This window comes from Ixodes scapularis, unplaced genomic scaffold, assembly GCF_016920785.2.
Source record: "Ixodes scapularis isolate PalLabHiFi unplaced genomic scaffold, ASM1692078v2 PGA_scaffold1__304_contigs__length_218370807, whole genome shotgun sequence".
Classification (NCBI taxonomy): Eukaryota; Metazoa; Arthropoda; class Arachnida; order Ixodida; family Ixodidae; genus Ixodes; species Ixodes scapularis.
This window is the reverse complement of record NW_024609846.1, coordinates 22,384,893-22,511,381: the sequence shown is the minus strand read 5'-3', so window position 1 is coordinate 22,511,381 and position 126,489 is coordinate 22,384,893. Positions and strand designations below refer to the sequence as shown.

Genomic DNA, 126,489 nt, shown 5'->3' with positions numbered 1-126,489 from the left:
AACGGCGCAAGTAGTTTGTAAAAAAAAAAAAAAAAAAATAAAAAACTTGCTTAAAAAAAGAAATATATATAGTTCATAATTGATTAGTATTCAGGACTGCACTTGAATTGTCTACCAGATTTCGATCGTAAAACTCAAGATTAGAGATTCTTTTCATTTTCTTCGGAAATGAACAAAATCCTAGAGCTAGAAAAACTGCTGCTTCATGGGTCATTTATAGATAACATTATTTTTTGTTTTGCTTTTTTCCCGCCCCTCAACTATAAAACATTTATTAATAGTGCTGCGACCGTCAATTTTCCCTCATGTACTTGTGAAAGGGTATGTTCTCACCTCATAAATTACTGGCAAAATCCTCAACCAAAATTAACCTTTCGTAATATAAAAAAAACTGCTGCACTAGGTTTATAAAAATATTACTCGAGCCATCCAGGACTAAACAGAATTTACATATAACAGCAAGCAATAGGCCACTTTCAAAAATCCCTCCATGCAACACTTCACACGTTGCACGTTGGGAACCAGCCACAGAGTAGAGTGGCATGGTTTCGGTTTCTATCAAACAGCTACTGTTTGTACTCCTGCAGCCAAGCACGTGAACTTCCAAGCCTGCATAACTTTTCTTTGCGCACATGCGAACGTGCTTGCACAACAGGGGCACCAGCAGGGACGTTGCAATCCACCGTTCTATGTTTGCTTACCTTTGCCCAATGTTACTAGAACCACTCAGTTGGGAAACTGCCATAGAGCCTGCTTTAAAAAAGTGGCTCCGTTCCGTACTCAACAACTGAGCTAATGGCAATTGCAACGCCGCCATTTCACCTGCAGCGTCCACTCTGGGAACTGCACGGCTGGACGTCGAGTCGGGCAAGGGCCAGTGGCGCCATCTCGCAGGGCCATCTCACAGTAGCTATGTAAAGCAACTTTCATGCTTCAACTCGTCGCTAAAGGGTGGCACTGTCATGGCATTTAGCTCAGTCTCGGTGGACACTAGCAGTTCAGGTTTCAAGGGCGAGTTTCCCAGCTGAGGGTCTTAGAAACGTTGCCTTCGCCAAAAATCTGGCACATCAGAAAGCACACAAACAGTGCCAAGTGTTTTTTTCGGTATCTCTCGGCAATGCCTACAGTACTGTACACTTGTAGGAAGTTGCAGCAATAAAAACGCAAGCAGCGTGTTCCGTCTTGACACGACGATCATGACAAAATCTGAAACTGCAAAAAAAACTAAATGGCCAACTGGTACCCAGAATTCATTTTGTGCCACCGTGCCACCAGGGGTGCTTCAATTCGGGAAAAGGTCTATGGGACTTACAAAAAAAATGCAAATATAAAACAATCTTAGAGATTTTGTCCTCTGTGAAGGCGACACTTCCGCAGTTCGCAATGTTCCTTTGTGGCCTGTATGGCCTTTGGCCAAGGACGTTCTTTTGGCAGATGTCGATATCCCATCAAACAGACCAGCCAATAAAGAAGGATGGATGAATGGATGAATCCGGCTGAGCCCTTTGGATCGGGCGGTAGCTATATCCTAAGGGCTCAGCCGGATTCAATCACTTTTCACGATTGAAGTGCCACCTATAGTTCTAAAGACTCATGATACACTTGTGAAGCTCTTCAACCAGTCCACTAGCACTGTCTCCTAAGCTTTCCATTTTGGACGTAAATAAACAAGGGAAGCCAGACAACAGACCACTAAAGGAAGGTGAGTTTATTCTTAAAATACTGGAGTAGCTGGTGGAGGCTTTCACGTTCCCCCTCCCTCGTCTGAAGCTGGAGGTAGACAGAGTTCGCTGTCCTTCGCACGCGGACGTCACAGCTCAGGAAGAGAGTGTCCTTGGAGGACTGACTGTCCTTGACTGGACCCCCGTCTTCTTTGGCTTCGACCTCCATCACCTCCTCTGTGTCATATGCTGCTTGTTCTCTGGCGCTCGCACGGTCTTCGCCGCCTGGCTGAGGCACTTCAGGGTCAATTTCAGTGCGAGCTTTCTTGCATGACGCTCCTATCGTCTGCGCCTCTTCTGACAGTCGCCTCTTCGTGGCTTCTTCCGTGCAACTGTCCTCCGGCTGTTGCTGCAGCTCTGGATCTGGCTTAGAATCTGGCTCCGGTTGTGACTGTGGCTCTGACGCTGTCTCCGGCTGTGTCTGTTGCTGCTGTGCCTTCAGCAGGCGCTGCATCTCCCTGCGTCTACGCCGCTGGTGCGACCAGGTGTTGCTCTCTGCCTTGACCCACAGGTGACACATGTTTTTGCCGTCTGCTATCACCTCAAAGGGCACCTGTGGCAAAAACAAAGGATAGTTTCCCCATCTGATACCCTTCACACTAAAAAAACACCTGCGAATAACGAGACTTGCGAGTAATACAGGACAAAAAAGGAACCTCTTAACCGCCCATTAACAGCGCTTAACAAAGTCACGACTTTAAGCATGGTCTGGGTCATTAAGTCGTTCCATTTTTGTTCCTTCCAAACTCAATGTAGTGAACGTCATTTATAAGATGTTGAACAAATTCAATAGCTGGAAAACACTGTCAACCCAGAGGCAGTCAATTAATTAAATTGCATAAACTGCTTTCCTGGCCTTGTACATTGCAATTTTCCATAAATAAGAGAGTACTTGGTCAATCTACCTTTTATTTCCTTATTTTCTGCATGTGTCGTTATGTGAATCAAGAGCAGAAAACGAAATCAAAACCATTTTTCTGTGGCCAAGGGTTCTGCTAAGCTCAGAGAGAAAGAAAAAAAATAAATGGTTGTTTTGGAAAGATTGGCAGCCTCAAAACTGGTGCTGCCTACTCCATTCAGCTGAGCTCATGTCTCAGAAAGTTAAATAACTATGTTTTGTGTCATTGAGGTAACGTGACTTCGACTCTACTGGACGGAGGAAACAGCAACAGCTTCCCTCCCCTTATCTCTCCCTAGCACTGTTTCATATTGAAACATGCGCGAAAAAGAACCACATGCCTTCAGTTGTTGAACTAAACTATTTTTGCTTTTGTTTGACCACAAGCTAAGTGCATATGGGCTAACAACAACATAAATGTTGGGCACCCAAAGGCATAAATGAAAGCTAGACTAAACCAGCTTAGTCAAAACAAAACATGCAAATTAAGCAAGGAAACAAGCTGTATCGTCTGTTGTAACCAACATTGTTCGCTAGCATTCCACACGCTTCCAACGAGGATGGGAGCGGATATGACTGCCTTAGCGGTTTTCTCACAGACCTTCAGCAGTTATGTGCGCAGCTTTCCCCGTGGCCTCCCGCACCTCCAAATTTAAATGCAGCTATTACTGTTACAGTTGTTTTTAAAGAAATGATCATTAAGTTAACATGAAACTGACAGCTATGTTTTCCTTTCAGCTCCTGCTCCCCAGTCTACAGTGAAGGTGCCCATAGCCAGGGGAAGGTCTTTGCCAATCTGTGGGCCCAACCATCCTTTCTCACCTGCACTTCCTGCAGCAGCTCCTTGATCCTGACAAAAAACCCCGGCACGCAGTACTTGACCCCCTTCAGCTTCCGGGGCAGCGTGAACTCCAGAGGGGGCTTGCTCTTCAGACGTCTCGTGCCAGGCGCCTGCAAACGCATCCCCGTCAGACCCTTTTTGCCTCACCTTCATATACCGCAACCTGGTCACAGGCTGTGCTATACGCTGTTCGAAACTGAAACAGTTTTTGCTGCACATCAAAATGCCTCGCCCTCTCTCAAGACGAACCGGTTGCGGGTAACTCTATAAATAGGGTGGATAAAAGTATGCCGAATCCATTTTTGGAAATTCGGTTTTAACCGAAAAAGGTCAGTTTTTTAGCACCGCGTCAAGGTGGGTGGCGGAAAGAGGGGAGAAAGAAAGAGGATTTTGCAAGGTTCGACATTGTGTGACGTCTTCATGATTGCCCTCTTTTAAGGTTCAACATGCAACAAAAGAGGTCTTGGATTGGTTTTCAGGGGACACATGTGTCCTTTCTGTGATCGGGCTGAGTGTGTCAAGTTCCTGGTCCTAAAAAAAAAAAGTTCAGATGTGGGCTAATATAAGGTTTTTCGCTTCATGCACTCTCAAAGGACATCAAGGAAAGCTGTCAATACCTTTCTTAACACCCTCTCTCAAACTTCCCTGTGGTTGAAAACATAAATACAATGGATTTTTTTTTTTTTTTTTTTTTTTCGTTCCGCTGGTTTTTTTTGGTCATCACCTTGGACAGTCACGTCGTCAGAATGGGAAGGAAAAAGCGCGCTGAAGATTATGCTTCGCGAATTCCGCGATTCTGAGGTGTGTCCTGACGGAAGTTGCAGCAAAGACCACGTATGTATATGTGCGTTATTCTTTGAGTGGTCACAAGTATCACAGCTACAAGGATCATCTGATCCGGTGTCCGATGGTGTATCTTTCATATTCACCGAAAAAAACCGGTAAACTTCGATGGGGGAGTACCCAGGGAAAAAGCCGCTTTTATGCAGCTTGACGAGCCCTTGATACTCCTAAGAGGCAGGCAAACGATGACATGACGGCACGACACTAAAATTACATTACTAAAAATATTTAAAAAATTATTATTTTGTTTTAATTAAATAAATTAAATAAAAAGTTAAATAGTTTAAATAAAAAATTAAAAAAAATATATAAAAAATTATATAGATGATGTACGAAATTATACAATGTTAAAATATGGCAGTTTTGTTTAGTGAGATGACATCAATTTCTATGGCAGCAAGATAATTTAGCAGCTCAGGCAGTGTATATTTAACTCTTTGACGTCCCAAGTTAGCGTGTGGTTGGGGAATATGCCGCGGATGTAGTTTTTGACGAGTTTAATGTACTCAAGTGTACAAACGGAGGTCAGCGAGGTTTAGGAAAGTCCAGAATTTAACTTTTATGACAGACTGATATGTTAATATTATTCGTGGGGAATAAATTTTTTGACACATCGGCTATTAATTACTGTAAACGACTTAATTTTCGCAAGGACCTAATTTTCGCGAATCGCCTACAATTTGCGAAAAATGGGTCCCGCGAACAATTACGGTAAAATGTAAACACATTAGAATTTATATTGAGATCCCACCGCGTCGCGAAAATTAGAACCCGCGAATTATTCAAAAACTTCAGCTTTGACCTAAAAGTTGTTTACAGTCGTAAAAGTCGTAAGTCGTTTTCAGTATTTATTTATAAGATAGAGGTAATGATGGGGAAGTTGAAGAAACATTATCTACTGCTCAAAAAACTTTTTTTTTTTTTGTAACACTAAGTTTATTTAAATTTGCTACACCAGTTGACCTCACACTAGATGTGCATAATATAACCTGGGATAGAAAAGTAATTGATAAATTTTGAGTTTTATACTTATCGGTAAAATGTTTCTATATTCATTCATTACGCCTACCAGGGTTGGGCAGTATCGCGATACAAATGTATCGCGATAGTATTTCAGGAATACATTTCGTATCTGTATTTCAGTATCGCGATACATTTTTTTCAGCAGTATCTGTATCGAAATACATTTTGAATGTTTCTTTGTATCGCGATACAATCAGGGTGAAATGTATTTCGTTACGTTTCTTGAGAAATACTCCCCCCCCCCCGAAAAAAAAATCCGAACACTTTTTTTTTTTACTTCTGAGGGCACCAGGGTCAAGGAGATGCTGGGGTATCGGTACCATGCTGGCGAAGGTTCCTTCCGATTCTCCAAACTATTTTGCTATGCCTGCTCTTTTCTCTTCTGAGAACTGTTGTTCGGTCGGGGACTCGAACCAGGTGGCGTGCCAGGAGTGGAGTCAAAGCATCTTGCGCCGCAGGTCCTTAGGTAGGGTTCCTTGAGTCATTGTTTACCGGCATCCAAAGCCCGCTGCTAACCGTCTCTCTTGCCTTAGCGTACACAGTACACCCATTCGGCAAAGCTAAGTCACAGTCCGTTGCAGCACGAGCCTGGCGGTGGTTGACTTAAAATAGTAGGATAACTCGCGCAGTGAAGTTCAACAGATATTCGAATGCGTCTGTGGCTGCGCCCATAATATTGCACGGCTCAAGGGTACGTTATCAGCCGACGTGAAAGTGACCCGCTGCTCTGGTGATCCGAAACCTAGAAAAGAGGTCAGACGTGGCTTCGCTGTGCCGACCCAGACTTCGTACACCTGCGACTCGTCTCGAGCGCGCTGTTTCTCGGAGAGCTCACCTCTGCCGGCAATATCAGATCGCAATCCACGAGGTCTCTATTTGGAATATGCAAGGCGAAACTTGATGACTGCAATCCATGCGTCGGTGGCGGAGGGTCAGAAGGAAGGATCTTCACAACAAGGATGCCACCGTATTGTTTTTTCAACCGTAACAGAAGATAAGACATGTGTTCCAGGATGCTTCAGGTGGTCCACCATTCTCGAAAATCCTGCACGATCTTCAACGAGGTAACCGACAACGAAAGTATGTATTGTCCTTTCGTACAGCAGCGTGTTAAAGTTCCATGTTCAAGGCCACACCTACAGAAAAAGAATACTAGTTTATTCCACCGTGACGTCATGTGATAAATGTTGATAGGGGTGTCCTTATTTGACAGGGGCGTGATGATGGGATTTCAGATGACAGAGAATTTATTTAGAGGTCGAAGTATTTTCGCATCCCTCGTCAGACAGACAGGATGTCAGGGAAGGGACCACGGTCAGTCCTTGATGGAACGTTTTTCTAAGCCCACTGAAGACACCTCGTCGTCCGAAATCACTACCTTCAAGGCAAAGTGCCAAGCCTACGGAAAAGTAATTTCAGGATCAAAAACTTCCACTTCCAACTTCAAGCTTCATCTAATTTGGTCTCAAATAAATTTGAAAAATGTATTGCAGTATCAGTATTTCTGTATTTGTATTTTTGGCCTCCCTAAAATGTATTCCTGTATTTGTATTTCCAAATACTTTTTGCCACTATTTAGAATGTATTTCCGATACGTATCGCGATACACTTTTACAGATATATTTCAGTATCAGTATTTTAGCTTCTATTTTAAAGTATCCCAGTATTTGTATTTCCAAATACATTTTTGAGTATTTCTGCCCAACCCTGACGCCTACTATATTTCTGAAAGCTTACTACGAATGTGCGCAATATGCTAATAGACATGTTATAATAAAAAACTACACAGAGAGTTTTTACATGGTCAACAAAGAAAATACTAATATCAGGACAATATTTTGAGGGGATGGATAGCCGAGTTTAGTTAAGCCGAGTTTTTGATGGTAACTGAAATATTACAGCCTTGCTTTTGCTAGCATTTATATGTAGGAAGTTTTTTTTTTTTAAACAAATTTTTAAGTTTGATAGGACACTATTTGTTTTGCTAATAAGCTGCACACTACTCGTATCCAAATAGTTATAGTAATTATGGGAAATTATGTCAAAATAACGGCAGAGAGTTATGGGTATATCCATGCTTTGTACGTGAAAACTAAGTCGAGGGTTATAAATGAAAAGTGCCGAAAGAAACCAAGAACCAAAGAAGTGACACCACACCGTGCTTCCACTGCCCGTTTTCTGTGGTACCTTTCGTTTACAAGTCATGTGTAAAATTAAAATAAACATACCAATTATGGTGTTAATGCAATTAATGCATAGCTCAGTTGGTAGAGTGCTCCCCTAGAAATGAAGAGGTCCCTGGTTCAATACCAGGACCAGGCAGATTTTTTCAGTATCGCACCAGTTATCTAGCTGTGTTTGGAGATTTGTGTTTGTTCTTTGTCCCCACTTTTTATTTCCCTCTCCAAGGATTGTTATACCAATTACCTATTTTATTGCAATTCGAGGAATAGGCTAGAACAAGGCATACAAAGCTCTTATGGTAACTTGCAGTCGTATCTCGACACAACGTCGCCGATTGTTACCCTGTGAACCCTCTCCGCTACGAGTTTATGCAATCCTGGAGTTGGTCGCAGAGGATCCGACGAAAAAGACTAGCAAATGCAGGCGTAGCCAGCATTGCGGTGACCTAGTTTCCGCCGCGGCAACCCAAGTTTCTGTCGACTGGCAGAATGCGGCCCGAGCTGGAGCAGAACGGATGTCTGCCGCACCCGCCTCTGCTGCCGTGCCACCGCCAGGAATCCACATAATCACGCAGTTGAGTTGTCACCGGAGGGAAGTCGAACGGTCAAAACGAAGTTTCGGTGAGCGCAAGAGTTGAAGACGAGTTCCAGGCACTGCGGTGCAAGGCAGAGCAACGCGTCCGAGCGTGCGCCCGCAGCCATGAGGACGACGACGCACTGACGACCAGACTAGAGAAACGGCTCACGCTTGCGAGGTCGGCATCCGAGAAGGTCCAGGCCACGCCCCAGCGCATCGTCTTCCCCTGGCAGAATTCCGTGGACGTGCAGTTGACCCCCTGGAAGAGGAAACAATGGCGTGACCCCCTGTGCCACAATGCACAACTGCGCGTCTGGTCATGCGACATCAATTTCCCTGCCTCATTTTGACGGGAAATTGAAGTGGTGTATGTATAGGTCACGTGACGTCAGATCCCGTGATATCAATTTTCCCAGTAAATGTAGCGGGGAAACTGAATTAGTGTTCAGTTGCCCCGCTTTCACTTTCCCCAATGAATGTGGTAAGTGAAAGGCACAACTTCACCTGCTCGTTCAGCTCGGCCATGACCTGCTTGACACTGCTCTTTTTTCCCAGCATGACAGTGTAGAGGCTGCAACAGACAACCATAAAAGTCCAGTGTATCTATTAAAAAAGCAACATTAAATAAAAGATCCAGGAAGAAGCAACAGTCCAAATGGGCTCATACTTGTGTATGAGCTTGTTATTTAAGTATTTGTGTGAGTCAACACTGTCTCTAGCAAAGGAAAGGAATGAAATATTTGGTGAGCTTTCACTTTATAAAGCTTACACTCATGGCAAGCGTCAGGCAAAAAAGGTTCCGGATAAGGGGACGGGCACGGCCCAAGCGACGCTTTGATTTGTTATCACAGCTCTGCACAGATAGGAGCGAGAAGGTCTTTTAACTGACATTTGATCTGGCGAAAAGGCCGAGAACAATGTTGGAGGTTTTGGATACAGCCACCACAGCCTCCCTCAATCGCCACCTATGGTCCATATTTAGTTGTCTCCAAAGAGCCAATCTTTCCTCTCGGACGTCGGTGGTTTCGCCTTAATGGCGGCGTTGCTACATCTCAATTTTACACTGTTGCGTACGTTGTGCCACGGCCGCTCGAACCCTTCTACTCCCCCGGTGCATACTTGAAAGCATCTGAGAAGACCCTTTCCCTCTTGCGTAAGAGGAAAAGTGGGCGTAACCAGCAAACAGCATGGTGGGAACCGCGCCGTGCTCAGTTCAGTCCAAACATTTTGGTATGCATCAAAACTGTAAGTACTAACATATTTAAAAAAATGAAAAACGTTTACAACTTCCTGTAACGCCAATTTAGAGCGCAGCTCTTGAGGAGGAGGAAGGGAGGCTACTGAGGAGAGGGTATGCCCCTCCTCCTCATCTGTACCCTCTCCTCCTCCCCTCCTTTTTTCATGCGTGAAACGCGAAACGTCTCGTGACGTTTCGGTGGAAGTCACGGGGATGTTTGGACACGTGATTTCCATCAAAGCGTCACGGTGACGTTTCGGCACCGCGCCGAAACGTCGCGTGACGTTTTGGCGCGGTGCATTATGGGACGTTTCCCATAATACACCATGCGGTTACGCCGACACCGACGGCAACGCTGCACAAGCGGGAAACAGGCGCCTAAGAGCTGCGCTCTAATATGATTTGCAGTTTTCTGGACTTTAGAAACCAGACCCACCGGACTTTCTCGCGGAGTCCGAGGCTGTCCTTGAGCAGGACGTCCCGCACGAAGGCCACCTCTCCCCCGGCAGGCCACACCTTCTCCTCCTCGGCCCCGGACATGTCCGAGGACGGAGGGGTGCGGCCCTGCTCCTCGGCGCGGCCCTGGGCATCTGCCTCCTCCGGGCTCCCGAAGAAGGGCGGGTTGCAGACGACAAAGTCTACTGCCGTCGAGTCCCCCTCAACAGCCTCGTGAGCCTCCCGCAGTGACCCCACGGCTACCACTGCAATGGCCGAGCCAACGGCGGGAATCGGCGAAAGGGGCAGGGACTTCCGGCGTTCATTTTCAACCGGATTTGGCGCAAGGAATCGGTTTTATTTGATATTTCACCGAGATGAGATCGGCAATTATGGGATGCATACTCAACAATTTAAAGACAAAGAAAGAGGAAACTACAAGGAAGACCAAGAAACAATAGAAGGAGGAAAACCGAATGACCACAAGTTAATTTAAACAACAGCCATAAATTTTCAAACCACCAGAATTTTTTTCTTGTTTTTTTTTTTTTCATTCGTTTTTTGGTTTTTTAGCAAATTTTTGATCTTTCTTTTTCTCTGTCGGTTTATTTATAATCCGATTAAGTCTGCAGTGCTAACATTAGAGTGGACTGAGGCATTTTATTTTTTATTCCTTTACCAGTTCCAACTCAGTTATATTATACGAGGCTGCAGCAGTGGCCCGTGAAAATGTAGAAGACAACATATTGGCGAGGAGATCAAACTATAGGGGGCGCAGTTTCGTTATCATCATCATTGCCACAAACAATCGCTGTGTGGAAAACAACACCAACGCCAGCACTCGCCACGCTTGGTCCAGCGAGTGCAACCGATACGATGTGGCTGGCCCGGCACACCTGCACGTGACCACACATGGGCATGTTTTGCCTTCCAAAAGGCCTTCAATGACATTGAACACAAGAGGGGACTAGATTGTTTCTATCAAGATGCATATAGGAGAAAAGACTAGTGTTACATATCCTTCACGAGACTTGCATCGTCTTCTTCCATGGTAGCGAATGCACCACTGACTGCGGTCGGAGGGTTTGTGTGCCACACAGCGTTAGTTCCCAAGGCGGCCGCTAGGGAGCGCCACTTTTCGATCTACTCCCCATTAGAAGTGAGCAATGGCACACAGAGCAGGAGAAACTGCACAAACAAATCTAAGTGCAAGACGAGCTGGAGTAAACTGAACCTAATTAGAAAGAACCCCGAGCCTCAGGCAAAAGAAGGGCAGCACAAACGTGCAAACTTTGTGTTGGGAGTTTGCATTTGTTGTGCTGTCCCTCTTTTGCCCAAGCCTCGGGGTTCCTCGCAATTAAGAAACTGCATCTTCGGGCTCTCTTCGCTGCAAAGGTTTTTAAAAAATAAATTGCCCCGAGCAAAAAAAAATTAATCGCCGTAGTCTGTGACAGAAGGACAACACGGCGTCTCTTTCGAATGCCCGTCCTCCATCATGCACTTGTTGCCTTCCGCCATGCACTTGCTGCGCCTGCACACTCGAGGCTTACATAATGATGATGATCATCATCATTGTGTAATGATGACCACGTAATCATGTAATGATGATGATGATGATCAAGGAAGGAAGCTCGCGCCGGGGGTGGAAGCGTCCTGCTAGTCTCATCCCATCAAGGACTCCACAAAATCTATGGGTGACGCCACACACCCGGCCAAACATATTTCTAACGTGCCGAGAGAAGACACGGCGGGTAGTAGATCTCCGCCGTATGATTGTGTCCTAATGCGGAATCTCTTTTTTCGAAAAGAGATTCTAATTTTTAGCTTGCTCGTCTTTTAACTTGACTTTGCGTTTAATGAACGCCTTTCACTCATTTGTTACCTGTTCATGTTGCACAAACGAGTTTTCTTTCATTATAACTAACGGGGTGTACCCACTCTGATGCTTCGGTGCCACTGGTTGTCTTTGCAAATAAATAAATAAATGCAGCTTCAACGTGCACTTCTTGCCCTACCTTTGATGTGGTTCTCGAGGTTGTTGCGTTTCACGTTTTCCGTCGCATGGGCCAGGTTGACAGGGTCCGTCTCCGTGGCCGTGAAGGACCACCCGCACTGCTTGTGTCCCAACAGGGGCAGAATGCATGACGCTCCCGTGCCTGCACAGGGAGGAAAAACGCGGTCGGCGAGGTTCCTTTCTCGTAGCACGTCTGGCAGAATCGCAAGGAACACCTTCCTCAAAAAACTTCAATCAATAAAAAAAAAAAAAAAAAAAAAATTTAGACTAAGAGTTTTTTTTTTTTTTTTTTTTTTTATTAAGCTCCTTGCATCAAATCTACTTTCACAATCACCAATGAAACTGACAGAGTAGCTCCTGATTTATGCCTTTCACTCCGGGACCAGTCTTTCTCGATAGAATAAAAGTATGAAGACACATAGCCACTGCACGGCGAGTGGAAGTCCAATGCGTGCGAGTTGTACACAGAAGTAGTCGTACGGGTCTGACAGAGCTCTTCAAGCTGAGTGTTGTATACAAGGCTTTGGCACTTCAAGTGTCCCCCTGGTTAATTGTTACAATGAACCGATTGACCCTGCTGAGATCCCGAGATCAACGTACCGATACAGGGCATGGTTCATTTGACACAATCCTGACCGAAACAAGCTAAGCAACTAAGGTAAAACAGTGAGACAAGTCTGCTTCTCAGTAACCCAAAGGCCTGTGCGTAAGGTCATTTCACAGGGCTGCCAGCTATTCCCACTGATTACTTATGTTATTGCACGCACGAAAATGACCAATTTCCGAGGCAAAAAAAGGCCACTCACGCCGCGCAACGAAAATGCTCGATATAAATAAATAAAGTCAGTATACACAGAACGTGTGTCCGCTGCATCTTTCGGAACTAGTGGTGGACATTGCAGTTTTTCTTTATTTTTCTTTTGTTATAGCATGTTGTTTTACTCTAAACTCTGTCCTTTCTTGTGTGATGGTAGGCACGTCCTAGATTTGACTAGTTTTGTCTCATAAACTGTTTAAAAGCAAACACTGAATGCCGAATGCAAACCTCGGCATTGGGCGTTCACTTTCGAACAGTTACTAGAGACAACCGTGGTAGAGGCAAAGACAGCTAGCTCTGCATCTGCCCGCTAATTGGTGCAGTGGTAAAACGCCGATCTAACAATCCAGAGGCATCCATTTTACCAATGTCCATTTTAGCAAACGCCGGTTTAGAGACGCCCTTTATAGACCGACACGCGGGCTTGACGTCATGAAGCTGTGGCGGCGCTGTGATCGCGCCGGAGCCGGGAGGTGTGGGCAGAAGGGCACGCGTTTTGCACGGGTGTAATAGCATTTCAGCATGCTGCAAAGCTGTGTAGCCATTAATTGCACCGAAAGGTACAGGAAAAGTAGCGGAGTGAGTTTCCCCAAGTTCCCGGCTGACTCTCAAAGGCGCAGAAGGTGGATGATATCAGTGTTGCGGAATGGGCACCCCCATTCCATTCCAATTCCATTCCGGGAATTAGAGTTTTCGATAATTCAATTCCTTTCAACTCCTAGGAAAGGGGACACCGGGCCCATTCCCACTCCTGGAATGGCTGAATTGTCCCGTTCCATTCCTCTAATTCCTAAACGTAAAAATTGGCCTTCGACAGCTACATTGTGCAATGTTTCCGGCATAAGCAGCATAAAGCTAACATTGTCAAAAGCATAGACTCTTGCAAAAAAAAAAAAAAAAGCTAAATGCTTCAAAAAAGCACTGATCTTACTAAGCTCACTGTGCTGGATTGCCTGGGGTGACCTGAAGCGTCCGCAGCGGTCCATCGCAAGGTGAAAAAAGGTATGCAGAGACTCAATTCAAAGGAAGTGAGCGGGCATCCGCTAGCTTGTCTGTAACCCCAACCCACTTGAATGTAAAATATATAACAAAGAAAACAGGCATCGGAACAAAGGTCAAGTAAAAGGCGGACTTACACGTAAAATTGCAGTATATATAAAAAAAAAAGCGTCGGAGCAAAGCGCAAGAGGAGAAGTGAGAAGTGAATCTCGCTTTGTTTTAATGCCGAAGCAAACCCAGACTTCGCACTTCAAAGGAGTGCGCACGAATGAACGTGGAAGGCAGCAGGGTTGACCACCTGCTAAACGCTTCTCGAACTACAAGAAAACAATAACTGATCATCTTTCTGCGGCGGCGTGCGAGTCAACGAGCTATCAGGGCTGTGCGAGTTATGAGTCGCCCTTAGATCTCAGTCTGTGAGCGCGCGTGCATTCTCTATGCCGTCGCGAAAAAAAAAAAAAGGAATACAAGAAGCACGATGAGGAGCTGTGCATGGCGGCTTCTCTTTTTGCCGCTTCCTTCGTTTCTTTTGCTTGGCGCTTGGTTTCTTGTTTCGCTTTCGTGTAACACCAGTAAAGCCCGTCGTCTGTGCGTCCGTGAAAGGCGCCACCGCCAACCCCTCCCCCCTTTGGTCTTTGCTCTGACGCTTGTTTTTTGTAGTTTTTTTGTATTGCTAGCAGTTTCCCGCGCATTTTTTTTCTGAGCAACTGACTCGCTGACTGGCTCCGTTTAGCTAAACGTAACCACTGCCCCCCCCCCCCCCCCCTAAAAATAAAAATAAATAAAGAACCGGGCCCCCATTCCATTCTGATCAAAAGGCATCTAATTCCATTCCCATTCCATCCCCCTCATCGTTACCGCCCATTCCATTCCGGGGTCGCAAAAATGCGGAATGATCCCGGAATCATTCCAACACCGGAGTGGCAACTCCGCAACACTGGATGATGTCCATGAATCGAAAATAATGGTTGCCTTGCGCGAACGACCGTTTGTGCGAGAAACACTTTCTTGAAGGCAAGTGTGGCTTCCGTGTCAATCTCCGTTCCGAAGCTTGCTTATGTGCAGGGAAACCGATGTCTGATCAAGACCACCCAGATTTTGTTCTTGCGGTGTTCGTGCACAAAGCACCGGCCAAGTGCTTGTCGGTGGCTCGCTACCAGCGTTGGTGGCAACACGTTACAAGTAACGACGTTGCCAATAACACGTTACTTTTTTCTATAACGTAATAATGTACTCGTTACTTTTTTCAAGACACTAACGAGGAACATACTTACGCTACTTATTTCGAATAACGCGTATTAGTAGTTAATTACTCGTTCATATTCTTCCCAAGACCTAAAAAAAGTAATTTTTTTTTTTGTGCTTTCATATTTTGTTTTACCTACAGCCCAGACGCAGCTGACACTACGAGCTGATGGGACCAATCGACAGTGTCAGAAATACACCATCATGGTGTCCGTCATGGTTCTGAACGTGATCTACCATCGGTGAACCAATCATAAACAAGACCCAGTGACTCACTCTTTTGATGCTGCTTGGCTGGTCCCATTAGCTTGTAGCTTCGGCCGTGTCAGGGGCACTGATACATCAAAACCATATTTCTCTTTATTATCCGAAACGATTGAAAACGATGCCGAGACATTACCCTTGAAATTCGAAACTTGGGAATTCAGTATTTGTGAAGTAAAAAAACAATTTCCAAATCCCGAATTTGAAGTTCCCGCGTGATGCGCACCAGTGCGGTGACGTCAAAGATTGCAAAGACCTGCAAGTCGACTTTCTTTCCCGCCTCCGCTCCAAACATTGCCACCGCAGCTCGAAGCGAGGAGGTGAGGAGAGGGTGAGAAGGGCACCGGTGGACTGGCGGACCAGGAAAAACCGGTTTTATTTTGTGTGTCGAGCGCCGCATGTTTTCCGAGGGAGGATACAAATCCAGGAGGCGGCATCACACCAGACTCCGATTTTTGGCATTTCAAAAAGGGCCGTAGTGCAATCACAATTGCGTTAAAAAACATGTTTTACTATTGCCGTTATTAAATGTTATAGAAATGTTGCCTACAAAGCTTCTAAATTTCATGATTTTTGGGCATCACAAATCAAAGGAAGCAAGGAGGTGAGAAGTGGGAGAGAAAAACGGCAAAAATAAAAAGGCACATGCGCGCCGTGCAGAATTTTTTTTTTTTTGTTATGTGGTATTTTTTTGCGTGGCTATGACTACAATTTGCATTGTTTTAGACAATAAAAAGAATACGACCTTTGGGGTGTCAGTGCCCCTTAAATGAAACGAAGTATAGGCACAAAGTCATTAATTATTGCACTACATTCCAACTACCTGCAAAATCTTGCTTGTCCTTTCCCCATGCAAAAAGTCCCACTTCGAAAAAACCCCAATGCCTACGCCCTTTGTCCCAAAGTAAAAAAATGCTGCAGCAAAAAAAAACAAAAAATTGTTACCGTCATTTTATAAATAGAACTTTCAGCCTTTCCACTCTGGTGAAGGAGGAAGACAGCGAAGCTCTACTATGGTGGGACAACCTCAAGGACGCTGCCTAGAGGATGACGCCTAGGACCACCTCAAGGACTTCTTGGGCGACCTCAAGGACTTCTTGGGCGACCTCAAGGACGCCGCCTAGGACGACCTCAGGGACGACGCCTAGGACGACCTCAGGAACGACGCCTAGGACCACCTCAGGGACGATGTCTAGGACGACCTCAAGGTCGGCGCCTAGGACAACCTCTGGGACGACGTCTAGGATGACCTCAAAGACGACGTCTAAACGACCTCGAGGACGACATCTAGACGACCTCGAGGACGACTTCTAGGACGACGCCTAGAGAAATTCAGTTTTTCCACTCTGGTTTTCACCAGAGTGGAGAGGCTGGAAAGGTTGCAGCCATCTATGAGCGACAGCGAGAACCAGACAACCGTTCAGCCGGTTGTCTGGTCGCCGTTGCCGCTCATAGATGGCGGTAGCTGTCCAGAGTTTTGTGTCGACATTTATTTGGTGATGGACACTGTCACGAATCGCCGAAATTTCTTCTTTTTTTTTTTATGTTGTTTTGTCGTTTTTTTTTCTGCATTTCTCTTGTGGGGGTGGTATGTCAGAATAGGCCGGGTATCCCGAAAAGAAGCGACCAGGGAGTCGGGGACTTGATCTTTATCTCTACTCCGCCTTGTGTACGCGGCGTACCGAGAACTGAAGGCTTTCTGTGTGTGTATTCTTTTATTGGGCCATGCCGAATGTACGGAAGGGAAGCTTGCCGCACCCTGGTTTTCTTTACTTTAAAGCCGTTTTGTGTAGGCGTCGCACCCTGGACCGTAGGTTTATTTTGTTTGTGTGAGGTTTGTGTGAGGTCGCGCCATGCGGGGATGCCGAAGGGGGGCGGTCGGGGGTCTGGCTCGTCAGCGGAAGGGCCGCTTTCTTTACGCGTCCAACCGAGGGTGTCGGGTGACCACGTCCCCCAAAAAACCTCCCAGCGACGCTGTTGAAGCTGGATGGAATGTAAAAGTAATTTTCTGTTTGTTTGCTTGGTTGTTTGTTCTTCTCCTGGAAAAACGAAAAGGAAAAAGGGAAAAATTTGCGAAACTAAGAGTTCTGATTGGAGCCAAGAAGCTCGGTTCTGATTCGTCAACGGAAGTGTCTTCAGAATGCTGCTATTGCTTATAAATAGAAGTGAACTGGCGGGAAAAGAGGCACGGAATCCTGAGAGCAGTCGGAGACGCTGCTCTCCCGTCCAGCGGGCGTGAAGACGACGGGGATTTGAGCCCGCCGTTGGAACGTCATTGTTCTTCCCCGAGTTTTGTTGGTTTCCTGTGAAGTACCGCGTGGTGCTAGTGTTGCAGTGTGAGTGCGTGAGAAAGTGCGCCCGAGAAAATCGTCCGACGGACTGGACCAAGACCACAGAGGAGGCGTCCAATTCCTGGACCACCGACGATCTGGCAGATAAGACTTTTATTATCACTTGATTTTTGTTGCGCCCGTGCGCTTCGAGTCTGCGGCTTGTATTGAGCGACTCTTCGGGCTTTTTCTGTATGTTCGCGAGCGTACGTTGCCTGCGGTTTTTGGCGAGAGCTTTTCATTGTTGTTTGAAGTTAGTAAATATTTTGTGATTTTATCCTTTACCCTGTGGTCGCCTCCCTTGCTCACTTTTACACCAGGCGTGGACCTAGCGCCTGTCAACTGGTCGAACATTTTTTTTTTTTTTTTTGTGTGCACATGAGCTGTGGCCTTTGTCTTTTTAATGTTGTTTCAACTAATTTACATACTGGCCCACGAACGTTTGTGACAGACACGAAACTGGGGAAACTAGCCTTTAACAGCTCCGCTGTAAAAAGTAATGCAAAAGTAATGTGCGTTACTTTTAACGGTAACACTTTCCTTTTATTTTAAGGTAAAGTAGAGTTTCGTAACGTTTCCGAACACCACTCGAGCCAAGGGCAGTCTGCTCTGATATCCACTAAAGTCACTGGACCCTGGGAAAGTAGCACCACTGCCTTCCCTACCTGCTAGCTGGACACAAACAGATACTAACATACAGGCGACATAAACCTCGCAAGGCAAATGGTTAATCTGTTTATGTTGCATGGAAATCGCCATCTCGGTCCATTCAAATCTTATAAGCTTCCAGAGGGTCGTTTTAAACCAGCCATGCAAAGATCACCATGGAGCATCACCGTACGGAAGCGTTCCTCGCCAATATAAGCGTGTTTGGTAGTGAGTATGCAATCATGCCCATCTCCACAGATCTCTTACAATTATATTGCACTTCGTGCGTATTTTAAAACAGTACACTAATTTTTTAGTGCCTCCAAGCACCGACACAGCATGTGGTGGTGGTACGAAGATGTACCCTTGTTTCGCCGGTGTGTGGACAGCAAAATCTTGATATGCGAGAAACGCCTCCATAAAGCTGCCCGTCACCAGTGAATTTAGATCGCCTCAGCAAAAACGGAGGCGTCATGGAGAAATCGCTCATTTCACGGACCAAAATGGCAACCATACAGGGAGCTTGGCGCTACATTCCCAGGATCCGGTGACCTTAATATCCGCAAGAGACCGGAGCCGCGCGAACACGGTGGGTGGCAACAAATGCGAACGGCGCCGTCGTTTTCCGTCCAGTAAATTCGGTCGGCGTCAAGAGTTTTCCGCAAGTGTGAACGAGCCCTTACCGATGTCGATCCCCACGCCGCTGTCTTTGTCCGGGAACAGCCGGAGCAGGTCCTCCAGCCAGAGCACGTAGTTGAGTCTCTGCGGCACGGCGGGCACCAGCCGGTCTGTCGGAAGGTGCACGTCCAGCTCGAAGTAGTGCTTGAGCAGCGTCCCGGACAGCGCGCGCTGGGACTCGTGGTTCTTGAAGTCCAGGCGGACCTTGCCGCTCAGGTCGTAGATGACATGCTTGCGGAACTCCGGGTACCGCACGGCCAGGTCCTTGAAGTCGGGCGGGGTCTGGAAAACGTTCCGGGGGTGCATGTATTGGTTGAGCGACATGCTCATGCGAACTGCGGCCGGCGACAACGGAGGATGCTGGAGAACGTTCGTTACGTCCACCCGGTTTAGCGCGCCCTTATACGCGCTTCAGAAAGCGTCAGTGAAGTTAAAAAGTTAAAATCGCGAGGTGTGAAAGCTAGTTTAAACGCGTCAAAAAGTAAAATACAGCGCGAACTGGCGCAAACGACATCTCACGCCGCCATGTTTTTGAAGTCGCTGTAAGCCACCTGGTGGCTGCCTAGCGAACTCAAATAAAAAAATAATTAAAACAAAATCTTGAGCCACTTTAATTTGGGAAGCTGGATAACCATAGAGTTACTAACAATAAATGTAGATGACCAGCGAAGCTGTTTAGCACGCTACACAGACTTGACACAGAATTTTCTTGATCGATGGTCATTATTTCGCGTGGACGACTATCGCCGCCCCGAGGAGCCGGAGGAAACTACCGGGTGATACAAGGAGACGACAGGCTCTTTAAATCGACCGGAAAATTCGGTTCCCTAGGGTGCCTACATGTCTGTCTGTCTCAGGGTGAAGACATCCATTGTTGCACTGAGTGTGCCAGCGCGTGACGCTCTCGCGCACTCGGTGCGTGACTTGGGCGGTAAAATGGCGTCTATGCATTAGCCAGAGCTACGCGCTCGAGCTGAGTGACATCGGATTGCGCGCACTTCAAAATGCATAAAAAACGATTGGGCGGAAAAATGGTTGAGATGTCACCACTCAAGCAAAAGCGCGTATGTATGAAGGCACTCTACGGTTCCCTAACCTATCGCGCTACGACTTTGTGCAGCGTTGCCCACAGATGGTGCATTTTTTTTTTTTTTTTTGTAAAATTTGCAAAGAGTGAATTTACCTGAGGAAAAAGTAAAGACAAAAAGGCTTAGCTCCTATGAAAACGCAGCGACGCCACCGGTCTTCAAACAACATGGCGTTGTTTCGCATGGGACACAAGAGATGGCGCAACGAACGCCGCCAACGAACGAGCATACGGCGCCGAGAGCCAGCGTAGCTTTAGCAGTCAATCTTTTCGACTCAAAAGCAGCGCGCGTTCCGCAGGCGGCGACAGTCGCAGAAACAAAAGCAGGCACGGTAACAACAAGGAACTGCAGTTCCTTGTCCGCTAAATATGACGGCTCTCAACGTCGTCTGCTCGTTCGTTGGTGGCAGTTGGCGTCGCGACCGCTTGCGCCATCTCTTGTCTCCCGTGCGAAACGGCGCCGTATTGTTTGCAGACCAGTGGCGTCGCTGCGTTTCCATAGGAGCTAAGCCTTTTTCTTTTAGAGCGCAGCTCTTAGGCGCCCGTTTCCGGCTTGAGCGGCGTCGCCATCACCGTCGCCGTCGGCGTAACCGCGCGGTGCATTATGGGTAAATTTCCCCGCTAAATCTAGCGGAAAAATTTACCCGCTATAGCGAAAAAATTTCCCCGCTAGATCTAGCGGAAGAATTTCCCCGCTAACCCGTCTTGGCCTTCTGCAACCCTTGCAGAAGGCCAAGACAGGTATTGATGTCACTGGCTATCTCTTTATTGTTGAATCAAAGACACACTGGCTGGGTGCATTGTTCAATCCCCACCCCCGCCTGTTTGGAAATGCGCTGTCCGGTAGATCTGGAAGAGCATCGTACCCGCTTGCGGTCGTGCACTACGCAGTAGTGCACGTTAAAGATTCCAGGCTAGTGGTTGTGCTGCACTGGCTAAATTGCTCATCTACCGCTGGGAGAAAAGTCGTCCATTGAGGCACACTAAGTTCCATGCTGTATAAACGTACACATATGCCAATTTTTGTTTAAAGGGTTCAGTTGCGTTTATTTTGTACATTCCTTTGATCTCACCAGTCTAATCAGTCTATCTAAATGACAACGACCAAAAAACTTCAATGCTAAACATAACTTACACTGTTTTTAATTTGGGAGTCGCTTCACAAACAAAACTCAAACCTCAGATTAAATGGACACAGCCTTAACTCCAGAGCGCCAGGCATCAGAGCTGTAGCAGCAGAAAATCTTGAAACTCTTGCTGTCACCCGGGCCTGTACCATGAGGCAGATGAGGAGATCCCTTACGAGACTAGCACTTTATTGGAACAGACCACCTACATGGCCATCATGCCAGTGCTTGTTCACCAATCTTACATCCTGGTTGCTGTATGATGCAGCCTGGCAGACCTCATATGTGGAACATGCTTCAGGATAAAACCTCATAGTCACAAATGCTCCTTCACGATAAACCTTTGAGAATTTGACGACGAGATTGAGAATGCCCGCTTCCGGTTGTCCTGCCTGCGTTACAGCAGCTTTAAGAAAGCTGCTTACCTTGCACCCTCAGAATGAGGGCTAGAAAACATGTTGCCAATCAGAAAAACAATGAACCCGATGAATAAGACCACCACAGGTTTCGAACAGCAAGCAATGCTTGATGCAACATTTTATTATTCTCAACAGTGTCTAACATACAACTGACTCGTTTGTGTGGCAAACTGGCTAGGTTGTTCTCAAAGCAACATATGGAATGCTAGGATCTAGACAAAATACAAAAAAAAAAGAAAAAAGGTCCAGCTTTACAAATGCTTTTCAACTATATGTTGAAAAACACGGACCTGCTAGTGTGGTGCACCTACCGTGGAGACCTAGTCACGAAAACGCAAGTCAGCTTGCCTAATTCCAGGGTTTCCAGCCTTTGGGGTTCATAGCACATTCCAAGCCAATGAAGCAAAGATCAAAATGTAAAAAAATACCAGTCGTTTCAATGATTTCGAACATGTACTGCGGAACAAAATGCAATTATATTATTTCATAACCCCTTCTTTTTTTTTTCGAACAGCTGGAAACCACACTACCTACCAAAAACCTAAAAAAGAAATGATAACAGGCAAGTAAAGCCCTGCTGCAACTAAGAGAAAAAAATATATATATTTTTGTTAGCACTTTTACACCTTTCAGAAAGAGGCCCTTTCCACATGTTCATGGGAAGGGCAGCATTCTTGAACAATGATCAGTGGTCAACCACCGTCTGCCCCCTAACCTGCACTTCCTTGCATATAAAAGAATTAAGTATTCAACAATGGCAGCCAGTTGCAACACAGCTTGTACTTCCGATGCAGACGACGCCAGCCCGTCTGCTCTGGCGGGCACGTGCACACCTAAAGCCTCTAGATACGGTTTTGCTCACTGCGCTCGCCACAAACGTCGACAATCACTCGGAGCCAAATGCGAGGGACATCTGCCTCATGCAGACACCCAGAAGTATCTCTACAATCCGGCTTGCTGCCACGCCACCAGTTTTCTTCCCCAGGACTGCGCGAGGCAGATTCCCTACATGTTGACACATATTACTAGTAAAAAGAAATACGCCAAGTCCTCGACACACCAAGGCGGTCCAAGCAGACGGTAAAGATCGTCGCACAAAGAGTTCTCTCTCAAAAAAGTTACAACGGAAGACGTTGGCGACATAGAAAAGAACCTCCAGGGGAGGGCTTGCCCACAGACAGACTCAAGGCACCGTTTCGTTGTAGACTGCCCCTGCGTTTTTCTCCCGTCATCTGGATATCGTGACTAGCGCTACACTGACTACGTCATCGGAAGGGTATAGAGCTGGGGCAGGTGGTGCGGGAAATCTAGGACGCAAAAGGCTGCCGCTAGCATTGGTTGAGGGCACTATCACACTGCCGGGATAAAGCTGTACAAATCACATTAAACGCAGATAAAAAAAAATAAAGGTCACACCTACGAGATAGTTTTGGACAACCAACAAATGGTAGGCATAGACTAATTGCACATGGTTTCACCGCGCCCTTATCAAAAGCTTGCCCGTATTTCGAGCAACGGTCGACAAAGGTTTGAGGGACTTGCATTTTTAAGGCAATGCGACCCACTTTGCCGGCACCTGGTTCACCTCAATCTGCCGTAAATATACATCATAAAAAAAGAAATAACTCCATTTGCCAGCAGACAGAAATAAAAAAAGGGGAAGTTACTTTACGGAGTAAGAAAGTTGATTTTACGCAGTACGCTCACAAACCCGAAATCATCCACTTTCAAATTGTTGCGCATTACCTCGCGAGGTTTATGCGACAAACCGTCTCCAGACGTCCACAGTTGTGCACACAAACGAGACCAAGACATACCATCTGGACCGCTAATTCAAATGACTCGCCGATCGGACGTTTAGACTCTACAACAGAAGACACCATATACTCGCAGTATATAATCTCTCGACCCTATTTTTTTTTATGGTCGGGGAGGAATTTGCTGCCAGTCTTTTAGGGTGCACCGAGACACCGGACAACCGTCGCGCACCTTTCTCCGCACCGTCAGAAGTCCACGAGCCACACACGCGCACACACGCACCAGAAAAAAAAAAAGCTACAAAATAGAGGTATTTTTTCGAAGTAAGAAGCCATTTCCACAAGCGCACCTCTTGCCTGGGTGACGTTGCAAACGACAAACATTTTACGACGCTACAGCCTGTTGCGAAGGGGTTCCTCTCCGCAGCTTTGGGCTCTGTCTCTTCCGAAGCAGGTGGCCAAGATTCGCCGGGAGGTAGGCGGGGCGCGGCTACTTTTTGCGCTTGGCCGCACGAGATTTCACCGACTGGTTTCGGCAGCGACCTCGGCCGTTGTGGGCGTCTCAACAACACAGTTCGATTCTTTGCCGGCGGTGACGGCGTGCTTCTCGACTTCGCCACTGCTCGCTTGTTGCTGGCGGCGTTCAAGCTCGGCCTTGAAGTTTTCAATGTCTTGAGGGCTGTGGGGCAGATCGCGCAACATTTGGTAATGATGAGCAACGCTGATGTGCCGACAGAAACCTAACGTCGAAAAGCCGATGTTTGAGCACAGATGAGACAAACAAATGCTTGTGTCATGTTTGCAGATTAAAACATACAACATGCAAAGACAGGACTCGGAAGAAAGAGGACACACAATCGCCGAACTTACAGCTGAGGTTTAATCGTCAAGGTGCAACCTTATATTTGACAACCAACCAACCAAAAAAAAAAAAAAAAACGCACCGTATGACACAGAAGTAGATTTCAGCACCCTTGTTGTGGTCACTGTCGTCGTGCAAGAAATCGTAATTCATTACCAGACGACAAGACAGATGGGGCGCTTACACAGTCTTCCCTTTAGGTGCACAATCATCTCTGCTTCTATGATTTCTCTGGTCAGGGCATCGCCACCTCTTCCAATGACTGACCAGAGAAATCATCGAAGCGGAGATTATTGCACATCTAAAGGAAGATTGTGTAAGTGCCCCATGTGTTTTGTTACCTGGTAAAGTACTACAATATCTTGCACGACAACGGCAACTGCAATGAGGGTGTTGGAATCTACTGGGGTGTCTGAGTGTGTGCGTTTTTTTCATGGTTGGTCATCGAATAAAGCTTCAGCCTTGACGATTGAACTTCAGTTGGGAGCTCAGCGATTGTGTCTTCTGTCCTCTCTCTGTGCACCATACGCTTTAATCATTGTGCCTTACCAACACACCCAAGCTTCCATTTTGAACGTGTCTGTAGCCTTATCTTGGGTTTGCGATGTCGGAGTATGTTTTTAGGCATCGTGCTCCAAGACCGCACAATGTAAGAAACCACTGTGTCGTTTATTTATTTCGAATACCCTCAAGGCCACGGGGGCCTCCAGGGTATAACCAAACAATCGGGTTAATTGTGCCAGATGCACAATTAACCCGATTGTCTGTTCAAATGAATCTGAATGTTTGCCAAGTTGAAATTTGCAGGTGCAAGTTTTACACAGTTTAAAGTCCGGACCCAACATTATCCCATGTACGGTTTCCACCCGCGGTCCTAATGAGCAGACGAGACCAGGGCCTTCTTACAGTTCACCTGCTGCTCAAAGAAACCATATAGCTTAGGTTCCAAGAAATGGTGGTAGAGCAGGACGCTTGGAGGCGTGAACAAAAAGCAGATTCAGAGAAGCACCGCGTTTCTGCATTCTGAAGCATGCTTACACAGAGATACAAGTCGCTGAAACATCCATGCTTGGTATCCCGCGTGCCAAGCTACTCCTTTGACTGGTTGCACTGCTTGATACGAAGCATGGATGCCCTGGTGAGTGGCGGTCGTATCGCGAACCTAAGCATACTCCAGCTCCATAATGCAAGAAAACGATGCTGCATGAACCAGCCTTTACACTCACCGGATTTGCACAAAGAGGATGCCGTTGATGATGTTGAGCATCTCGAGAACATTGCTCTGAGACGGCGCTTGAATCTACCAAAAAAAAGAAGAAAAAAAAAGAAGGAGAGGTGAGCAACATACCTTAATCACCGACATAAACCATAAAGTGTACAAGCAGGTTTCTTAACGTTGACAGTAGTGTTGAAAGTAATGCTCGTCGGTGTACAACTTTTGAAAGATAACAGGACTCAAGTCCAGGAAACTGGTAATCAAAACACTTCCACTTCACGTGAAGATGGAGGACCAGCGAAGCTGTTATCTTTACGACGTCTAGAACGATGCCTAGAAAACGACGTCTAGGACGACCTCAAGGACGACTTCTTGGACGACCTCAAGGACGACACCTAGAGGACAACGTCTGGACGCCCTCGAGCACAATGCCTAGAGGACAAGATCTAGGACGACCTCAAGGACGACGTATATGACGACCTCAAGTGCAACTTCTAGGACGACACCTAGAGAAATTCAGCCTTTCCATTCCGGTGAAAACCAGGGTGGAAGGGTCGCCGCCATCTATAAGCAACAATGGCAACCAGACAACCGGCAAGCCGGTTGTCTGGTTACCACAGTCGCTCATACATGGCGGTAGCTGTCCAGACTTTTGTGTCAACGTTTATTTGGTGACGGACACGAAACTGGGGAAACTAGCCCTTAACAGCTCCTCTGTAACAATTACCACTTTGGGTTACACGCCGTTTATGTCCACAGCACAGACATCATCTTCACACTGACTCGCCTATCAGGGATGCTTTTTGCCCATGCAATCGGACTGTAAATCCTCGAAAGATGTCTTCCTTCTGTCAACGCCAATTTTACCCCAATTCATGTCTCCCCATCTCCAAACTTCTTCAGCCACCTTCCTATTCTGCTAACATCAATATTCTTTCGATTCTGCAAGGTATACACACAGCATGTCAAAACAAAAACTCGCAAAAAAAAAAAATTGAGAACGAAAAATAAAGACTTGTTCACACACTTGCAACTTCTTAGGACCAAGTGCCTCGACACCTCTAAAATCTTATACAACAAGAGAGCGCACTGGCTCCACCTAGCGGGTAGCAGTGGAATACTTGGCAGTCCCACATATTTTCTACTTCTTTCGCGCGTCACGCTTTTTTCTTGGCTAAAACTTTCTCGTCAACGTTATAAACGACTGTTCCAAATGGAAGCTTGGGCGTGTTGGTAAGGCATTATGATTAAAACGTACGGCGCTAACGGACGCCAATGACACACCACCAGATCCCAGCACCATCATCGCGAATGCTGTCGTCGTGCGAGGAAATCTAACCCTTTACTAGATAGCGAAACAGACGGGGCGCTTAGACAATCTTCTTTTAGGCGGGCAATCATCTCCGCTTCTATGATTTTTCTGGTTGGGGCATTGCCACTTCTAATGACTGGGCATTTTTTAAAATATGCATCACACTCACAGTCACAACAATGAATGCAGAAGTGTCCCGATACCACCCTGTTTACATCTAAAGCCACTTTTATCCTACCAATCTGCCCATTCCAAATTGGTAAAAAGGGCATCGTGAATCTGTGCTTCACAAATGCTTCGAAGAAGTCCCGTTACCATCGAGCACAGGTTAGCTTTGACGCTCAAGTTTCCCGCCGTCGGATAGCGAAGTATCCAGAGCACCTACTCATGTCAGTTGCAGGCACTTTATTGAAGAAATTTAAAATAGAAGGTGGTGTAGACGTGGTAGATGCCCCCAAAGAAAAAAAGAAACAAAGTTGTTGTGGTTCCGTATTCGCATAATTTCCCATGGTTGTAAGAGAATAGGAAAGAGAGTGGACATCACCGTTGTCTTTTCTGCCCCTAACAAGAAACCTAACCTCTGCAGAAATGTCAATCTTACGGCTGGGGGGGTCTCCTCTAGGCTGTACTGAGCAGCATCAAAATTGGTTTGTTGAATGCACAAAAAAAATTGTTTATTCCATTCCGCTTTCCTGTGGTAAGCAGTACCTAGGGCAGACTGGAAGATGCTGGAACGATAGGTTGAGAGAACATTATTACAATGTGAACAGGGTGGTATCAGGACACTTGGGCATTCATTGTTGTGACTGTGGGTGTGACGCAGATTTAAAAAAAATGCTCAATCATTGGAAGAAGCAACAATGCCCTGACCAGAGAAATCATTGAAGCGGAGATGATTGCGCGCCTAAAGGAAGACTAAGCGTCCAGTCTGTTCCGCTATCTGGTAGAGTTCGATTTCCTTGCGCGACGACAGCATTCGCGATGATGGTGCTGGGATCTAGTGGTGTGTCACTCGGTACGTGTGTGCCTTTTTCTTGCTTGGTTGTCGTATATAGGGTTGTCTTGACGATTAAACTTCAGTTGTAAGTTCAGTGATGTGTGTCTTCTCTTTTCTGCCCCATCTGTTTGCGCTGTACGTTCAATCAATATAAAAGACCATTTCTCATAGGGCAACATACATTTGACCTCGCAAATACCACCAAACCTTTGCGCTGGTAAAGTGCAGTTTCAGGGTTACCGCATAGTAGATGACGCCAACGTTCCAGTGTGCTCTCTCGTCGTTGAGTGTGCTTCTTACTGAGGATTGGTGCATTGCAGAGAAGAAACATCCGCAGAACTCACATCCGCGGGTGCTGCTTCTCCGATCACCTCGACGTGAACGTCAAATAGCATATTATTCGAATCTACTATTCGAAAACTTGAATATTCGTACAATCCTGCAATGTACACTTCCTATGACCTGTTCGATTAATTCAGTTTCCAACGAAGAGTGCATTTCTGAATATTCAGTTGTTTCCCCTGGCACTTGGAGCATACTACCGATGACAAGCAAGGTTTTGTAAGGCGGGGCACGCGAGGCTACAGAGCGCTTCCTGGGGAAGAGGCCACCACGCACCTGGATGGGTGGCAGTGCGGCGGAGGTGTTCTTCTTGTAGATGTCGTTGATCTTCTTTTGCAGCACCACGGCCTGTTGCGTCAGGTGGCGCAGGCACTCCGAGCTCTCTCGCGTCTTGTCGTGCTCCTCGCCAAGCTGCAAGGGACGGGTCGCCATGAGCGACGCACCCATGCATTCGCCCAGCCATTCAAAAGTCCGGATCATACTTCCGTCGCCAGTCATGTACGACCTTCTTTGGTTTCGGCCGAAACCCAGCTTTACCCAATACTTGCGTCTTTGACATTTAAATCTCGGACCTATCAAAACAGAGTTGTAACCGTCCTCCCCCAGAAAATCGCTTTTAAAGACAACCTTTTAGATAATTATAAAAGCTATTCAAGATACAAATATTCTTATATCGCGGAACTACCTCACAACATTGAAAAACAGGATGAACTAGAAAGATACAGAAAAAATGGGAGTCGCAAAATCTTAGTTGAACAACTAGAGCAAATCACCTTATTAGGAAAATGTCGATTAAATAACTCTCGATCCAATTCAGTACTATTTTTCGTTTTATGAATACACAACCTAAAAACTCCCAAATCGTGGAATTGGTGGATGCACCACTCAGTTTTTCCAAAATTTTAGTTGCCAAATAAAATCAGGTTTAATCTGCCCAATGTTCCAAAACATAAAATGCACGCGCACACAAAAAATCCTATACTCGTTTTCACCTCAAGAACCATATAAAAAAAAAGTTTGGCTCCTCGCTGAGCATTGCTAATTTCCCCCTTTATGTAGAAAACTTAGATATGTGTAGGTGCCTTTTAGATTAGGCATATGTTATCTTATCAAGACATACATGTTTGGAACCCCAAAAGCATTGCTGGTTCCTCCGACAACCAAACCTTGTAAGAACCACTTCATGCGGCACATGAACAATGTGCAAAACTTCAAACCCAGGCTCAAAAAAAAAAAAAACAATTTTTTCCCCCATATTATTTAGCATTTACCCAACATCTGCTTGGTCGGTTTCACCATTTAGTTTGCTCTACAGTGCTATGTGTTGTCAGGTTTCGCATCCATGTTCCTCGAAACTGAAGGCATCTCCAGCAAACGATGCGTTGTGCAGCATTTCTTCGTTGTTGGAATATGCTTGCGATATTTCGTGCAAGCCCGTTGAGCGCTGCCATGTCGCGCTAGGCGCCGCAAAGCAGTGCTCCGAGTGTAGAGCCTCTTTGCTGTAGTGCTTCCCTTTCCCAACACAGTTCCTGGTCACAGGATAGGTTTGCTCCAGCCAGGGCCTACCTGTGTCTTGTAGATGGTGTAGGTCTCCTTCTCGTTGTGCAGGGCACCGCGGAAGTCTCCCAGGCACGACTGCGCCCGGGCCACCAGGTGGTAGCTCACCGCCACCTTCAGGCTGCGGCTGCCATAGAACCTGCCACGACACATCCGGAAAATCAAGGAATCGCTCCGATTATCCAGAAAAATGTCTAGTTTTATATAGCTTTTCGGGTTTTATACAAAGAATATACCATCCAGGCAAAAATCAGTCCACTTCCAGCTGGATTGTGGAACTAGAAATGAGGCAGTCTAGCTCGATTCCAGCTGAACCCAGCTGGAATCCACCTGGAGGTGGACCGATTTGCGCCTGGGAACAAAAAACGAGTCGTGGGTAAGACCAACCTCCAGTATGTTCAATTACAGTCTAAGCTCGTTATAACAGACCTTGATTTTGACCAAGATTTCGGTCTGTTGTAAAAGGAGGATGTTGTATGCAGATATGAAGTTGAGTCAATAGTATGTAGAGGAAAAGCAGCCGAACTTCACAGATTGGTATCTTATATCCAAATGTCTGTTGTAACCAGGTCTGTTGTAATGAGCTTAGATTGTACTGCCTAGATGCATGTTTTTGTTGTCTTAAAAACAGCAGGAACAAAGGGTTAGGTTAGTAGGTCACACAAGGAACCTTTTGTTCCAGCTTCCCAATCGGCTTTATGTTCATCCAGCGACTAGAAAGCACACATGGAACACGAGAAATTGCCAATGGGCTGGAGCGTGAAAACACTTGAACAGCGAATAAAATCAGAGCTGTCAAAATGTTGACACAAATGAAGCACAAATGCTCCAGATATTTCGGATTTTGAACAGAGCAGCACTTAATATGAATAACCTGAACACATGTGAATAAGATAGCCAGATGTAGACAAAGAAGCCTAAATATTTAGTATACTATTCAGGTTTATCGACTGGAAACCGAACCAATCACTAAACGCATTCAAATGATATTCAAAATTTCAAATACCATTTCGAAAACCAGATCTCCCGACCTACTGAGCAAGACGGACTCACTTTATGTTGAGCTGAAGGGCGTTCTCGAGGAACCGAAGGGACAGGTCATACTCTCCAACGGCGTGAAGTATGAGACCTATGTTGCTCTGCAAAAAATTCAAGGTCACACAGAGGTCAAATTGAGGTCCCTTCAAGGTCACACACACACATCAATGAAAGAAGAGCATGGCCCAAAGGTTTCTCTGAAAAACTTTGTAAGGTACTGAAAAAGATAAACCTGCAATCATACCTTGGCAAACCTCACTCATGAGGGCCCTCACTCACCCTCATCTTCACAGGTGAGGTGAGGAAGAGTGAGTTTCTGAACCAGGAAAATTCATGAGTGTGAGGGTGAGTGAGGGCCGTGAGGGCGGTGAGGGCCGTGAGGGCTGTGAGGGCTGTGAGGGCGGTGAGGGCCATGAGGGCGGTGAGGGCGGTGAGAGCCGTGAGGGCGGTGAGGGCGGTGAGGGCGGTGAGTGGCGTGAGGGCCATGAGTGCGTGAGTGGTGTGAGGGCGGTGAGTGCGTGAGGGGTGTGAGGGCCATGAGTGCGCGAGGGCAGTGAGTGGCATAAGAGGCGTGAGGGCCGTGAGGGCAGTGAGTGCGTGAGGCCCCCTTCAGATCGAGCATCTTTCTCAGCAATTTTGGTGTTAATGGCGGGTTGTTTTCTAGCTTTCCCTAGATCGACACGAATTGCTGAGATCGGGTCCGGCTCGAAATAAGCAAGCAACTCGGAGCAATTCAAATACGTTTGAAGCGGCTGCATCCAATCAGGGACGCAAAATTTTCACGTGATACATCTTGCCGGTGATGATGACACCGAAAGACTTGATTCTGGTTTGAAATCGCAGTGATGGAAGTGCAATTTGACCTTTTGGAGCAGGCCTTGTAGCAGGCAAAATGTTCTTTTGGAGCAGTTAGTGGCCATTTTGGAGCAGGGTCCGGCATATGTTGGCACATTACTTGAAAATGAAATAATGCTGCATTGCTATAGAAAGCCCATCTCTATTATTGGAACACAGCGCCTGTCGCCTTTTTAAGACTATAAAATTCAACAAAGTAAACGCAAAAAAAAAAAAAAATTTTATATAAAGTTTATCTGCTCGTCAGATAAAAAAATACAATTAAATATGTCACACTGAGTTCTGATGGTACAGGATACTAAGTTTTATCAGCATGCACTTCTTTTAAGGTATCTGCAGCAGCATCTAACGACCCTCACTGTTGCGGAATGTTTTAGTTCAGATTAGAGTTGTCTTTCGGGCAGCAGCTTCAAAGATTGCGGTATCTGATATTCGCTTCAAAAATTCCAATTCATTTTCGATGTGCTGGCGAAGTCACGATCGGATCACGGCGAGTTAACCCGTTGAGTGCGCTCCTTGGCATGCACCAACGCGCTGCAGAGAAGCGACACCCGCAAAGCAGACACCGCAGACGCGCGAGTCGCGCAGTGTTTTGTGCTCCGAAAAGGACGGTGAGGCTTTACCAGCACTACATCCAGAGTTTGGTGCAACTCATCTATACTTTGTTTCAGCTTCGGTGCGAGCGCAGCCGAAGCTACAAGCGCGCGCATGGAGCCCGTAACGGTGCCGACACTGCACGAGCCCACGCGCGAGTCAGGAATGCACAGAGCATTGGGCTCGCGCTAGCTTTGACTTCGCTGGTAGCTAGCGCACGGGAACAGGGCGGGCCAACATTAAAAACATCCACAAGCTCGACCATTTTTTTTTTAAATAGGCTGTTTAGTGGGATGGTTCTCCGCTTAGTCTCTGCGGCTTTGGTCTCAGATGTTGCTAACGTTGCTCCTTTCAATGATGATGATGATGATGATAATGCGCCCTCGCAGTTTCGGTTTGCGTAACAGTTGCGGCGCGGAGAATACCGCGGTACCACCACGCGCTCTGATAAGACTTCAATTTTTATTTTTTATTGCTACATCTCATCTCGGCGCAGGCATAGCGCAATTCTTCGGTAAAATGACGATTTGGCGCTACATGTAGCAGGATTGCGTCCTTGGCGCAATTTGGCGCAGTTGGCGCAGCACTTCCATCACTGAAATCGATCGTTTTTTGGAAATAAACTGTTTCAGAAAGGTGCATTAGTATTCTTAACGAGGTTTAAATGCATCAAAACACGTTTATAATGCGTAATTCTGTCTAAATAGGGAAAGAAAAATAAAATTTTCATGATGACGATGGCAAATTGCAGCAATTGGTTGCTGCGTGTGATCGCGGGCGGCCCGTGTTGCTGGTGTTGCGACGTAAAGTTTCTGGGCGAAATTGCCCCATCTGAAGCTGGCCTGAGTGGCGTGAGGGCCATGAGTGCGTGAGGAGCGTGAGGGGTGTGAGGGCCGCAAGGGCGGTGAGGGGCGTGAGGGCGGTGAGTGGCGTGAGAGCGGCGAGTGGCGTGAGGGCCGTGAGTGGCGTGAGGGCCGTGAGTGGCGTGAGGGCCGTGAGGGCCGTGAGGGCGGTGAGTGGCGTGAGGGCGGTGAGTGGCGTGAGGGCTATGAGTGCGTGAGGGCCGTGAGGGCGGTGAGGGCGGTGAGGACCGTGAGGGCGGTGAGGGCGGTGAGGGCCGTGAGGGCGGTGAGTGGCGTGAGGGCCGTGAGGGCCGTGAGGGGCGTGAGGGCCGTGAGGGCGGTGAGTGCGTGAGGGCCGTGAGGTTCAGTGAGGGTGAGTGAAGGGCTGAAGGTGAGTGTGACTGTGAGGGTGAGGGAGGGGCTGAAGGTGAGTGTGGCTGTGAGGGTGAGGGTGAGTGAGGGGCTTAGGTGAGTGTGGCTGTGAGGGTGAGGGAGGGCGACCTAAAATGCCGACCTCTGCCTGCAATGAGGTATAGACTAAAAAATACCCTTGTCATCAGAAAGATACAAAGTGAGCTGTGTAATGTGTTGTGCACGAGCGCAGAGTGCGTGAGGGAGTCTCCACACGCCCCTCCATAAGCCCAAAACATCGTCGCTTCTACGCACAAGCCTTTTCGAGCAGGACCATGCCCGTGTCATTGTCATGTCTTGGTTCAGTAAAGCTAGTAGCACTTCGCGTGAAGCCTATCACTGTGTTCTGTCGACCTGTACCTAACAGCGGCGAACGATCCTGTATCGCGGTAGCAAACATTGATTTCTCTCTTCGGCAACGGTGCCACGGCGCGATGCTGTTGTTTCGCGGCACTTTCGGGCGTGTAGCGAAAAGGTTTGGTCCATCCTCGCCGGCGTCGGCTCGTCGTCTCTCTCGTGTGGATACGCTTGGGAGACGGACGAACCGCGGACACGTCGTCACTTGATTGACCCGTCCGCGGATCAGTTCGTCGTGTGAATCGGATTGAGGGTAACTTTCAGATGCAATTCTTAGGCTTAACTGCAAAGACATTGATTTCGTGGGCGAGTCTCAAGTTGTTTAGTTTGTTGCAGAAAACAAAATCTGCTTGTCTGGTGGAGAGGAGAGCAATAGAACCACAAAGACAAAACTACACTCACATCCAGGACGGGCATCTCTGGGTGCAGCTCCCCGCAGACGAGGAGCATGAGGTAGCGTGCCCGGTACAACAGCTTGAGCGTCGTGGTCACTTGCGAGTTGGCAAAGCAGTACAGGGCCAAGTGGGTCTGCAAGACGCACACAACGCAAACAGTATCGACCCCTTTGTCCTCGCAATGACTTTAGACGTTCCATTGACAGGCATGTCTGTCGAGCAAGACCCAAGACCTATAGTTGAACACTGGGAACGTTCATGCAACGATACACTGGCACGCCCACGATGACAGATTCAGCATGTTTTTACAATGCTACCAAGTTCAAAGAAGCCAACAAAAATGCTCAATATATGAAGAAATTATGTGAAATCAGCTCACACAGCATTCAAAAGCACCAAAAACCTATACAGTATCGTGAACTGAAGCTCCTTGAAAAGAGCTAGAGCACATGCATTTTACCAAGGCCCGCCCTAGTTCTAGGTTGAGACAATAACTAACCAGGTGGCTTACCACCTCGATTTTTTGGGTAAATGGTAGATCTCTCGATTAATACCAAAAATCTTTTCATTCCTTGCTATCATCAGTACTAGTTAGTAATTGCTTGCAGTACAGGTAATTAGCAGGGTCCAAATTTTTCAGCCTTGTTCTGATATTTGATTGGACACTGGCCTCTTCGAATAGCGAGCAAAACTCACATATTCGGTGATAGTGTAAGGATGGTCGATGCCATTCACCCGTTCGCTCATGAGCACTGCTTTCTGCTGGTAAGCCATTGCCTGCAAAAAATGTAAGAGTGTTTGATACTGCCATCAGTAACAAGACAGAGAATAGCAAAAAGGATAAAGCGCAAAGTCAAGGCACACTCTCTGCATTTAATCAGATGAGCCAGCGAAGGAGCAAGCACGGAAAGATGGCGAAAGCCGCGACATTGTGCTTTTGGCGCCGCTTGACTGGCCTTTTGGCTCTTAACGTCGGCTTCGCTTCGACTTGAAGCCCCTTCAAATGGGGGCATTTGCTTAAATTATCTTAAATTACGTTAAGTCACTGGGACATCCGTGTTTTGTATGTTCCGTGCAAAACTACTATTTGAACTGGTTGCCATGTTTCATACAAAAAAGCACAGTTGTCCTGGTGACTTGCGGCATGACCAGACGTAAGCTTCCATAACAAAATGCAGTGTAAACATACGGTACTGTGCAAATGAACCTTTAAGGCCAGACGTAGTACAGCAGAGAAAACAAAAGCCAACCTCCACATAGCCACCCATGATGCTTCCTACGAAGCACAGACGTCTTGGCGACTAGCGGCATAAGCAGACGCAAGCCCCCGTAACACAAAGTAATGTAAGCATACAGTACTGTGCAAACATAGCCTTTAAGGCGAGGCATGGCACAGCAGAGAAAGTGAAAGCCCACATCCACGTAGCCTCCCATGAAGCTTCATACGAAGCGAAGATGTCTCGGTGACTTGCGGCATAGCAAACGCAAAACCTCATAACACAAAGCAATGCAAGCATATGGTACTGTGTAAACGGGCCTTTAAGACAAGAGATAGTACAGCAGAGAAAGCAAAAACCCACCTTCACATAGCCTCCCATGACGCTTCATACAAAGCACAGATGCCTTGGTGACTCGCGGCATAAGCAAACGGAAGCCCCCGTAATGTAAAGCAACGTAAGCATACAGTACTGTGTAAAGGGTCCTTTAAGGCAAAACATAGCACAGCAGGGAAAGCGAAAGCCCACCTCCACATAGACTTGCATGACTCTTCATGTGAAGCACAAATGTCTTCATGACTCGCGGCATAGCAAACGCAAGCCCCCTTAATGCAAAGCAACCAAAGCATATGGTACTGTGTAAACGGGCCTCTAAGGCAAGACATAGTACAGCAGAGAAAGCGAGAGCCCACCTCCACGTAGTCCCCCATGACGTAGTTGAGCCTGGCGAGCAGGCGCAGGCACTGGGCGATCTCCGGGTGCATGGCCCCGTACACATTGTTCATGAGGTTGAGGGCCTCGCTGATGAGCTCGTAGCCCTCCCTGAGCAAGCCCTGCTGGATCTTGCCCTGGCCCGTCAGGTAGAAGCTGTAGGCATCCGTGGCCCGGGGATGCACGTGCTTGGCCACAGGGAACACATTCACCACGTCCTCCTCGGTGAAGGGCGCCCTTGTGCGCTGCTCCAGGGCATACTCCCGATGCAGCAGCTGCAGGCCGCACTTGAGGCAGAGCGAGCGCAGCAGCACACACTTGTGCACCCCAAGCGACTCCAAAAGGTCCTCGAGGCACCCCGACAACACATGGGTGCCCGCGGGGAACTCCCAGCCGTAGTAGGAGTGCAGCTCCCCGCGCAGCTGCTCCCACAGCGACCGGGGGCTCAGCGTCGTCCACTCCGTGTTGTCTGCAACACGACCCAAGTGCAGGAATAAGAAGTTAAGCGTGTCTCGACTCAATCTGATCGACCCGGTGACACACAGAATGTGCCGAGAATGAGCTGGACACATGCCGTGCGCGACGTCACGTGATGTTATGAGGTCACGTGACATCAGGCTGCCACGTGACGTCCTAACTTCGAAGTCATTTAAGCAAGATATTTATGAGGCTATATTGCTTGTATGACCTTGGCAAATGTAACGCTCGAGTGTAACGTTTTGCTTTTTTCTTAAAACCGAGCCCTATGACACAATCTCTGTTAAAAATATAAATGTCAAAGATTAGAATGAATTTCTAGAGTCAATGTTTTTTTCCCCGATTCATCACAATGTTCTGCATACGCGTATTACGTCGCCATGACTCAGTCACGTGCTGGTGCTACGATCATCTAAACTGTTCATTGTCGAACAAAACAGGGTACTGCCGAGACCTACTGGGCAGAGCTGCACTCACCTAGCATCGAGAGGTTATGCCTGCCCTTCCTCTTGCCCTTCTTGCGGTTGCTCTTGAGCTGCGAACGTCAGGAGCACACAGTCAACACCCGTGCTTGTCACCAGGGTAAGACGATATCTCTGTCCACTTCCCAAATTAAAGGGACCACGAAACAAGTTATTTTAAATTTGGCTGGCTAGAGCTCAAAGTAAATGCTTCGCCTTCAAAATGCGCGAAACAAGAATCTGCCTTTGTTTACAGACGCTGGGTTTTGTGAAGAGTGCAGACTGATAATCTGCTTAATCGCGTATGTCAAAGGTTTAGCAGGGACAGGTCAAAAGTTTCGTTATTAAAAAAAAACAAAAAAAAACGAGAAACAAAAATCAGTTTGCACGGAAAATTATCGAGGCACTAGCCATAAAAAAAAAGCTATATATGCATCAACACCGCTTCTGTCGCGCTCCACAAAAAAAACAAAGTATCTGTGGCGATTTAAGAGATGAGTGGGTGGCGATCAGTCATAATTTTACGCATGTACTATTGTCGAACTTCCTTTACGATAAATTTTATTGTAGTACCACAGTTGCTCGTCAGTGGTGTCCTGGTTCATTTTTTACATTAGTGCTTCGTCTAAATTGTTCAGCTGTCCACACTAAGAACCCGGTGCAGCCAATAGCCACAGCGGAACACAATCCATCATCCGATTCTTATCTGCCGTCCATTTCACAGTCCATTCCACTCAAACAAAGGCGAAGGGAAGACTAAGCGTGCGTACCTCGTCCGAGGACACCGGTGCCTGAACGTTGGCCGAAGGTGCAGCCAGGAAGCAGTTGAGGAAGTGGCTGATGGCGGTGGCCATATTGGACGCATCCACCCCCTGGAGGTAGGTCGTGAGCAGGTGCTTGGCTGCCCGCGTGATCAGTTCTGCCACCGCCACGCCCTGCGCAACGAGCAGAGGGTATCTTAAGTCTTTGAACACGACAAAGGCTCGTAAATGGGAGGAAGGGGGTCTGCCTTCTTTACTGGGCATCTTCTTGGAAGGTAACATGAAACGAACCTGATGCAAAAGGATCTTTAAATCTCCTCATTTTAGGATATTAAAAAAAATGTTGGCTCTCCTAGTGGACATCAAAGAAGAACATATATGGTGTTCTGACCCCAGAACCACTAGGACCTCACTTGACTATAGATCGGCACATTCAAAACTCGTCAAAAACGGTATTGCCCTTTCATGCTTGCGGTCAGCGCTAACAAATCCTGCATCCACGAAATGAAAGTACGCTCCTCCGTTCGATTAGCCAGGCTCGGAGACTAACTTTCCCGACACAGTTATCACATCGGCATGTGACATATTAATCCGTAACTGGCAGTTGTAAATTTCTGTGTCCATATGTGTTCAGCGGGCACCACCCAATAATCCGTAACATCAAAGAGGATCCCAAAAAACAATGCAAAGGTAAAGATAAGAAAGACAAAAAAAGAATGTAACAGACATACCATATATTCACCGCCTTTCTCGTGGAATAAAGGGAGTCGCCTCAAAATATGGCGTGAACGCTGTTTTCTGAGCCCGCAACAAACCAAGCAGGATTGTCACCGCGGTAAAAAAAATAAAGTGCAAAAAGCAGTCAAAGAGACAATAATGGATGCCACGTTAAGCATGGCATGACGTTTGCGTCTTGCCAGAAAGGGGTTTAACCTACGAAATCCCATTCCCCTGCGGACACTTGCATATCGGACAGACGGGAAGGTGCTTAAACATCTGACTTCGCGAACAACACAGTTCGTAAAAAGGTGGGGCGTACTCCCATTTAGCAATGCACTGCCGCGACTGCGAACTATGGTTCAGAGACATAAATGTTTTGTATAAACACCAAGCTCAGTTGTCTAGGGGGACAGTGGAAGCCCACCATATAGCAAAAAAGAAAACTGCGTGCGTGAGCCAGAAATCTGTGAATGTGAGGAACAGTGAGATAACTTTCTAGACTTGGGATAACTTCTCATTGGAAAAAACAAGAAAGAAGCGACAACACAGTAAAAGAAAAAGAAGACCCTATATGAACAAGATTGCGTTTCTCAAAATAAGAAGTTGATGGTCAGTGACTCATCCTGTGTTCTCTCTCCTTTGTCCTCATATTTTTGCGCCGTTTTTCATCATAAATACATACCAACTATCCCAACTGTCCATTCTAACATTCTTAGTATACTCAGTCTCTATCAGCTCGGAAACAGATTTTCCAGTTGCCGGTCCCTGAACACTGAACCGTGGCCGAATGTTTCGACGCCTCTTGCATGCCGCAAGACCTATGTCGGTCACTGATGTGGAGCGAGAAATATTACAATCCTGAAGAAAACGGGAATAGTTACAAGAACCCGGCTACGGAATAGAGCTTTTTCGAAAGTGTGCGTCGTCCAATAGCAGTTGTGTCGATTCCCTGAGGCCGTCATACGTTGGGCATGAACTTTGAGCAGGCAATGGACGTAAGTGCTGCATCAGCATTTAAGCACATGCTCAAGTTCAAATGTATAAGATCGGTTAGGGCAGTAAGCCATGCCCAAAGTGTACGGTGGCCACCAGAGTTTCTCGATGAACTTTAGAAAAGGGTCTATTGCCAGCATGCTTGAGCAGTTCATCCCATACAGTAATGTTACGGACCAACATTTACGCACTGCACATAGGCAGAGCTTGTAGATCTACTGTCCTGCGCCGATAACACTCACATGCAGGTATTTGAGCTGTTCAATGGGTGCCACCATGTCAGCAAATCTGCCTAGGTACCTCATGTTGATGCCCCTGCAAAAAAATATGGCCACAAACCATCAGCAAATGCAAATATACTCCAAGAGCCAGTATATCTACATTTATTTGAGTACTTTTCGGAAGTATCATTCTTGGCACGGTGAGGGAGCATGTTAACCAGTCCACAAAGATAGCCCGACTCGAGTACAAGGACATTTTGAATTAGTGAACTGGTTCGTGCACCCCTAAACACCAGGTCAATGTATCCACCCACATAGGTGGCAAAACGTCTATGTTGTTGCAGTAATCCCTCGTCAACGAAGCGGCAAAAGAATTCGGTATAAGTGGTAGGTAATTCAATAAAAGCGATAGAGCAAAAAAAACAAAAAAACTAGCGCCAGCAGCCTTAAAGGTGGACGGGAACATTTCAGGACACACCGACCGTATGTTTAATCAAACAAACCTTGGTTATAAACAACAGGCAGCAGCTTCGCCGAGTAAAAAAATATTTTTTTAGTGGAGTTTGCTGGTCCCTCCCTGAGGTTGCACACGGACCATGCAATTTTCGACGGTTTCAACGTGGCTCCCCCAATCGTCCCACTCTCTCTCCCCTTCCCTAAGAACCCTTCCAGACGAATTACGTCCACCCACTTTTCTATACGATCCTCGCCTTCCAGAAAATACCTGAAGCAGTCTTTTCTAGAAAACTCTACCATCCCCAAAAAGGGTGTCATACCTACACGGCTAAGAAATAACCCCAGCTTTTTGCGCAAACAAAACCTTGCGTCGAAAGGAGAGTATGTTGATCTCAGCTAGTCCCTTCCTACAAAATTACCCCAAACGACTCGTCGCAAAGAAACGTCCCCACCAGCTAAAATACAGACCAAAACCCTCACCTGCTGTGCATGGCCTCGCTGAGGGTGATCCCGTCTATCGGTGAACAGGAGTGATCTGCGCAGTCTTTCACCTGTCGTACACAAAGACAAAAAAAGTCACCGCAAGCAACAAAAAGGTGCCTTCTGCTACCGTCCGGTGGCAGACCTACACAGTAGCAACCGATGACATAGCAACTATCCTCTGCTTTCAGCAAAAGAAAAGAGTACTCACGAATGCAGGCAGTTGGTCAGCCACCAGAAAGTCTGCCGCTTCTTTGACTAGCCTCTGCTCCTTCTTCAAACGTTCCTCCTGGCAAGGACAACACGAGACATTAAAGAGATTGAGCCTTCAATGGAGCCCTAAAGGCTGCCTTACAAGAAGAACAGCCTCGCTTGTTGGCAAGTAATTACGAAGGAGAAAGTAAGTGCCATGAACCAATACTAGAGCTTTCACAACAGCCTGCAGTGGTTAGTGAACAGAACTCAAGAACTGGAAGCCTTTAGGCCTTTTCTATGCAAGCAGGAGATAAATGAAGGGAATGTCCAGAAGAAGTGTGCAATACACTCCAAATAAGTTATCACTTCAATGTACAAAGCATCATCAAAATGTCAAGTGCGAAACCATGTAAAAAAAAAAAAATCTAATTTGTACAAGCACAGTGTAATAGAATAAAAACTCACATCACCGGCATGCTTGACACCAGGCGAAAACACGTCCGGGTTGAACCTAATGTCAAATTCTGAAAACGGAGCAAAAGAATATGGAGCAAAAGAATATTTAGAGGCCTTACGTGACACACTACTTTTAAATCTTTGTAAGAAAGGTGCAGATTCTGACAAACATCTAGTGCGGTGTCACTTACCATTATCCTTCAGTGACCCGACTCCCTGAGCTGCCTTTGCAATCACTTCCTTCTGGCTTGTGACTGTTAAAAAAAAAGTAACATCTAAAAACTTGTACATAGCACCATCGTGCTAGACTATATCAGTCACATTCACCAGATTTTTCCGACCCATTCCACCGTTGCAAGTCTTCAGTTACTTAGAAATTATCACCTTGGAAGCCAAAAGAAACTGTGTTTAGGAAAATCCCTTGCATAAGCAGGAGCTCTCAGATTTAGGATATACGGTGTGATTACATTGTGCTAATAAAAGACAACCACTGCTAGCCCAGTAAAAGCAGCAGGCACCCAAAAGGCTATCCAACTAGATAGCTGGAAATGGCTGGTGCACCTTCAGAGGAGACTCCGTTGGTGGTGCAGGTGTCTGTGGCGGTCACGGCTTCAGTCTGCTTCGAGGGTTCGTCTACCTTCGCCTCGTCTGCGAGCGCCTTGCCAGCAGATGCCTCCTTGTCTTCTTCCTGAAACCAAAATAGCCAGCCTCAAGCACTTGCCATCGAGATGGAAAGTACCAGACCCGAGCCCCCTAAGTGCAACCTTTGACGGCCTTAGCTGTTAGTTCTGCACCCGATAGACACTTTAGCCTGACCTAGTCGTCCTTAATTGCAGCGTCACAAGAGCTTCTAAACTACTTTGATGTGGTTTCAGTTGATGTCATTCACAGGTGCACAACCAGGAACGCTTGTCCCTCAACCTTACATGTTGTCTTCACTTCGTTTGTGTTCAGTTTCCAGAGAGAACTCTAAAATATCTCATTGAGGTGAAACCTCAAGTATCTAATGTAACACTAATGCGGATGTAATAACCCCGCCCACGGTGATAAAAATACTTTGGGTGACGTAAAACCACGCCTCTTCCGAAGGGGCGTCGTGGCGAAGATCAGCACGCGATTTGCTATACTGCCACCAGGGCACGCCACCAATGGCGTGGCCGTCCTTTTGTGAGCAGTAGCATGTGCTGGGCTGCAACGCTGCGCAGTTTTCTGCGGTTATTGTTTTGTTTCTGGCCAGATTTGGCTTCAGGAAGTTGCGAGCAATGGGGAAGAAGTGCTTCGTGCAACGCGGAATGCAAAACGTGAACGGAGAAGCAATCCCCTTTTGTTACTCCCAAAGGAGAGGACCGCCTAAATAAAGGTATGGTATGATGCAATCCCGACCAAAGGCCGCCTGCTGCAGCCGAGAAATTTCATCCGAGAGACACATTTTTAGTTGAGGTTTGTGGGCAAATCCTGAAAAAGCGTCTCCAAGGGCCAAGTTCTCGTAAGTGCCCCACGGAAAGCTGCTCTGGCGAAAGACGCAGTTCCAACAAAGTTTCCGGGCAACCCCTGCTACCCTACGAAGATCGAGAAAAAAGGAAAAGGATCCGTGGACTGGCAGTGCCCTCCTTGCAGCAAACGGCACTATTTTTAACACATTCAGTTTTACTTACCCTGGAAGTGCAAAAGTAGTGCACCATTACATCTTGTTCATCAAATGTTGCTTGTATCAACAAATTAGTTCTGTTCAATAAACAAAATTCATAGATTGAAGCATATTTCTGCCATGTTTCTGCCTCCTTGCGTTTGTGCATGGACTAACGTTCAATGAGTCCTGTCAGCGGTCAACCTCATTAGAGTTGTAGATAGACATTTGGGCATAATCACGTGAAAGGAAGAAGTAGCACGCTACCCAAAAGCCCCTTTCATGCACTAGCATGTAAGCTTGGTCATGAAAAGTATGCCAGTAATGCATTCTATTTATTTATTTTTTTAATTTTAAAGAGGGCTCGTTTGTGAAAACAAAGGAAGTGTTTTGCCTGGTGTGGAGTCGGACATACTAAATAAGCAAATGGCATACCGCCGCCACAAGTGAACTTCAGCGTCCCATCCCTCGTGATCGATTCTGAGCACTTGGCATGCCGATAGTGCGCTTGAATCCGAGGGCCTGCTCTATACACTTCAACAATTACCATTCCACAGCGTAGTGCGCAATCCTTACGGTGCAGTCCTTACGGTGCAGCCCATACGAGTTTTTCCCTTTATGAAGAAAGTAAGCACCATGTGCGAAAATGCTGAAAATGTCACCCGCCAGAACGTGTTCTTTCGAGCCTTTTATATAAATCAGGAATTCCCAGGGCCACTTCAAAATGCCATGTTTAACTGGCACGTTAGCTCATGCAAAGCTTCACTGCAGTCACTGAACGGTCTCCTCCCAGCGTAGCAGAAGCCCTTCGTACGCCTCAACAACTGTGGAGTCATCCGTTGGCGCACACAAGAAATGGGAATGAAAATTTGACGCCTCCGGAGACGGCGTTTCTCCACCCGAGCATTCTTACGCCATGCTCCCGGCTACCGGTCGAATCTCTTATCGTGAGCACGGCCCCCGCCATGAACAAAAGGAGAGTGCAATTTGTTTCAAGTAGCATGAGCTAGGAAAGCGTAGCCTCATAGAAGATGGACAAACTATAATAGAAGAGTGGCAGACTGCAAACAGAAAATGAAAAGCCCCCGCCCTTAAGCGTTGGCAAAACGGGGTCCTCACCTTGCTGGAGTCCTTCAGCAGTTGCTGCTTCTTGTCCAGACCACGCAGGTGGAAGGCCGCGAGCTTCATGAACAACACATACCTCGCCCTGAAAGCATAAGAAGATAGGAGAGAACCACCAATGACACGCGTTGGTCCAAGAAGGAGGGCGCATTCTCTCCCTCACGGCATTCAACTGGAGCACGTGCTAAGCCCATTGTTGGCACATGCTGACGACCTCTTTCTAAGCATGCTCGATTTACGATGCTAGTGCCATTTACGGGTCCTTTTCAGAGTAGTAAATGTCTCCAAAACAGGCATAAACATGGTCCGGAGAACACCCCTAGTGTGTCTCGGTACTGGGACTCCTACTATGGGTAGTGACGGCCAACATGCTTGAAGGAGCATTCTGGAAGAATGTGGTGCCTTCCAGTTCATCCTGGTATTGCGCCAACATGCTCTTTCGAAAACCTTCGCCGTCACACCAGTTAGTGTCGTGAAGTTTGTTGCTCCTCTTAAGAACCATAAAGTGCTCCTTTTATGTAAGAACTGTAGGCATTGCTTTTCGAAAAAGCTAGGACATGGACATATATCGTGGACTTGCATTAAACAGGAACGTTTGCAAAGCGCAGGCTGTGCACCAGAAATTGTGAACAAAAACTTTCAGCCTTTCCACTCCGGTGAAAAAGGAAGACCAGCGAAGCTGTTATCTTTACGACGTCTAGGATGATGCCTAGAGGATAAAATCAAGGACAACCTCAAGGACGACGCCTAGAGGACGACCTGAAGGATGACTTCTAAGAAGATGCCTAGGAAGACCTCAGGGACGACGTCTAGGACGACCTCAAGGACGACTTCTAGGACGACCTCAAGGACAATGTCTAGGACGACCTCAAGGATGACTTCTAGGACGGTTTCGAGGACAATGCCTAGGAAGACCTCGGGGACGACGCCTAGGACGACCTCAGGGACGACCTTGAGGACAGCGTCTAGGACGACTTCTAGGATGATCTCGAGGACAACCTCTCAGAAGACCTCAAGGACAACGTCTAGGATGACGCCTAAGACGCCTTCTAGGACGACGCCTAGAGATATTTAGCCTTTCCACTCTGGTGAAAACCGGAGTGCAAAGGCTGGAAAGCTTGCCGCCGTTGCTTATAGAAGGCGGTAGCTGTCCAGAGTTTTGTGTCGACATTTGTTTGGCCGCGGACACGACACTGGAGAAACTAGCCCTTCACAGCTCCACTGTAAAACCGAGTTTTATCGCTAAATTCTCGCTCCAGCGCAAAGTCCGAGCCTTTTACTGCTAATCTTCGCTGGCATTCCTGTCTTCCCTGACCCCAGTACACTAGAGTAGCCAACTAAAATAGTGTCCAGCCTAACCTCTCTGTCGTTCATTCACCAACGTCGCATGATCGAGCAGTCCTTAAGAAGTAAAAGTATGCAGGTGAGCTGGGTAGGGAACATCGCAATGTGAACCCCGAAAGACAAGGGGGCACTCACTCGACGAAGGCGTCAATCAGCTCCTGGCGCAGGCAGCACAGCTTGTGCTTGTGCTGCCTTGGGAAGCCGGCCTCCCGTGACTCCTTGCACAGCTCCACTCCGTCCACTGGGACAGAGCACAACACCCAAACTCAGTGAAGACACAAATGAAAGAAAATGCTTCTCTGTCCTTTTTATATAGTTTCCTATTGCATCTCATCAAATTTTTTTTTTTATGTTTTTTTAATGGTTAACAGCTATGTTTAGAGCATGAGAAGTCACACATATTCTTACTGGACTTTGTTTGAGTAAACATCTTAGAACCTACTTAAATGAAATCCAAGTCTTGATTTCAACTAGGTGTTTTAATTAGCCAGAAAATGCACTAGGCTTGTCATACTGACACATTTTGTACTTTGATGAGACCAGTCCCAGCAGATGTCTTGATGAGGATGTAGTAATACAGATTAAACAATAATAAAAATAAATAAATATTTATGCATTTGAAAGAATTATATTCCCCAAAACTTTACCCCTTCAAACTACTACCACGTAAGCATTCTTGTCCAGAGCTAGTTTCCATTTACAATTTTCACTAAACATTAAAAAAAAAGAGCAATATTTTAGGGACATATTCCCACACTGGCATCATTGCTAAACACTGTACTAGTACGCATCTAGCAAAGCACCAAGACCAAAGCTCCATGATGACATTTCCGGAGTAGAACTACAGACAACTTACGGATGAGATAGTTGACGTCGGGTGGGAATGTCCGGAGCAGGTCCAGAATGTAGTGTCGGTTATCGTTGCCGATGATACCCTATGCAAGAAGGAAGGCATCGTAACATTGTCGGCAGGAACCAAGGAAAGCAGCTGCCACACCGCTGCACAACTTCATTCCAGAAACTTTGGCAGCTGAACATACCTATTTTACAACCAGATAACCGAGTAAAATCATATTACCTTGCATTCTACCGAAGAGCAGAGTTCCACTTCTTCGCCTTTCTCGTTGATGACGCTTCAAAGACAAAAATCTCGGTTAGAGTCGGAACATACCTCAAGAACGAAAGTGAGTTTGTCAACAACGATGCTGAGAACCTTTACCTGTGGGGAAGGATCTTGAGGGCATTCCCGGCCTTTTTCAGCTGCAAAAAAAAAGCAAAGAAGATTAACAAACTACTGTCACAACTGCTTTAAAAAACACAACATCAACGAGCGAGGGTTAAAAAAAAAAAAGCAACACACCAGATTGCTTGTTAGGGTTACCTGGGGCTAGTCTTTTACGGTGCAGTTGATACAACGCAAAAGAGACCTTCAGCCTTCCTGAAGATATAGCCAGTGTCCCAAAACAGTGTCTTCCCCGTAAGATTGGCTTCCACCCATAAAAGTTCCTCTATCAACTTTACGAATGCACAGAGTTTGCCTGAGCAAAACGACAGGGGCATTATATGGTGCACTAACGAACCACGCACTGCAGAACGCCGAAACTTCATTGGAAGGAAGTCCCGATGGTGAAAGGGGGACATAACAGTTCCAGCCCAGTACACTGCCCGAATCACAAGTTACGAGCGATTTCTCGAAATTAGCACGATGGGACACTCCACTCCATCGATGGCAGATGTAGGCTCGACATGATGCCGCGATCCACATGTGGCGCGAGCCGTCTTTGCACGCGCACTGATGCACAACAGGAAGACCTCCAATCCTCCTGTTGTGTATCAAGGTCCGTTCACATCCCCTCGCGTTTGCTTACGACAGAGTTCTTGCGATCTCTTACGACGAGAGAACACGCAGGCACGCTGCCGCCATCTACGAGATGGACCTGGAACTGCATCTCACTAGAGCGAAGGCTTTGCGGTATTTGCGAGGTCAAGTGTATGCCCGATCTATGAGAAATGATCATTCATAACATTGTCAGAAGTTTTTCGAGCCAAGAAAAAAAAAGTAGAAAGTACATGGAAATGCAAAGTTTTCTACAGCTGCCCAAAAGACGGTGTGTTCGCTCGTTTGCAAGAGATCTTAAGAGGTTTTAAGGCACACGGTTGTAAGCAGTCGCAAGTGTGTGGGCCAGCCTTTATTGCCATGGCACGTGCCGTTCATGAGCACGTAAAATAAGCGAACAAATGGCTGAAAGAGGACCCTCACAATAGCCAAAGAAAAAGAGTGGATACTGGCTCGACCCGACGGCGCGACCCACGCATGGCACTAGCCGTCGTTTCCGTGCACAATGATGCGCAGCAAGGAGTTTGGAGACCTTCCTGAAGAGCACCATCATTGGAGGTCTTCCCGCACAACAGGAAGCTGTGCAATCTTCCTGCAGTGCATCATTACAGCAGCACCCGCCATTCAAGAGCACTTAAACAAATTAACGAAGAAGGAACAACCGAAAGGGAACCCCGAAGAAGAAGAGGGCGTCACCAGGTCAAGGTAGTCCTGGCGGGTGACCACGGTCTTGCCGAAGTCCACGGAGCCGTAGACGACGGACTGGTCTTGCTCCCGCTCCAAGATGCCTGGGATGATAGACTGGGCGGTGACTCGAAAGCCCCGGTAGTCCACCACCAGGGTGCCCAGGGTGCAGAGGCCGTCCACGTCCACCGCCGCGTACGCCCGCACCCCCTGCAGGTCGTTGCAGGGCGCCGCAAACGCCGCTGCGTCCCCGCCCAGCTCCTTGTAGTGGTCCCGCACGTCGAAGCCCAGGCTGAAGAAGATGTTGTTCCAGATGAACATCTGCATCCTGCGAAAGAATAGAAAAGATTGTTAGGGAAAGTTCGTTTTAGTTACTTCAATATACTACATTCTCCAACCAGAGACACAATAAAACTGGACAGAAAAGAAAAAAAAAAAAATGCATTGTAAAATATTGCGGGAGCACCCACTATTAATTAACATTTCCCAAACTTGAGAATTCTACAAATTATACGTTAAGTGCCCAAGTTGACCGGACAAGCGCCCATGTCTAGATTAACCTAGTTTTCAGTGGAAGCGGGGTGGGCACTTCCCCGGTATTTTTCGGTAAGAAAAAACGAAACTGTTCCACGTCACACAGTGCCATAAAGTGAAGAGACAAAAGGGCAGAAAGTAATGACATAGCACAAAAGAAAAGATACAAACGTAGCTATCGAACAAAGTCAGAAGTACTTTAAGGCTTTTAGAGTGGTGGTCCAGCTAGCTTTGAGTTTGGAGCAATTTTCGGAGCAGAAAAAATCTCGTTATGGAGCATGTTTGTATCAGAAAAAGTCGTCTTTCAGAGCAGCTTTAGAGCAGCACATACGTAATTTGGAGCGATTCAGTACAGTTCGTTATTAGTGATACCGGCATGCATTCATGCGATCAGCTTCGTGATGCCCATTAAAAACCCAAATTTAGCAGTTATGATGTACTTTAGTTGGTGACATGTTAAAAGTAGAGTGGAAGGTCCTCCCTCCTCCTTCAACTTTTGCAGAATGAATGCTGTAAAGCATTCGTTCTGCAATGATGCTCGTTCCAATGATGCCCGGCCGCAAGCTGGGCATCACTGGAAACACCGCGGCCATCTGCGGGCCGGACGGAGAGCGTCAGGCATTTTAATACGCATTTTAATAGACATTTTAACGAGTAGAGCGACCAAGGATTCAGGTCATTCGGCATGAAAAAAGGCAACAATTCGTAACCAAGCAGTGCCAACTGAGCATGCTAGCGAAATGGGAATGATGTGCGAGCACATTCGTATAAAACAGTGTCACGCTCTAAACAATGAGCACGCAGAAAAAAAAAGAATGACTTGTGATTGCTAATCTTTAATAGTGCACCTCGAAATGCAACTAAAACTGTTAAAACAGCGGCGCGTTAGGACTGTCGGTAAAATTGGTGCAAACCCTGTGAAACAATGCCGCGGAGCCGGAAACCTAGATTGGATTGTGACGGCCAAACCCCATTGGATTCCCACAGTTATCAGACGAAAATGAAAACTCTTCCAAAAACCATTTCGTTCGTAGATTTGTTCGCCTTGGCACAGTTTGGCGCAATTATTCCCTTTGGACGCAGCAAGGTGCAGGCAAGCAGGAATTTATCAATATGGCGCAAATGGCACAGCTGGACCACCCGTTTATATATAACCTAAACGTGGTGTGATGCTCCCAGCATGTCGCTCGTCCATGACGCTCATTCTTGATGCTCGTCTATGACTATGATGTTCATCCCTGAGGCCTGTTCGTGACAATTTTCTTACAGAAAACAACTGATAGAACACATTCTGAAATAAAAATTCCGTACTTGAAGCCTCCAAATTAGGAGTTTCTCGGATGAACCGAATCCGCCACATTCTTACTGGCTAGAAGTGTTTGGATTTCATCGAACTTTTCCGAAAACGTGGGACCCCGGTTACGACTAGAAAAACTCGGAAAAAAAGGCCGCAGGGGGCTTGCTCACTTGGTTTCCTCGCCAGGATTGATGGCCATGACGTTCCCGTCGACCACGGCCACGGCGCCCCGGGTGGCGGCCGCCACGAAGTCACTGTGCACTTTAAAGACGGCCCGCTCCCGCAGCAATCGCTCCGGCAGCGTCTTGCGAGGCAGCTCCCGCGTTGTCTGCAGTTCCTCGTTCCAGTCCCGTGTCTGCCCCGGGATGTGCTCCTCGTAGCCCAGCTTGAACGAGAAGGCTGTGGGAGGGAACGGCAGGTGTCGGAAATGCTCAGCAAGCTCAACTCCATTTCCTACAGCGACCGCATATACTTTGTTTCATTTTAGAGGGGTATAGAGACTAAATTCTGGCACCTATTTTATTGTCTAAATGACAACCATGTTTTGGCAACACCACGGAGACGCCCCTCTTTTGTTCAGAAAGTCTCGAAAACTTTAAATTAAAGTGAACAAAACGATCGCCAGATTGCACGTGGTGGATGTTTCCAAAGTTACTTGGAATGCCGCTACGCCTGAATTCCCATAAAGTAGCGCCACTCTGTGGAAGTACGACGGCAAGCTATGTCCGCACGCTCCCTGTCGAGCATGGCCGAACCGGATTTCTCTCCTGCACCTATTTAACACCTGTGGGGAGAGGAGGAGAGATCGAGGAGAGGAGGAGGTCAGTGAAGTTTGGGTGCAAATGGGTCACTTTTTTGCCTCGGCTGGCACTGTCCATCCAGTCTATGGGTATCTTGGATGGCTAGGTCGTCATGCGTTGACGCCACCAAGTGGCAAAGCTCATAACCATGCCAACCTCGCCCTAGCCTTGCCAATGCTGAAAGAATGGACGTTATGAATGCACAGCCTCCAGAGACGCGTCTTACTTTCCGATGGCTTCTCTTAGAGCGCTCACTAAAATCGGCCGTTTGAAAGATATAGCGATCCGTTCAAAACACAAACGAGCGAGCTTTCTTTACAGATACTCCTGATCATAATTAACTTATTTCTGAATGTGAGCGATCTATTAAGGGGGGATATGGCCTGGGACGGTCAACTTTTGAACCCTTCACTCAAATTGATTCAAAGTTTCAGGATGAATTGATTCCTATCAATGACGGCACCTAAAATTTCAGCCTTATAGGCCAATGCTACAACATACTATACATATCAGGGTCCAGAAAAAGGTGTCTTCGTTGTGAAATGTATCAAGAAAACTTAGTTGGAATCCACAAATGTTTGTTTTAGTGAGAAGAAGAATTTCATAGTGCAAGTTAAGCTAAGAACTAATAGTAGAAAATGCAATTTTAGAGATAAACACTAGCACCCAATAAGGACAAGAAAATTACGTGAATTTTTGTGCTTTTAAATAATTAGTTTTTATCATGAAGGATTCAGTTTTTTTTTTTATTTATTTATTTATGAGTACCTTAACTTGTTGGGAAATTTCAGTCCAGGACACCTTCGAATGAATCTTCAAACTTTTAAAACGTCAAATGACACATTTTCTCAAACATTTTTTCCTACAAAAAAGTGGAACTGAGAAAAATGCATTTGAAGTTTCAATTTTAGGCTCCTCTATTTTCCATGAGTCCCAGGTACACAAAATTCACCTGGAGCATAGCTAGCACCTTCCTCTTAGAGACTTTGTTAATTTCCTGGCAATGGCTACCAGCCTGCATCGTTTGTGGGCGAGCTAACTCTGGTAGCGGGCAATCCTCGAGAGATACACTGCCGAGAAATAAGATGCAAATGACACCAAAGAGCAGCAAAGTACCAATACGATCGGAAGTGGAAGATACTGTCAAAAGAGAGCAGCTGAAGATAGTACAATATCACGTCACCGCGCCAGACCAATCTTAAGTTCTGCTTCGGGTCTTAATTAAGATTACTCGTACCATATTTTCCGCATCTTTTGCAATTAGGTATAGTATATGGGGTTCTCCTGGACATTGACTTTTAAACTTGGGAAGCTTCTACAGACCAAATCTGAAGTAAATGGCACTTCCAATGAGGATGAGATGCTCTGACTATGATAAATCAGCACAAAGCAGCCCTAATCTAAAAGCTTTAAAATGTGCTCTTTGCTGACTCTAAGGGCTGCCGGCATGCAAAAAATAATTTTGTTGCGAGATAATTCCTGCACACTTGACTGAGCAAGCTTCAAAAACCATTCTTTCAAAGTTAATAAACATGAATATATATATATATATATATTTTTAAACTTTTTTCTACGGCAAATTGGAATTCCAAGGCTAAATACCCTTTAAAATGTTCATTTCAGCATCCCTTTAAATGCGAACATTAGAAGCTATTAGAATGGAAGCAGGAGCAGATCCATGCTTTCAACATTCCCGCCGAGTACACACACATTTGCAATGCAAGCATAATTCAGAAAATGTTAGTGCTTGTAGCTTCAGCTTCCTTCGCACATAAGGACGAACTGCATATCAGCACTGCACACCACAAATCGCAAGAGCTCAGTTTAGGTACTGTGCTCGTTCTAACGACTACCAATGTCTGCGCTCCCACTTTCCCACAGGGTGCGTGAAGAGGCAATGCTTAAAGTTCGAGGAAGGAACTTCACAAGGATGAGACTGAGACAAGAGACTCGCGTGCCCAAAAGAAGCGAAGCAAATTAGATGTTAAATCACACTTCTGGGAACATATACATTCTGCACCTTTTCATAAGGTGGGCGCTCCTTGGACGGGGTGCGACAATCAGTTATGCGAGCCATGGCGAAAGAGTAGATGAACGGAGCTCCTTCGTAAATGGTGCGGCAATTATGTAAGTAGCTACGGCGTACAGCACCCACACAGCCCTCAATAATCCCTTTGCATCACGGAACGTGCTGACAATAAGATCATTACAAACCAGACGCCCCCATCAAGCACGTTGCCCTAGGCAACCATTTTCTCTGCCTAGGGTGCCATCGGTTTGGGGCTAGTGAGTGGTCACACCCTTAACTACCTTTTACAGACACCTTTCGGCTCCAGCCGTCCTCTAGCCGAAAAAAAAAACCTAAGACTGTTTTATGAGTGACGGAGAAAAGTAGTTCCTCACCGTCCTCCGCCCGTATGGAGTCGATCGAATGCTCGGAAGGGGGCGCCAGCCACGAGTAGACCTGGTACGGCGTGGCCACCCGCTCAAAAGGGTGCCGCTGCGTCCGCTTCTTCTGGATCAGCGCGAAGTTGCGCTTGAAGGACGCACTGACCTGCACATCAGGTAACGAGTCAGCCTGACAATGCCTCCGGAGAAACGTCGCTCGCCAGAACGAGTCGCAAATTGAAAGGGACGAGTGAACGTCGAGTGCCGTCGTGAGGAAACGTAAAACTTCGTAGATTGCCGCAAAAACCTAAAGTTGTGAGACTCACCTGGCCAAGGAGGTCCACCAGAGAGTGGAAGACGTGTTTGGGTGACGATGGCCGAGGGTTGAACTCCTCTTCCGTGGATCTGCGAGGGAACAAAAAAACCAATTACTCCACTTGAAAACCTTGCATGCAATTTCCTCAATTGCCCTTTGTCACTCACTGCCTTAAAGCGGAGTACAGCAGATGAAAGTGCACACTGCTGTCGGGACAATACCGAAACCTCTTTCAAAGAGTTCATTGTTGGACAGTCTGAGAATACGAAATGACTGCAAAGCATCTAACGGGAAGAAGTCTCAGAATTTCCTCGCCTGCTTGCTGTATTTGCTCGCACATTTAATATGAATTTCTTCCAAAAATCGAGGCCTTTTTCAGGGGGTGTAACAAATATATTCGAGGAATTTACCAAATAAATGCAACAATAAGGAATAGCTTAATGTTAAAATAGGGGGCGATGCAAATTTCCCTTTATTAACCTAGGTGTTCGAATTATGCTCGGAATTTGCCATGGGGTCACTGTCACTACCAAATTTGCTTTGCCAAAACATCCCAAAAGCAAACGCCAGCTATATTCTGTTCTCGTCAAATGCTCTGTACCTTGTCAACAGATAAAATAGTCAATATCATATTAAAATTAACAAAATACCTGTTTGCTAGATGCTGTCAACATCTCAAAGTGGGACACTAAACTGGCATGCAAAATCAAGGCTTAGCAATCATCCAACAATGACAGTGTCTAGAGCAGCCGACTAATGCGAGCCAACATGCAACGCCGCACTACCGGGCATAGAGGAGAGCACTCACTCATTGACGTAGAAGCCCCTAGTTGATGCGGTGATGTGGTACCTCTTGTCTTCCAGCGTGACCACGTACAGATACATCAGGTCCCCTGCAGACCATTGGGAGAACTCATTCTCCGCTCACACACCTCCGGCAGCCGGCAAACACATCAACGTCATGCACATCTGAATTACCACGACTCCATGTGAAGAGAAACGACCTGCTAAAACCACGTTAAGCACTGTAGTGAAAAACGGGAATACTAAGTGGTACACAGGGATGGGCAGTATTTCAAATACTTTGTGTATTTTGCATTTGTATTTAATTACAAATTGAGTAATGTATTTGACGTGTGTATTTAAATACTAAAACATGGGTATTTCAAATACAATTGTAATTAAATACAATTTTGTGGGCAAAAATACATCCCTCAAATTTATTGTCATGACTCATTTTGCTCATTTTAAGACGTGTCCAGAGCAGGAAGAAAACTATGTTCTGCACAGAATGCAGTGTCTCTCAATCAAGCACAAGCGTTTAGTGACTTTGCAATTACGTTGCTAGTCCAGGGCAAGAATAGTGAAGAAATCGACGTTCACAGGCAGACTGGCTAAATAAGTGCCTGTGACAACTTGTGATGCTTTCCAGCCTGATTTCCATCCATATTTTTGCCTGGAAGATTCTAAATGTGCGGGTCGTCCAGATTTTCGTAACTGGTGCGAGTTGCAACAATAAAAAATTCTCTAGCTAGTGCTGCGCGTCTTGGTCGTCTCGGTCCTTTGTTGGTCTATACCAAAATGTAATCGACAAAAGAAGCTGCTTTAAGCTCTGTACTTTTTTCACCTATTACGTCCAAGCTGATTACATTTTTTTTGTGATTTTATTTCCATTACGTTACTAGAGCCTCGCACACTAACTCCCGAGTGTGCGATGCAAAATTAAAATGAGATACCCAGAAACCCGTTGCAGGTGCCCTGAAGTCGCCGACGCAAATTTTGAGGAATGTATTTGGAAAAGTATTTGGAGGAGACCAAATACATTTGGTTGTATTTGTATCTTGTACTTAAATGTTTTTTTGGAAATGTAATTACATTTGTAATAAATGCATTTTTGACGAAGTATTTTGTATTTGTATTTCAATACATATTTGCATGTATTATGCCCATCCCTGGTGGTACATCACCCCAGATCAAGAATGGGAGGAGCAGTGGTTGACAAGAAGGAGCACCCGTGTTAGTTTCAATGCACTCAGAAATTTTACTCACTCTTATAGGTTGTCATTTTCTGGTTACGATTATAGGCCAGTACCTAATTTTATAGGAGAGTGCTAAAAAAGGAGCTGACACAAGTCTGAATAAATATGGCAGTTCTTTACAGCCGAGGAAGTCTATATGTAACAAGTAACTCTGTGGAAGTTTCTCAAAAACATTATAGTTGGCACATTTTTCTGGATCATGCAGATTTTTAAAGATGTATCAACCGTGCACTATTGAATATTTGAGACATTATAACGAAGCAACGTCCACTCTGTACAACAATTATGAAGGAGGTTTTAGAGCAACCACACAAGCACTTGGGCTGAGAAAAGTGCCCCGTGAGTGCGACGCCAGTTCGCCACTCATCGGGATTCGACCGTCTTGAAAGACAATGTTCACACCGAGTTTGCTGCCTCACCATGCAGTTTTCTGGGGCCCGGCGGAGGATTCCAGCCACTTGTGGTCAGGACTTTCAGAGCTTGGTAGTTCTGCAATTTACGGAATGAGATGGGATCACGAATGTTGCAGCAGGCAAGCCAGCAACTATAAAAAAGAAAGGCGAGAAATACGCTAGACAAACGTAATGTAGGTAGGCCTCTGTTTAAGGTCTCGTTCTGTCCAGATTCGTGTCTTAGAGATAGAGAGCACAAGTGCACAGTTGGCACAAACACATGATCAGCTTAGTTTTGCACACTTTATTTTTCTTTCTTACATCTGAGACCGTCATCAAACACACACATGTATCCGAACACACGGATGTGGGGCCACAATTTGGGTTGTAAAATTCGGAGCAACCAAACCCAAAATAATAGCGCCCAAAAGAAAAGAAGGAAGAACAAAAGAGACAAAAGGCACTGCCCTACCTTCTGCTCTTTGGCCTGTGGCAGGAGGGGCACGAGCGGCGGGGGCTCCTTGGAGCCCGGAATGATGTAATCGGGAGGCGTGCAGTCGACAGACTCCGCTCTGCTCTTCTTCTCTGCGGGGAGAGAGGCCTCTCGTGTTTACGGCCAACTCCTGGCTGAAGCGCCACGCGTGAGCTGTACAGTCTGTGAACACTCAAGAAGGTAGGGCGAGGAAAATGAAGGTGAGAGAGGAGGTAATGAATGCAACGCTGGCAAGGGAAAAAGAAACCCCGTCCCCTCGCCAGTATTGCATCCTCTTCCTCTTTCCCCCCACTTTCCTTTCCCTCGCCCTACCTTCTTAACCTGCAACATACTATAGTGAAATCAGAGTTCGAAGTGAATGCCGTTTTGACCGAGTGTTATCGAATCGACGGTCGCCACGCTTCATTTGCAGACATAAAAGCTGGCCACAGATTATGCAGTTTGTGAGAAAATTTTTTAAATTTTATTAGCTATTCCTATATACTAAAACAGTTAATTTCAATGATAATGCAATTATTTCAAGGTGCAAGCAAGCTGGACAAGAATTACTAAAAAGAAGTCAGAAGACAGCTAAGCACTTCTTATGAGTTGTGAATGCGAAAGCAAGAATATCGAATGGAACTCTGCGGAGTGATCCGCGGAGTTTTGTGGCACGAGTAATGTTTTCGAGTTGTGGCAGAAGCACCTGCGACGATGTGGATGATGGAGGCGACAGCATGTTGGTCGGCGGCGAGACGAGCGGAAGCCTCCGAGCGCGCGCCAACGTGTCCGTTTTAACCGGCGCGGGGCCCGTAGTGGCATGCATGGGGTTGTGGCGGTTAGTTTCATCGGCGTGCTGGAGGCACGGACACGCAGCGCCATCTGGTGGCAATCGTTGAAACTGACGCGCACAGCGGCCAATGGGAGCCTCGTCGCCGTGCGCCAGCCAATGGGACCTTTGGGATCAGGGAAACTAGGTGCCGTTTTCGCACTTCAAACTGATGACGTCAGCTCGCTCCATGGGACGTTAAGGCTTTCGCATTAATCATCTCTGGAGAAGGGGAACCAGGAGCACAAAAGACGAAAACAAATCTCCAAACAGAGCTAGGTGACTAGGGTTACGAACTCTTCAATGAACGAAGTCTGCGAGGGAGGAGAAGGGAGACAGAAAGGGGTTTATAGAAACAATGATGATGATAACAGGCACTGCCTGGCCCGGCACCAATGTCGCCCGATTTCTGGCTTGCCGTGGCTTCCATGGTAAAGTGGCTAAGGGGCTAAGGCTGCTCGCGGCCAATGCTAGCCACCGCAGCATGGCTTCTTGAGATTCGTGCTTTGCAGCGTGACGCACATTGTTGGGCATGCATTGGATCACAGAATTTTAAACTGGACGACCTGTACCAAATCCGGGAAACATTGCTGTCCCGACAGGGATGATGTCGGACTGGGGACATTTATTAAGAAGTTGGGACAGTCCCGCAAAATCCAGGACGGTTGGTAACCCTATAGGGGACTGGTACGTGACCGAAAAAATCCGCCTGGTCCTGGTATTGAATTAGGGACCTCCCCATTTCCAGTGGAGCAATCTACCAACTGAGCTAACCAGGAGTGAAACGTCAGTCGAGCAAATGATATGGTCCCAGGTTCGATACCAGGACCAGGCGGACTTTTTCGGTCGCGCACCAGTCACCTAGCTTTGCTTGGAGATTTGTGCTTGTCCCTTGTCCCCCTTGTTCCCCTTCTCCAGGGATTATTTTCGTCAGTTAATTTCATTTTGAAAGTCAGCCTCGGCAATCTCATTGCAAAAAAAGAAAACATTAATTTTTCAAACAATTTTTGTTACGTGAAGAGGATGTCATAAAGTCGACCTGTTCTAGTGAGATCATAAAAAAAGAGCACTAAAAGCTGTTTATACCTCTCCTTTTGTCGAGCAAATCATGTGCAGACTAACTTCCTAAACTTTGCCACCCCAGTGCCATTTCGTGCCGGTAATGCACCGATAGGCCGCAACTTTTAACACTTAATTTTGCGACAAAGAATTTTCCGCCACCTGGCAACCCTTTTCAAACTCCCGCCTCGCCAAATCCGAGGGCGACTTAAGGGGTGATGTGGGGCTTGAGCAATTTTTTTTATTTACAAAGGAATACTTATCATATTATACACTGGTATAACACATCTCACACCTATTCCAAATATGCAATCAGATATTGAATATCTTTACTAGAACCAGAGTTATGGGAGATTGGCCTAATTTTATGAGGTCATTTGTTACGAGTCGTTAAAGAAAAAGTATTCGTAAATTATCAAAATTTTTAATGCAACTGTATTCACAAAGGTGTAATTTGTGCGGTGATGCTATTTTAGATCTTAACTGAGAGGGTTATGTCACTAAAAAATGATTGCAATTATAGTGTAAAAGAGATGCTTTCTCATTATTTAAGAAAGTAATTAATTGGATAGAACTCTTAAGCTGGAAGACTATAAAAATAGCATCATCGCACAGCTCCTTTCTTCGCGATTAAAATGGCACCAAACGTGTTAATATTGTCCAAGACAAACTTCAGAAAACGCCTGTAAGGCATCGGTACTTGTGAAAAAAGTGTGAAGAGAGAAAAAAGCCCTTGAAGTATGTGTACTGAATGTTCATAGAAAATTAAGACTTTATATTTTTCTTTCATACTTAAAAATTAGATAGAGCAATAATATTTTGCCCAGAGCTGGGTGGGTATGTCTAAATTCCAGAAAAGCCATTTTCTCAAAAGTGAATTTTCTCCAGCTTTTTACCATTTAAAGACCAGCCTCCCCCCTTAAATTCAGATTCGGATCGTTCCGAAAGGAAGATCGTCCCACGTGCGAAATCCGCGGAAGAAGGCGTAAGAAAGCCTCACCAAGGATGTCTCCCTGGGTGACAACGTTGAGGAATGCCAGGGAGCTGCAGTCGATGCCGTTGTACGCATCCCCGGCATCCAGGGACTTCAGCAGGTCCCGCACATGGCGTACGTGAATCCGGGCCTCGCGCACAGTGTATGGCTCTGCACGTGAAAAGCATCCAGAGATCAGTTCCTAGACGAGCCAAGAGGACCAGCATGTGTCACCTCCCTGCACCTCGTAGGGCAAACGCAACCCATGAACTGTGTGAACCCGATTGAGCAATTGGAAACTCTGAAACACAGGTTCTTAGAGAACACACTGGCACAAAGATTTCGTGGTATTTGCGAGACTGAGCATATGAGTCATCTACGAGAGAAGGCTGCTTAGAACCAGTGTGTCGAACCGAAAAAAATACGGGTTCGGTTACGGTTCGGGTTCAGGTAAATTTATTTTGTTCCGGTTCAGTTCAGGTTCGATTAATTCGATCCGCGAACCGGTTCGGGGTGCTGAACCGGTTCGCGAACCGGTTCGAAAATTATAAATGACAAATTGCAACATCAAAATAAATTACAAATAAAACATCTGAAATCAGCACATACGAAACAGGATACATCGTAGTGTAAGGCTCAGGGATTTCTACCAGGAATGGTTCCTTTATGTGCACTCAAAGGTTACCTCACCGACATTTACACATTCGGACTTCATCTACTTGGGTCCGACGCAGTAGCTGTAAAATCCGCGACCTCCTTACAAACCCACTTACAAGTAGAACTCGCTAACTATTCCACCATCTCGGCGTGTAAGCAATTGAAGGAACAGTGGGGAGAAAATACAGCTTTCTTTATTTGAACTAGCTTTCGGTAACTCAAATTAGAAAGAAGTTTTCATTAAACAAGATACGGAATATGAAAAACACTTCACCGAACGCAACGCCAGAAGGACGTAATAGGATAAATATTAAAATAGAAGAGTTCGCTGTCTCACAAATATGTTAGCTTCTAAGTGCCTATACGAAACCGGATGCATTATTATCAAACTCCAAAGCCTTTTCTTTTCTCATTCCAATGGAAGCAAGCTTCAAGAACTCGCGCGTTCTAGAAACATGTTATGAAATGAGCACACAGCAGCATTTAGGATTTACGAGATTGTAGGAAAATGAAATCCCGTGACGCAATTTTTTTTTTTGCACAGCCTTCCAATTTTTTTTCCGTGCAAGCCGCGACCAGCGCAATACTGGTTCCTATGTCAAGATTCATGGATGCAGCCTTTTTCAAGATTCATGGATGCAGCGTTTATATTCCTAAGACTCAGTGGGGAAGAAAAATATTTAAGCGAGGTGTGTGTCAGTTGACGGCACTTAAAAAACAAATGGCATTGATAGCACATTCATTGTCAACAGCGCGTGGCCAAACCGTTTTGACATGAGCCGGTAACCGTTAATTTTTTTCCGGTTCAGTTCCGGTTCAAGTTCAGTTCCGGAAAAAATACAGATTCGGTTCCGGTTTTCGGTTCGGTTCCGGTTCGACACCCTGCTTAGAACATTGTCGGAAGTTTTCAAAGCCAATAAAGAAAGAATGACAGGCGAAAAAAAATAGCAGATATTCGGAAATGAAAAGTTTCCACGGCTACCGGACAGAGGGCACCGGTGTCTTCTCTCATTGTAGGAGATCGTGAGAAGTTTTAACGGACACAGTCGTGAACAGTTGCAAGCGTGTTTACCGACCCTAGAGGTGCGCGCAGGAAGGGGAGGGACTGACCTTCGACGACCTTGACCAGGGAGCCCTCCTGGAGACCCGGTATGTTCTTGAGCTCCGCAAAGTTGTCCAGGGTGGCTCCGTCCAGCTGCAGGCTAAAGCAGGTCCGGTGGCACGTGTCCTCCCGATCCATCAGCAGCTGGTGGATCTCCTGCACCAGCTCCATCGAGCTCACCTGCCCCCGGGGACACAACTATCAATCCACGGGGTCGAACGCCGGCCACCAGACTATGAGCCAAAACCTTACTCGTAGCCATTCCTATCTTACTTATACAATGAGCGAGTGTTTCAACATGGCTCTTTGGCGCACTGAAATGCAAGGAGGCACGCACCATCAAAAGGTAACATATAGAGAATGTGCAGGGAATGCGCGATGACGAGGCAGTCCAGAGCGTGCACAGCCGGATGCAGCTCTGAAGTTCATAGGTTGACCAAAGTGAGGTGCCGCATGCTACCAATTCTACATCCATCCATGCGTTACCACCTGTAACTAGTTCGGTATCTCACCGCTACATTTTAGCGCACTGTAATAGAGAACGACCTCAATCACCATACAGTTAACGCTCTCCTTCTGCCTGAGCCAATCGCAAAAAACCCACTCCCGATGGCGTTGCGTAATCCACGGCGCCATTTGAATCTCTTCCCGTGGCTGCTGCAACGGCTTTCTCTGCTCCCTAATCCCGTCGCGCAATGTGTGGAAGCGCGGATGGCTCGGAGGCTCGAATGCGCCCGATGAGCCGACGCAAAGTTGGCAAAATGGACACTTCGGAACTGGAAGATCTTTTTAGCCATCCGCATTTCCAACCAGGTTGTGCAATCGCTACAAGTATGTGAGGTCCAAGCAATGTTTTCGTTTTCACTCGAAGCAAGCACAGTCATCTGGGATGTGGCGATCGGAAATGTGCGGAAGACTGGCACCCCGGATTTGCGTTTATTGCAGGCAAGTTCTAGCCGCATTATGTGACTGTTACATATATGTAAATTTATTTACAAGTCATAACACAGAAAAAGAAAGGTCAATGAAGTTGTCTGCGAATGTTAAAAAAGTAGAGGTAATAACTTTTTTTAATGAATAAAAACATATTTGTTGAATCAAGTTATCACCTCTCCAAGAAATTTGCAAATTAGTCTCACTAAATGTGGAACAGTTTAAAATGTGCCGAAGCAACCACACATGAAGTGAATATGGGCTTACTTCGGCATATTTGCAGAATGATGCTGCTATCTACTTATTCGAAGAAGTGGAAGTTCACCACTCTCTGTGCAGACTTCACCAAGGTACTCTTTAATAAGAAGTCTGCAATCCAGTCGTGGATGCCTCAAGGACAAGTGCTTGTGAAATTGTATTGTTCTTTGACAAATAAAAATAAAAAATTGGAAAATTTCTTTGATCTTTGATGTAGCGCCGTGTAACCTGCAAGTCTATGGGGTCATACGTTTCTTGAAGATAGCTGTTGAGCACAAATGCTGTATTCAAACGTTTCGGGCTCAAACAAGCTATCTTTGAAAATGGCAATCGAACCAGCGGAGTCAGAGTAACGAACGGCCAGAACATAGAATATAGAATACGCGGAATGGAGGAAGCGACGGAAAAAGAGGGGGGGGCTGCAGCAGCCATGGCCTGTGCACCGTGCGATCGGCGTCGTTACTGCCATCTGGCATCAGAACAAGTTCATTTAGATCTAGGGACAATAGAGAAAACTGGGCTGAATGGCATACTTTGGGGAATTCCTAAGGTACCCACCCCACTGGGCCCCCAATTCTATCCACTGTCCCTAGGTAACAAGCAAACTTTCCAGTTCTTCAATCCAGGCATAGTTTGAGCTTCTCTGAGCAACACATTAGCAGGTTCAACATTTCCCGACTTTTTTATATAATGTATGTAGCATTGCTCACACAGTTTGCAAGCTTGTCAGCTGTTTCATTTCAAGAACACACAAAAAAAGAATGAAGGGCTCTCTCTGAAGGCATCAGCAAGATTATCGAACCCAAAAAGTTTCCAAACCGCCGTGCCAAAAAAAAAAAAAATGCTCAAAAAGAACTTTTTTTTTTTAAACAACGGATTTGCAAAATTGGAAGTGTCAAGCGTGGCACGACTCATCCGGAAATAGCCAACCCAGCACACTCAGCGACACAATCGATCCTCTCCAGCTTCTTTCCGTCACGACACACCAGACGGTAGTCTTCTAGCGGCTGTCCTCACTCTCGACAAAGCACGCACGAGACGAAGCGCGTGTCTTTTTTTCACATGCTCATGGTTGTACAACCGGTACAGACGGGCAGTAGGACCCACCTGGATGTCGAAGGGGTCCAGGCCCGGGGCGGCGATCTTGACGTTGAACCCGGTGTCCTGGATGAAGACCAGCTCCTGCCCTGGCGTTGCGTCACTGCTCAGCTTGGCGTCCTCTTCCGACGAGGTCGACGATGACCCCTTGCCGCTGTCCTCGGCAGACGACGCCAGGCTGGCCGCGTCGCACTCCCCATTGGTGGCCGCCGCCGGCATGGCTGCCCCCTTGGCCGCCTCCGCCTTGTCTGCGGAGAGAAGGAAGTTACGTCAAATTCCAGAGTTCAAGTCTCCAGCAAAGGACCGAGGATTACCGTCAAAACAGTGATGGCACAGAGAGCTGGTGTAGGTTTACCATTTTATTAAACCACCCAAGACTGGCTGGAGGACGAGAAGAAACCACAGTAGAAGAGAAAGGAACACAATGACAGTTCTCATTTTCCACCCAGTCTCAGGTGGTTTAAGAAAATAGTGAGGATTACCATTTCTCATGGGGTATAAGTTGTGGTTCTTATCCCAAATTTTCATTCGTGCATCTTATTTTTTTTTTATATATAAGCACGGACTTTAGCTTTGCACAATGTAGGCTGAGTTTGGTTCGCTGGCAAGTATATTAGAATTGGCTCCTGCTCGTGATCGCAACGCATATGTGTGGGATTAGTATCGGTGCAGTTTTGCCACGCCGACTGTACAAAGGGGTGTGGCTTGTATACTAACGTTGTGAAAATGGCAGTTTATGAGGAGATGCAGCTGTTACAACGATGCAACTTATAGACTGGAAAATATGGTAAATGAAACCACTTGGGGACTTCCAGCATGCAACAGAATTCTCGGTTGTATGGCACCTACGACACAACAGGGTCGCTAAACTTGTGAAACTCAAAGTTGGGGCCAAAGTTAACGGAGCGCACCGATTGGCCTATCACGATGATGACTTTGCGCTTTTTTCGCCGACGTCCAATCGATGCGCTCCGCAAACTTCCGGCTGAAACTTTGTGTTTCACGAGTTTAGGGCCCCAGGCCTTTGCTGCCTAAGTAAAGACATCGACCCTCCGACTGAGGGTTCAGTAGGCTGACACACTGCCTCGACACCACTGAGGCAAATAGACTGCGGGAACAGACAGACATTACAATTCATCTCTCCAACCAATCAGACTGTTTGGCTTCTCCCAAAATCTTTTCCCACCTTTCAAATGTACCCACTCTTCGCAAGCTCAATGTCCGAGTGGAGTAACACGCCCACATGTGGGATAAAGATACTTCAGCCACCGAAGGCTGCCTAAAACACCTTAACCAACACGAGAGATACAAATATTTTAGCAAGAGGAAAATAAACTTCGCCACGTTAAATTTGACCTGTGCAGGGGAAAGTACTCACTTATGCATGCTGGGGCACCCATAGACCCATATCTGGGCCCCACCGTACAATTAGAATCGGCAACAACCAGGTAGAAAATACGAATACTCATAACTGGATTAACTTTTTCAACGAGTTCGAAGGCATATACGCCAAGACTCGAAGCAAACCTGCGCTGCAATACGGCCAATGACCCCTAGCAAACTGTTATGTGCGGCTCACAGCAACTAGAGTAACCTGCACACCCGATAAATTGCAAGTCATTGAGTTGAAGACTCAAGTCTAACACCATCACTGAATCCGCACCCCCTAATACTAGTATCCAGAGTAGTGGAGTGCCGAGACCCCCAACAAACATGCCAACGCATGTTTGCAGATGCTACACTAATGAACCACCAAGGAACCCAAGCCCTCCTCCGCAATTCCCAACGCTGGCAGGCACCGTCTGAGAACTCACTCCCGAATTTCGCCAAGAGGTCACTTTGAGTCATTCTGGACCGTGCAGCTGGGAACCAGAATGGCTTGGACTCCTATCTCGGTATCTGCGTTCCTTTCCCCCAAGCCCCAGCTCATCTCCAAGGGGAGAGACTGCACCAGATACCTTTGTTTACGCAGGAGGGCTCCTCCAGATAGAACGCTGATTACAGCACTCGAAGCCTCAGATTACCCAACCCCGCTTTTGAAGATTTCTAAAGGAGATACGGTGAAGTCATATTCTGGGAGAGAAGGACCAGTTAGTTGAATGTTGGGTATGCAAATAAGCAATATTTCAAACTGTGCTACAAAAGCGCAAGTAATCAAGAATTCAAAGAGCTTGTATTAATGTACAGGAAGCGGCTGTAAGGACCAACACATTTGACACAACTCACAAAATTCGAATTTTAAACGTAAATACCTGAAACTAGGCACGCAAACGTCTTTTCGGAAAAATATCTATTTTTTTAAAGCCCAACTAAGAGGTGGTAGAACATAAAAAATAAAGCAAAACTGGCGGCCGTGCATTTCCCATGTCCTATACCAGCCTGTGCGTCGTCTGCACACTGGTTTTAGAACTCGCTCCACTGTCTAACTTACTGAACAAACAAAAAAAAACAAGAAAACCGCCGAGAACGTCATAGTAGAGGCTGGCAACGAGCAGGAAAATAGCGATAAGTATCACCTAGGAGTACAAAAAAAAAAAAAAAAACATTTGTGAGCAGACAATGAATGCTGTTTCTGCTTCATTTCTAATATTTCACCACGTAGCTCTAAACTAAACTGTAAGAAAATGATCATATTACTTAGGTATGTGGTGAAATTACCACATACCACATAAGTTATAGGTTTTGCAAGAGATGCCAAATGTGCCGGTTCTTACGGCTACTCCCAGTACATGATGATAACCTTAATATTTATACTGGTTTTGGGCACTTCACATATGCATAAAGGATGTTCTCTATTAAGTACCCCAAGGAATGTGTTGTATTATATTCGTTTTTGCTACTTCGGCATTTGTTGTTTTAGTTTTACTATCAACTTTTCATGTTTTTCTTCAGCAGGGATGGGCAAAATACATGCAAATATGTATCGAAATACAAATACAAAATACTTCGTCAAAAATGTATTTAATTACAAATCTAATTACATTTCCAAAAAAGCATTTAAGTACAAGATACAAATACGACCAAATGTATTTGGTCTCCAAATACTTTTCCAAATACATTCCTCAAAATTTGCGTCAGCGACTTCAGGGCACCTGCAACGGGTTTCTGGGTATCGGTTTATAATTTTGCCTCGCACTCTCGAGCGTTAGTGTGCGAGGCTCTCGTAACGTAATAGAAATATAATCACAAAAAAAAAAAAATGTAATCAGCTTGGACGTAATAGGTGAAAAAAGTACAGAGCTTCAAGCAGCTTTTTTTTTTTTTGTCAATTGCATTTTAGTATAGATTAACAAAGAACCGAGACGACCAAGACGCGCAGCACTAGCTAGAGAATTTTTTATTGTTGCAACTCGCACCAGTAACAAAAATCTGGACGACCCGCACATTTAGGATCTCCCAGGCAAAAATATGGATGGAAATCAGGCTGGAAAGCATCACAAGTTGTCACAGGCACTTATTTAGCCAATCTGCCTGTGAACGTCGATCTTGTCACTATTCTTGCCCTGGACTAGCACCGTAATCACAAAGTCACTAAACGCTTGCGCTTGACTGAGAGACACTGCATTCGGTGCAGAACGTAGTTTTCTTCCTGCTCTGAACAGTGACAATAAATTTGAGGGATGTATTTTCGCCCACAAAATTGCATTTCATTACAATTGTATTAGAAATACCCATGTTTGAGTATTTAAATACACACGTAAAATACATTACCCATTTGTAATTAAATACAAATGCAAAATACACAAAGTATTTAATATACGTATTTCAAATAATTGTATTTGAAATACTGCCCATCCCTGGTCTTCAGTGTATAATATGTGCACCTCATGGAGAACTAGGTGGAATTCTTTGTGGGCACAAAAAAATTCAAGCATTATGACTTTACTACTCTTATTATTATTTGGTAGGAGTCAGGCTGAAAATAATGTGACCCACAAACATCAAAATTAATAAAGTGTAACGGAAACTAGTGGTAGAACACACTCTCATCGACAGAGCTTGTGTTTCATCAAAGCATGTTTAAGCTACCTGTGCCTTCTTAGGAAAAAAAACATTAATAGAAAAAAACACTAAGGTCGTACAAGACCATTTTGACCTTGCTGCAATATTAGGAGCTGAAAAAGGGGCAGTTCTTCAGATCAACTCCAATCTGTCCCAGAGTCGAACACGTTCGTTTCATCAGACAAGACGGATCATAATGAATTCCTAAAATTAGACAGGCATTAACACCATTCTGCCCTGTGATGCAACAAACTCATTGGCACCTTAAAAAAAGGAAACACTATCCCGCAGTTTTATGTAAGCATGTGACTGCAGCATAGAGGAAGTATAAAAAACAATATGGTAAAAATCTAAAAATAAAAAGCAAAAGGTGTATAAACTTTTTTTAATTTCATTCTACCTTGAAGTTAAACAGGCAAGTACTAGGGCACCTGGAACAATCAGACATTGTTAGAGGCTTAGATGCAACGGCAACACAGAGTCAAAACAGCCATGAAACGGTTTTAGGATGCAACTCTTCTTTAGTGTCTTGTTCAATGCAACTACAATGTGTTACAAAAAAAAAATGTTCTTCTAAAGTTTCTGGAGAGGAAACTTTAGAAGAGCTTTAGAACCCCCCCCCCCCCCCCCCCAATTTTTTTTTTCTTGATATTTTTGTTGTGCTTTTATTTCAGGTTGACGTGCCGAGAGAGAAGCAAGTTTCGGATCTGTTCCTCAATCAAAACGAGTCTCGCAATGCGAATATTGCGCTAGAAAAATTTTGTTCAGGGAACTAGTTTATTTGGCGACATAGGTGTACTACCAATCCCTTCACAAGAAAAACGGTGGGTGTTCAGTGTCCCTTTAACAAATACCGCAAGTTTTGTTTCATTGTGCGACGGCAAAGCTGGAACGAGGTCTGCCGGTCAACCCCACGACTGCTCTGGGTACTTCTCGTAAGCTTGAAAACGTGCGTTTCGGAACACTGCAGAGTAAGCTTCACAATGACTGGTAGAGGGACTTGGTCACGAGTGTATTGTCTCGCATCCTCCTTCCCGCTTATTCGGGCACTTGCTTTGTCGCGTCATGTGGCTCTATCTTTGGACGACGCTTCGGAGAGAAAGCACTGCCCAATTTTCGCCCCACGCAAACTATAGGGCACGAACAAAACAATGAAGGCATATCCCGACGTTTAGGGCCCGTTCGGCATTTATTCTGGGCATTGCCGAACCGTGGGTAATGCAGCCCTCGAGAAATTATGACTAGTAAAGGTAAAAACGGAACAACGTGGTTAGACGTATACACTCCAGCTGCGTAACTTCTTGCCACTACGGAGCGACCGAAATGCACACTGGAAACGTAAAACACCTGCAAATGCGATACCGGAAAGCCGATCGTCGGGACTGGAATGCACCGACCCGCCGAGGGAAAAAGTTAAATGCGCATAGTTTCTTTATTTTTTTTGTTTTCTCGGAGTCACGCAATGTACGTCGAATTAAAGTCCGAGGAATAATGGCCGACCTTCCGGCCAGAGAGCGACCCGCGGTGAAAAGGACATCTGCAACATCCACCACCGCCGCTGCGACGCCGCCAGGGTCGCGATCGGCAACGGCACGAGACGACACTTTTACGACGTCGTTGAGCGGAAATCGAGGTTAGCTCAGTTGGTAGAGCGCTCCACTAAAAAGAAAGAGGTCCCGGGTTCAATACCCGGGACAAGGCGGATTTTTTCAGTCACGCACCAGTCACCCAGCTGTGTTTGGCGATTCGTGTTTGTCCTTTGTTCCTCTTCTCCAGGGATTATTTTCGTCATTCTTGTCCAGCTCGCTTGCACCTTTGCATTTAATTGCATTATAAAGCACTTTCTTTTTTTAGGCGATAAACATGCCGGTTGAAGACGCGATCTAGGCACCATACCCAAACGGTGTTTCACTAGAGCAAAGGTTTTGCGGCATTTGCAAGACCAAATGTACGCACTGCCTACGAGAAATGGTCGTTTGTAACACTGTCAAAAGTTTTTCGAACCAAGCGAGAAAGAATGATGAGCGACAAGAATAGGAAATATACGGAAAGTGAGAGTGTTTCACGGCTGGCCGACAGATGGTGACAATGTGTTCTATCTTCGTAAGAGATCAAAAGGTTTTAAGGCACACGGTCGTAAGCGGTATCGAGTGAGCAAATCGGGCTTATTCCTTCCCGTGGAAACTAGTACCAAATGATCCCGCTCCCAAGAGTCAGGTGTCTCAATCTGTCGTCGCTATTGTTTCGAAAGGTTCTGGGCGCTATGATGCGCTCGAGTGAACTAGTCTCTGCGACGCCTCGCAACGATGACGCAACTTGCGACGAGCTCCATCAGCATGCAATGCGTTCGTAGGACCAGCGTGAACCCACTTTAGACGGTTGGCAAAAATCTGTCTTTCAACGTATTGCGCCAACATTTGCCACGGAAGTCCGGCAAGGTGGTGGAAGCATGGAGTGAAAAAGAAACAAGCTTACCTCATCAAAAAAGAAAACTGTTTTGGGTTACTTGTTGCAGCATTTATGGCTGACGTCATGACCATGCTCACCTAGTTTTATGCTCTGCCGAAGGATGGCGCAATAAGGGGACATGAGACAGCAGACACATGAGTAGCGCAGCGCGACCGATCATCTCTGTACCAAAAACGGGCAGCCATAAGGGACTTAAATACCCATTTTCTTACCAAGTTTTTTTTTTTTTTTTTCTTTTTAGTGAACAAATTATTGCACTTTGAGAGTTAAAAGGGCAATGCAACAATTTTAACATCGAAAGAATTTGCAGATTTAAATTTTTACATTGCTTATCTTACCAAAATGAACGGGGAAACCGCCTCATTCTTTCGAAATATCGTTCTTCCGTTGCGTAATAGCAAAAAAAAAAGAACTGGATTATTTTGCGATTTACAGCCGCGCGGTGGCAACCACGGGAACTAAGGCGTGACGCGCAATGGGTATAATGTAGTAGGCTGGCAAGATGTGCCATTATGGGCTCAATCTAATGCCATATTTGATAAATATTGTATTTTCAACATGAGTAAATACATCAAAAACCCCATGTCATCGACAAATTTGTAATATAATCAGTTTCAGTGGCGCCATCTGCCCGAGCTGAAAGGAACTATTCCTTTCAGCTCGGGCAGCCTCACCTCACCTTGGTATGCTACTACGTCAGTCGAACTTGCTTACAAAAACTCAAGCTCTTTGCTCTCCTGCCCCCGTCTCCCCATCGCTCAGACCAACCTGCAAGGACGCCATGTGAATCACAAGCAGAAGCCCTGCGCGCTGGAGGCTCTGAAAGAGAACCCAACCGGTCCTCAAGAAGCCACCAGGGCGTAAGACGTGTCTTTTCGATCGTCAGAGAGCCAGCCGAACCAGTGCCACAGACCATGTCTTCGATCGACAGGGGGTTCTCACGCTGCCCAGTTACAAGCTGGACCGCAAGCTGGGAGACTCCAAGGCCCGCTTTCGTAAAGACCGCCGCCTGGCCAACACCGGCGCCAACCCCTGCGGGGCTGCTGGGGTGCTATGTTGCGCTTTTTGCACTCCCAGGAGACTTGGAAGAGGGAAGTGACGTCAACAACTAGAGCAAACGCAGATTGGATGTTGACAGAAGAAAACAAAGTCAACATCCAATCTGCATTTGCTGCGTTGTTGACGTCACTTCCTTCTCCCTAGTCTCCTGGGAGTGCAAAAAGCGCAACATAGCCCCCCTGGACTCCCTGCGCCGCCGGTAATTCGGCCGGCTCGTATGCAAGTATGGCACGCGAAGAGGCCCTCTCCAAGCGCTTGAGACTGGCCTGCCAGAAGTAAGCAGCCCATGGCAGCACCGCGAAGACCATCACCGCGAAGATTGCTGCTAGGCCTAACACACCATATCATAATCACCATCACTTTCATCTGTACATTACATCATCACATAATCACCATCACTAGACACGGCACTGTGGGCCTCCTTGGTACGGGCTTTTGCCTTTCTGCGGTGCCGCGGCTCTCCTGAGCAAATAAAACATTATTATTATTATTATTATTATTCCCATCCCCATTGCGAGTCACTGCGCACGTGACTAGGAAGACGGTGTACGAGTTGAGGCTGGTTTGGACGTGCCCAAAACGTCCCCCGTTCGGTTTTTTTTTTTCAAAACAACTAACGCGAGTGGGCAAAATTTGTTTTCAGTTCCTTAATCCGGACGTGACAGGGAACAACTACCACAATTATTTGAGCAAAGTCCGAACATTGCTGCACGGCCCCTTTAAACATGAGAGATACAAGCCGACACAGAGAAAAGTCTCCAAAGATTGTCTGCTAAGCTAGACGCCGGCTAGCGCCGGTGCCAAGTTTATATAGCAATTTTGCACTTATACAGCTTCCACAGTGCCGAGCTTATACAGCTAGCAGATACAACTAGGCGAGCCCGGTCAGTATGTCGTCTGCGAATGCTGCAGCTATATCCCGAAACAGGTTTTCCTTTTTTCAACGAGGCAAGTTCATCCGTTGATATTTTCGCTCGAAGTTTCCACCACCTAGCCATACCTCTGTATTAAATTGCAGCGCTATATGTTGAGAAACTGATTTTAATGAACCATCTAAAGTGGGTTTGAAGATTTAGTGTACATACTGTAGAATCAATGGAGGGCCGAAAGCAAGGTGGGGGTTATCCACCGAGGAAATGGCTTGGAGATAGTACTCCCTTTGTGTTTCCAACTTGACGGAACAGTGGAGTGTGTTTGTCTCAAAAGAACAATTACATCTTGCTATCTCCGGTGGAGCTACAGCTTTGTCAAGTATATCGCTGTCTTTCAATTGTTCCTTGCGGTTTTGAGGGATGCAGCCAGTGTGCCCACAGGGGCCTCCAACTCTTAATAGAGATGGGCAGTTAATTCATTCGCATCAAGGGAAGATGCAAATAAAAAACGACAATATTTTGCACGAAAAGAAAAGAAAAATGTGATTTCGGGATTAAGCAAGTTTTATTATCCTTAAACCTTCACATTTTATGTATCAAAAAACGAGAACCGATAATGGTCGCGAAATTAGCCAAATTCACGCTTGAAAACCTCACGGCAACCCAGAAAGGCGTAAATACAAGCCATATTTATGTGAGCGGTTCTTCAAATTGTGACGTTGCCTGCCATCCCAATTTTTTTGAAAAGTATGCCTAGCCAATTTCTAAAAATATATATACAATTTATTTTTTTTTATTGCAAAGGAGTGCAACATATGGAACTATGGTAATATTTAAACACACTTTTCTCTTTCTGCGATTTTGGGGCATCTTAACAGTTTGTGCACTATAATTTTTGTTCCTAATTTGGCATGCAATGCATAAGCCTGAGGATCTATATATTTTATATAGATCCTATTTTTTGTATTTATAAAAACTTTAAAAAGCTTTTATCAGCCCTCTGAAAATGGTGTTTTTGCGATCTTCATTTATTTTAAATTAAGAGTTATTATACACATTATATTGCTACTAGCACAGAGTTCTTTAAAAGGAGCCAATTAGCCTATTTTACTAGGCTTTTTCAAGTGTGTTGCACTGCCCCACATTCAAGTAAAAATATGGGTTGCACAGGCATTGCATCCAGAACATAAAAACAAAACAAGCTGTATCAAAACTAACACCACATTTTTTTTAAAAGAGACTATAAAATGTGAAAATTTCATTCAATTATTGCAAAGATAAAAAAAAGAATGCTTCCCCCTGGCACGGTTCCTTAAAACCTGCAAATGGGCAGACTGTTGCAGGTGCAGGACAAGCTCATCCCCCAAAAAGGCCCCCACTCTTCCAACTTTAGCGGAATGAATGCTGGAGAGTCCCTCCCTGCCTTTTCTGCAGCATTCGCTAAAGTGGAAAGAGCAGAGGGCTTTGGAGAGTGTTGTCCTGCAGCACTTCTAACCTGTCACCGACTATAGTGAAGAGAAGTGACAACAGACCTTGCTAGTTTATACGGCTAGTAACCAAGTGATAAGAGGAAACGACAGAGCCGTCGAGAGCCTTGAGAGCCGAGCTCCGACTGGAATACGAACAGTTGTAAACGCAAAGCTATGGCTGCCTCTGCCTCTACTCACTCTCTGAACGGGTTCGAACAATAGTAGAGACAAAGGCAGCCAGCTTTGCGTCAACCCGCTAATCATTCCGGCCGGAGCTCGGCTCTCCGGCGTCCCTGCGCGCTCCGATCTCCTCTCCCACTACCCCAACAGCTTTCTGGTCTTCGATCAATTTTAAATATGAAACCACAGCTCCTCAGCCTTGAGCAGCCTATAACGATGTGGCAATGGAGAACGGCAAAGACATCTGCCATTCTCCGTTCATATAGGGAACCATAAGAGATAGTCATAAGTGACTATCCCTTAAGGTTCTCGCAGGAACTAAGACTCTGCCTACAGCGCAAGCTACACTATCATCGCCTCTACAAAGAAACTGGCAATGTCGATTGGTACACGAGATTTAGTCAATGTTGTGCACAGGTGAAACAATTGTTTAAACAAGATACAACAACAACATGCTGAAATCGCCGAAAAATCATTGAGCACACAGCCACGTGGAAGTTTGTCAAAGAGAGCATCAAAGAGAATGTTAGCACGATCACATTGCGAGATAATGAGGATTGCGTCTCCGACCCTGTTGATGTAGCTAATATTTTTGTGCCCCATTTTAGTGCTTCTTTCAGTACAAAAATTTGGCCTAATGCCTAGCTCGAATATAAACTGCATGAATTGGCTTACTGTTGCTCCAATTAATGAACCTGAAGTCTTGGAGGCAATTAAAAAATTTAAACCAAAGTTATCTACGGGCATGGATGAAAATAGTAAGGTACGTTGTTGGGCTAGTTGGTTTATCTTAATTAAACATATAAAATAGCGCAGAAAAGACAAGGACAAAAAGTATACAGGACAAGCGCTAACTTTCAACTAGTTCTTACTCAGGAAAAGCAAGCATATATATGCACACGACAGGCAAAGCAGCACCACATAAAAGTTGACGAATTTTGTGCATGATCATTCAAAAACTGAAACTCATTACTATGAAGTACAATAGAAGTGTCGCTGACACATGCCGGATGGAATTCCCAACTTCATAGTAAAAGTTTGTGCTCCACTCCTTTGTCTAGTTTCGGTGCCTATATTTAACTTATCACTTGCATCTGAAACATTTCCTGCCACATGGAAGCACTCTGTTGGGGTTCCATTACATAGGTCGGGTGACCGATCCATGGTTAACAACCATAGCCAGCCAGTCTCCCTCCTTTACACTTTGTCTAAAGTTTTTGAAATTGTTTTGCACACCAGCCTTTATGCATATTTTTGTCGGAAGATTATTTTTGAGCAACATGGTTTCATAAAAGGCCGCTGCACAGAAACAAACCTGTGTTTCTTCCTGCATCAGATTGTACCATCTGTACATAGCAGAGGACAAGCAGTGGCAGTGTACTGTTATATGAGCAAAGCTTTTGACAAAGTTAATCATAGACTACTGTTGAGTAAACTCTGTAGTTACGGTCTGTCTCTTAAGTACTGTCGTCTCCTCGATGGTTACCCATCTCATCAGCTGAACTTTGTGCAAGTACCGGGTCGATTATCTGCTATTTTTTTATCTACTTCTGGGGTTCCTCAAGGAAGTAATCTTGGTCCTTTGCCGTTTTTAATTTTTGTAAATGATCTAGCTTTCTGTATTAAACACACGCGGTTGTTGTTATTTGCTGATGATGTTGGGGTTCCATTACATAGGTCGGGTGACCGATCCATGGTTAACAACCATAGCCAGCCAGTCTCCCTCCTTTACACTTTGTCTAAAGTTTTTGAAATTGTTTTGCACACCAGCCTTTATGCATACTTTTGTCGGAAGATTATTTTTGAGCAACATGGTTTCATAAAAGGCCGCTGCACAGAAACAAACCTGTGTTTCTTCCTGCATCAGATTGTACCATCTGTACATAGCAGAGGACAAGCAGTGGCAGTGTACTGTTATATGAGCAAAGCTTTTGACAAAGTTAATCATAGACTACTGTTGAGTAAACTCTGTAGTTACGGTCTGTCTCTTAAGTACTGTCGTCTCCTCGATGGTTACCCATCTCATCAGCTGAACTTTGTGCAAGTACCGGGTCGATTATCTGCTATTTTTTTATCTACTTCTGGGGTTCCTCAAGGAAGTAATCTTGGTCCTTTGCCGTTTTTAATTTTTCTAAATGATCTAGCTTTCTGTATTAAACACACGCGGTTGTTGTTATTTGCTGATGACATTAAGTTGTTTACGGCGGTTAAAACGGTTGACGTTTGTGTATGCCTTCGGCATATATAGATTCTATTTCGGCATGGCGTTTTTCAAATGACCTATTCTTAAATAAGTAAAGACGAAAGTTATGTCCATTTCTAGAAGCTGAAATTCTGAGTTTTCCCTATGTATTAGATTCCACCAATACAACTCACGTTGAGGTCATCCGTGATCTAGGCGTTTTTATGGATCCTGCAATTAATTTCAACCATCACATGACTACGATTGCAAGTACTTCCTTAAGAGTGCTGGGAGCCATTAAGAGAGTGACACGCAGTTTTTCTAACCCACTTTGTATTTTACATTTGTTTCCTTCACTGGTGCGTAGTCATGTCGAATATGCCTCAGTTGTCTGGAACTGTATTGGACTGACAAATTCAGGTGTAATTGAAAGTGTTCAACATAGATTGGCTTGTGTTTTGTTTGATCATCATTTTCAACCGAATTATTTCTATAGTTATGAGCGGATTTGTGAACTCGTGAAATTAGACCCGTTGTCGTGGACTAACATATTTTTATAAGATTGTAAATGGTATAATTAATTCACCAGAGCTACTCAGTCACATCTACTTGCACGTTCCTCGTAGGTCTTGTAGACTTTATACTTTGTTTGGCCTTACCGAATTTTACCACGCTGCATGCCTACAAGTGACGTATAACCGTTTAGAACAGATTTCTGGGAATGATGTCTTGATATTTTTGATGAAGAGCATACATTTTGAAAGTGTGTTGAGACTATTGTTTTTCTCTTAACATTTCGTTTTTATCCTTTTTAAAATTTTACTACTAATTGACTCATTGATAAGTGCACCACTAAGGAGGCATTAAGCTGTTGGCGGGTCACTCAAAATAAAATAAATAAAAAAATAAATATCACACGGGGCAACATGGTCGTTTCGAGGAACCAGACTACCAATGTCTAGCAGGTCGCATTATCCGTCCATTCAATTTAGTGCTGAGGCCATGGGTACCGACGAGACACACGCAAGTTCGACACCCTGCCAGGCTTTTTGCTGACTGGAGAAGAACCAAAAGCTAACTAATTAGAGGGAGGAAAAAGATCCCAGACGACATGATCACAGTAACCTGCATGATATGTCCATGAGCTCTGGATACACGAGTACTTCAAAATCAAAAGACAAAAGACAAAAAAAAAAAAGCATAAAACAGCTGTTTGCATAAATTTATCTTTTTTTTTTTACCAGTCAGAACAATTAATTGTAGCTTGGAATGAACTGTCCAATTGGTATATGTGTGCGTGTGCGCGCGTGCGTGTGTGTGTGAGCAGAATTATAATCAGCGCTCCGTGTTTTCGGATCAATCTGATCAAAAACGAAAAACACTCGCCGGTAAAATTTACGCCGATTCGGACTTATCGAAAAACAGTCAGAATTTCGACATCATGATGGCGGATATCAGTTGATACAGGCGAGTATCATAAACTCCGATAAACTCCAAATTTTCAGGAAAAAGTTACTGTAACACACAAAACTTTGCAGACTGCATGATTTTTTTCTTTTTCCTTAGGACGGGCCAATAGCGCGCGAAACGCTACCTGTGGTCAATCGAAATTACCCCTCTTAATTTCGGTGTTTCCGCAAACAATTGCACGCACGAAGAAAGTTATCCCGGAAACGCGGCAAACGTGTGCCAGCCAATAAATAAAAAAAGAGAGAGAAAGAATTACGCAAAAGCCGGCCGCAAGCCAACAACGTCTTTCAGAAGGCACCCGTAATCTTGCTCATCTGATCGCTACCAATGCAAACAAGGGGAGACTGATCACTCTCGCTTCCTCACCCACTTCACCACCGCCTCATCCCAAAGCCAATAGTCTCTCTTTTTCTCCCTCTCCCTCGTCTCCCCCCCCCCCCCCCCCCAAAAAAAAAGAAAAAAATTTGGGGAGTAAAAAGGGGGGGGGGGGGGGGGGGGGGGGGTGCAATTGAGAGATAAAAGAGCCCCTGCCGGCGCTTCTGTAACGTCGGTCATCGCGTGTTTGGGCGGTCCACGGACTCTTGCTGCCCTTCCGCCTTCACCCCTCCCCCTCAGAGAGTCGCGGCGCACTTTCTCGTGAAATCCGTCTCGTGCACGACGGACGAAAACCCCTTTGGGCACAACAACCAACAGAAACCGAGCTCCGACCAAAATACATCGCTCGCAGTCCAATATTATACGGAACAATACCCCCTCCACCACCATTTAAAAAGAGAGGGGACCAGGGTGTGCGACGAAAAAAATAAATAGAATAAACATTCCACAAGCAAACACAAAAAAAAAAAAAAAAAGTGCGTTTCTCTTTTGTTTTTTGTTGGACGAGCGCGAGGAAATTTTTTTGTGCGTTTTGCGCTTTACCAATTGTTCGTGTGATTAGTTGTGCGTGCGGAGAAAACTTTTGGTGCTCGCGCGAGTTGTAGGAAAGGAAATAGGAGAGTGGAAAACAAGCATCGAGTCGCTGGAAGAAATTGCCGGGGACTAGGCCTAAAACCTCCAGAGGAAAAGGTCAAATAAAGGTAGCCCGGTTCTCCGCGGTTCCCTCGTCGATCGACGGTCGAAAAAAAATTAAACAAAAATACCCCCAGGTTCCGGAGGTCATATTGACTAAAAAAATGAAAGCACCGTGATTCCGCTTTTCTTTGTTTTCCCTTAGTCACGACGCAAAATTAACACCGAAGCTTCGCGACGAGCACGAAGCTCCAGCGCCGTTGCCGATAACCAGGCAGGCACATGTGAGCTCATTCTCGGCCCTACGACGAGGTGCACGCGAGGTCGAGGGAAAAAACGGCGGAACCTACCGTGCTCAGAATCGCATGGAGACGCGCTGCGGGGTTCGATGTCGTTCACTGCGGTCGCTCGAGAGTCCGGACTCGTACCAAGCTTGGGGCAATTATCATTTTCGAGAGCAACAACGAGGGTCATATCGTCTGCACTGCACCGCTCGCACGCACGTGGAAAGCCCCTGCTAGCGGAAACGCGGAAACCGGCAGTAGGGATGAATAGATAAACAAAAGAAATCGTAAACTTCTTTGAATTGGGTGGTGTCTTGCGCCACCTATTTTATCTATTTTGCATCCGCTTGTCAAACCATAGTTATTTGCGTTCAGCTTACCTTGAGCTAAAACTTTTTTTAACTCGTTAATTTAAATTTGGATATAGGATATATGCGACAGAACTTTCTTTCTTGGTCGCCCAGCGAGGTCTAGCTGTAGGTAAATCGTGCATAAAAGTGCGTAGTCTGTTTTTTCTTTGTCATTCATTGGGTGCATGCAGCATTCAACCGTTTCGGTTTACCATTCTTGTTTTATTCATGGTGACACGGTCGCCTGAGTGCCTAAACATAGCGTTTCTATTTAAAGCACTACAGCCGAATATATTATAATTTACGCGTAATTCACCGGGACTTTGATCGCTATGGTACAAGCACGATGAATCGCCTACACAAGCACAGGATAAAAATGACTAATCGCTAAAAGGCATGTATCATATGCTACGGAAAGCCTGCATGCGGTCGTTCGTCCAGTATTAGAAATCTCTTGTGCGAGGTAGGCCTCGAGCTACCACCCTTGTATATAAAACAAGAGTTTTCCTCGCTCGAATTATCGTGCTTACCACAGGTCACATCTCAGACCAAATAAACAAGGAACAACGGCAAGTACACCGTGCATAGAAACGATAACATGATAATAATGAAGAAAACGTAAAGACGACGTTCACCGAGTCGTAAAATCACAGACAATACGCACACAGATGCCCTTCAAGAGTCCAGCATGGGAGGTGCATCGGCAAACAGAGTTCACCCAGCACATGTTCGTAGTTCGTACCCCCTTCTCGCCAAAAAAAAAAAAAAAAAAGAAAAAAAAGGAAGCACGCACAGGAGAAAGGTTGTGCTGGGTTGTTCTACTTCCTTTTGGGGGATTTAGCGAGGGGGATGGGCGATAATAAACCGAAACATAATCGACTGTCTTCCTCATATCAAGGAGTAGAGGGAGTACATGACCCCCTGGCGGTGGCAATCAGTTCGTCGAACGACGTTTCATCGACAGATCGTTTCGTTGACGTGCGGCGTTTCATCGACAGTTCCGTTCCATTGGAAGGCTTCCCGCGTTTCTTTCCAACGACAGACCTTGCGACGTTTCGTAGAACACAACTGCATCTCGCCTGGTTCTGAGAAATAGCAGGGGGGTTAATATCCGGCTTGGGCAAACTCGCATCAGTGAATCGCGCGCTAGCTTTTAACTGCTTAATAAATAATAATAATAATAATAATAAAAAAAAAGCTTTGTCGACGAAACGTCGCAGGGGCATGTGTCAACGAAACGAGCTTCTACGAAACGTAGTTCCGACGAACCGTGTGTCCGTGAGACGTGTTTCGACGAAACGATGGTGTTCGCACATGACTCGAAGTAATATCAGTAATATGACTCGCCGCGATGGCAAGAAACAGCCGAAGATCCGCGGGCTCAGCGTGCCCACGGCCGCACTGCACACACCCAGCCGATGTCGCGCTATCCGACGACCTCGGAGGAAACCTCCGTCTGCGTGGCGAGGCTCAGGCGTTGCGGCGGCGGCGGGTCGAGCCCGACGGTCTCGACGCTTCGGTCTTCGTGGATCGCGTGGTCGGTGGCGCCGTTCTCAAAGCCCCGCTTGAGGCTGGTGTAACCCGAATGCGTCGCGTAACAGCCGGGGTCCGAGAGCTGCTTGAGCGGTAGCAGGGCCAAGGGCCCGTTCGAGTGGTTGTTCTGTGGCGCGAGGCCGTTACCGGCGTTGTTGGCCGCAGCCGTGGCGGCGGCCACGGCCGCGGCGGCACTGGCGAACGAGGGCACCCGCTCGTGCTGCTCTAGCTTGACCTGGACGGGCTTGGGCGCTCCGCTGGTGCCGTAGAATGCGGTGTACGTGTTCACGGTGGTCTCGTCGTCGCCGGACGTAGTCCGCGGACGGCCCGAGCGCGGCCGGACGTTGAGGTGGCCTTCGCTTTCCCAGCGCTGGACCCAGAGGTTGACGGCGGTCCACGAGAGGTGGAGTCGGCGCGCGATCTCGCTCTTGTTCTTCAGGCCCGCCTCCCAGAGTTCGATAATCTGCCATTTGACCACGTCGCCCGTCTCTCGGCGGCCCCTGGGCTTCCCGCGAGGCATGCCGACGTCGCGTGAGCGGACTTCAGGGCTGGGGCGGTCAGCGGCGGTGGCCGGCGATGCCTGCGATGGTCGAGCGACCAGCGGGGAAAGACGGAGCAGGCGGCGTTGGTCGCCCCCGTCGCGGCGTTTTTTTTACGGAGAACGCGTCTTTGCGCCGCATTTTTTGCGTGCAGCCTCTGGGGAGAGCGGTGAAGCAGTGTCGTATCTGTCGTTATTTATTTTTTTGGTGTTTGGGTAAAAATTAAGGAGGGGGTAGAGGCGGTGCCAGGAAGCTGAGCTAGCTCCAAGATTTTGAGAAATCGCGATAGCGCGACCATTTTTTTAAATGCCGGATGTAAACAAATCGAAACAAACAAAATAATAAAAAAAAGTAAATTAATTAGTGTTGCCAGACTACTTTGCGTTTTTTTTAATTCACCTCAAAACAATAAAATATGACATTCTAGAACACACGTGCAATATGTCTTCTCAAATATTTTGAAAACTATTAACATAAGTCCACATATGTTGTCGTAAATTTTTGTCATGTTATGGTGCAGTGATGTGCGAACGGTTGCTGAATGTTCGACAGTAATCATTATAATGAAATATTATATAAATTTCCTACTCTTTTTTGGCAGTTATTTATTTAACGCAAGCCCCCATAAGCAGGATTACATTTCTATCACGACGCGAAAACAAGCGAAACGGATGAGGTTATTGAGGTGGCGCAACAAGCGCTCCGACGGCCACCATCATGTCGTCTGTCACTGCGTGAGTGTGGAACGGCTGCCGTGCTCGCTTCTTCTCCTCGTCTACAAACGTGCGCCATCGTCGCCTAGCCCAATACAGGACCGCGTAACCTCTCCGCCTTCCAGCGAACTTCGAAGGAGCCCACTTTCCCAGCTACTGCCTCCCGACGCCGAAGTGGCCGAAGCCACCGACGGCATCTTGCTTGTCCACGTAGATCAAAACAGAAGGCGAGGCTAGCGGCATCCGGGTGCATTACCCCCAGGTAATTGCACGACCGTGCGAATACCGCGAATGCGGTATATAGTGCCCTAAATACCGCTTTATCTTTTATTTCTTGTCTCCCTTTCTGACACACTCTGGGGCACGAGATGTCGGATGCCGCGATGGTTGATCCGCGATCGTTGTGTTCGTGAAGCAAGCGCCTATTTTATGGACGCGGTCCAGGTGCTTCCTTTGCAGCTAACGGCGTGACTCTATAATGAGCGCGAAAGCGTCTGGGTAAGCGACAGCCGTCGTGAGAACGAGAATTTATGTGGTATTTAGAAACGCAAGTCTGACCAAAACGGGGGTTGACAGTGAGCTTCCGCGAAAATTTAAATGCTTAAACACCGCCTGCCTGTATTTGAAAGCGTGTGCATAAATTTACACCACGCAGAGCTCCTTCTTCTGGCCAGGCAACAAGGATGAATGGCACGCTGGATCTAAAGTAATGTTTGACTACCGTAACACAGAATGCGCTGGAGCAGTGGTTCTAAAATGGGGGTCCACAGACCTTTTGGATTCCTTGAAGGACTCCTTAGGGTCCCCGAAGCTCTCGACCGTCGTACAATCCAGTGGGTGAGGTCTCCCATCACTTCCACTGATCCAGAAGTCCCTGAAACATCATTGGTTGAGAATTAACCACTTCCCTAGGGTGACATTTGGTGAAGCGCAGCCAACTAGAGATGTGTGAATAGTGATTTTTCAGTTTGAAGCGAATAGTTCCTCTATAATTTCTAATTGAATCGAATAATTTCGAAGCAAAGTGAATAGTTTGTGGCCGTCAGTTCAGTCATAAAAAAAAACCTTGAGACTAGTGAAAAAAAAAGAAAAAACAAACACGACAAGGTTTGAAGGGTCTCTACCATGATTGTACACCAGCTCACCTCCACAATTATTCTTATTTCGAGTCAGTTCTAATTAATGTGGACACTGATTCTCTTGCCCAGAAAAATCACCCATAATGTGAATTGGCCGTAATAGTGAATTAAGGTCAAGATCACAAATAATGAACAAGAAGCGTGGCAACAAAAGACACGGTTTATTTAGGTAAAAAATGCTGAGACTCATTTGCTCAGACAGTGTGGTGTTAGCTATTAGAAATAATCTGCAAAAAATTCGAGAGTAGACTTGTCGCTCCTATTTTTATTTCTACTTGTGGTCCAGCCTGGGTTGGTGAACTCATTTCAAATATGAACTGCATACTGTTTTCATTCATTCTTTTTTTTAGTCTAAATTAATGTATGTTTTGCAGCATTTCAAACTTTAAAATACTTTTAAAATATTCTAAGTTGCCAAATAACCCTATTCAATTCGAACTTCGAATTGAATATGGAATTATTCATTTCAATATTTGAAAGTTTCAAATATTTTCACAACCCTAAAGGCAACCCGTGTTCCCATTTGCATGCCTGTCGCACCATCTGTTGGTCTTAACAGGCCTTCAAAAGTCAAATTGGATGTTTAGTGATTTATACAGCCTAAGGTCGGTCTGCCAGTAGGGGCGACACTGGTTTACACTGTGGATGAGCAATTTTGCCAGTGCAGTACGACTGCTAACCTGGGGTCTTTAATCTGCTCACGCAGTAGTGATGCACAACCACATGCCGGTACGATGCTCATCCTGATTGAAACGGGCAGGGGCCTTAAGAAAGTAGGCCTTAAGAAAAGAAAAACTCCACCACAATATCAAAGTGATGTTGTGGGATGAAGCTTTCATTTGTCTATGAGATGAAAAGTGAGTCCTCCTCCTTATATTCAAGGTCGCCCAATGCCTCTGTGAACTGCTCATCTGAACTTGCAGCTGCACATTGTGCAGTCCAAGACTCTCTGCTGTTTGTCCATCTCAACTTGAGTTTTTTTGTGAGCCTCGGCTATTCGTCTCGCAAACATTTTCCACAAAATACAGACATGCTATCATCCTTACTTCTTATTTGTAGCTATAATTTATTTTTACTCCACAAGTGGTATATAAAACAACAGTCATATAGGAGTCAGTATTATACATGGTAGTATTCCAAGAAAGCGACGAATGTTATTTAAAACTGTGCCCATCTGTGCACCACATGATCTTGTGATCGGTTGCAGCACTACATTGAGCACAAGGTCATTTGGCAGGTCCCAGTCAAGGCCAACTACCTCAGTTAGGGTGACCACCCGTCCCGCGACTCGCGGGACTGTCCCGCATTGAGGGCTCGTGTCCCGCGTCCCGCAAGAAATTCTCAAACCTTCAAAATGTCCCGCATTTCATACTGTAGTAAAATTCACTGTGCAACTCATGGCGCTGCCGAACAACGGGGCACGGGGAAGCGTGGATGTCGCTGGTAATCGTGGGAATCGCAATGGTACACCATTTTCTATCCAAGCGTTGTGGGAAGCAACCATCGCTCTTGCAGGAGAACCGACGCGCATGCTCCGTTGTGCATCTCCCCTTGGCAAAATATTCTAAGAAGAATTGCTCACCAAAAGTTTCCATATAAAATATTGTAATTATTTTGAAATTACTGTGTCAACGCGAAAGGGTTGCTGTGGATTTTTGTTTTAGTGAAGGCAGCCATACAAGGCAAAAAGCCTCGCAACGGTCGAAAAAAGTATATAACGTTAAAAATTTGTGTAGGGCCATGTTGATAAAAGTAAGCGTTGACAGGAAACAGTAACCCGAAGAAGATTTACTGTCTTATTTCCATTTGATGAACTGAGTTCTGCTACAGTCGATTTTTATATTTTCAACTTCGACACATTAAGAACATATTTAGCATAAAAGATATATCACTGGGAGTGAAAATTAATTGAGCTTAATGGGCGCAGGTGTATAAACAGCACAGGATATTAAACGTGTTAACAGAGCCTGGGTTCGTGGTGCGTGTGTTAATAAATTCCCCCCCCCCCCCCCCTTGCGTGTCCCGCATTGCGCTTGCAGTAAGGTGGTCACCCTAACCTCAGTTAGGTGTTTTGCTCGCTATATGAAGGCGCTTGATATTATGACCTTCACCTAGAGTTGAAGTTCATGTCAACGTTTGTCCTTTTTTTTTTATATACCCACACTTGATGGCTGCGTCGGAAAAGTACTTGCAGTACAGAGAAGTGCTAGTATTAATGAATCAGCCGTTCTCCAGTGCTGCTGGTATTTTAAGGTTTAGGTCTTAAAAGTCCTTACAGTTCTGCATGGGGCGGCATACGAAGAGGTGTGTTGATCTTAACTTTTTCCTCACATTGTGTATTTGTTTTGTTGCCCATTTGTCTTTCGCTCCGAAGATGTCTCTTCCAGGCTCTTGTAGATGGCACTGTAGACTTGTAACGTGTTCCTCGATGAATTATTAATTTCCAGATTCATACACCGTACTGCTGGAGTCGTGTCATGGCACAGCCGGGCAACTAGGAGTGGCGTCGAGATTCTGGTGACGGCAGAGCATGGCCTACTTGGAGCTCAACGTGGAGCAAGTGAACAAGTCGGCCGAGCTACTCTCCTACAATGACCACGACATAGACTCCCTGTCCAACGTGGTCGACCCACGCCTTGACATCTCCTCCACGTCTTCCAAGAAATTTCTGGGTCTGTTGGAACAAACATCAACTTTCTTGTTCAGTTTAAACTCATTGGTTAGGTTGGCCATATCGAAGCGTCGGAGAAAAGAAAACATCGGAGTTGAAATGGGTAAGAGAGGGGGAGCTCAACCAAAGCACAAAGGTAGTCTAATCTGGTCGGAACAACTAAAAGGAAGCTCCTGAAAGCAACAAAGTGGCAGCTAAGCCATATTTTGCTAGGAGACTCAACTAGTTCAGGGTTTTGAAGCTTCTTCAGGTAGGAGACAGTTTTCAACAAATCATCATTAAAGGTATGACTACACGCATTGCAGTCATACCTTTGACAAACTCTAGATGTATGCTAGAACAACGATTCCAGGCAGTGTGAACACTGGTGTCAGACAATCACTTGTGGAGGCTGACACCTGATTCCACACAAACTACATTCAAGACAGTTTGTGTTGTTGACGCTGTATCTTAGGTACGCTGTTTCTTCATATTGAAACCCGAGACGGGGACAAAAAAGGACAATACGCAACTCTCATTGCTGTTTCTTTTTGAAATCCAGTGCATAGTCATAAAGGCATAATTTGAGAGGGTTAGCTCCCACACCTGCTGCTTTTGGGTGAGGAGGAGGGAAGAGCAGGAGAAGGAATGGAGACAAGGAGTGATATTTGCATTCAGGCTGAAAGCAATCTTGTTTGCCTGCCTAGCTAACATGCAGTCAAACCTGCTGTACTCCGTTTCACGATAACTTGGCAAACTGTGGAGGCTAAGGCCCCACGACCCAATGAGAGCATTGGAGCGAGGCACGTGACCCAATGTCGCGGCAGCATTCGTGTCACTACGCCAATTGCGAGGCTCGGAGAAACCGGCTGTCGTCTGCTAGCCATGAGCCGTCTGCTCCGAAACCAACCAACTTCGGATTAGTGTCCACCGCTGCAACATTTCCGTCTGCTAGAATAGCGAGCACTTCAGGAACAGTTCATGAGACAACCATACGCTTAATTTAGCCGCGAATTTGTGACGGGTGCTAATAACAGGGCACAGTGCGATGTGTTGAGCGGAAACGGCTGATTACACGGCTGCGATCACCGGCGATTGCCAACGGCCACAGTGCTACAAGGAGAACAAAATTGATAGCAGATACGGATGTGGCGTCACTTTTCTGGTTTAAATATAATTGAAACTCATAAATTTGTGATTTTTATTCTTTATATCTTCTCGTTAGAGATAGAACCGCACAAATTCAATTGCCGTTTAAAAAAAAAGAAGCCTAGACCTACTTTTTGTCGCTGTGACGGTAACGAGGTCCACGTGGCCTCGACCATGAAGTGTTATCACGTGCCTTGTTCCGGTGCTCTTATTGGTTTGTGGAGGCCGCAGCCTCCACAGTTCGCCAGGTTACCGTGAAACGGGGTATAGCGTGGGCGCTACTGCTTAAATCCTTGTGTTGCAGAAGCACCTTGTAAAGTATGACCACATAGCCTGTTAAAGTGCAGGGTAGAAAGAGCAACATCAATTAGCACTTTTGACATTGTACAAGGTGACAGTAATATTTTCCCTGGGGAATCTCAATATTTCATTTTAAGGCAATTGCTGTTTCCTTGAAATTTGGATTTTATGTCATTTTGATGCGATCCGATGTTGTGTGGCAGTCATCGTTATATCAGCTGTGAATTTTGGTATACTTCTGAAAACCTTTCTCAAATGTTTGATCACAGCTTCCTTTGGTGGATGTCTGTTTTCTCTTGTGTATAGTGTGATGCTCTGCCTAATGTTGCACACACTGCTTGCTTTGCTAGCCCTCACAATTTCCTGAAGCACTGCTCTGCTCTAGAAAAAAAAAAAACAAGCAGTATTGAATTGTGCATAAGGAATTGCTTTAGAAAGAACAAAGAGGAATTTTTACGCTGTTTTTGTCCCGAATCCTGCTTGTGTTCTTAATCGAAAACATTCAACTTCCACACGGGCACATGTGGTCTATATTACATGCAATAGCATTTCATCCCCACGTCTCATGTTCACTGCCAAATTTCTCAAACTTTGGACAGAGTGTCTTCAACTTGCAAAATTTTAGTTCTCTTTGTTTCTACTGCACTATCAGTTGCCCATCCACTAACCCACATGGCAGCAGAATTACACGGCTTTGCTCCCAGGCGCACCGCTTTGACCCACCCCACAATTCCACGACTTTGCTGCACCGCAGACCCGCTAACCCACTGACCTGCGCACCCTTAAAACCATTTGCACCGCTCTACCGGTAACCGCGGCATGCTTCGTCGGTAACGTTTCGCAGTCCCCCTAAAGCGTAACGCTGTTTTCTGTTTGTTGGTGCCATTCAGCCGAGTCGGAGCAAAGCCGCCGGGAGAGCTTGGCTAGCTTGGGCGAGGTGGTGCCACGGCCGCAATACCTTCCGCCGTCGTTGCCGGAACCGAAAGAGGCGCCCGCACCACCGCCACCTGACGACGCAGTCTATCCTGACATCTCCGCTCTGGTGGGCGCCTTTCAACCGTCTTTTTGGCGTGCGGTTACTAACACTTGCTCCCATCGGTTCCCCCCGGTAGCATTCCAAAAAAACCTCGAGTGGTACGGTTTTGCTCCTTTAACCCTTTAACAACAAAAATATTTGTGTAATGCATTAAAAAAAATAAGCTTGCTGGTTAAGGTCTCGCAAGAAAGACAGGCACTTTGGTAATTGTGACGAGAATGCCATTTTCCAAAATGGGGTATCTCACAAATTTGCGACAACGGGTCACAGCGCAACTGACTTTTTGTGTGCACTCTGCATTGAATTAAATTTTTTCTCAGAAATAAATGTACAGAAAAAGTCTCTGAGTTGTGAGACAGTTGGTTGCTTTGTACCCACTTAAAGGGCAACTCCGCTCAATGCCAAAAGTTTTGGGATTATGAGTGATTTCCCATTAAGAAGCACAAACAAAAGACACTACGTCATTCGCTTTGCGAGGAATGGGATATATTTCGGGAAATCTTACTTTAAACGTGAGCAGGAACCGAAACCGAAACATAGACTCTGTCGGGCAGCACTTGCCTCGGTCTTCCAAATACACGGTTACCACGTGGTATGAGCGGTCACGTGATGCTCTATGAGACGACTGGTGGGATCGGGGCAGGCCACCGTTGGGGCGGGCGTATGCAAGGTGAAAGTGTCATCTGCGCCGCAGTCTTCACCACGTTTTGGCGTCTGCGATATCCGACGAGGTCTGCACAACTACAGGATCAGTCTGTGCGTGTAGTGTGAACAAAATTCTGTGAAACAGTAATCATCCGCCTGCATCACAACCGACGGGACGGCGGACGACTTCCAAGGCTGATGTCACCTGTTACGCTTGCCCGGAGAAGTTAAAAACAAACAAAAAACTGCAATGTTGATGACGTTTAACTGAATGTAGGCTATGCCAACACCGTAGCCTTGACTGTGCTGTTGATTGCGCCTGAATTCGTCCGCTAGAGATGGCCGATTTCGGCAACTTAACGTGTTCTAAAGTTTGCCAGACCGTTTAAGAAACATTTGGACAGGACTAGGTCGTAATACAGTTGAATCTCGTTATTTCAAAGTTGAGGGGGACTGAAAATTTGTTTGAATAAAGCAAAGTTTGAATTACCGGAGTTCCTTCCCATAGAGACGCATAGCATGGGACCTGCTTGTTAGTTTGAATTATCTGCAAGTTTGAATTAAGGGAGTTTTAATTAACGAGATTCCATTGTATTCGACAAGCGGTCTTCCTAGGTGATAGTAAAAAAAAGCTGAATTGATTACAAAAAAAAAAAATGATGCGAAGTTGCCCTTTAAGGGGGGATATGGCCTGAGAGGGTCAACTTTTGAACCCTTCACCCAATTTGGTTCAAATTTTGAGGGTTATTTCAGCACTATGAGGAAGGATAATCTGCTAAGTCTTAGCATTATCGGTGAACTTTACAGTATGCTACGATTTTTGCACTTCAGAAAAAAGACAACTCATTAGGAAGTCTATCGTAGAAAAATAATATTAGCTGGTGGCAAACTACCTGCTTCAATGAGAAGAACAATACCCACAGTGCAACCTAGATAAAAAATATATTGCAAAATATTCAATTATGATGAAAATAGCAACATCCCAAAATTTAAAAAAAATTGTAAAATTTTTATGTTTCAATTTTTTATTTTTTTTTTTCATGAAGGAGTGTATTTTTTTAACTGTGAAGTAGTCTATCTTGTTCCCCAGAAAATTTCAGTCCCAGAGAACCTTGAATGATGTCCCTCATTATTTTGAATGTCAAACGATAGCTTCCCTAAAACAAGAATTCCTGTCAAAAAGTGAAACTGAGAAAAATGTGATTGAAGTTTCAACTTCTGTTCTTTTTATTTTAGAACGATGCCAGAAACTTGAAATTCAACCGAGTCATTGGTGGAACCTTCAACTTCATGGGCGCATTGCTTGCTGGCAGCAGCTTGCGGCTTGTTTCTCAAAATCCGCCTGCGGCATAGGTGGCACCTTCGACCTCCAGGCTCTGTTGCTCCCTGGCATTAGCCTCCAGCTTCCGTCTTTTGTGTGCGAGCTTTGATGAGTCCTGTGCCTTCACTCTGGCCTTCACGATCTTCCCCAGAGTCGCCTTGTGGGCATGCTTCTCCTGGTGGCTTCCTGGGGTGATGCCCATCTCCAGGAGCGTCCTTTCGAAACCTTTAGGTCCAAGGTTGAACTCGAGGACAGCTAGGGCGACAGCTGTCTCGACAGTTCGCAAGGAGGCGAACTCCGTCTTGGGGCATCTCTTCCAAATAAGGGCGTTAAAAGACTCGTTCGCATTTTGTGTCATCATGCGGGAGCATCGGAGGAGCAACTCCTTTCGCGACAGCCGGTTGTACACTGGAACAAGCTCTCTTGCAACGTCTTTGGAGAATGCTGGTCTGTGTGGCCGTGGTGTCGAAGGCTTCCCTGCTGCTTCGAGGGCCTTGTGGCGGTTATAATGGCACCACGAATCCTCGCCATCTGGACAGCCCATGTGATGGGGCTCCTCGTCTGTGGAGTACGTGTGGAACAGGCTGGCAAAGATGGCTCGCTGCATCTTCACGACATCAGGCGCGTTGTCCTTCAAAGCGCAAGCATAGTAGTTCGTCAGCTTTTTCATCACTACGTTGGTCAGCTTCCCTTTTCCTCCCAGTCCTCTTTTTGTTTTCTTGAGTTTCTCCAGACCTGCATACATCCTCTTTGCTACGTGATTGACGCAATCCTCCTTGTGGATGTCCTTGTCGTACAGGTCAAGGCTGGACACATGCGTGAAGGCCTTGCTGTCGCCGTCGCACAAAACAGTGACGTACTGCATATTGTGTAGCTCAATAGACCGGCTGAAGATGGTTGCAGCTGCCTGTACCTCCATTGCATTGGACGATCCCTCGTAGTTCTTCTGGCAAGTTGCCTTGTGGGTTTCTGCCCACTCCTCGAAGTGTTCGTCGTCTTCCTTGGGGCCCAACTCGCACCCGTGGCAATACTTGCTCTGGACCGAAAAGTCAAGCACCAAGCCGGTCTCCAGTTCAATAGCAACGCCAACTCCGAAGTGCGATGTATGGCCACGTTTATGCCACGTGCCATCGTAGCTGATGCAGACATCTAAACGATCGCTGCCGGCGGTCGGGCTCCCGGTCGGTTGCGCGTCCCTCACGGCTTGCGCAGCGTCCCTCATTGCGTCACTCGCCGCTTGCATCGCCGCATCATGTACTTTCGCCGCGATCTTCTGGTACGACTTGACGTGCATCGGGGGCGGAGCGTTGAGGCCCCCGAAAAGATTCGTGAGCTTCGTAAAACTGATGCCACAGTCTCTTCCAACGACGCCGAGACGCACCGCGAGTTCGTTCTGTCGAGACTTGCCAATTGACGGTGAATGCGGTGTCGTGACGATGTCTCCGCAAGTCGAGCAGCTAACAACGAACTGAAGGTTGACGCCAAGTCCTTCTTCTCGCAAGCTCAGCAGTTCTCCGTGGCACTTGGGGCAGAGCAAAGCCGCAACAAGAGTTTGCACGGCCGACACACTGAGGAGCCGATAGCCGTCCAGCGGCTTTTCAACGGGAGCGTCCGTCGGCTCCGGGTCGTCCGTAGTCCCCGCGTCGAAATCGAGCAGGCTGAGCTTCTTCTCGAACGTGGTCAGCACATCCGATTCGGAGGAGACAGGAAGCCGATGAGCATTCAGAGATGAAGCTGTAGGCTCCGATGTCCGCAAAGCCGCACTTGAGTTTGAAGATGGTGATGGTGACGGCGGCGGCGGAGACGGCGACGATGGTGCCGGCGGAGACGGGTCCCCGTCCTTTGCGTGGAGTGCCGCTAATCGACCCCTCGGTTTTCGCCATCGAGAACGCCGGCCAAAGCTACTGCGAGTGCTAACCTTGGAGGCAGGCATTCTTCGGCAGAAAAACTACCGGGAACAAAAAGGGAAAACGAATCTAAACAGCGGCGAAGTAGCGATACGATCAGAAGCGAAAGAAGCAGCCGAAAGCGCGCGTATCAGGCGAACAAGGAGCTACGTCACCGAAGGCGGCCAATCATGAGCCCCATTTCGGGTCGCAACCAATGGGATTGCTGGTATCACAGTTCCCACGTTTTTTCGGCTTGTTTGTACGGGGTTCTCCCGGGCCACAGATAGCCTCCAATGTAGCAAGCTTCTACGGGCAGAAACTAGAAGAAACGGCGCTTCCAACGAGGGTAAGATACCTCGGCTGCGTTGAACGAGCGCGGAGTAGGCCTAATTTGAAAATGCCGAACTTCGCTGTTCTGCTCGCTCAGCGGGTCGCCGCGCGCGGCCCGCGCAGCCGCGAGCTTGCCGAAAATAATTTTTTGCGAAATAAATACTGCGTATTTATAAATGAAACTTTCTGAAACTATGCTTCAGAATATAGTAAACCCAAATATAATATTTTTTAAAAATGCATTTTTTCGAAAAACAATGGAATTTCGGGGCCGTATCCCCCCTTAAAAAACAAACTAACAGAGCACTGAAAGCATCCAGGCACGAGCTGTACAGCTGGGGAAACTTGTGAAAACAGTTGGAAAGCTTGTTCAAGTAAAGATGAGCATTGCATTTGCTGCACATTATGATGGAGTGTTCTTTACAACCCGGTTGCTTGCACCGCTGTGTCGTGTCCTTGACCACCGGCTGGTGTCCCTACTGTCCGTGTGGACGTCTTTGTCAGGATTGTGTTTGGTGGGCCCCCATCGTTTCCAAATTCCGAGCTAATATTAGAAAGAGCTCTAGGGTTGTCCTCCTATATCTTCTATAGAAATTAATTTACGAGCTAACAATACTTTTTCAACATCGCTCAAAACGTGACACACGCACATCACTGAATGACGAATGTTGCAAATTCGTGACAAAGCAAGCATAGCATTTTTCTTTGTAAGGAAACTCGAAATTAGCGTGAAGTGCAGCTCAGAAAGTTACTTAGGACTACAGATATTTTAGAAAGAATTTGAAAACAACATCTCATCTAGTGCTTCAGTGATATAGTGACTGAAAATCGGCAGGCCACCTGCTCGATAGTGTTGTCTGCCAGCAAAACTTGATTCTGGCGCGAAGTGTACTACGCCGCCAAAAGATGGAGCAAGGTGTCTATGGCATATTGAGACATACATGTCGCAATTTCACGACAGTTGGCATCGGTTATGTAGATGGAGGCGGCTCTATAGAATGCATATAACTGGTACGTCGCAAATTTGCAACACTCGTCCAAACAGGGTTAAAGAATGGCCTCAGGTCAGGAATTACTATTTATTGCTTAGAACCAACTTACATACCACATACTTGTGAACCCTGAGACGGGGAAGATAAAAAAACGGACAAAACATCACAAAGAGTTCCTACACAAAATTTCAATGGAATCTTTCGAGGATCATGCACATGGATAAATGTTTTTTCTTTTTTAGCATGTCCAGAAGTGCTTTGTGACATAAAAAATGCAAGCGTGCTGTTTGTCTCTTCATTATGTGCCTGCCGTTTATTTTTACGCAGAATGCTTTTTGGGCTAGAATTCCATTAAAATATCTCCCCAAAAATGTGTAATGCAAAAGTGAAACACATAATTTCCCCATTAAGTTTTGTGGGAGAATTTGAATCTGTGTATAATTATACACCAATTATACTTTTCCACTAAATTGGGTGGGGAAACACTTTCTTGCTGGGACATAATGAGCATAGAGAGAAATTTCACCAAACAAACTGTGCATCTCGGCTTAATTATAGAAGTCAAGAACTCAAACGTTTTCTCTCTCTGTCTCCCTCTGTTTTGTACTGTCTCCCTGTGGTAAAAAGAGCAAAAAATCTGACATAGTCTGCAAAACCTTTCTCACCTCAGGAGCCAGTTGGTGACGAGATGGGACTGTAATTGCCGTAGTGGTATTTTGGTTTTGAGATCAAGTTCTCGCCTTTTTCATAGAGAATTTTGGGGACTACCTCACCGTCTGTTTCGTAGGGGTTGCGCTTGTCATTGCTTCGTGGATCCCGAAAAACAGTAGTGACGACAACGGGGGTGTGCCGCACGCGTATCCAGGTTGCGGAGTACGTGGCCGCGGAGGACCCGGCGCTGTGCAGCCGGGTGGCGCAGACCATCGAGGACCACTCCCGGGTGCACTCACCCCGCAAGGGAGCCCCGGTCAAGGCGGCGGCGACCGTGCCTAGGTCGCCGCTCAAGTGCATGTCGCAAGCCGCTGACATACTCTCCGTGCAGCAGTCCACCATTGGTGAGTGTTGCCGTTGGTCAGTGTCGCCATTGGTTAGTGTTGCCAGTGGCCAGTGTCACCATTGGTCAGTGCCACCATCAGCCAGTGTCACCATATTTCAGTGCTGCCATTGGTCAGGGTTGCCGTTGGTCTGGTTTGCCATTGGTCATTGTTGCCATTGTTCGGAATGACGGCCAGAGTCGGGGAGAATTGCGAAAATGTACTGTTCCGTTAAAGGGGCACTAAAGTGGTTTCTGAGATTGTCTTTTCATCCCGCAGACTCAGTATATGCACCTTCAGCGTCCTAGAAAGCTTCATGCATGGCCTTTCTCTTCTTTAAAAACTCGACCAAACATCGTGAAGCCCCTCTTGGAGAAAGGGTCGTGTTGCAATGTTCATTGGCATTTTTAACGGGGGAGAACCACGCACGACAATAATTTTGGGTTTTCTAGCACGCTGATTGCACATAGATTGAGATTGTTCTGTAAAGAGACAATCTCAGACTCCATTTTCATGCCCCAGGAGTGCACATTGCTCCTGGACATGCCAGTCTTGGCGCTCCCTTCCACCTCTTGTCACGGAGAGCCGAAGGCATGCAGTGTCGCCCATGTTTTCTCTTTAATGCACTAAGTTGGGCTTGCCAGATTTTAACTCTATCTTGCATGACCTACAACACTTCGTTGCTCCCAGGTCTTCCCCTGAAGGTGGCGCCACCAAACGAAGCGGTGTACCAAGAGCTCGTCGAGTACCCCTCGGAATCGGTGGTGGCGTCGGTGGACCAGAGGACCTCCTGGCTGCGCACCATCCTCACCAGCTCCGCCGCAAACGCCAACCACGCACCACCCAGCGAGACGGCTGCAAAGGCAGGGCCTCGAAACGTGCGTACCCTTCGCCCGCTAAAACAAAAAACAAAAGGAGGGGGCACAACCAGCGTCAGTCAGCCTTCCTTGGCATTATTAGATAGTGAGGTCCTGATCCCTTGTTATCATCTCTAGGCATTGTTTTTGAGGTCGTCCTAGAAGTCGTCCTTGAAATCGTCCGAGAGGTCATCCTAGGCGTCGTCCTCGAGGTGATGTTAGAAGCCGTCCTAGACGTCGTCCTCAAGGTAGTCCTCTAAGCATCTTCCTCTAGGTTATCCTAGAAGTTGTCTTTGAGGTCGTCGAAAAGGTCATCTTCGAGGTCATCCTAGAAGTCGTCCTTGGGGTCGTCCTAGAAGTCGTCCAAGGTCGTCCTAGGCGTTGTCCCTGAGCTCATCTTAGAAGTCGTCCTTGAGCTTGTCTTAGAAGTCATCCTTGAGGTCGTCCTCAAAGTCGTCCTAGTCGTCGTCCTCTAGGCGTAGTCCTTGAGGTTGTCGTAGACGTAGTCCTCTAGGCGGCGTCCTAGAGGTCGTCCTCTAGACATCGTCCTAGACGTCATGAAAATAACAGCTTCGCTGGTCCTCCATCTTCACGTCAAGTGGAAGGGCCCTACAATTTTTTCATTGTGCACCACAGGTGTTAGCCAGGACAAGACCGAGTGCGCCGCACGGGTGCTACCTTACATGGCTTTTGAGTGATGCGCGACGTCAATGAAGCAAGCAGGAACGTGATGACACCACATCCCTCTAGTTTTCTGTCGACATGTGAGGACACATTTTTTCTCAGACCCTAGCATATAGCAGCTTCGCTATAAAAACTGCACAAACCCCACACGAAGTGTGGTTTGTGTTAATGTTCTGTGCTCCCTGGTCTGTGCTCCCTGGTCTTTGTCAGCATGATGGAGTAAACGAGAATTTTGTTTGCATTGGCGAAGTCTTTCTGTCATGGCTGCAGCTCGCCTAGAACTGGAGGCTCACTGGGGGGTGCCTTTTGTGGTGCAAACGACACAGGGCCCGGTGACAACAGGCAGGAAGGAGCTTCCGTCGGTGCACTACTGGAGGCGTCCTTCCGAGGACGTGGGCGGGGCCTGCCTCCCCCCGGACCTGGACAACCTGGACTCGGCGTCGGTCTGCTCGGAGACGGAGTCGAACCTGTCGTGGGCGAGCGAGGCGGACGAGGAGATTCGGCTCATCAAGAACATGCTGGCGCCACGCCGCGGCGACCGTCCGGCGACCATGCCAGAGAGGTTGCTGTCGAGTGAGGCCACGCAGACAGACCCTCTATCCACTCGGTAAGTGAACTAACGGGAGGTGCCATCATTGCAGTATGGACAGCGTCGGAATGTTGCTCCTGCCAATCGCGAGGCTCCTCTTTTGGATGACAGTGATTGGCTGTATGCATGCCACTTATTCTAGACCGCACTCATGAAAGATATGTTTGGTGGAATTTTGTGGTTTGTTATTGAAGGCAAATTACATTTCGTGCACGGTGGAACTTTGGTTCGTAAACCTTGTCGGAGCACTTTGTGTTGTACGAAGATAGCATTTTATAATGGGATAAAAAATTTCCCGATCTCCTCTGATTTTGTGGAAGTAAAATTTTGCTGCGACCAATCGTGTGGCCGCCCCTTGCCCATTGTCAATTTCCAACATCTAGACGGAGACAGCCCGTGTAAAATTGACAAGAAGACAGACAACAACAAACCGAATAGAATGAAAAGGACTCTGTTTGAAAACATTTTCTAATGGAGCACATACATAAGATGGCGATAGCGTACCAGGTCTACCGCCTGTGTGAAGTGCACTGTCAGCTAAGCAGTTGCCCCAATTCAGCCAATACTGGTGACGGTAGGATGTTTCATCACCCGATACACCTTTAGCAAAGCGTGCGGCGCCATTTGCAGTGCCGAAGTGAGTACTGGGAACGGCCTGAACAGAGCCAGCTTTAGCAGATGATGGAGGTGACCTTAGAGGCAACAGAGGACATGCAGGCAAGGACAGGCGAGCAACTGCAATACCCTCTCTCTCTCTTTCTCTTTAGTGTCATGTGGTAGATGCTGCGGAAGTTAGAAGGTGCTCGCGGGACGTTCCCATAATTCGTCGTGTGCTTTGTGCTTGGCCTTTCCGAACTTGTGCAAATGGTCTATTGTTGTCCCCTCTCGCGGGGGTCTAATCTTCATTAGCTCGTTTGTGCCCAACTTTCCGTTTGAAAGGTCTACCGCCGTTCCCCCCAGGGGCCTCCCGACAAAGAACGCGTGCGTGGAGACGGACGCGACAGAGCTGCCGACGCTGCTGATGGAGAAGGCGCACCTGGAAGGGGAGCTGGAAACCCTGGAGGGCGAGCTGGGCCGCCTGGTGCAGACGCGCTCGGAGCTTAAGTCCCGGGCGGCCGAGGCCGAAGCCCGCTGCCGGCAGCTGGTGCGGGAGAAGGAGGCTTCGCTGGAGAGGGAGGCCGCCCTCTCCCAGGAGCTGCAAGGCCTGCGGGCAGAGGCCCTGCGCTATGGGCGCGTGGTCGGAGACTACGGCAGCCTGGTGACCTCGCGGGATGCGGAGGCTGGCTCCCTTCACGACCGGGCGGAGGCCCTGGCGGTAGAGAACAAGGAGCTCAGGACGGCCCTCGAGGAGCTCAAGGTGGGCGCGCATTGTTTTTCTTTTCGACCGTTTGGCATCGACACGTCCGAGGTTATCGCAAGGCTGTCCGCGTAGTGGAAGGTTAAGGGATTGTTCGCACGCTTGCGTCTGCTTGGGACCAAGTTCCCGTAATCCCTTAGGATGAGAGTACGTGCCTAAAGTGCTGGATGTCCCGACCTATCCAAGTACCGCCATCGTTTGATCGGTCTGCGGGCGCTCCTATTGGATGCCAGTGATGCGTTGCCATCTTTGGCTCATGGCGCATCCCTCATCCAGACGCACACGCTCCTTTTGCTCTGCTGCGGCTGCCGGCGACGCGCCGCTGTTTGCAAGCATGCTTCTACTGGTCTCTACTGTAAATGCCGGCGCCGCACCACCGCGACAAACTAGATTGGCGGCGGCGCTTTTTACTTAAGTGCGTCCGAGAATGCACCAGCTTGGTGGCACTTGTTTATGAAATCCATACAGCTCTTTATATCCACACTGCCGCCGTCTGTGATGTGACCCGGGAACGGCATTTCACTAGAGCGAAGGCTTTGTGGTATTCGGGAGATCAAATTGACCTGCTGTCTACGAGAAATGGTCGCTTATAACATCGTCAAAAGTTTTTCGATATATAAAGAAAAAAAGATGCGCGAAAAGGAAAAAAGATATATACGGGGACTGCGAGTGTTCCCCGGTTACCCGATAGATCGTGCCGGCGTGTTCTCTTGTTGCGAGAGATTTAGGAGGTTTTAAGGCCTAAGCGGTAGCGAGTGTGTGATCCAGCCTTACTGATACCCCTCAAAGTTTTTGTTTTATTTTTGCCAGGCAATTTATTATGGTGTCAGAAGACTTCCCATTCAGTATTTTGCTACAGTGTCGCATATATTTTTATTAAAAAAAAAAAAAAAGTAGCTGCGCGAAACCAAAACTGGACCGGGGAGAAAGAAGGCATATAGAGGAGAAGAGAGCTGGCGGAAGTCACGTGGCTGCGCAACCTTTTAATGTGAAAGCATTAACTGGTCCCATGGAGCGAGCCAACATCATCAGCCTTGAATCTGCGCCAAATGGCACCTTAAATCCTTTCTCCAAGCGAAGTCAGCTCCCAGCTATGAAACCATACAAAAAGCCCAGCCAAACAGCACCTACCGTATTTATTCGAATATAAGGCGAGGTTTTTTTCCACAATCCGTAGTCTCAAAGTCATACCCCGCCTTATATTCGAAGCTCAGTATAGCTATATGACGATTTTTTTTCTTTTTCTTGGGTTTTTCAACTGCCCCCTCGCCTTATAATCATGACCGCCTTATATTCGAATAAATACGGTAGTTTCCCCGATCCCAAAAAAGCGGAGTAAAGCTGATGGATTTCAGCTTCAGTCCCATTGCCTGGCGCGCGTTGATGAAGATCCCATTTGCTTCTGCGCGTCAGTTTCAATGACTGCCACCCTATGGCGCTGCGTGTCTGCGAGGCAGCTGCTCCACTGCTCCACGCCCAAGGTCAGCGTGCTGAGGACAGCGCACACGCTCGACCGTCGACGCAAGTATGCCGCAGACTAAAAAAGGGAGCGGAAAAGCGGCGTGCATGCTTTCAGATTCACAACTCATAAGAAGTGCTTAGGTGTACCTCGAGCCCTTTTGTTAAATCTTACTTTAAACGTGAGCAGAAGTCAAAACTGGAACTCCTGCTCTTTCTGGAAACAAACGGGGTATGAGATGTCACGTGATCGCAACAAAGGGGGCGGGTTTGTGCCAGGAGGAGGTGTCGTCTGCACCGCACTCCTCACCACATTTTGGTGTCTGCGACGTTTTTGCAAGATCTGCACAGTTGCGGCATCAGTCTGCGCACGTAGTGTGAACGAAACTCTGAGTCAATAATCTGAAACGGTGGGACGATGACGGCGGTTGTGACACGGGAGACTGCGGTAATGGCGGGACGGGCGGACGGCTCCCAAGAAGCGTGCTGCGCAGGCGTGTTACGCCAATCACGTGGACATTGCTGAGCACCGAGAGGAATCGTTGCTGGGGTCACCCGTTACGCTTGTCCGGAGAAGTAAAAGCAAACAAAAAGGGGCAATGGTGGTGACGTTTAGCTCAATGTTGGCTACGCCCACGCCGTAGCCTTGACTGCGCTGTTGGTTGTGCCTCGATTCACCTGCTAGAGTCAGCCGATTTTGTCAACTTGGCACATTGCAGAGGTTTGCCGGACCGTTTTAAAATACAGTTAGAACGTAATCGTAATATTTGATGTCTGGTCTTCCTAGGTGACACTGAAAAGGACTGCATTGTTTCTACAGCAAAGCTGTTAGGTGCTAGGATCTGGAAACAAAAGGGGTCCATGGATGTTAACAAAAAAAGTCCCGTTCAAACAGCACTCTTTCGTTCCGATTGGTCTTGGCAACTATAAATTGAAAGTGGGGGCAACCCACGTGAGTCAGCCTTTTTTGGCATTATTAGACAGTGAGGTACTGATCCCTTGTTATCATCTACGGTCACCGACTTAGCTAAGAGTGCGCTGTGACGAGGCTGAGGGCAGAACACGCCAATCTAACCTTCTTTTCTTTTGCTTCCGCAATGCTGATAAGGAGACTTGGGCTCAATCAGAAAAAACTGTCCTCAGGGTGTGCCTCGAAAAATTGGGTTTAGAACTTACGACAACGTGTATTGAAAGATCTCGTCGCCTTTATTTATGTATGTTTCTTTATTCAATCAGTATATCAATTCGCTGTAACGTCGCTGTAAAACCTAAAATAGCTACCAACCAATCGCTGTGTTCCTTTGTCTCTTGTTGTAGCCATTTCCTAGCGATGTTATCAGTTGCCCTTTGGACTTACCATGGGTAGGCAGCGTGTTGTTCGCTCTGAAGAGAAAGAGCCCGTCTACAAGTATATTCTGCGCGTTCAGCTGTGCGAATGTGTGCGAAAACGTTGAGAAGCCGGGCGCGCAGCGGCTTAATGTGGTGCGGCCTCACGTTTAACACGAACACGAATGTATCCAAAGTCAAAATGCAAGCAAAGGTGGTTTGCCGTAGTTACCATGAGGCAATGATCACTTTAGTCACTAAGAATTATAAAAAGACAATTAAACAACGAAGCCTTGTATGTGTCTTCGCCTCGCAGGTGGGCTCATTTTCGTCTTCTGCGCATGAGAAAGGAGGCGCGAAGGCGGGAGAGGAGGTTGATGACGATTCCGACTAAGCTCCGCCCTCGCACATCTCGGGGGAGGCCGGGACGTAAACAAACATCGGCGTCGGCCATGGCGGCCGTGCTGTAGCGGCAACCGCGAGTCTTTTATTTATTGTAGCCCGGTTAAAATTTGCCGCGTCCACAAGATCGAGCAGCTTTGTGCCCCTTACGATTCCTCCGTCGTCTGCTAGAGGCATTTCGAAGATTCCAAGATGAAGACGACGAAGAGCATCAAAAAGAAGGCGCTTGCCTAGCCTCGCGATTGTTTTTTTTAAGCTTTAGACTGAATTGTTTTCTGTGGTTTGTCTGACTCGTGAGATCCACAAATTTGGCTGAGTAAGTGACCTTCATTTTTCATCTGGTCGTGCATAGATGTCTTCATTACAAAGTAATGGGTGACCAGTTCTGATCACGCGGGAAGAAATTTTTCTTATTTTCTTTGGTATTTTTTTAACACTAAATATGTTTATAGCCTAGACTTGGCAGGATTTTATGAGAGCGACGTGGTGAGGCATTATGCTTTATCTTTGACCTTTCTTGAAAACATTTAGCAAGTAGTGTTTGAAGATACTTATGATGTCTCGGTATCAGCGGCAAAACAACAGCGGAGACAAATCCTGCACACAATTCATGGATACTCTTGAATGGAATATCATGCAGTACGGCAGTGAAGTGGGACATAAACGCACACAGCGATCTACTGCCTTTACCTGGTACTAGCTAAGGGGACATAATTTTCATTTTTTCCATCGAATCTCACGAGGCAAAGTCTGGCATTAGGTGGGCTCGCTGTGATTTACAATCTACTGCACAATGGAGAGGTCATTCTCGATTTTTGCAGGTGGATCTGGAGTCCCGCTGCGGGGCGGTCGAGGGCCTCAAGAAGAAAATCGCGGAGCTGCACGTGGAGAGCCAGTCCCACGTGCGTGCCCGCGCCCAGCTGGACTCTGAGAACGCCAGCCTCCGCAGCGAGCTGTCCGTCGTCGAGAAGGCCAAGGAGTGGTTCCGCGAACAGCTGCATGAGAGCCAGCAGGGTCGCAACCTCCTGCACCGCGAGCGCGTCTCCGTCGAGGCCGCCAAGATGGCTGCCGAGAGCGCCTGCGAAGGCCTCAAGGCCGAGAACGCGCGCCTCGCGCAGGAGCTCTCCGAAAGTCGGCAGCGCTCGCTGCGCGACAAGGAAGGGCTCATGCGGCGCCTCGAAGACATCGAGGCCGACTTGCTCGAGCGGGAGGCCGCCCTCTCGCGGGAAGCCTCTTCCGCGGCGTCCGGGCCGCGGAAGTCCGAGAGCAACGACCTTTCCGGGAAGCTGCGCCTCGCGGAGGCAGAGGAACGACTGCGGTCCGCAGAGTCTACGCTGGCGGCACGGGAGGTTGCGCTCGCCGCATTGGAGAAGGACAGGACGTTGCTGGCGACGGACGTCCAGCGGCTGAGGCTGGCGCTGAGCGAGAGCGAGCTGGGGCGGCGTAACCAGGAGGAGCTGCTGAGGGAGGGGGCGCAGAAAGTAAGGAGGCTGCAGGGAGAGCTGTCTGCAGGACGGGAGGAGGCGGCGGAGCTGAGAACGCAGCGGACGGCGCTGGAGGTGGCGCTGGCGGCGGCCAACGAGGACAAGCGGGTGGTGGGGGAGGCGCTCGGGGCGCTCACGGAGAACCTGCACAAGCTAGAGGCCAACTTCAAGCTCATGCGGACGGACCAGGTTGCCAAGGCTGCGCAGGTTGGCGACCTCTTCTCACGAGGCCTGTGCATTATATCATCATTACTTGGTCTGCCCTTAACGGCAGGCACGCTCGACGAGAGCATGGCGCAAAGTGGCGTGTGTGTTGGCGTCACCGCACGCTACCGTCGCGCTCGTGATACGCTGTGAGAAGTGCTGGCGTCGATGCTGATGGATTCACTAGTGATGACGTTGGGGGGTAAAACGCGGCACTCTCAAATTGTGTCAATGAGCAAGCAAGACGAACGAGCGTGGCGACAGCTTTGTTCTGGTAGGACTGTGCAAGCTCGAGGCCAAAGAGAGTTTAACTGCCGTTCAAATTGTTTGTGGCGCAAATTCTCGTTTTGTCTCTTTTAAAAAATTTTGTTCTCGCAAAGTGTCGAATGATTAACAAGTGATCACCTAAAAAAGTGTGAAAAAATGTGCGAATGGATGATACGAAGCACACTTTCAGCAAACATTTATCGAAAAACTTTCAGCCTTTCCACTCTGGTGAAGAAGGAAGAGCAGCAGAGCTGTAGCTTCTGTGTTGAGCAGTGGCTTTCCAGGCGAGCGATCTGCTCTTCTTTCGCAAGAGAATCTGAAGCGCTCGATGCAGTGGAACTTTAGGCGATAGTGGCCTCACGGCAATCATGAAACCATTCGCGCTGCTGCGCACATCGCCGCTCGTTCCGCTCCCAATCTTCCTCCGAAGAAAGGTTGCCGCCATCTATGAGCGACAGCGGCAACCAGTTGTCTGGTTGCCACCGTCACTTATAGATGGCAGTAGCTGCCCACAGTTCAGTGTCATCATTTCTTTGCTGGTGGACACGATCCTGGGGAACCTAGCCCTTAATTAAAGGACACATGCGAAGGAAAAAAACTTTTTTTTAGAAAGGCTAGATGGAGAAAGAATATTATAAAATGAATTTACAACGAAGAAAAAGAAATTTAGAGTTATATTTACGGCGCAAAACGAATTTGTATTTGGCGCCCGCGGGAGCCGCTGCTGGTCACGTGGTAGGCCCGCGTCACACCGCCGCACGCTGAGTGTTGTGCGACGCAGCCTCAACGCGTTTCTCCACGCTGCCGTCGCCGCCGCCGCACAAGTTTGTCTGCTTCGGGGCGCTGCCGCCGTCATCTGACCGGCGCACGGGTCTATCACATCTGCTAGCGCTTTTTCAGGAGTTTCCTTTGGGCTCTAAAGGTTAGTTATTAATCTTAGTTTTTTGTTATATTTCAAACAAAGATGAATAAGTTACTTTTAGAGGCCATAGGAAGCTTTCAAAAGAGCGCAAGAGCATATGACAAATATGAGCCAGTCACGTGATAAATAAGGGCTACTTTTCCGTGGCGCCCGCGGGCACCAACTACAAATTTGTATAGCGCCGTAAATATAGCTCTAAAAGTTTTTTTTCTTCATTGTAAAATTGTTTTATGACATTTTTTTTCCATCTAAGCTGTTTAAAAAAAATTTTTTTTTCCTTCCAATGTGTCCTTTAACAGCTCCGCTGTAAAAATCAATCGCTCGTATAGCCATAGCAAAATGCTCAAAAACGACTAATGCCGGTGCAGCCCCCGTTTCAAGAATGCATATTCCCTCGCAACTATATAAGTGTTTGATTTTGCGATACATGTTAGTTGGGAGCATGCCCCGTATAGTCCACTTTCTCGTCCTTTCACATTTTTTGGTACCTTTTGGGGTGGCCATGGCACAATCGGCCCAAATTGCCATTTTAATGATAAATTAGATATGTGTACTTCGCTCAAACTTCCCCATTGCACTGCTAGTGCAGAATGTATGGGGGCTGAGAGCTAGTCCAGCCATCTGGTGCGCACCTTGTTTTTTTGGTCCCTATTTTTTACATAAAATGCTTATACGTACTGTATTTACTCGCATAATGAACACACTTTTTTTTTCCCCAAAAAATTTACTTATATTGGGGGGGGGGGGGGGGGGGGGGGGCGTTTATTACATGGAGTAAAATTTGTTCGTTTACGCACTTCGTGCAAATGTCATATTAGGTGCCAGTATGACACGGCAAGGTACTGTGGCACGTCTCGACTGATGGAGGCGCACCCACGGCTGGACGGGGGCATGCCACAGTAACCATGCTTTATAAATTGCTAACCTTTTTAGGGCAGTTTCGGCGTGCCATTTGCCGAAGGAAAAGCGCCCTATGAAGCTCACTCGCCACGAAAAGCAACGGGACCGTTTTTAGGTAATATATATTGCTAGTATCCGGCGGGGCGCTCAGGAATATACTGCGACTACGCATATAAGAACTCGTACAATGTTTGACCGCCGAGGCCCGCTCGCACGGATAAGGTTTCGTTCACGGAGACGGCTGTTACCAGGGGCTACCAGACGCTCTCAACCTATGACGCAGCGTGCACCTTGCTGTGCCGTTTTGTTACGGATTAAATAAACACATTTACCCGGAGTATGTGAAATTAGGCCTAACACTTTCACGATTTCACTGTCCGAAAGCGGACCACAGACGACGACGTGTTTGTTGACATCATTGCATCCGATAGGTGAAGAATGTCCGGGGCTGGGCAATTCCTCGACCCAAACTTTTTCAAGTGTGTGCGCCGCTCAGCTTCATGGTTGATCACTTCCACAACTACGCAGTTGCAGACATTACAAGAGCGGCTTGGCTTGGCTTGACTTGGCCTGACCGTTTCGCAGCTAAAAAAAGTGGGCTTGGTGGATAGCTAAATTGGATGCAATCTGAGACTCGCAGAGCCGAAAATTGAAAGTGCATTCATTATGCGAGAAAAAAAAAAGTCAAAATATTGGTATCCGTTGTAGGGGGTGCGTTCATTATGCAAGTAAATACAGTAAATCATATTATTATTATTGTATCGTGGGTGCTACAGCATGTACTATCTTAATCCCAGTTAGCGGAATCACTGGAGCGCGTGGCATCAGGTACTATCTGAGCACTTTGACGACCCCGTTTGCAACAGCTACTGCAGCAATCCAGACGTGCTCCAGTTGCGTGCCAGGTTGTTAGAGTACTTTGATAGTACCCGAAGCCACGCCCTCCCTTGTTCCTGCGAAAGAGCGATTAAGATGGTACCTGGTGGCACATTGCCCTTTCGAAGGGACCATATAAACCGGTCTACTAACAAACTGCGACATCATTTAGCCCGAAACTCACGGGGACTCCGGCCGCTTCTGTCGCAGCTATCGCAGCTGGAGCGGGAGAAGCATTCCCTGGAGGAGCGCCTGTCTGAGGCCCAGCGGGAGCTGAGCCTGTCCTGTCAGCAGTTCGACTCCCAAGCAACTTCCCGGTCCCAGGCCTGGGGGGTGGAGGCCAACGACCTGCGCCGGCAGAAAGCGGACCTCGAGCGCGTCGTCCAGATGCTCGAGGGGGAGCTCAAGCAGGCCTCCGCCCGGGCCAGGGAGGCTGCGGACGAACGAAGCCTCGTCGAGGTGCGTCCCCGTAAGAGGGCCTCTAAAGGCTGGTTCGTGCAGCTGCCTTCCGTTGTGTTGAGTGTATTGCATTCTCCTTGTCCATGTATCTATGTATTTCTGCGGCGCATTTTCTTTAAGTAAAGAATCTTGCCTGGGAGAAAGAAACGGTCCCACCCCCGATCATTGTGTATGGATCAACCCACGCATCCTCGAGCTTTCCGTAGGGAGCGCGTCGAGCAAATTTTCCCTTCCGTGAGCCCCGGGGCTTGCTCAATGCTGGTGCCAACCTCTGGCGTAGGCACGAGTGCCGGGCACCGAAGTAACAAATTAGGTATTGTCTCCTCCGCATGCACCGCAGAGCGTGTCCGTCACGTTGGTGTCTTACTTCCGTCTGTATTGGAAGTGTGCGACGAGACAGTAACACCACCTAGCAGAAGCATTTAGCATCGAACATGACCAGACCGGCATAGAAGTCTTGTGTAGCAGCCAAGCCCGGTTAGCTAAAGTTATATTGTCAAAAAGGAAACGAGCCAGATGGCAAGTTTCAAAACTAGCCAATATCTTACTCAAAAGTTATAAATGTTTTTCTAAAATTTTCGGTGGGAGAATAGCAGCTGACGGAGCTCTTGAATACATGGCACTGAGTGACAACAGTTGCGAAAACGGGTCCCCTTTTCCGGTGTTGGGAAGTACTTTGAGTACATTGTACTTAAAGTGCTACCTCAATTAGGTTTAAAAAAAGCTTGAACTTTACTTAAAATTCATTCTCTGAGTATGTACTCGTACTTTACTTCGAGTCTTTTTTTTTGGTACTTTCCGAGGAAAATACATCTCCCGAATTCAAAGCACATTCCTCAAATTTAGACTCGTTAAATTCGTGTCCCGAAATGATGCTTTGTGAACCTCTAAGAAAAATTGCATATCGTCACGTGAAAACGCGCTATCGTCTTTTGAGACGTCATCTGGTCATTTTTCTGAACAAAGTAGTTGGGGTTATAAGACTGACACAAATAGTGCATTACAAGTTGATTCTTTTAAATGGTTTATTGGCGAGAGTAAAACAACCACTCTGAGGCCACTTGACTTTATCCAATATTCGCCGCCATTCTCGAAAATAACTGATGAACTCCCGATTTCTCCCGGGTCAATGCATACCAGTTTACGAAAAACGCTCTATAGGGTAATGAAAGGGCATCATGAAAGATTGTGTTAAAAAGTACTTGTACTCTACTTTGAAAGTAGATTGTATTTATTGTAGTACTTTACTTCGAGTTCTTTTTAGACATACTTTACCCAACATTGCCCTTTTTCATTTGAATTTTCAGAAAATCTCTTATAACTTTCAAATGAGGTAACGGTTAGCTCTGAAACTTTGGCAACTGGTTTGGACCACTATTGGTGCATTTGGGCGGAAAACGAGCGTTTGGGAGTGCATAGGTTACTTTTGCAACAAAAAAAAAGCACTCTAAATTTTTGAGGGGGGGGGGGACACATTGTATTTGTAGTACCAACAGGAAGTGCAGTGTTCCGGATAATAAGGTCCTTAAAGCCTCTACCTTCCCTGGAAAGCAGCACCACAGCCGACTTGCTGGCACCAAAGTGTAGTTGGAGCCGATTAGCTTCTTCTTCTCACGCAATCGGCAGTACTTTTGTGTCTAAAACAAATTCAGCCATCAGAGGGAGGCCTTCAGCGAAAGAGATCGTGGGGAGCCACCTTTTTATCGCAACCCCCGTGCTGCATGTGTTGTAAAGTGAGCCCAACGCTTGTTTGTTCCAGTGCTTTCTTCATGCCTGACGTATAGGGTGTTTGTGACAAATCCGAACCCGGCTTTTCGCGCTGCAAAAGCAAACTAGACATCGCGGAGAGCTCAAACACCGTCAGAATGTACCCCAGCCGTACAAGCAAGATGCCAAGGTTTCAGTACCAACAGTTACCTTATTCAAAAGTTATAAGGGATTTTCTGAAATTTTCAATTGGAAAATGGGGCCCATTTTTTCCCGTTTTCGCTTTCTGGCGCCATAGAGCTCCATCGGCCGCCATTTTTCCATTGAAATTTTCGGACAATCGCTTAAAACTTTCGAGTAAGATAACGGTTGGTGGTGAAAATTTGGCATCTTGCTCAAACGGCTGGGGCTACATTTTGACGGAGTTGGAGCTCCCCGCAATGTCTAGTTTATTTTTGCAGTGCGAAAAGCCGGTTTCGGATTTCTCACAAACACTCGGCACTATATAGCATGTACCCAGAACACTTCCCACCGGAGTATATATTTTAATCATTTTTTTTATGCATCCTTCTTTTACCTTGAGGTTGAAATAATTCTGAAAATGCTATAAGGGACCATTTCTTGTGAATGCTGCATGATCTCACAAAACCTTCAGGTTATACATGAGTGTAAAGTGTTCTAGAGCAGTAAATGGTGCCAGTATGTTAGGCACCCTGGCACCATCTACAGTGTAGACCGCATGTCATGTATGTCGCAGGAGTCGCGAAAATCCGCACTATAAGCGGTACCATGTTATAACCAAAACATCAATTTTTCAGGCCAAAATACATGCCATGGGACAACTTACCTTTGTAAAAGAATTTATTTTATGTTAGATGAAAAATAAAGCTTAGTTTGAGGAAAGTCTTTATTTCACCAGACTAGTAGACTTGTCTCTCAAGTGTGTCACAGATTTTGAAAGAAATGAGCGACTTTTGCCTGGCGCAGCCTTTTAACGGCGTCACGGGTTGCGGACGGACGTTGCGAGCGTTCGGGATTGCTAACCCTAATCACTTTTCTCCGGTGATGAAAGCGCGTGAAAATTCGCATCCTTTATACGGTACGCGCCAGTAATACCTTCAACTTAAGCACAGGCATGAAATGCTCCAAACAAGAAATCCGGGCGATGTTCGAAAACACAAATGCTTAGAAAGCACCACTGTAGTTGAAGTAAACAAACACGACGACACGGGCGTTTCCGCCGTCTTGAGAGCGCCGCTACGACATCGCCGCACGAGTAGGTGGATCTTCCCTTCTAGTACGTCCTGGGTTATCATAGTGACACACAACGAAAATTCACAGTCAAGGATAACGCTTTTACGCGTAACGATGAGCTTCCACCACGCTGTCTACGTCGACGATCACAACTGACGCCATGTTTGCGGATAGAAGCAGCCGGCCCGCGACCGGCATACAACGCGCGCGACCAGTTCTCTTCGTCCTGTGATTGGTCTGTCATTGCGGTTGTTTCCAATGCAGTGGAGGTACGCACGCACGTGAACGACACGTGCGTGCGTCCCTCCGTCGCTGTGGCAACTGAAGCCCCTCTCTTCGCTTCTCCCAGCAACCTCCTTGCCCCGCGAGTGCCGTTTGCGGCTCGCGCTATTATCTAGTATTGCACAGGGAAGCATGCTCGCTGCACCGGTCAGTCGGCGCGGTCGCCGGGCTGTTGCAGAAACCGCACTATAACCGGTATTTCCCTTCGCGCGCCTGCATTTTAAGCGGTATGTAATTACATGGAGTTCTATGGGAGGCGAACCAGTGGTTAAAAAAAGCTGCATTATACCCGGTCCTGCACTATAAGCGGTTACGTTGTAAGTGGTCTATACTGTACAAACTTTTCTTCTTTTTCTTGTAACGCTCGCATAGCATTTTGGAACGCGTGGTACGAAGAGAAGAATGTGGCTGGCTGGATTCTCCCCGGCCGTGCCCGTTTCAGGAGAGACTGAAGCGTTCGGAGGAGCGCTGCGAGCGAGGGGAGGCGGAGACGGAGGCGCTGTCGCAGCAGAACGCCTTGCTCCAGAGCCGGCTGTCGGAGCTGGAACGGCGGCTCTCCGAGGAGAAGGCCCGGCAGAGCGCCCAGGATTCTCGCAAGGAGGAGCAGGCCTCCTGGGAGACGCGGGTGCGCGAGCTCGAGCAGACGCTGGCCAACTGGGAGCTGTCGAGCAGGTGGGTGCCCTCACTTCGGTTGCCCGGTTACCTATAGTCGCGACAGGCACAAAATTTCGTAGAAGCTCCGCCTTCGGCACACACTTGTTGCCTTTCGCCGTGTTTTGGCTTCGTGTTCGACGGAGTGTTATCAAAGGCAGAATGTCGTAGTTGGAGGCAGATCATCTCTTAACCTAACGACGGGTTGGAGCCGAGCAAGTTGGGTCATGCTTGTGGATAAAACCAGCTGAACTTACATAGAGAAAGCCAAAAAAACTGAGAGGAATATAAGATTTCTGGACTAACGAGAAGAAGAAGAATAGTTGTTTGTCCAGTGATTGCCTACCGTTTCTCTCAGTTTTCTTGCCTTTCTTTATGTATGTTCGGCTGGTTCTATCCACAAGTTCTTGACCTGTCGCCGACAGTAGCAGTACGCTGCCTAAATAGCGTCTTTGACCGGCGTGTTTAGCATTTTATGCAGCCCATGCACCAAAAGTGGTCCCGGAGTGGCGAAGGATTGTGTCGCGGGAGCGGGCGTGTCGTGCCGTCAGATGCCGTGATCCTGGCAGTTGGTTGTATAAGTTGTGGCAGAGCAGATGGGCGAGTGCAAGTGTCGGTGTCGTTGCAGCATTCCAACTCGTAGCTGCTGCAGCTTCCGTGGACTGAAGAGCAATCTAGAGCAAAACGGGCGTCTGCCACGCACACCTCCGCTGCTGTAATGTCGAGACCGGTTATAACAAAGTCTGTTATAACGAAATAGTGGATATAGGCTCCTTGCACTGACGTCACATCACATACTTTTGAACACCAAGTAAAAGGAAGAGAGGGAAGCTGCTTTTGTAGGAATTTTGAGTGACAGGTTAATCTTCTATAATCTTCTGGGACGAGAATAGCGACGCCTGTGCAGATCCGGGAGGCACAAAGGAGGATCCTGATAAAAGTAAAACTCCTTCTTTCCCTTTTCTCTGATGGTCATCGGAAATGACGTTATGTGCAAGTCACATATAGCGAAGTGATTTCCGATTCCCATTGACTTCGTTATAACCAGTCTCAACAGTACCACCAGCAGGATCGTGGCAGGCAACAAAATAACGCTCCTGTGACGTTATCAGGCGGAAGTCGAGAGAACAGAAATGAGGATATGGTAAATGCAGCAGTCGGAGACACGTCATAGGCATTGTTGCAAACACCATTTCCTTGTTAATGTTTTGAATCTCGGTACTTTAAGTGTCTGTAGCCATTGCCATGATGTAATATTTCTACAGAAGCTTGTCCAAAGTCATATTGATGTCCCTGATCTTTTGGGCATTAGGTACGTGTCCTGGCAAAGTTCACGCGACATTGCAACAAGTTTTAATGCCGACAAGCGAATTGAAGGATCACCAGTACGTCGAAATAAGATTTATTACAATAGCTTCGTTCAGCATGATTTTTTTTTATGCCTTATTTCACCTTTAAATGCTGGATGTGTTTGCTGGATATTACAAACACAAAATGTGTTTGTAATATGATTTATTATGGCTAAGACCAAGGGTGGCCAAGTTGCGGCTCTTCGCTTGTTAAAGTGTGGCTCGCAGCTCCCTTCACTACCCCCCCCCCCCCTTTCCCCCCGCCACCCTCCCTGTCACACGAGCACTTCCTAAAAAAAAAGAGAAAGGGAACAAGTTTTAAATCAAGACAGGTTGCAATATGGTAGTCTTGTGCTACTGCTACTTTACTTACAGATGGACTGCTTTTGACTCGGATAGATTGAAAGTAGTTCGAGTTTTGTTTATTGCTCTGGACAAATGTTTGCCCCACCCCCTCCTCCCCCAAACCGCAATTCTTGGAAGTTTCATTGTTTTGTTTGCGGCTTTTCGGCCGAATGAGCCTGGCCACCCCTGGCTTAGACTCTCAGTGTGCTACTTGTGTGTTTGTTTTTGCATATGGATATATTTTGCAGCAAAGCTGTTCAGGGCTAGGTTCCCCAAGATCCTGTCCGATACCAAACAAATGTCGACACAAAACTCTGGACAGCTACCGCCATCTATGAGCGATGGTGGCAATCAGACAACCGGCTTGGCGGCCTCACTCATAGGTGGCGGCAACTCATAGATGGCGACGTCTTGGCGTCGTCCTAGATGTCGTCCTCGAGGTCATTTTATAAGTCGTCCTTGAGGTTGTTCGAGATGTTGTCCTCGAGGTCGTCCTAGAAGTCATCCTTAAGGTCGTGCTAGAGGTAGTCCTAGAAGTCATCCTTGAGGTCGTCCTAGAGGTTCTAGACGTTGTTCCTGAGGTCGTCCTCGAAGTTGTCCTAGACGTCATCCTTGAGGTCGTCCTAGACGTCGTCCTCTAGGCGTCGTTCTTGAGGTCGTTCAAAAAATCGTGCTTGAGATTGTCCAAGAAGTCGTTCTTGAGGGCGTCCCACCATAGTACAGCTTCGCTGGTCTTCCTTCTTCACCAGAGTGGAAAGGCTGAGAGTTTTTTAATGCGAAAGCATTAACTGATCCATGGAGCAAGCTGACAGCACCAGTTTGAAGCACGAAAATGGCACCTAGTTTCCCCGACCCCAAAGGAGCAAAGTAAAGCTGATGGATTTTGCCTTCGGTTCCATTGGCTGGGGCACGTCGACGAGGCTCCCATTGGCTGCTGCGCTCGTCAGTTGCCACGATCGCTCACCCCATGGCACTGCGTGTCCATCAGCGCACCGTTAACACGGAGCACCCAAGGTCAGCATGCCCAGGCGAGCTTGCACGCTGACCGGCGACACAAAGTATGCAGCAGACGAAAAAGGGAGCGGACGAACGGCTTGCATGCTTTCACATTCACAACTCATAAGAAGTGCTTAGGTGTACCTCGAGCTTTTCTTTTCTTGAACTGACTTTTGCTGTCCCGCAATGTCAAAGCCGTTATGGTGTTTTTGGGCACGCAGTAAACATCAACATCAGTTTACAGTAGGCTCGCAATATTTCAAACTTGGATATTTCATAATTTTTCGTCAGTTCGAAATTTCAAAATTTTCGTTTTCCCGTTGTTTCGCGGCCCTGTTTAGCGCGCTTCTTTCCGAGCACCAGTGCAGTGCGGAGAAGTAACACCCAGAGCCGTATATTGGGAGAGTTTGGCCAGTGGGTGTGGCGACGAAGGCGCCGGAGAGGAGAAAAGTAAATGAAAGGGAGGAGAGCGCCGAAGGAGCGAGAGAGAAAGAAGGGAGCAAAGAGGAGACGACCGCCATTTTTGAGCAACGCTGTCGGAGAAGAGCACTGCTGAGACTACGCGTCGTCTGCTACGGGCCGACTTCTTTTTCGCCTGAATCAAAGTTTGTGGCCATACGCCAAAAAATCTTCATTTATTAGCTTTTTAACCCACCGAGGAATAACAGAATATCATTTTCTTGCCAGAGCCAGCGATGTAAAAGGTAATAATCGAGATTTAGATGCCGATTCCACGCATTCCGCCGGGAGAATGATTGAAGATGGCAGCCCTCCCCACTCAGGTGGGAGCAGCCGGGAGTTCACGCGCATGCGCTCATGCCTGTCGCTCTACGCCGCGTGCTGATTGGCTCACTTAGGAGGAGAGCGTTACGGCGGCGAGATCATAGACTGACCAAACTCTCCCCATATACGGCTCTAGTAACACCCACGGACTTCGCTTCCGTGGGTGCTGCTTCTCCACAGTGCACCGGTGCTCGGCAAGAAGCCCTCTCAACGGGGCTCATAGTCCTCAATAGACAACTTTTTTTGTTGAATGAACAAACTTAGTTTTGTTTTGATGTGTCACGTGCTGTCCAAACAGTTCATGATAGACAACATTTTTTACGGATGCTTAAGCTTGGCTCATACATTTCACTAATGTTTCATGCGTGGCATATACCTGCTTATTATTAGTAGGCCTGTACTTCGGAGCCAGTCTCGATGCATGGGTGGAGTAGGATGCTAGGCACACCCGTCGGAGGCGCGTTCCAGGCATCGTACTAGTGGCAACGTGCTGGCTTCTGGGCCAATTTCGGTCCAACGTTTGAACCGCAGGGAGCAGGAGCGCATGTACAAGTCCAACATCCGACTGCTGACGCGCAAGCTCAGGGAGAAGATGAAGGAGCTGAAGCTGATGCAGCTGCAGCAGTCGCAGCACCGCGTCGACGGAGCGGAGGAAGACGGCAACGAGCCAAGCACAGTGGCGGCGGAGACGCCCGCATCCCCTGACGGCACAGCCGTCGCTGAGGAAGCCGTTGGGCGGGCTTCGGCCGAAGTCGCCTCGGTCGAACGGGGCGCGGAAAACGGAGACGCCCAAGAGGAGAGGCAGCACCTTCTTTTGCAGCTCGAAAAGGAGCAGGGAAAGCTGGCTGGTGAGGGTCGAATTGAGACGTCAGGACGAAGTCGCGGCTCTTGTGCCAGATCTGGGAGGGAGCCTCTGAAGGCCCGTTCACGCACTTGCGTCTGCTTAGGGCCGAGTTCTTGCGATCTCTTACGACGAGAGAACACACTGACACGCGGTGCCATCTGTGAGGTGGCTCTGGAACTGCTTTTCACGAGAGGTATGTCTTGGCGGTATTTGTGAGATCAAACGTACGTCTAAGGGAAATGGTCGTTTATAACATTGTCGGAAGTTTTTCGAGCCAAAAGAGAAACGTGCGTCAAAAATAGGAAATATGCGGAAATGCTAAGCGTTCCACTCGATAGGTGGTGCCAGTGTGTCCTCCGGTTGTAAGAGGTTTTAAGGGACACGGTCCCAAGCGGTCGCATGTGTGAACCAGGCTTTAGACTACCTGTGGCTCTGCAGTCTTCTTACGGTGTCCTAGGTTATCTGCACATCGGCGTAGTTTGCTTTTAGAGCGCAGCCATTAAGCGGCTGTTTCCGGCTTGAGCAGTGTCGGCGTCGCCGTCGGCGTAATTGCGCGCGCGGCGCATGATGGGTAATTTTCCCCGCTAAATCTAGCGGAAAATGTTCCCCACTAAATCTAGTGGAAAGTTTTCCCCATTAAATTTAGCGGAAAAATTTCCCCGCTAGATTTAGTGGGAAATTTTCCCCGCTAAATCTAGCGGAAAATTCCCGCCGCTAAATCTAGCGGAAATTTTCTCCGCTATATTTAGCGGGGAAAGTTTATTTATTTTATTATTTATTTATTGATACTGCAACCCCTGAAAGGGATTTTAGCAGGTGGGTATACACTTGATTGACAAGACATGCAGGCATACAAAATAGCAAACAAGTCGCAGAAACAAACGAACAAATATTTTTCAGAGGGACAAAACTAATTTAGAAGGGATTCAAATAAAGATAATGATGGCTGCATAACGACACTTTCAGAAAGGCTATTCCAATCAGTTACCCATCAGTTATCAGTTAAGTTCTCCGCTAGATTTAGCAGAAAAAGTTTCCCTCTACAGTGAGCGGAAACTTTTCCCCACTACATTTAGCGGAAAATTTTTCCCGCAAAATTTAGCGGGAAATTCTTACCGCTAAATTTAGTGGACAATTTTCACCGCAAAATTTAGCGGAAAAAGTTTCCCGCTAAATTTAGCGGGAAACTTTCCCCTCTAAATTTTGCGGAAAATTTTCACCGCTAAATTTAGAGGAAAATTTTTTTCTAAATGGGAGGCGAGCAGGAAAAGAGTAGGGGCATAGCCCCCTCTCTGTACCTTCCCCCCCTCTTCCTCAAGAGCTGCGCTCTAATTCGGTGTTACAGGGAGTTGTAAACGGCTCATCTTTTTTTGTGAAGTCGATGCGATGCAAACATCTCAGTGTGCGCGGGAGATTGTCTAGGCTAGCCTCTCGGTCTCCCGTGAGACAGACGGCCTGCACGCGCATGCGCACTCCACGACGCCGTTAGTGCAAACAAGTTGTCGTCGGATTTTTCTGTTTTTTCCCTCGGTATCGAAGGGCTGTCATCAAAACTTATATAAGTGCCGGAAGGTCCTCAGTTAGGGTGCTAACCTGAGTGGTGAATTTTGATGCCTGCCTGTACCGTTTCGGCGTAAAATGCAAGAAATGTCGGAGTCGCGTCTGCGCTGGCTGTGTCACCCGGTGTGCGAGGTGTCGTCGTGTCATGTTCATGTTGCACGGGGCTGGCGCCTTGTTTTGATCTCTTGCTTTTTTTTTCGATTAGTCAAATCTTCAACAATATTGTGAAGCATTCTGTTTCATCGTCACGGACAAACTGTAGAGTGACCTAGTCGTAAATCATACTAGGCCTCCACACAGTGGACACCTTCTTCGTAGCGGCGAAGAAGTCCGACTGTGGACTTTATCTGGAGGTTAAATTTTTGAGCTGTGCTCTTTTCTCCTCCACAGTAGTAGATTTCGGGTAAAGGTACGTTTGTATCGCTCTGACATGGACCGACCGACGCTCCTTAGGATCCTTGCGAGCGCAAGAGGAGCTCCGCAACTGTGTGGAGCAGTTGGAACGGCAGTTGGCGGAGCAGGTGGCGGCCTCCACGGAGCTGCAGTGTCGGCTGGAAGAGCTCCAGGAGCAGACAGCGCGGAGCGAGGCCCGCCACTCGTCCGAGTCCTCAGACGTCCGCCGCGAGTTGGCCAAGGAGCAGGCCCTGAGCAAAGACCTGCGCCAGAAGGTGGGCGAGCCACCGTTGGGACCGGTGCATTGCGCGTCCTGTTCCACCTGCGCGTCGAAGGTGGTCTTAAAGTGGCAACAAACGGCGTCGCAAAAGCCAGAGCGTCGTGCTCTTGGATGTTTTCATCCTGGCGGTTGGGCTTAGCAGTTCTGGTGAAAATGATGAGTGTACACAAGTGTCGCCGATACCACGGTGTCCCAACTCCTCGCTGCCGTTTGGTTCCAGACACCGTGGCTGTAGCTTACACTGGGGCTGCATTTAAAAAATTTGCTCAATCTCGCTCTAGGCTTACCTTGGCATTTGAATAGTACATACCCGCATCTAGCATCGCTCTCTCTGATTCGTCACGTGACATGACCCGTTGCAGTAGCCGGGATATATTTGAGTGACATTTGGAACGTGGCACTTTCCTCAAGGAGGTCAGCTCTAGTCAAAGGGACACTGAAGTCGTATAAAACATTTCTAAATGCCTGGATACAACATGTAAGTCGCAGAATAAACTTTCTCCAAAAAGAATGCAACAATTTGCACGTAATGTTAGAGTCCCAGGTGAAAGTCAGTCCACCTGCAGCTGGATTATGGAGCTGGTCCCAGCTGAATCCAGCTGGAAATGAGACGGTCCGGCTGGATCCAGCTGATTGAGAAATATGCTCCTATTTCGGGGTCGACATCTCTGAATACAAGCACATTTTGGAATCGCTCCTAACTCAAGATGTGTCTCAACACATTATGTATTGCACTATACATTTTTTTTTTAAAGCTTACTTTGGAGAGCGATTTTGAAATGTCCTATTTAGGCATGTCCTATTAGAATACCCTATTTAGACACTTCAGTAAACTTTTTGGGGGAGGGGGGACTTCATTGTTTCTTTGATTGGAGTTGACCTCACTGAGGAAAGTTTAGGCTGGGGTCAGGTGAAAATCAAATCAGGTTAGGTCAGGCCAGGTTAGGCTACGTTTTGTTAGGTTAGGTTAGGTTAGATTAGATTAGATTAGGCTAGGCTATACCAGGGGTGGTCAGGCTGGCCTGGCCTAAGAGTCGCAAACAAAACCACGGAACTTCTAAGAGCCACGGGGGAGGGGGGGGAGCAAACTTAACTTTTGTTCAGACTTTTGTGCGACTCGCGGATCCCTTACAAGGGATCCGCAAGCTGCACTTGGACCAGCGAAGACCCGCATGCGGCTCGCGAGCCGCAGTTTGGCTACCCCTGGGCTATACTATACTGTGTTATGCTGCAATTGGTTGTGGCGTGTCACTTGGCACAGATCTTCGAGGAGAAGCGTCTGAGCGGACAGCTGCGGCGCCAACTGTCGACGCTCAAGGAGGGCCTGACCTCGGCGAGCCAGTCCGCGGACGCCCGCCGCACGGAGTGCCAGGCCCTGCTGGAGCGCAACCAGGCCCTGGAGCAGGAACTGTCGGAGACTCAGGGGCGGCTGGAAGGGCTCCGCGGGGACCTGAAGGCGGCCCAGGGGGCCCGACAGGAGCTGGAGGCCCGTCTGAGGGGCTCCCAGGAGAGGGACCCTGCCCTCGAGCAGCAGATGAAGGTGGGGAGCGTTGAAGTGGCCTCGTTTGCCGCTCCTTGGCTCACCGAAAGAGCCTGCAACGGAGCGAGACGGTCTCGCTATGGTCCCTGTTGAGTCGCACTTTGGAACAGCAGCAATTCTTGTATCTTCATACGTGAACCTTCTGAGACAGTGATTTCCTAAAATGGTCCATTGTGTCGTGTGTATGTTTGTGCACCGAAAAATTAGTCAGCCCCAGTGGGCATCTGGCATCTCTGCTCTAGATGACAAATGTAACCAGTTTAGCACCAAGGCTCAAGGTTAGTACGATTTTGTTCCAGATCGAGAAGGGTGGGGATTAAACCCAGCATCCCTGAGTTCCGCACCCCGAGCTTTGGCTCCATGCACTCTGCAGTCCATAAACACACTCGGTTACCAGCCCCCGCATCAAAGCGGCGTGCATGAACGAATGTCACGCGACGCAAATGAATGAGCGACAGTCTTGTCAACGTCGTCGGACAGTGTACCATTTTAGTGTGGTACTCGGAGCGTAGCTCTCGGGTTATTCTAGTGTTACGATTCCCAGAATGCGTCTCTGAACGGTGTGGTTAGCGTCCCGTTCCGCCCATGCATCGAAAGTGGTCCCAAAGTGGCAACAAGTGACGTCGAAGAAGCCGGATTGTCACGGTGTCAGATGTCGCGGTCCTGGAGGTTGGTCATAGAAATGCTAACGAGAAGCTGCGAGTAGCACAACCGAACGCGAGTGTCGCTGTCGTCACGGCATTCCAACTTTCAGCTGCCGAAGCTTCCGTGGACTGCCACACCGGTAAGCAACCTGCAGCAGAACAAATGTCTTCCACACCCACCATCGCTGCTGCGATAACACAAAGATTGCTGCTGGCGGCAGCATGAAACTTTTACGATGTCTTCAGGCAGAAGTTGAGGGACCACTTTTTTTGGACGCAATAAACGCGCCGGTCGTAGACTCGTTCCAGACGCCATACTGGTGCAAACCTCTGGATGGCCATAGTTGCCAACTCTAAGGTGCTTCTTTCTGCAGCTCCTGAGTTGGAACGTGAAGGAGAAGTCCCAGGAGGTGGCTGCCCTGAAAGAGCACGCCCGTCTGGCCGAAGCCACCCACCAAACAGAGCTGGGGGGCCTGCGCAAGCAGCTGGAGGTACGGACGGCCGTGCCAAGGGGCACTTCAACACCTCCTCTGCTCTGGAGTCGTTCTATGGCTTCTTGAGTGCCGCTAGCCCAACGTTCCTGTCTTTTGAGGAACTTCAACAGTAATCTGCGTAATTTACTTGCACCCTAAAAGGCGCATTCGGGGCCTTCTGTCGAGGTGAAGCGGGGGGTGCGGTTTGTGTGAAATACAACTTGAAAAACATAAAATCATAGTGGATGAACTTAATACTGTAGTAGGAACTAGAGCTGCCCTCAAAGCAAAAAGGTTGCCACTAGAGAAAAAGGGTGGTCGTTCAAGCTGCTTGGGCAGCTTTTTATCCTCGGCTTCCACCATACTTGCATGTTAAATAAAACCATTATTATTATTATTATAAAAGATAATAGCTTGTTCCGTTCAGTAATGACCTAGTAGACAATATTATCCTTAGCTGTCATCATTCTACTTGTAGCGCTTTTTGCTCTTAATAGCTACACTTTTTTATGGAAAGAGACAAGGTTGTTTTGAGTTTCTAGCCTTGTGAGCGGGTAGTTTACGAAGAGTAACGTCACATAAACTAAGACAGGTTTTGCCCGTTCATCGTGTGACTGATTGATTCAAAACAGTCAATCTTTTTTGGACTGCTCGAAAGCTGGTCTGAACCCAGCTGAAATACTAAACGAAACCTGTTGCGTGGCTACTACTACTATAACATTGAAAATTCTTGGAATGGTGTTGCACAGGCACTGCATGGTGTTCCCGTGCATGTTGCAATGCGGTTAGGTGTGCAGGTTTAAAAGTCAAACTTGCAGAAAGGAAGCGGCATGATTTACAATTTCTCGTTGCTGAAGAGGGCTAAATTTGTGTTTGAAGGATGGAATCTTTTTCAGGTTTGCCTAACTTTGAATCGCATTTGGAAGCGATTATTTCCAACCCTTGTCTGTCTCAAGGGGTACAAGGGTGTTTTCGAAGAAGGGGGGGCCCGCTAACCTCGGTGGTGGTGGCGGGACATCTCGTCCGCAGGGTTCCCAGCACCAGTTGGCGGGCCTGTCGTCCGAGCTGATGGCAGTCCGCAAGGACAAGTTTACCCTGCAGGCCAAGGTCCAGGAGCTTAAGAACGTCCTGCGCTCCAGGGTCGACCAGTGCAAGGTACGGGCCGCTTTGATGTGTCGCACGGATACCGAAGGCCGACGCACGGGCGCTCGAACTAGGCTCCTAAGAATTGAGGGTTTCCTTAAACTCTCAAACTCCCTTGGAAGGCTGGGTAGTCTGCAAACCGAGTTTGTAGGTAAAACCACTTTCCAAACCTGCAAATATCTTTTCCCACCACTGTCAACGTGTTGTTTTCCAAGATCTTGAAGGGAAGCGGTGAAGTTTGACGCTTGAGTCACCTTCGCGTGTATGTGGCACTCTTTCACGCAGCAGTAGCGACGTTTATTTTTGGGGGTAACTCTAGGAGTAGGCGAGATGTCACTAACTCGGTGAGGTCATAGAGACGTGAAGCTGGGACTTACTTTTACGAAAAAAGGTTCCCAAAAAGGCTCACGCCGATCCGAAAGGCCACATTCACACATAGTTTCTAAACGCGCCTGCCCGCAGTCCCCGCGACCCGGGTCGTCCTGGCCTACCCAGTGTTTTATTTTTCACCCACTAGATGGCGCAGCGTGTAGTGCCAAACTGCATTGTTGGTTGCCTATGAAAGATTCAGCTTTGTGTTAAGCACAGAAAAAAAGAATGTGCCGTCTTGGAATAGGAGCAACCTGCAAAACAGATTGTTTTTGCTTTTCTTATAGTAGGGGGATGCTTCCTGAGCAGTTGTACATGCATGTATTGTGGTTTCCAAAAATGGCTTGCGCATTCCAGGAACTCCAGAAGCAGCTGATGGAAGTGGCAGAAACGACAGAATTTGTTCTGCCCATTCCACCTGCGGATTACGACGACTCCTACATTGCAGACTTGCTGCAACAGTGCTCGGCACTTCCTACCAGCAGGTGCGCTCAAGCATGTTCCTTCTACACTTTCTGGCTTTATAGTTTAGAAGGTCCAGCCTGGTCGACCTTCTAATGGGAGGACTGCTACACTTGTAACCCTGTCTTTTTTTAATCATTTTCAGATTTTAATGTAATAGGAAAACTGTTATTCCTGTAACCTGCAGTCAGTAAAGTTTTGTGTCCAAGTTTCAGATGCTTATACATGTCATGCAGAAACTCTAGATAATGTTGATTGTCAACTTGCAGCATTGGAAACTGTTTTAAGTAGCACTTTGAGTGTGTTTTGGGTACTGGTACGTGACTCTAGAGGTACCTATATATTCAAAGTTCATTTTTTAAATTGAATCTGTTCATTGGTTGAAACCACCGACGAATCCGCTTGAGTGACTTATCGCAAGCTTCTATTTCTGAAACCAAAACATTTTATTTTTATTAAGTAATGCAGTCAATTTTTATTTCATTAAAAAGACCGCATCTCCACGTGGTGAATAGGTAGTGCTGATGGTGCTGATTTTTTTTTATTGCTCATACGTAGTGCTGAGTTCCGGGTTGCGTTTCGACTTCATTATTACTGCTTTATGGTCGGTGAAATGCAGAGCCAGTGTTTCTTCAAGCTGTGGGAACGCACCACCACCGCTTAAGTCAACGGTCCATGTCAGAAAGAGAATGTGTGGTATGGATCGTGGTTATGTACGCAGTTGAGCATTTGACCGCAGCGCCCTCTCGTCTATACACGTTGAGCCTATGCATGCAAAGTTTAATGCGATTATATACGCATTTGACCGCAGCGCCCTCTCCTGTATAGACGTTGAGCGGCCACATGCAACGTTTCATTCATGACATCCCCAGCTCTTGAGTTACTACCACATCTCCGAGCCTCCTACTCATCCCGCAGTCGTAGCCGAGTGGTTAAGGTGTTGGACTAGAAATCCATTGGGGTCTCCCCGCACAGGTTCAAATCCTGTCGACCGCGCAAACATTTTTTCTTTTTTTAAGAAGACAGAGGGGATGGCAGGTGATGTGAGCACGGACGCCGGACGAACAAGGCTAGACCCTAAGGAGCTTCGCCCCTAAAATATGATTAGCAGAAATGGAACGAAACCAGGAATGTTTGCATTGTTGAAGTACTTGTACCTTGAAAGTATGCTCCGTCCGAAATAGTTTGCCTGTCGCACATTTCACAGTCACTGGACTTTTGCTTTAGTGCATACTTGAAGTACCAAGTTTACCAGGTATACTTTGTGCTGTGCCTTCATCTACCTTTACATGTATTCCTTCTTTTTTTTTTCACTTCTTTAAAAATATTTGACAATGTTGTTAGTGACCATTTCTCACAGGTAGTACTGTCGAGACCGGTTATAACGAAGTCGGTAATAGCGAAATAGCGGCTACAGCGAAGCGATCACGATTTCCCATTCCCTTTTGCACTTCTTTACCGAAGTAGGTTATAACGAAAAAGCAGATATATTGAAGTGATTTCGGATTCACATTGACTTCGTTATAACCGGTCTCAACAGTATGTACTTTCGATTGCACAAGTACAGCAAAACCTTTGCTCTAGTAGTATGCAGTTCCAGGGTCACCTCATAGATGGCGTCAGCATGCCAGCGTGTTCTCCCGTCGTAAGGGATTGTAGGAACTCGGTCCTAAGCATACGCAAGTGTGTGAACAGGTCGCTGTCAGTGAGAGTAACACTTTCAGTCTGCAAAGGAATTGTTGCGCATTCTGAAAGTGTGCCCTCCTTCTGTTGCACAGGCCACTGGGCACGCTCCAGGTATGCCTGGACTCACTCAAACAGGAGCTCAGCACTCTGCACAGCCAGATCAAGCAAAACGTGGAACTGCCCAAGACAGGTACAACTACCGACTGTTTGGAATCTCGCTTTGCTCGCGGCAGTCTAGGTCTGTTCTCGAGTGGCCTAGAAATTGCCGTGGCAGCAGCCCTTCTAGCTTCCAACAGTTGTACTGCTCAAAAAATCTTTTTAGTTTCCCAAGTTTTATATCATCAAAATTTAAGTAGTGTTTAAACATACTGGCCCCATTTTTATACAGTCAAGTCTTGTTAACTCAAACTTGTGGATAATTCAAACTAACATGCAGGTCCCATCCTATGCGTCTCTAGGAGAGGAAAGTCCCGGTAATTCAAACTTTTCTTCATTCAAACAAATTTTCGGTCCCCCTCGAGTTTGAATAAATTAGATTCGACTGTATTGAGGTAAGAAAGACAGGTTGGATGTTTTCCACTTGTTTTGGGATTTGGGCTTTTGTGTGTTGTTTTTCATGGCTATACAATGAAGCAGAAAATTCTGACTTTGGAATCAAAAAGTTGTCATCTTGGTCATTAGATAACATAATATCCATTCTCTCATCACCGAAATTGACAAGAAAAAGCGAAATGGGCAACGCTCCAATGTCTAACCTTACAAAAATTTGTAACAAGCAAAAAGATATAATGTTTTCTGCATGTATCTTGTGCAGTTGAGCAGGAGGCATGCTGAACAGACAGCTAGTAATTTTCCTCCGTGAAGCACGGGTGAAACGAGGTTTGCTTACCGTGCAAGCTAAACCTCGTCCATCGTATGGACACACGTGACACACCTGGGGTGATCGGTGTGCACATTTCTTTTTAGAGGGGGGGGGGGGGGGGGTGTTTTATCAGTCACAGGTGGTTACAAGATGTTTCCTGGCACCGGGTGTCAGCCAACGGAAGTTTCTTTTATTTCCCTCCCCTCTACAGAACTCGTCAATTGAAGCGCGCATCCTTCATCCTCGTAACCAAGACATCCGGGTGGCCTAGCCGCAGTCTTCCACGCCAGAACATGCCAAAGAATTCAAACCGCCTTCGGAGTTGACACCGGTTTCCAACACAGCGATGCCGGCGACAGGTCTGCGGGTTGTTTCCCCGAAGATTATTGTATCCCCCTTTTTCTACGACAAGTGTTTGGTGAAAGGCGTGTATAAACTCTGTCTCAGTGCAACTTGTGCGAACAGCGGTGTTGAAGCTTTGTCTCGGTGCTGAGCCCACTGGCACTGTTGTGGGGGCCAAAGAAATGCCATTGGGGGCGAGCGTTTTGTTGCCGTTGGAGCGTTGTCGTCCCTTTGCAAGGTGGGGTTGTTGAAGTAGTGTCGGAACTAGTGGGCTTTGTTCTTCAGAAACTGGGGTAGCCAAAACTAAAGGTCCTACTGCAGTCAAGTTGGATGCTTTATGCAGCAGGAGATTCTTGACCAGGTCCTCCGTCGTAAAAGAGCCTTCCGAGTGGGGAATTTGCTAAGGAAGTTAGTGAGAGACTGCATCTTAGAGGACCACTACTGGATTTGAGAAAATGTCAGTTTTCTTGTACAGTAAATTAGGAAAGGTTTGCAGGTCTGTGCAGACATACAAAAAAGTGCACTTCTTTTTGCCGTACCGGTGTGCACTCTCATCTCAAGCAGCACGCTTTACCAGCAGAAGCGATAAAGCCAAAGCGAGTTGCACTGCCACTCTGCTTGAAACGGTGGTTGTGGTTTGAGTGTTACATTGAATGTAGGAGACATGCCTGGGGAGGATTTTTGGAAAAGTTAGTCTAAAATCATGCAAATGGTGAGTTTGCTCAAGTCAGTTGTTTCACTGCGGTTGTTGAGGAATGACTTGCATACCTGAACCCCAGCTGCACCTGGCTTTGAAAGTATGCTGGGGCCAAAGGATACATATCAGTTAGCTTTCAGATACATAGAAATGTTGGTTGTTTCCTTACTCGTTTCAATCAGGTATGCAATGAGACAACGTTAGCGCGAACGCCCGACTGCCGATTTCTCACATTTTGCCTACTACTAAAAAAACGGTTGATGTTTTGTCATTCCTGTACACACGATAGCCAAGCGTCATAAATAATCTTTGCTTTTAGGTCAGCATTAACTTACTATCTTGGTCAAATGCCTGAGAGCCCTAACCTTATACTACTATATTTGTATTTGGAGTGATAAGTTGCAAACGGGAAGTTGTTTACTTTCTACCTGATTGTTACTTCTGCATAAAACTTTAGTCAGTGTTGGATAATTTTTTTCCTTTTTCGAAAAACAGATAATTAGGATTTTAAGTTCCGCATGAATCGAAGTTTACTCTCGTGAAGGAATCCATTGAGGCTCCCTCACTATGACACTTATGGTAGTCTTTTTAGCCGTGCTAGGTGAATGGAGTTCTTCTGACATATGACATATGGTACACCAGTGCTTCTAGGTATATAAAATGGAAAGTGTCTCGTGCTGTAGTCATATTATGCTGGCCCTTGATTGTTTGCTAACATTTCTTGAAAGCAGTTGAGTCACATCACCGTTTTCAGGAGCAGTGTCTATTACTTTTTGCATCTCGATTTTCCGGTGGTGTTTTACTGTGGGACGTTTCACTGGAGTATCTAGTTCCTCGATAAGGTAGTGGAGTTGCTAGGAAAGGGTGAGCAGGTAGACCGTAGACGGAGCTGTAGCAATGCCTAGACAACACACTGTGTGGGCGTACAACGCCATTGAACCCTGTGATTTACGAATGCCGCCGTGCATAGAAGAGCGGCGTGCGAGGGAAGCTTTCGACTGCAAAGTGCCTTGGCTGGAACATTTAGGTGAATCCGTGTTGGGATTTATGTGCAAAGTGAGTGGCCATATTGAGAGGCAGGCCCACCGACTTCTACTTATGTCTTCTGGACCTCAAGTGCCGTGCACTGTTGCCGAGATGAAGCTGCGTTATCTTTGCGTTACCAGCACCAAAGTGCGGCTTGTTACGCCGTGCAGTCGTGATGCCATCTGGGGACCATTGGGGCAAGCCATACGTTGCAGTGTGCAGTTAGTACAGTCATGAGATGTATGAGAGGGAACAGCCAGTTGATCTGATCCAAACTGGGACTGGAACTCGGAAGTTTAGCTTCCAGCCTCTTCACTCTGAGAAATTGAGAGATCGTAGGGATTGTGGACACTGCAGTCATAGCAAAAGGGAATTGGAGTGTTGTCAGTCGTATTGTTCACTATTGTATAGACTGGTACTGGTAACATGGCGACTTCAGTGGCTTCCTCCTGTCCCCTCTGAACCCTCCTCCCAGAGGACGATGTAGAGATTGGTGGGCAAACCTTTCCGTCTGCGTGCATGGCCGTATTGAATCTCTGTGACTCTGTGTCGCGCTCTTACTGCGGTGGCCAAATGGGTTTGCTTTTCAGAGTGCAATATTCGTCTCTTCCTGCATAGATGTTTAGGTGTGTCGTGCGGTTTCTTCGCTAGTTCTTTTGGGACCATCTTGGAAGTTGGGTTTGAGCTTCTTGTGTCCTCTTGATGATTAAAACTTGTTTGTTTTTCTCGGTGCATGCACTTGTGTACCTCGTTTCACGACTGCTTGAGCATTGCTCTTTCTGGAGCAATAGCCCCTTTCCGCAATTCAGTCTGGCCACTTTGATCACTATCATCATCTGAAAAATGGTGTACGTATTTACTCGCAGAATGAACGCACTTTTTTTTTCGAAAAATCGATGCAAAGTTCAGGGGGGCGTTCATTACGCGAAGTAAAATTTTTGCGTCCGTATTTACTGTATTTACTCGCATAATGAACGAACTTTTTATCCTGAAAAATCGAAGCAACTTCTTATCTCTTTGCGCGCGGCGCCCGAGCCCGTAACCAAGCTAAGCTGTGCAAAAAAAAAAAAAAAAAAACTTTTCTTTTTTGTTAATTTTTTGGTCTTTTTTTTACCGCCTTTCGCAAGCTGTTTTGTTTGCTTAGGCGAGGGCTCTCCGCTTATCTTTCTTATCTCCTTGCGCGTGACGCACGACCCCCGTAACCGAACTGCGCTGTGCAAAAAAAAAAAAAAAAAAGCTCCTCTCCATTTTTTTTCCTTGCTTCCGTTGGATCTTTGCGAATTTTTTGAACGCCTTTTGCAAGGCATTTTGTTCGCCCACGCTGTCCATGCATTCGCGACCTCGCTGCACCAAAACAGAAAAGTGCGTTCATTTCGCGCGCGTGGGGGGAGGGGGTCAGAATTTTGACATTCGAGTTGGGGGTGCGTTTATTGCGCGAGTGAAAAAAAAAATCGAAATTTTGAGAGCCGACTTGGGGGTGCGTTCATTACGCGAGTGCGTTCATTGTGTGAGTAAGTACGGTATGTGCTATACTAATGGCGGCCTTCTGTTTACTGATGAAGGAAGATGTT

The 126,489-nt window shown here is 46.9% G+C and overlaps 4 protein-coding genes across 6 annotated transcripts; 1 reads left to right on the top strand and 3 right to left on the bottom strand.

Annotated features, from left to right (window-relative positions):
* Positions 1 to 1,689: 1,689 nt before the first annotated feature.
* On the bottom strand, positions 1,690 to 19,306 carry LOC8030492 (U6 small nuclear RNA (adenine-(43)-N(6))-methyltransferase). Its single transcript, XM_029970313.3, has 7 exons — positions 18,759 to 19,306; positions 11,774 to 11,914; positions 9,760 to 10,024; positions 8,591 to 8,657; positions 8,256 to 8,345; positions 3,442 to 3,570; positions 1,690 to 2,274 (listed from the first exon to the last, which is right to left on the bottom strand). The coding sequence occupies exons 1-7, from the start codon at positions 19,081 to 19,083 to the stop codon at positions 1,693 to 1,695; spliced, it is 1,599 nt and encodes a 532-aa protein (XP_029826173.2). The 5' UTR covers positions 19,084 to 19,306; the 3' UTR covers positions 1,690 to 1,692.
* A 2,166-nt stretch (positions 19,307 to 21,472) lies between these two features.
* LOC115311625 (clustered mitochondria protein homolog) lies at positions 21,473 to 78,056 on the bottom strand. Its single transcript, XM_029970366.4, has 32 exons — positions 77,892 to 78,056; positions 62,840 to 63,078; positions 60,550 to 60,721; positions 58,810 to 58,953; positions 55,922 to 56,034; positions 55,477 to 55,546; positions 53,827 to 53,911; positions 53,029 to 53,107; positions 52,718 to 52,868; positions 49,685 to 49,913; positions 47,696 to 48,011; positions 46,382 to 46,422; positions 46,241 to 46,295; positions 46,019 to 46,097; positions 45,298 to 45,403; positions 43,816 to 43,903; positions 41,631 to 41,757; positions 41,261 to 41,323; positions 41,079 to 41,137; positions 40,630 to 40,707; positions 40,419 to 40,489; positions 39,504 to 39,576; positions 37,558 to 37,722; positions 36,804 to 36,861; positions 35,831 to 36,318; positions 34,618 to 34,698; positions 33,929 to 34,054; positions 30,483 to 30,568; positions 29,439 to 29,568; positions 28,149 to 28,283; positions 25,232 to 25,305; positions 21,473 to 23,822 (listed from the first exon to the last, which is right to left on the bottom strand). The coding sequence occupies exons 1-32, from the start codon at positions 78,013 to 78,015 to the stop codon at positions 23,663 to 23,665; spliced, it is 4,065 nt and encodes a 1,354-aa protein (XP_029826226.2). The 5' UTR covers positions 78,016 to 78,056; the 3' UTR covers positions 21,473 to 23,662.
* A 268-nt stretch (positions 78,057 to 78,324) lies between these two features.
* On the bottom strand, positions 78,325 to 80,484 carry LOC8030499. Its single transcript, XM_029970347.4, has one exon. It carries the CDS (start codon positions 80,226 to 80,228, stop codon positions 79,602 to 79,604), a length of 627 nt encoding a protein of 208 aa, XP_029826207.2. The 5' UTR covers positions 80,229 to 80,484; the 3' UTR covers positions 78,325 to 79,601.
* A 449-nt stretch (positions 80,485 to 80,933) lies between these two features.
* LOC8030489 (golgin subfamily A member 3) lies at positions 80,934 to 125,650 on the top strand. Of its 3 annotated transcripts, none has more exons than XM_029970380.4 (18): positions 80,934 to 81,222; positions 84,547 to 84,771; positions 87,089 to 87,240; positions 93,277 to 93,466; positions 94,136 to 94,323; positions 95,313 to 95,593; positions 96,536 to 96,932; positions 100,940 to 101,809; positions 104,982 to 105,230; positions 108,916 to 109,145; positions 113,129 to 113,445; positions 115,455 to 115,669; positions 116,936 to 117,214; positions 118,233 to 118,349; positions 119,361 to 119,486; positions 120,201 to 120,328; positions 122,084 to 122,181; positions 123,065 to 125,650. In XM_029970380.4, the coding sequence occupies exons 2-18, from the start codon at positions 84,630 to 84,632 to the stop codon at positions 123,076 to 123,078; spliced, it is 3,993 nt and encodes a 1,330-aa protein (XP_029826240.2). In that variant the 5' UTR covers positions 80,934 to 81,222; positions 84,547 to 84,629; the 3' UTR covers positions 123,079 to 125,650. The 3 variants fall into 3 exon arrangements, with proteins under 3 accessions (XP_029826240.2, XP_040066167.1, XP_042146580.1); XM_040210233.3 differs by lacking the exon at positions 80,934 to 81,222 and adding an exon at positions 81,385 to 81,458; XM_042290646.1 differs by lacking the exons at positions 80,934 to 81,222; positions 87,089 to 87,240 and having other exon boundaries at positions 84,685 to 84,771.
* Positions 125,651 to 126,489: the final 839 nt, after the last annotated feature.

Bases quoted from the DNA above. Each gene is read 5' to 3' on its own strand.
- LOC8030489 (XM_029970380.4), top strand. From the start codon at position 84,630: ATGGCCTACTTGGAGCTCAACGTGGAGCAAGTGAACAAGTCGGCCGAG. The intron at 96,933-100,939 runs GTGGGCGCGCAT...CGATTTTTGCAG, and splicing joins CGGCCCTCGAGGAGCTCAAG to GTGGATCTGGAGTCCCGCTG. The intron at 101,810-104,981 runs GTTGGCGACCTC...CTTCTGTCGCAG, and splicing joins AGGTTGCCAAGGCTGCGCAG to CTATCGCAGCTGGAGCGGGA.
- LOC8030492 (XM_029970313.3), bottom strand. From the start codon at position 19,083: ATGAGCATGTCGCTCAACCAATACATGCACCCCCGGAACGTTTTCCAG. The intron at 8,346-8,590 runs GTGAAGTTGTGC...TTCCTCTTCCAG, and splicing joins TGGCCGAGCTGAACGAGCAG to GGGGTCAACTGCACGTCCAC. The intron at 2,275-3,441 runs GTGAGAAAGGAT...TTTTTGCCACAG, and splicing joins AGCTGCTGCAGGAAGTGCAG to GTGCCCTTTGAGGTGATAGC.
- LOC115311625 (XM_029970366.4), bottom strand. From the start codon at position 78,015: ATGACCCTCGTTGTTGCTCTCGAAAATGATAATTGCCCCAAGCTTGGT. The intron at 45,404-46,018 runs GTAAGTTGTCTG...GCTCTGTCCCAG, and splicing joins CGACGTCAACTATCTCATCC to TGGACGGAGTGGAGCTGTGC. The intron at 25,306-28,148 runs GTGCGTGGTGGC...TTTTTTTGGTAG, and splicing joins CCGCACTGCCACCCATCCAG to ATTCAAGCGCCGTCTCAGAG.
- LOC8030499 (XM_029970347.4), bottom strand. From the start codon at position 80,228: ATGCCTCGCGGGAAGCCCAGGGGCCGCCGAGAGACGGGCGACGTGGTC.